Source organism: Nerophis ophidion, linkage group LG27 (genome assembly GCF_033978795.1).
Source record: "Nerophis ophidion isolate RoL-2023_Sa linkage group LG27, RoL_Noph_v1.0, whole genome shotgun sequence".
NCBI classification, from domain to species: Eukaryota; Metazoa; Chordata; class Actinopteri; order Syngnathiformes; family Syngnathidae; genus Nerophis; species Nerophis ophidion.
This window is the reverse complement of record NC_084637.1, coordinates 34,819,434-34,963,612: the sequence shown is the minus strand read 5'-3', so window position 1 is coordinate 34,963,612 and position 144,179 is coordinate 34,819,434. Positions and strand designations below refer to the sequence as shown.

The 144,179-nt window shown below is 40.6% G+C and overlaps 6 protein-coding genes and 2 long non-coding RNA genes across 23 annotated transcripts in view; 3 read left to right on the top strand and 5 right to left on the bottom strand.

The window, feature by feature from the left end:
- raph1b (Ras association (RalGDS/AF-6) and pleckstrin homology domains 1b) overlaps positions 1-23,657 on the bottom strand; it is a 68,020-nt gene extending 44,363 nt beyond the window's left edge. For 3 of the 9 annotated variants that reach the window (XM_061889452.1, XM_061889453.1, XM_061889454.1), the window contains exons 1-2: positions 23,337-23,655; positions 733-815 (exon numbers count right to left, since the gene is read on the bottom strand). The gene's annotated coding sequence lies outside the window, so the exon portion shown is untranslated. Of the gene's footprint in view, positions 1-732; positions 816-23,336 lie in introns of all 9 variants that reach the window. The other 6 variants (XM_061889451.1, XM_061889447.1, XM_061889449.1 and 3 more) reach the window with 5 other exon arrangements.
- Positions 23,658-30,837: 7,180 nt separating this feature from the next.
- Positions 30,838-35,760, top strand: LOC133544441 (uncharacterized). Its single transcript, XR_009804655.1, has 2 exons — positions 30,838-31,097; positions 31,991-35,760. It is a non-coding gene; the product is annotated as an uncharacterized LOC133544441 (long non-coding RNA).
- A 715-nt stretch (positions 35,761-36,475) lies between these two features.
- fastkd2 (FAST kinase domains 2) lies at positions 36,476-52,913 on the bottom strand. Its single transcript, XM_061889741.1, has 12 exons — positions 52,704-52,913; positions 50,760-51,353; positions 50,584-50,687; positions 48,216-48,324; positions 47,707-47,830; positions 47,463-47,602; positions 42,255-42,427; positions 41,934-42,097; positions 41,627-41,860; positions 37,179-37,239; positions 36,994-37,108; positions 36,476-36,867 (listed from the first exon to the last, which is right to left on the bottom strand). The coding sequence occupies exons 2-12, from the start codon at positions 51,345-51,347 to the stop codon at positions 36,772-36,774; spliced, it is 1,908 nt and encodes a 635-aa protein (XP_061745725.1). The 5' UTR covers positions 51,348-51,353; positions 52,704-52,913; the 3' UTR covers positions 36,476-36,771.
- A 237-nt stretch (positions 52,914-53,150) lies between these two features.
- Positions 53,151-70,463, top strand: mdh1b (malate dehydrogenase 1B, NAD (soluble)). Its single transcript, XM_061889750.1, has 9 exons — positions 53,151-53,311; positions 54,622-54,734; positions 57,428-57,562; positions 57,633-57,775; positions 57,840-58,008; positions 63,226-63,565; positions 63,624-63,765; positions 65,366-65,541; positions 69,804-70,463. The coding sequence occupies exons 1-9, from the start codon at positions 53,290-53,292 to the stop codon at positions 70,070-70,072; spliced, it is 1,509 nt and encodes a 502-aa protein (XP_061745734.1). The 5' UTR covers positions 53,151-53,289; the 3' UTR covers positions 70,073-70,463.
- Positions 70,464-70,482: 19 nt separating this feature from the next.
- LOC133544437 (5'-AMP-activated protein kinase subunit gamma-1-like) lies at positions 70,483-99,887 on the bottom strand. Of its 8 annotated transcripts, none has more exons than XR_009804654.1 (12): positions 99,383-99,878; positions 99,213-99,313; positions 96,614-96,695; positions 96,489-96,547; positions 96,359-96,404; positions 93,404-93,458; positions 92,159-92,285; positions 91,906-92,071; positions 91,804-91,841; positions 91,594-91,740; positions 91,347-91,528; positions 88,025-88,160 (listed from the first exon to the last, which is right to left on the bottom strand). XR_009804654.1 is itself a non-coding variant. In XM_061889745.1 (12 exons), the coding sequence occupies exons 1-12, from the start codon at positions 99,484-99,486 to the stop codon at positions 91,412-91,414; spliced, it is 981 nt and encodes a 326-aa protein (XP_061745729.1). In that variant the 5' UTR covers positions 99,487-99,873; the 3' UTR covers positions 89,829-91,411. The 8 variants fall into 8 exon arrangements, 6 of the variants coding, with proteins under 6 accessions (XP_061745727.1, XP_061745728.1, XP_061745729.1 ...); XR_009804653.1 differs by lacking the exon at positions 88,025-88,160 and adding an exon at positions 89,829-90,033 and having other exon boundaries at positions 99,383-99,875; XM_061889745.1 differs by lacking the exon at positions 88,025-88,160 and having other exon boundaries at positions 89,829-91,528; positions 99,383-99,419; positions 99,481-99,873.
- Positions 99,888-100,751: 864 nt separating this feature from the next.
- cnppd1 (cyclin Pas1/PHO80 domain containing 1) lies at positions 100,752-111,469 on the bottom strand. Its single transcript, XM_061889749.1, has 8 exons — positions 111,274-111,469; positions 109,554-109,656; positions 109,387-109,468; positions 106,406-106,526; positions 106,149-106,277; positions 106,019-106,080; positions 105,819-105,936; positions 100,752-103,255 (listed from the first exon to the last, which is right to left on the bottom strand). Exons 1-8 carry the CDS (start codon positions 111,334-111,336, stop codon positions 102,689-102,691), a joined length of 1,245 nt encoding a protein of 414 aa, XP_061745733.1. The 5' UTR covers positions 111,337-111,469; the 3' UTR covers positions 100,752-102,688.
- A 3,219-nt stretch (positions 111,470-114,688) lies between these two features.
- On the bottom strand, positions 114,689-131,033 carry abcb6a (ATP-binding cassette, sub-family B (MDR/TAP), member 6a). Its single transcript, XM_061889913.1, has 19 exons — positions 130,796-131,033; positions 127,503-128,026; positions 126,112-126,252; positions 125,855-126,044; positions 124,967-125,059; positions 124,673-124,865; positions 122,575-122,696; positions 122,310-122,485; positions 122,094-122,219; positions 121,936-122,012; positions 119,993-120,056; positions 119,829-119,914; positions 119,694-119,751; positions 119,513-119,617; positions 117,357-117,531; positions 117,167-117,279; positions 116,983-117,077; positions 115,865-115,933; positions 114,689-115,791 (listed from the first exon to the last, which is right to left on the bottom strand). The coding sequence occupies exons 2-19, from the start codon at positions 128,016-128,018 to the stop codon at positions 115,635-115,637; spliced, it is 2,556 nt and encodes an 851-aa protein (XP_061745897.1). The 5' UTR covers positions 128,019-128,026; positions 130,796-131,033; the 3' UTR covers positions 114,689-115,634.
- LOC133544512 (uncharacterized) lies at positions 125,755-127,859 on the top strand. The gene is made up of 2 exons (XR_009804662.1): positions 125,755-126,506; positions 126,590-127,859. It is a non-coding gene; the product is annotated as an uncharacterized LOC133544512 (long non-coding RNA).
- Positions 131,034-144,179: the final 13,146 nt, after the last annotated feature.

Genomic DNA, 144,179 nt, shown 5'->3' with positions numbered 1-144,179 from the left:
AGCTCTGTTATCCGGGAGGAACTCAAAGTAAAGCCGCTGCTCCTCCACATCGAGAGGAGCCAGATAAGGTGGTTCGGGCATCGGGTCAGGATGCCACCCGAACGCCTCCCTAGGGAGGTTTTTGGGGCACGTCCAACCGGTAGGAGGCCACGGGGAAGACCCAGGACACTTTGGGAAGACTATGTCTCCCGGCTGGCCTGTGAACGCCTCGGGATCCCCCGGGAAGAGCTGGACCAAGTGGCTGGGGAGAGGAAGGTCTGGGCTTCCCTGCTTAGGCTACTGCCCCCGCGACCCAACCTCGGATAAGCAGAAGAAAATGGATGAATGGACGTTTATTTATACAAATTCTTGATTTGTATGTCATATTTCTATATTTATAAATTTTATTTGTATATATTTTCAAATCTCAAAGATATATTCAAAAATATGCGTTTATTTATATAAATGATTTATTGACTTATATATCACATTTGTATTTGTATATTTATTAATATCACATTGATATATATAAGTTGATGTGAGACAATTCTACTTCCATATTAATTTGAGATAATGTTTACGTTAAGAGCTCTGTCACATAACCAGTGAGTTGAGGTACTACTGTACGATATAAAGTGCCCATCTTGGGTGTAGCTTTCATGGCAGTTTTTGACCACAGCATTTGTTTTACGACTCTGCTGTCTAGAAGTGAATGCCTCAGGAAAGCAACCATTAGTGTGCAGTAACTCTTACCTCTGAAGTGGACTGGCTCTCTTCCTACTGAGGTTGAAGTTCAGTCAACACCACCACTCCACTCTGACAGAGCCTTTTATCTGCTGGAAAAGAAAAGAAAGGGCAAACACATCAGGAAATCACTCAGGGTAATTCCCCAAATTTGTGGATTGATTGCAGCAAAGGGATAGACCAAACTAGCAGCTGGAGGAGAGCACAGTCAAGTCACAAAAATGCAGTCAAGACACCGTTTGAAATACGTTTTCAACCGAATCACGAGGAGCTTTCAGTTTGTTGGCTTCTTCAGTTCCCTACAAAGCCTTCCACAAGACATTCATTTCTGCACTTTATGGCTGTGACTAAGTTGTATATCAGAAAACTGTAAGGGGGGTCCGGGGGGGAGCAGCTGACATCTATCAGGAAGCTGTTCCCGCTGGTCTCAGCTGTTCCTTCGTTTTTCTACACACCAACTGTTATTCAGGCCACAGCATGCGTCCAGTCACCTTGTACAAGAAGAAAAACAGTGGTTGTATTTCCACAGCAAACACACGCAGCAGGCAGAGGGTTCATGCGCGTCCGTGTGCGTGCACTAAGTCCATACACTGACAAAAGCACCTTCTTCCAACTCCCTGGTGCAAACTGTGCCCGGAGTGTAATATCACTCAGTCGGCCTGGGCCCGGCCAGCAGGTGTGGCACTGACACATGGACCGTGCAGCTGCAGGGGAACACAGTTGCTGCAGTCATAACAACAGCAGGCTCGGCGGGCAGCTGCTCACACACGGAAAACAAAGACGGGGAAATTAACGGAGTCCAAATAATGCACAAAGTATTTATAAGTATCCATTGCAATACAACACGTGCATACACAAGTATCTGTGTTATGGATTCCATCAGCTTTGGAAACACCCAAACAGAAACATGCCTTGCATTTAACCCTCAGCGCCCCACTTAGCGCCCCACTTTAACAACACAACAAAGGGAAACACTGTGTTGTGTGCACAGGTGTGTCCTTGTCCACCCACGCTTCCCACCCCTCAGGGGCAGCTCATTTCCCGTCAGTGCAGGAAGTCCGGAGTGGGGCAGGACGGAGGGACCAGCAAGCGAGCTGATGATGTCACAGGAAAAGAGAAAGACAGAATTGTTGTCGGAAAGCGCAGTAAATGACGACGCCGATCTGAATGAGTAACTTGGCAGTAAGAAAAACTTCCTGCGGGAAGAATTGTGCATCAGCATTAGACGATGCTGCGGCTTCTGACCATAAACATTCTTTTCACCCAGTCAGCTGATGGATGGTTCCAATCTGGGTCGGTGCATTACTATTGATCAATGCAATGCTTTTAGTACGCCCGCAACCCAAATAAGTCTGTACCCTTGCTTGCCAAACTGCCTGACATGAAAAGAAATCCAACACATAAAATATGTTGAGTGCAGTCTGTGGCCCTAAATTACACAACTATATTTCTCGGATCAAGCACAAAGTCCTTGACAGTAAGGGGGGCTAGAACACTCACCCTGTCATACTCCCAGCTAGCATGAATGCTAAAAGAGGTCATGTCTGGTTGTGATTACAAGGAGTTGATCTCCAGTCCTCGGCGGGATTCTCCATGCTCCGCGCTAGGGTCGGGAGAGAACACACATGGGGGGAATTACGGAATAATGCTGTGTCAGGAATGTTCCCACGGTGGCCCGTGAGGTCTGATGGGGAGTCCCCATTGGCTGGCTGGTTGCCAGTGAGGTTTATGGGTAATGTAACGCACACATACAAGGTTAAACGATATAATAATGCCTCGTGATGACCTCTGTTTTCATATGCTGTTAAATCTCATGCTGCTCTGAAAAGATAAAGAGTGATGGGGGAGAACGATGGACAAACATAAACATGCCAGTTGAAGTCGGTCATGGTGCCAACGGCTCAGAGTTCATTTTCCTGTGTAAACCAGTAACCACTCCAGAGAGTAGATCAGCATACCGGAGTATAAAGATTAGCAGGCTACTTTTAAGATACTCAGTCCTCAGAGGCAGAGGAAGAGTATTAGTCAACGATAAATACAGACAAGGATATTTGGTCGGATTACGCCTACGAATTGGAGTGACTGTCAAGGGATTTTTTTTTTTTTCACAAAATGTGTCAATGCAGCTGCTTCTTCTTTGGATTGTAGGTCAGTGCTATTACTGCCATGTCCTACATGAACCCTGACGCACAAATACAGCAGTCCTGCATGCCATCATAGAGTCAATAGTGTGTGTGTGACTTCTGTAAAACCGGCAAGCAAAAACCCTGGTGACCTCAGCGTCCTCATTCCATTTGCATTTTTCACCTCTGAGCCTCCAGATGTTATGAGGGCAGGCTGCCATACACATGGTCAGGTTTCCCTGCTAACCTGACACCCGTCTGCATGGCGCAGCTCTCTCTAACATGCTGCTCACAGTCGAGCGATCTGACAGGGGAAAAGTAGGCTGCAGTGCACGTTTATTAGTAAAACAAGCCACAGTTTTATTGATTTGAATTAATGAACCTTAATTCATCCCAAAAACACTTAAAACTGGAATCCATTTTCTATGCCTGGGCCATTAACTCCAGTAGACTTTGAACCACTGAAAGCACACATTCAAATATGGATTCTTGGAGGTTCTGAGCGGAATTGAGCATCTCATTATGCTGTTAGTCTATTCTCCGTTTTACATTAAATTACAAATCTACAGAGTATCCAATTGGAAAGCCAACCCTAAGGTCAATGATGACATTGAGACTGTGGTTTAGCGATGGTAGGAATTTTGTAGACTGACACACACTGAATAAGGATGGAACAATTTATTGGGATACAATTCCCAACAGTTAATATCATTAATTCAAATTTTAATCATTGTTAAATGCGATTGACTTCTGCCCTTTGAAAAACTCACTAAGGATGTAACAATAAACATTGTTAATGATAACCAATGTAAAACTCCCGACAGTTAGTTGTTCTGCTTAAAATGATTGAAAAACTGTACTTGATAACTGCACTTTTATCAACTCACAGACTGACTGGTGCAATGTATTTCCCCAATAAGAAACGACATACCCCAATCTAAACTTATTGCTGTCTGAGCAACTGAGATATTCATTTGTTCACATACAACCTACAAGCTGTGCTCTCTTAAAACACACTGATTGATATACGGTGCGTTCAAAGACCGCTGAACAAAGTAGGACACCACAATGCCTACCAGAAGTAAATAATAATAAATTGTATTTGTTGCACACTTGTTATTTCAAAATTATCAAAGTGCTACAGTCCAAGCCAATATTTAAAACAATAACATCTTAGCCACTAAAGCAAATCCAATACTAAGACTAAAACACTATCATTGAAGCAAAGGAAACACAGAACATGCAAAATAGTGGGTTTTTGACCATTGTATACGTACTTTTTGAGCACATTTAACAGTACCACGATACTAATAATAACCTTGATAATATTGGTCAATAACTGTGATATGCAATGTTCACATCGTTACATCCCCACTCACGGCTACACTGCTCATTTCCTAAAGAAGCAGATAGTAGGCTAATCCTAAAATAGCTTAAATATTGACGTGAATGCAACTTTGGAATAGGGCTGGGCAATATTGCCTTTTTTTTTAGTAATGTGATATTTTTAGGCCATATCGCGATATACGATATATATTACAATATTTTGCCTTAGCCTTGAATGAACACTTGATGCATATAATGACAGCAGTATGATGATTCTATGTGTCTACATTCAAACATTCTTCTTCATACTGCATTAATATATGCTACTTTTAAACTTTCATGCAGAGAGGGAAATCCCAACTAAGTCAATTGACCAAAAGTGTATTTATTAAAGTTATTAAGCGATGGCACAAACATTCAAGTCATTTCCAAAATAATAAAGTGCAATATTGTCAGAGACATTTTAAGTGTCAAATAAAAATGAGCTGCATAACAGGAAATCAAATAGTGTTCGTCCTTCACTATGTGGTATGTTACTAAGGTTATGAAATGTTTTTCATTCTCTAGCGAGTGACTTGCAAATGATGCTACATATTAGCAGTAATGCTGCTTTTTATAGCAACGCTTTTTCCCCCCACACTTGACAAATTAGGGTTGTCTGTTCGACATATTCCCACTTGAAGCTGAACCACCGCCAGACAATGCTGTTTTTATTGGAAATTAAGTCTTCCTTCATTTGTTACCAGATCTGCACCTTCTCGTATGGCTACGTTAGCAGCTAACGTAGCCCAGTATGCTATCTGTCTGCTCTGCGAGGGCGGACACGTATGTGAGGTATGAGGTGACAATGTGTGACGTATGTAAGAATGTGCACCTGCTTGTCTGTGAGGAGGGACAGGAAAGAGTGAGAAGAGCCTGAATGCTCGCAGCTAAAAGCAACTGCGTGACAACGTATACTGGAATATTACGATATAGTCATATATATCGTATATATCGATATATCGCCCAGCCCTACTTTGGAATGAAAAAAAGTTACATCCATGCAGGTCTTTCACTTTTTCCACTCTTCTAAAGCTGCTTTTTGAAACATGTATAATTAAATAAACTGAAAACGTCGAATGTTTCCACTAAACTGACGATTTAACTGTGGTCACTGCTGCGCCACTGATTGTAAGTGACATGTTTAAATTGAATTCCCCACCAACTCAAGCTTTCAATAACTATCTTGACATTAATGTAATTGAACTCATTTATTTTGTGTTTAAATCTGGCTGGTGATCCCACAAATGCTAGATCAAATCAGATGTGTTCAACCCTTAGGCCGCAACTTTTTTCGGCAGGTTTCGAAGATCAGTGATCCGTTGTATTGTATGATTCGCTGGTCATTCTTTATGGATCCAAAGATTTCCCTTCAGTTTTTTCCTGGTGGAAACAAAGCCTTGTTGCACGGTCCTTCTGCATTACTAAGCTAACGCAGCGTGTCTCTTTATAAGTGTGTCATTTTAGGAAGGCGCACAGCTAGTTTAACTTTGTGTTCTTTCCTGACAGGTTTTTCTGAAAATGTAGAAGCATTATGTCCATTTTTAGCGTGAGAGAACAGAAACACCCGTGTATCCAAAACTTTGCAATTTAAGTACAACATCAGTCAGTGCCATGAATTGATTAACGTGGACCCCGACTTAAACAAGTTGAAAAACTTATTGTGGTGTTACCATTTAGTGGTCAATTGTACGGAATATGTACTGTACTGTAAAATCTACTAATAAAAGTTTCAATCAATGCCTTTTTTCCCCTCTGTGGACTTGAGTTGTTGAGGTAAGGAATTGTTATTGTGGAGACAACAAGGCGTTTATTTGATGGGATTTTTCGTTTTTTGTTTTTTAAAATGACCAACTGTTTGGTGAGGCAGCGCCCACTCTCTCTCTGCCAGCTTGGAAAATTGCTCCAGAGTAGAGGATGACAGAAGCGGTAAATCAATTTTTCTTTTTTCCAAAAAATTATTAAAGAACCTTTGAAGTCTTTGAAGTTTTGAACAACCGTGACATCTTAAATTGAAAATAATAGCAAGGTCACTTAAAGAGATACTGCACTTTTTTAACACTGTTTATCATTCACAATTCCTTTGAGGGGCAAGAATATTAATGTCTTAAAATTTTTTTGCATTCTAACTCGTAATCAAACGTTAATAATGTGTGGCTAACAATGCAGCTAATGGTATTCAATCCATTCTGTCTACAAAGCACTTTGAAAACTATCCAAAAAACTCCACGAACATTTTACATAATGCGTCAAGTCCATCCATACATCCATCTTTTCCCCCTTATTTGAGGTCGGGTCATGGGGGCAGCAGCCTAAGCAGAAAGGCCCAGACTTCCGTCATGGGGAACGTGAGCTGGGTTTAGAACGTTGTGAGACAGGTTAGTTTTACCCTACTGATGATGAGTTGTTGCAATAGTTATGCCATAAGTATATGTGTAATACAGTAAGTAACAGCCACATTCATAATAACACGTAACATTTAGGCATCAATTTCATACAGAACATGGCAACGTTCACCATTTCCTTCAACTAAATACAACTATTACTAATGTTGCAAATTCCGTGAGAGACAACGACAGCTACTGTGGGACAAATGATGATCCAGAACTTCAACTACAAAAAGCTAACCCAGACGCGCTGAAAGTGCTAAAGAAATACAAACTACAAAAATAATTTTAAAAATGTACAATGTCTGCTCTCACTGGGATGTTTGTATCTTTTAACACAAGACTTGTGTTCTTTGTTTAGATGATAAATTAATCACAGCACTTATAAGGTAAAGAAAAAAAATCAAAAAGAGGCCCAAATGAGCATCTTTTCGTGTCTTCCTCGCAATGTATTTGGGTCTACATTAAATGTCAAAGTTGACCAATCTAACCTAGCATCAACTTTTACCAACGCAGAGGCAATGCAGCAGCTCTGTGATCAAGGCGCCACCGAAAATAGTTCCTCAGCGTTAGCTCTTATAATTACAATGTCGCTAAAATTGGTTAATATGCAGGTCACGACAAGTAAAAGGAGTAATGTTGAAAGAGTTTTTAGAGGGTTTTATGGGTTGGACTATGACTCGTACTAGAGCTGTCAAATTACAACGCATGAAAAAGAGAAAAACGTGTTTCAAATTTGGAGTATCGCTTAATACTAATGTAGAGTAGCAAACAACAGAACAATATGTGCTTGAAATTTTTTACAGAAGTATAAAAGATGAAAATTATCTGGTTGATAATACCACCCGAAATGACACAATAAGTTATCGTATACGTTGGCAGCCTAATATGAGCCTTTGTAACCCATTTTTAAAAGGTCCTATTATCATTTATATGACGTGAAGTGAAGTGAATTATATTTATATAGCGCTTTTTCTCTAGTGACTCAAAGCGCTTTACATAGTGAAACCCAATATCTAAGTTACATTCAAACCAGTGTGGGTGGCACTGGGAGCAGGTGGGTAAAGTGTCTTGCCCAAGGACACAACGGCAGTAACTAGGATGGCGGATGCGGGAATCGAACCTGCAACCCTCATTTTTGTACCACTCTCCGTCGTTTGACTCCTTAGTTCCTGTTTAGTCTGTCACCATGGTTACATATTAGTTCCACCTGCTACTCTCGGTTCCTGCACACCTGTTTTTCTTAATCACCATCCTTATATAAGCCAGCCCTTTCTGTTCATTCATTCTGGGACTCTAATTTGCTTATACACAACAAGTGACGACTGCTATTGATTATTATTACTCGCTAGCTTTAATGCTACGCTTATTCCTTTTTTCTAGCTCTCGTGCTAATTGTGTTGTTTTACCTTTTTGTGCCTTCGTGCCAAGTGTTTGTGTTCCGTTTGTTATTCCTGGCTTCCATGCTAGCGCCATTTGTTTGCCTTTCTGTTAGCACCAGTGTTTTTTGTTCCTAGCCTTTTTATTATTTTAATAAATCCTTTACATCTTACCTTACGCTGTGTTTTTGCCCGACGCATCCTTGGAAGAACGAACCCGGCATCGTTATGCCACACAACCTTCACAATATCGTCTTATCTGTGAACCGTGATATCATCGTTACATGTCTAAGACTGAAAGGCAAGCAGCTAATGAGCACACACAACCACAAAGATGGTAGCTGCTTGGACTGTAAAACAAAATGTGCAGCAAAGTCCATTTAATTAAGGCAATTGAATGAGGGGGAAAATAAAGCCTCCTCCAATATTTACTCCTTATGTAATAGATCACCCACAGTCTGTTTGCTCTTTGCCTCTCCCATTTCAGAAGAACCCCAACAAGCTTTTGACACTTTATATTCTCTGCACGTCATACAGCCATTACCCAGTAACTCTTTAGGCTGTCCGCAAACCCACTGGGCGACTCATCCATCAACTAGGCGGTTGTGTAAGGACAAGCTTTGGATTTCAGAAAGAAAAAAAAACACCATAATCAATCAACTCCTTCATTCTGGCCTCGCCAACAGCTGATGCAAAGGACGGAATTAGCTCCTTTACGGCCCAACTTGGATCCTAAGGTATCATTCAGGCTGATGTTTCAACTTTGAAAATGACTTTATGGCAGTCATGGAAACCGTCTCAACTGTGTGAAACAGCCAAAGCAGCATTCCCGGTCACACACATGATTAAGTTGAATGACTGACCGGCCTTAGATATCACGGTGACGTGGAGGACAGAAGGAAGTTGTTAGAAGGGGAGAGCATAGGCCACCTGCCATTGTCAAAGCCGTATAGATTAATAACTGCCTGAGCTGCTTAAACAGTGGAGTGGTGAAAGACGACGCACACAAAAGGGCAGGCACAGGTATCGTAGCAGTTCAAACACTAAAAAATAACAGAAGTAGGTTATTATTATTTTCAATGTGGCCCACGGTCTGTTTCGATTGTTAGCTTGTATTATCTTGTTTGGTTTTTGGGGACATTTCCAGTGTTTTGGCTTTGTTTCCCATTGAGCACTCCCATTTTGATTTCATTTCCTGTGTGCGTTGACGTTCCAGCTATAAATTCCCCACTGCTTCTAAGCACTGTCCTCCCCTGTGGGTGATCAGTGATTATGTTTCTCACCTGCTGCTAATGATTGCCGGAAAGTTTTAAATGCCGGTTTCATGGCTTAGTAGGAGTGAGATCATTTTTTTTGTTAGTAAAAAAAAGTATGCATGCTAAGAGCGTTTTCTATTTGGGCTCCAGAACTCTGGAATGCCCTATCGGTAACAGTTAGAGATGCTACCGAAGTAGAAGCATTTAAATCCCATTTTAAAACTCATTTGTAACTAAATTAACCCCTTTTTGGACCAGTTGATCTGCCATCTCTCTTTTAAGTTCTGCCCCTTTCCTGCGTAGAGTGGTTATCGGGTGGCCAGAGATCAGTTTCCATGGAGGAGGCGCTAGACGTTCCAAGTCGGGACCCGGGATGGACCACTCCTCTGTGCATCAATTGGTGAGGTCTCTGCGCTGCTGACCTATCTACATACTAGAGGAGACTCTGCTGGCCTCACTATTCCACTGGACTCTAACCCTATTAACTGCATCCGCACCCCATCCTTTGCACTGGTCACCCGGGAGGTGGGGGTTCAATATCTGCGGTCCCTTTCAAGGTTTCTCATTGTGCCCATTCAGTTGTTGTTTTTTTTGACCTGATGTGGGATCACAACAGAGGATGTCGTTTGGGTTTAGGATTAAGTTCTACATAAATACAAATTTGAATGATACATAACTGTTTTGTACAAATGTTTTTGCTCTGCTACCTTTTTGTCAACTCAGCTCTTTGCGCACAATTTTCTGTTGCAATCTATTTATATTTGTGAAAACTTGAAATACTTTTTTTCCTGCACGCTGCCTCCTGCTGCTGCAGTTTGACGCCTTCTACCGCACGACGACTGAACGAGACATTTGGATTGATTTTAAAAGATTTTCTGGAAGTTTTCGGTTTGTGCATGAAGTCAAGCAAAACTTTGTGAGAGCCTATTGTAGGTCATGGCTGGCAGTATTTCTTCGCCTGAGTGTGTCTGCACCAAGACCATGACTGAGTGGAGATGAGGATGCCCTCCTTGTGTCTGCTCTCATCACCGGTGCAGCTGTGGACGGGGGATGCTAAGCCAAGACAGGAAAAAAAGAAACTTTTGATGTTTCCACACTGTCTACTAGGACTGCACACAAAAATTTAAAATTGTGATCTTGGTGGCGTCTTGTCCAGGGTGAACCCTGCCTTCCGCCTGAGTGCAGCTGGGATATGCCACAGCTCCCCACGATCCCGGAAGGGAAAAGTGGTAGAAAATGGATACATGCATGGATGTGTTACTTAAAGGGGAAGTGCACTTTTTTGGAATGTTGCCTATCATTCACAATCATTATGAAAGACATGATGGAGGGATTTTCTTACAATGCATTCTAATTAAATAAACATGAAATAAAGTCTGCTTACAGCAGAGCCAATGAGAGCCCCACTACTCCGCCCATAAAATACGATAAGTAACCATTCAAAAAGTGCCAACAATACTCCCATTTACATTTGTGACTTGAATATTAACCATGTATTATTTATAGTGTCGATGTGATCACTTCTGTGTGTGCCTCTGGTTACATCAGAGTGGTCTGCTCCCTGTAGGGCAGGCCTGGGCAATTATTTTGACTCGGGGGCCAAATTTAGAGAAAAAATGTGTCTGGGGGCTGGTATATCTGGGAGCTGGTATATCTATTTTTAGGAACACGAAGACAAAACCTCACAATAATGTCTGATTGAAAGCTTAAAATATTATGACTGACCACCTTAAAAAACAGAATGGAATTTTAAATTTATTGAATGACACCCAGAATGTACATGAAAATAAAGAATGGGGGATTTACAACTTTAACTATGAAGGATAAAACACTGAATATTGACAGCATAAGAACAGCACACACCCTCTCCATCCACATATTTTACAATCAAGCGAAACACAAGAAAAATGCAACAAACACAGCGAAATATAAACGCGAAAGGTAAAAATAAACCCAACTATGATCTAATATATCACTAAGCTTTAGAACTTTGTTGTAAAAAATCTCCTTTCACATCTGTCCCTGACACCCACGTTTCAGGCGGGCCCCTCTGGAAACACTCTGTCTGAGATGCTGTGACGTACATTACCCTAGTAATTAATTAGATGACCATAGTAACTAATTAGATTACCATAGTAACTAGTATATCATGCAAAAGCGCAGATTCCAACCATTGAAATACTTAGTATAGTTCAAGACTTCCGGTCATTAGAAAACATGAGTGCACATCATAATGGCAGCTACACTTTCCATCTTGAAGATCTAAAACAATAATTTGAGAATGTCCAGCAGGCCAGATTAAAAATCTTAAAGGGCCTCATGTGGCCCCCGGCCCTTAATTAACCCAAGTCTGCTGTAGGTTTATTGTAGATCATAAATCATGCCTATCTACTTAAATATAGCTGGCGATATAATCCGAAAAGTTGGGGTACCTTGACAGCAATTTAGAACCTAGAACTGGTGAGAACGACACAAAAAGTGCTTGTTGCCCCGCCCTTAAAGCCATTAAAACAAATAAAACACTAAGACAGAAACATTATCAGTGAAGCATTAAAAACACAAAACAGGCAAAATAGTGGTTAATGTAAGTTATTTTGATTTTAGTTATTTAAAAATATAACTTGGTCAAGATATTTCAGTGTGTGTATTAATACTTTGAGAACATTCAACAATACCGCGACAATAATGATAACCAAGATCATTTTGGTCACGTTAACCATGGTTGTTCCATTCCTAGCTATGGGAACATCCGCTCGGACGGTGCTAAGAAAATATGTTTAAAAGAAGAAAGCCTTACATCAGCAATCTGTACTTAAATCAGTTATTGGTACAGTTATGAAATAATACTCAAAGTTGTCCAGTGATATTTGAACAAAATATTTAAGGATTTTGTTCATTTATTACTCTTTTGGGAAATGTGCATATTCACAAAGCCTATGTAAGACTAGAACACTTAGGTTTCTTGTTTTAATGCATTCCAAGTTGTAAAATACAGCAAGTTTGAAGTTGCTAACAATGTGGCTAATGGGAGTACACTATTGCACCTATAAAGCCTTCTGAAAAAAACTCCCAAAAATCACCAACAATACTCAATTTATAGCTTGTGACCTGAATATTAACCAAGTTTTAACGGTATTGTAATTATAAGAGTCAAAGCAGACAAATCACTTTAAGGTGCGCCGTGATCAAGGTGAGCAAACTAGCCTTTGCAGCTATTGACAACTGCTGCCTGCTGCATTGCCTCTGAGTTGGTGAAAGTTAATTCTAGATTATAAATCATGCCCCTCACCTGGATAGTAGAACGTTGTGGCCATAACATCCAATTTAGACCCGCAGATGACACAAAAAGATGCTCATTTGCAGCACTTTTTTAAATTAAATCTCCCTAAGGATTATGAGTAATTCTTCATTTACACGGGAAGATACAAACATCCCATCAGTCGGCATCCCATTGTGCAGTAAATGATTGTTTTATTATGTTAATAGTTTTTGTTTGGTCTTTAGCAATTTGCTGCATGATGCTTAGTAATCCACACAAAAGATGGATTTGTTTAGCACACAGCTTCTAAAACTTGTAGCTCCCTCCATCCATCCATTTTCCTGTGCTTATCCAAGGTCGGCTCGTGGGGGCAGCAGCCTAAGCAGAGAAGCCAAGACTTCCCTCTCCCCAGCCACTTGTAGCTCATCCTCTTACTATATAGGCTACAAATATAAGGTTGCGGATCAACAGTTGTCCCAAAAGAGATTGTTATTGGCGCTCATGATTAGTAGTAGTAGTTGCTGTTAAGGGAAAAGCAAACGTGATGCATCTGTGAAATTATAATGCTTAAAATGACAAAAAAATATGTAAATATTACATGTTATTATGAATGTGCCTGTTGAGACATTACATACATACTTACAGTGTGTGTATAAAACGATGGAGGCCTTTGGATGTTTTTAGAGCACTTTATAGGCAGAATAAAGGAACTCCCAGTACCTCTATTGTTAGCTGACTTTTGCTAGCATTTATTTACAAGTTAGAGTACATAAAAAGAAGAAAAACATATGTCTTTGTCTCACACAAGGTTTGTAAATTTTAGGCAAAATTACAAAACAAGTGCAATTCCCCATTAAGGTGTTTCCCAATTTCTTGGCCTATTGTGTAAGTTTATTTTTTATCATCACCATTCTTGAAGCAAACAAAGGTCACCACAAGCCTCTAAGCAGCTGATTTAGCGTCACAGCAGGTGCTGATAAACGGTCTTGATAAAGTACGTAAAGGCCAAGAGAAAAAGCAACACGATTTCTGAAGCAGGAGCGGTTTTTAAGGCTACATATGGGCCGACTCGCCATTCGTCTTTGTTTCCACATCCCAAAGGCGGCTGCTGCCAAAGGTCAGCAAAATGTTAGCAGAACAAGGCCCAATACAAGCTGGTGACCATGCCCGTGAGTCAGGAGGGCACACACCCAGGCAACACGTACAAGTGGTGGTTCTCCTTAGCAGACACACACACACCACTAGGAGGTGAGCCTATGAAGCTCTCCATCGCCGAGTTAACTCAAGTTACACTTTCGCCTGCAGGTGAAGTCGGCGTTTGAAGCAACATCCGCCCCTCGCTGTCCTTTGCTCACCTACACCCCCTAGCTGAAATACAACCTAGGGTAATATACACTGCTTGAGACCTTTTGTGTGGGGAAGTTTGTGCCCAGGGACAAACGGGTGGGTGTTTGCTTGGACACGCACAGGCCTCACGCGACAGAGCTGGAGTGCGTACAGACAAGCACGCACGGGATGCAAGCAAACAAAGCAGGAATATGCTTCAACATTCGTTTCAGTCTCACCAGGTCATTTACTCAAGCTTGAAATCTATTTGACAGCTGTTATTCCCATTTGCTCAACTTTGACCCACAATAATCAGGCAACATAAGAATGCAGCAAACAGATCAAATGCAGAAAAAGCTGCCTTCTTTCTTTCAGCAAAAGGATGCTGAATGAGAAAAACATGTTTTGTCTGTTTGGAGATGCTGACGGCGATAGCAAGCTTTTCCTTTGACGTTGAAGCATTCCTCACATGTGCTTTTAAACAGGAGCAGTAAAATGACTAACTCCCTTCCAACATGTTTCACCTCCGTGGCTGGAAATGTAATCCATGACTGTGCTTTTTATGGCTGAGCTAGCTTACAGCCGAAACCTGAGGACCCTCAGGGTGCCTAGTCTGCAGACAAAATGTTTGGCGTGATCCCGTTAGGTCCAGCATGTGTGTACTCCTACTTTTTATGTGGGTTTATTTTCACTGCAATAGGGCTATGAATCCAGAGAAGCATTACCATTAGGCTACATTCACACTGCAGGGTAGGATATCCAGTTCATTTTTTTTGGTCGAATCCCATCTTTTTATCTCATCGTTCACATTACAAAAAACGCGACGTCTAATGTGAAGGCAGTGTGACCCGCATGCAGACATGACATCATGACGTCACACGTGCTGCCGTGTTTGCGGAAGTTTAGTTTAAGTCTTTATTTGAAGGGACAAAGCACAGAGACATTAAGCTCAAAGACAGATATGTTCTGCACCAGATTATAGCTAAATAGCTCATTTCCATCTGCAGTCCCAAATTTAAGTAACACAAAAATCATGCAATAAAATTATACTATGACATGTAATCAAATAAAGAAAAGTCATAAAATGTCCTTTCAATGACACATTATACAATACAACCACACCTCCTTTACATCATTACACAGACAATACATGCTTTGGTTCACATCTGTCATTTGTAAAAACAACCATGATTTTAACACACACCTCACAGCATGTTCTCATGCATAAATATAATAAATATAAAGTTGACATGTCAAACAAAATGGCCACCTCAGTGACCGTGTGAGCAGCTTTGATTGCTCCCAAGCCAATTTCTAACTTTAACTTTGAATGAAGAGTCATCTGTTAGACTTTTCAAGTTTGTTCAAGTAAACATGTCTTTGATTCTAGTCCATCTCAGTCGTGACGCATTTCTGGAAATTTTAAGGATTTTGTGCAATTGAATGAATATTTTTTGAACGGAATTGTTGAGCGTAGAAAATTAAGAAGGAAGAGGACAATCCTTTTTGGCTTTCGCAGTTTGAAGCACATTTCCTTGGATGTCTGCCTCGAAGAGCGTGTGGGTGAACAGTCAGAGACGGGAGACGTGGAACATTGGCGGGAGTTTCGAAAACATTATTTTTGTCCGTTTTATGCACATTTCTCATCAATTTATTTTGCAACTGTCTATTTTGGCGACAAATTATGGAACTTGTCGTTACACATAGGAAAGAGGCCTGGGTTGATTTAAAAAATGTAGAATCGCTCTGTTCACATGGACAAAAAAATTCAAAACAGGAGACCTATGGGAAGAAAATTGGAATTGACCTACAGTGTGAACAAGGCTTAGAGATGTCATTAGAGATTGCATAACCAGGATATGGGCTCAATGAGCCTAACCAATCTTTACCACAGTTGTGTCCAAGTGTTTCCATGGCTAAAGATTGTACTCTTGTGAAAGATTTCTACAAAATGAGTACACGCTTAGGGAGACAGAATTTCCATACAGTGCTTGAAAGTGTGACGTGGCAACACATTGCATTGTGGGTCTTGCTGGACTCTAAATCCCATACTTACATGGCTGCTTACTAGACTGTTTCATTTTTTTTTCTCTTTAACAAGTTCAAAACATGGTGCAAACGTGCAGCATCGTTAATTGCCATAATCGTGGTCATGATCACGGAATGGAAAAAAAGGATTTGATGAGACTTTTCTCATTTCCAGCGTGAAAGCAAAGCCTATTAAAGTCGGGTTATGAAGTTCATAAAGCGAGGGCAAATAGCCTGGATAGCAGCTGTGATACGATCAAACATGACTTTTAATGTCATCATCTGGTACATGTTGATGTGTTCACGGCACTTCCAGGCTGGTAAATTTGAATCAAAGCATGTTTATTGAGTTTCACACGTAGCATTTAGTAGGCTGTTAGCGTTAGCCAAGCAGATAGACAAACAACGTACAGTATTTTGGAAAAAAATCATGCTGTCTGTTTACTGTCTCGGGTAAGCACAAAAATGAATGAGCACTGTTTCCGGAGAAGTAGCACAGTGATCAAAAGTATTTAAGAGTAAAAAGGGGATTATTGTTTAGGAAATGAGACTGGGTACCATCACTCCATCTCAAACACATTACAGATGAAAGTGGTATATTATGTGCCTTTGGAATAGGGTACAGTTTGTCCGGGTGCGGCCCCTTTATCGCTCTCCATCACCGCAGGTACAATACAGCAATGTAAACAAAACATACTGCATACTTGCCAAACCTCCCAGATTTTCCGGGAGACTCCCGAAATTCAGCGCCTCTCTCGAAAAGCTCCCGGGACAAATTTTCTCCCGAAATTCAGGCGGAGCTAGAGGCCACGCACCCTCCAGCTCCATGCGGACCTGAGTGAGGACAGCCTGTTTTCACGTCCGCTTTCCCACAATATAAACAGCGTGTCTGCTCAATAACGTTATAACTGTAGAACGATCGAGGGCGAGTTCTTGGTTTCTTATGTGGGTTTATTGTTAGGCAGTCTCATTAACGTCCTCCCAGCGCGGTAACAACACACAACAACAGCGGTCACATTTTCGTCTACAGTAAACCAGTTCATCTGCCCTAAACAGCAATGTTGTGACACTCTTAAACAGGACAATACTGCCATCTACTGTACATGCACCACAACACCTCCAGGCAACGTCAATCCTTTACTAATACCCTCCTTCATTCACATCCCATCTCCCCGGATTGTAAATAACCTAATGTAAATAATCAAATGTACTTCTAATGTATATACTAGTTCTCATGCTATCTGAACTCACTATGTTCTCTGCTGGCTGTACATATCCTACTAAGTCACACTTACACTGTTTCAATGTCCATGTCTCTGTTGATACAATTGTTGATGACTGAAGTACTGATATCAACCAAAGCTCCTCATCCTAGCACCCGGATTGTAAATAATGTAAATAATTCAATGTATAAACTATGATGATTGAATTGTGTGATGACTGTATTATGCTGATAGTATATATTTGTACCATGAATTGATTAACGTGGACTCCGACTTAAACAAGTTGAAAAACTTATTGGGGTGGTACCATTTAGTGGTTCACCGTTGTGGTGAAGAAGGAGCTGGTCGATCTATGTTCCCATCCTCACCTATGGTCATGAGCTTTGGGTCATGACCGAAAGGACAAGATCACGGGTACAAGCGGCCCAAATGAGTTTGGGTCTCTCCCTTAGAGATAGGGTAAGAATCTCTGTCATCCGGGAGGGACTCAAAGTAAGGCGGCTGCTCCTCCACATGGAGAGGAGCCAGATGAGGCGGTTCGGGCATCTGGTCAGGATGCCACCCGAACGCCTCCATAGGGAGGTGTTTAGAGGGCACATCAAACCGGTAGGAGGCCACGGGAAAGACCCAGGACACGTTGGGAAGACTATGTCTCCCGGCTAGCCTGGGAACGCCTTGGGATCCCCCGGTAAGAGCTGGACGAAGTGGCCGGGGAGAGGGAAGTCTGAGCTTCCCTGCTTAGGCTGCTGCCCCCGCGACCCGACCTCGGATAAGCGGAAGAAGATGGATGGATGGACCATTTAGTGGTCAATTGTACGGAATATGTAGTGTAGTGTGCAATCTACTAATAAAAGTATCAATCATGCATATGTGACAATAACATCTACGGCTTTTAGAGAGTGCAGTGCACTCTTACAACAGCTGTAAATATACTCCTCCCCTCTTAGCCACGCCCCCCGCCCCACTCCTAACCACGCCCCCCACCCTCCGAAATCGGAGGTCTCAAGGTTGGCAAGTATGACATACTGTGCGTCCTGCAAGACTGGCTACCCGGCACCCACAATGCATTGCAACAGTACACGCCCTTTCGAGTCCTTTCCTTGTTACACACCAGTTGGAGTCGCATAAACTCCAGGAGGCTGTGTGTCATGCAAACCATCGGCTCAAGTTTGAGTGCAAGCGGCAACGTCTTTTCACACTGTGAAGCCGCATCTAAGATACTAATCCTTAAAATCAACTAAGTATCTATCAAGTATTAATATCACTGGTGGACTAGAGGAAAAGGAGTAACTAAGCATGCTACACACGCACAACAAGCATAAGGAAGCTAACCGCTAAAGCTTCAATGTAAAGTAGGGATGATGGAGCCAGATGTGGAAACCATCGAGTCCTTGTACAGGATCAGTATATAAAACATACTATTGTGGTCTGATTGATATTTTTTTGTTCTGTTTCTAATTATTACAAAATAATTTTGTGGACGTTTTTGTTATTACAATCTGTATTACATACATTTCCAAGCTCTCAATCTAAAATTTCAACTGGAACGTCCCCCAAAATCGGATTTCCTACCCGTAAAATCTCCTCACCCACCGAGGTGGCTTTAAAGATGGCTGCTCTGAACCATAGTATCCATTATTAGCACTTCTCTCTAGTTCTTGTCGTACCATATCAGCAAAATAGAATGTGTTGCCAGATGTTTGTATATGATAATGTTACCATAGTGTAAATAAAAATAACTGTATTATGTTCAACATTGCAAGCAATAGCGCCACCCGCCGTCTTTGTGTTTCCTCCCCATCAATCGTGTTTGAAGGTTGCAGAGGGAGTGCACACTTTGACATACAGTTTATGTTGCTCATGTTTGTTTATATTCAGATAAGGCAAGCGCAAGAATAGCTTATGTAGATGTGGCCATTTTGATTTCCGACCCTGTAAGTGAAACACTTAACTCGGCAGTGACATCATTCCCAGCACCGACTTCCAACTTCTGAGGTTAATGGAACGCCCAATGAGTCTTTCAACACATGACGGTTTTTAAGGGCAATACCCAAATGATTTAAATAGGAGCCAATAGTAGTTACTGTGCACTAGTCACTTTAAAAAAAACAACTAAGTAGCATTTAATACCAAACATTTATTAATACATGATCAGATTTACAAAAATATTAGCAAATTCTAAATTGAATACGATAAAAACTCTATAAAATGTGCTATTGTGTTTGCATTAGTTACTTGCTATGAAAAATGTTTCTTTCTATAATCTAGTGTCAAAGTAGGGATGGGCGATATAGCCTAAGATCTATATCACGATGTACATTGCAGCCTGTTGCTATAACGATATGTATCCCAATAAATTATTTGGTGTATATAACAATGATAACAGTTTCAAATGGGTTAGAAAAAGGCTTCATATTACATCAATTCTGGTAGTTTTTTTGTTTTGTTTTTTCAAAACAAGTACTTGTTAATTTATTGTTCATATTTGTGTGCTTTCTGTTGTAACATTTTTCTTCCTACACTTCTGTTAAAATGTAATGACAACAAATTCTTCCGTTTGATACTTTACAATTACATTCATTTTAGGCGATATTACACATTTGGGTATTGATCCAATACCAAGTAGTTAAGGCGGCAAAATGGATCATACCAATGCTGACACTTGAAATGTTCAAGATTACAAAATGATGAACCTTTTCATAACAATTGTAATCAGACCAAAATACAGAATGGCGCTGTAAAAATATCAATTACGTTTTTTAATTATGACCTACTATTGGCTCTGATTTCAATCATTTGATTTTTGGTTTTAAAGGCCTTTTTTATCCAGTTGCTCATTTACTAAATTAATAGACAATAACAAAAATAACACAGTATTGAACTGATTCTATACAACTTGGTATTGTTACTGTAGATATTTGTGTACATTTGCCCAGCTTTGTTTACATTCAAAAGCTCTAGCTTGTGGTTAGCATGTGTGTAGTGTAGCATGTTTTGCTCTCTTGGGGTGGTGTTTGTAGAAACATTGTTTATTTGCTGCCATGAAGGCGAAGAGTCCTTGCAGTTACACTGTGGAGGGACGTTAACCACCAGCAAGGACTACAGATGGGTAACCGGTATCTGGGAATCCTTACCGATACTCAACGGTACCAATTTTCCCTACTTTTATGTATGTTAATAAATATTAATTGTTTTTGATGATAAATATCATTTATTTGCAACATTTTAAAATTAGATGACTATTATAACTGCTGTCTAGTTGTTATATCTTGTTTTACTATTTCTGAGTCATATTTGCAAGATAGGGCTTCACGGTGGTAGAGGGGTTAGTGCGTCTGCCTCACAATACGAAGGTCCTGAGTAGTCCTGGGTTCAATACCAGGCTCGGGATCTTTCTGTGTGGAGTTTGCATGTTCTCCCCGTGAATACGTGGGTTCCCTCCGGGTACTCCGGCTTCCTCCCACCTCCAAGGACATGCACCTGGGGATAGGCCCCTCCCACCTCCAAAGACATGCACCTGGGGATAGGCCCCTCCCACCTCCAAAAACATACACCTGGGGATAGGCCCCTCCCACCTCCAAAAACATACACCTGGGGATAGGTTGATTGGCAACACTAAAAATGGGCCCTAGTGTGTGAATGTGAGTGTGAATATTGTCTGTCTATCTGTGTTGGCCCTGCGATGAGGTGGCGACTTGTCCAGGGTCTACCCCGCCTTCTGCCCGATTGTAGCAGAGATAGGCGCCAGCGCCCCCCGCGACCCTGAAAGGGAATAAGCGGTAGAAAATGGATGGATGGATGGACATTAAGTTGCAATTGCAAGTCCAAAACATTAGATGGCAGTAGTGTATAATTTATGCAATGGTGTGTTTGTCATTTCAGTCTTTGCTGTCTGTTGCGCCCTACAGAGTATTTATACTGTAAGTATTGTACTTATTACACACTAGCCCAGGGGTAGGGAACCTATGGCTCTAGAGCCAGATGTGGCTCTTTTGATGACTGCATCTGGCTCTCAGATAAATCTTAGCTGACATTGCTTAACACGATAAGTAATGAATAATACTGCTGGTAATCACAGTGTTAAAAATAACGTTGAAATTCTAAAACATTCTCATGCATTTTAATCCAACCATCCATTTTCTATCGCACCTGTTCAAGAAGTCGCATCAATGGTAAGAAGTATTATAGTTATTATTGGTTAACTTTAAAATAACAATTTTATTAAAAAGAATAAGAGACTTATTATACTAAAAAATGTTGGTCTTACTTAAAAATGCACGCATTTAGTTGTATTCATCCATCCATCCATCCATTCATTCATTTTCTACCGCTTATTCCCTTTGGGGTCGTGGGAGGCGCTGGTGCCTATCTCAGCTACAATAGGGCGGAAGGTGGTGTACACCCTGGACAAGTCGCCACCTATATGGCTCTCACGGAAATACATTTTGAAATATCTGGCTTTCATGGCTCTTTCAGCCAAAAAGGTTCCCGACCCCTGCACTACCCGTTTGATTGTAACATGCATATTAGTTGTAGTTTTCATTAATATATTTGAAGGTGTGGAATATAAATCAGTAGCATGTCAATAGCAAAGACAATGTATATTAGCAGCAAGCTAAGACACTCTTGGAAAAGTGGCGCTTTACTTAATATGTTGGGAGGGTTACTTGAGTCGATGTATTTGTTGGCACTGAAAACAACAATACCCAGAGGTAGTTTGGCAGAGTTCGCACTCAATGCAACTGGATTTATTGGACCGTTGGATTTTACCTGAATCGGTGCTTGGTAAGACAGGTGGAATTCGGTCAGTGCCAAGAACAAAGTATTGGATTTGGATGCTACAATGTGTTGAGGCCGTGGTCTTTTGCTTGTCGCTGTCAAATTTGCCTACCACAGCTACAATGTGTCATCAACATGCATCTTCATGATGTAACCATGATATTGGAGGCGACCACAGCTACAATGTGTCATCAACATGCATCTTCATGATGTAACCATGATATTGGAGGCGACCACAGCTACAATGTGTCATCAACATGCATCTTCATGATGTAACCATGATATTGGAGGCGACCACAGCTACAATGTGTCATCAACATGCATCTTCATGATGTAACCATGATATTGGAGGCGACCACCGCTACAATGTGTCATCAACATGCATCTTCATGATGTAACCATGATATTGGAGGCGACCACCGCTACAATGTGTCATCAACATGTATTTTAATTATATTAATGATGATATTGGGAGGCTAAAAAAAGTGTCTTTCTTCATTTTTGTTCCAGGCCAGTGTACTGCACTACAAGCAAGTGTGAAAACAGACTAATAAAAAGTCCAAGTGGGCTGTTAGTGGAACATTTTGTGTTTGTTTTGCTGAAACCTCAGTATGAGCTGTACACAGACAAACCACCGACCTTTGCCAGTAAAAATGACACAAGTTTGCAGGCTGAAGAGGCTGCGAGCCGGCCAGACGTTGGCATGGCATGCAAATGACCTTTAACCCCCCCAAGCAGTCATGAAGAGGGTCATTTAAAAGGCAGGCTGAAACCTTCCTTACTCCTGTGAGACTTGCAAACAATGCTTTGAATGAATGCTAACTATTGTGGACAACCAATCCCTGTCGTCGACGTCATCAAAGGAAGAAAATGACACCGACGCTCAAGAGTTAAACGCAACTTAAAGATAAATCCCGTATGAACGATAAATGTGTTGTTTTGCTCATTTTGAAGTCATAAAATGACATTTTTTATTGGACCACTAGCGGCCATTAGCAGGAGCTGATAGCTGATGGCCTCCTCTCGCTTAGCCGGGGTGGAGACGACTATGCCCGTAAGGCGACCACCTGGCTACTAAACGTCAATTTTATACAATTAAATGCTCTCGACTCAACAAAAACACACATTTGTTTTAAGTGACCAAAACACTGCCTTTTTCCAGTTGGCCCAAACACCGCGACCCCCCCCCCCAAGAAAGGGGTCGTTCGATGGCCGCATTGAGGGCTCACACAGTCCATTCAAACATCATTTTAATGGAAACAATTGGACATTTTTACTTATTTATTTATTTGTATTGCTTCCTTTTAGAAACAGAACCGTTATTTGAGGAAAAAAACCGTCAAAATACATCCTCCTCTCCTTTTTGACACTGTCAGCGGCGTAAGGACGGATGAATTGTGTCTTACGTTCAAAAAATGACATTGTAGGATTTTAGGAGTGGAAAATAGGGATTAACCACACATTAGTAGGGAAGAAAAAAGTACTTACGGTGAAAGGGTGATGACAAAGAGGGTCCTCTTGTCCTCCGGCGGGGATTTATCACACAGTGGCGGCAGAGGGCTCACACCTCAACGCTTTTGTGCGCCCAACTGTGGTTGTTGTGCGATAGCTCCTTAAAAGTGTCCGCTATCTTCATCATGGTTTCACGCCCACCCCCAGCCTCTTCTACACGGACATGTATTCCACGCCGACACCCATTCTTGCCGCGGAGAAGACACGCTGTGCGTCTCCGTCGTTTCCTGTCCAACCCAGAACCCACGCTGCCTTCACGGCCTTCAGGATAATCGGACATCAGAGGACGAATGGGCGATACTGCGAGTCAATTCTGTGCAAGAGCACTTCTACCTACGCTATATTGCCATAAGTATTTGGCCACCTGCCTTGACTCACATATGAACTTTTAGTTCTTTTAGGGTTCAATATGATGTGGGTCCACCTTTTGCAGCTATTACAGCTTCGACTCTTCTGGGAAGGCTGTCCACAAGGTTGCAGAGTGTGTTTACAGGAATTTTCCACCAATCCTCCAAAAGCGCATTGGTGAGGTCACACACTGATGTTGGTGGAGAAGGCCTGGCTCTCAGTCTCCGTTCTAATTCCTCCCAAAGGTGTTCTATCAGGTTCAGGTCAGGACTCTGTGCAGGCCAGTCAAGTTCATCCACACCAGACTCTGTCATCCATGTCTTTATGGACTTTGCTTTGTGCACTGGTGCACAGTCATGTTGGAAGAGGTGTGTTCCCACAAATTTGGGAGCATGGCATTTTATGACATCATTTGTGCAGATTAGTCCTGAGCTGCCCATTCAAAACTCACATTTGTGTCACCTACCAGGTTGTTAATTGGCTTAGTCCTACTTCCAGACACCAATTTCATTGGGTTTTGTTTCTTTTCTAAATGTATTGACTTACATGTTCCACCATATTTAAAACAACTTTTAGTTGAGTAAACAGGTCCCTATACTCATAGACATGAATTATCAATTTTTACAGAAGCAAATATTCATCAGGAAATGGGCAGTATGCCCATCCATCCATTTCTACCGTTTGTCCCTTTTGGGGTCGCTGGAGCCTATCTCAGCTGCATTCGGCGGAAGGCGGAGTACACCCGTGACAAGTCGCCACCTCATTGCAGGGGGCTGTATGTCATTGAAGTTCAAAGGCCCATCCGATTGGAATAATCTCACTGCTTCTTTCAGGTCAATAACTTCTTTTTTATCCATCCATCCATCTTTAAATCAAATGTATTTTCCAACCTCCAAACAAGTTGTTTTTGTTTCTGATTTTAAAGTTGCAGTATGTTGCTTTTGATGTTGTGTTGTTGTATTATATTGTCCATCCATCCATCCATTTTCTACCGCTTGTCCCTGTCGGAGTCGTGGGGGGTCGCTGGAGCCTATCCCAGCTGCATGTTGGATTGAGTGAGTGGGTGTGAGGCAGGGTGCTGTGGAAGTGGTAGAGCAGTGGGTATTTTCTCTTTATTTTGCTCATCACAACATGATGTATAATCTTTGTGTGAGGACTTCTTTGACAATGAGATGCTGCATCTCAAGGGGCGAGCCTGAATAAATGCAATTGAATAGACTTTATTAGGTCAATATTTCAGTAAAGTGCCCACTGAGCGAGAATGAGAGCAAGTAGGCAGGACTTGGTTGAGTTCACACAAGTGAAGTGAATTATATTTATATAGCGCTTTTCTCAAATGACTCAAAGCGCTTTACATAGTGACACCCAATATCTAAGTTTGATTTAAGCCAGTGTGGGTGGCACTGGGAGCAGGTGGGTAAAGTGTCTTGCCCAACGACACAACGGCAGTAACTAGGATGGCACAAGCGGGAATCGAACCTGCAACCCTCAAGTTGCTGGCACGGCCACTCTACCAACCGAGCTATGCCGCCCCTATATAATACACAAGTGTGTGTGTGTGTGTATATATAGATATATATGTGTATACAGTATATATACACACTGCACAATATATAAGTTTTATTGCATTTCAGCGGTTTAATGCCAATGTAACACATGTACTCATCAAAGCTCTGAGAATTATATGTGTGGTTTTTGGCGCTATCTGCTGGTTAAAGAGCGCAGTTACTTTTTTTATTTTTTTCATTTTTATTTTTTAGGCACAATTACAAAAACACAGTATTTTCTCGTTTTTCAATCGGCAACAATGAGATTCATTTGGTTTTCATGAAAAAAGCATCATGATCGTGATTAAGGTCTGTTAAAAAATAGCAGTTATTGAGAGTCAGAGGTCTTACGATAAAGTTTGTATACATTGTATACAATCAATGTATTATATCCTATTTTAACAACATTGCAATCAAAAACACAATACAATTTAAAAAAGCATACACACTTACACACATATATATATACACACACACAGTATATATACATACTTATATACAGTATACACAGACATACAGTATATATATATATATATATATATATATATATAGACACACACACATATACATATTTATATATACACACATACATACATGTATGTGTATATATATGTATGTGTATGTATATATACATGTGTACACACATGTATATATGTATAAGTGTATGTATATGTGTGTACACATGCACACACACATATATATATATACATATATATATTTACACACATATGTATGCATATATATATACACGTGTGTGTGTGTATATACATATTATATATATATATATATATATTTATATATATATATATATATATATATACATACATATATTTATATATATGTATGTGTGTACACACACACATATAGATATATTAGGGGTTTAACAGTACACAAAAATTTCGGTTCGGTACGTACCTCGGTTTAGAGGTCATGGTTCGGTTCATTTTCGGTACAGTAAGAAAACAACAAAATATACATTTTTTGGTTATTTATTTACCAAATTTGTAAACAATGGCTTAATCCTTTTAACTTTGGGAACACTATAATCATTCTGCCCATGTTAATCCACATTAAACTGCCTTAAGTTCAATCAATCAATGTTTATTTATATAGCCCTAAATTACAAATGTCTCAAAGGACTGTACAAACAATTACGACTATGACATCCTCGGAAGAACCCACATAAGGGCAAGAAAAACTCACACCCAGTGGGCAGGGAGAATTCACACCCAGTGGGACGCCAATGACAATGCTGACTATGAGAAACCTTGGAGAGGACCTCAAATGTGGGCAACCCCCCCCCCCCTCTAGGGGACCGAAAGCAATGGATGTCGAGAGGGTCTAACATGATACTGTGAAAGTTTAGTCCATAGTGGCTCCAACACAGCCGCGAGAGTTTAATCAAAATTGTTGCTTTGATTAAATAAAATGACAAAACCTTTCTTCTACATATAAAAAGTGCAACATTAAACAGTTTCAAGTCAACATGCTTAATTTATTACAGCATTTGGGAAGCCTGTAGTTGACTTTTATTATGTAAATGTTATATTTTTATCAACCTGTGATAGCAGGGACCCTGCTATTCAAAACTAGGCTGCTACATTACTAATGATTAATGTAACTATTACTGAAAAAATAGTAGAATAGCAATAGGAGAGACTATTCATCCTTGAAGACCATGGAGTTCAATGAAATAACAGACAGACAGGGCTTTGCTGCCCCTAACACACACACACACACACACACACACAGCAAAATGAGCTAACGTTACATTAAAAGCTAATTATCCTTCACCTCAAGCCAGAACTGCGAGCGAGCTGAGCTGCAGTTTAAGTTTCTAGAAGGTCAACCGGCTCATAGTAATGTTAATAATAGTTGTTGTGACTGGGAAGTGTATTTTATAATTTGGGGAGAGTACGCTGTGCTGTGCTCCCAGGGTAAACGCATATCTGCTCGACGCTGAAGTATTGACTACATGCGCTCTGAATACCCACTGCTGATTGGCTGTTACAATGCTCTGAATACGCACTGCTGATTGGCTTTTTATGTAACCAATTAGATGGTTGTGTGGGTGGGTCAATACTGGGTGCTAAGACAGAGGCAGAAAGCAGAGCAGCTTGTGAAGACTTTTGCTCACAAACTCGTTCGGTACGCCCGCGTGCCGAACCGAAACCCCCGTACCGAATTGGTTCAATTCAAATACACGTACCATTACACCCCTAATATATACATATACATGCATACATATATATATATATATATATATATACATGTACTGTATATATACACATATATATATGTGTGCGTGCGTGTTACGGACAGCAAAGCTCTGTCTGTTATTTCACACATTTCTGTGTTGATTGAGCTATGTTGAAGCAGCAAAAAACGACACGTTGTTAAATGAAGAGTTTCGTGAAGCTGTCTCTGATAGTGTATATAATAATGTAAGTGCATCATAAAGCCTACATGAACTCCATGGTGTTCAGGGATGAATAGTCTCCCCTATTGCTATTGTACTATTTTTTCAGCAATAGTTACATTAATCATTAGTAATGTAGCAGCCTAGTTTTGAGTGGCAGGGTCCCTGCTTTCACATGTTGATAAAAATATAATATTTACATAATAAAAATCAACTACAGGCTTCCCAAATGCTGTAATAAATTAAGCATGATGAGTTGAACATATGGCAGCATGTGGCATAACGACATTGTCATGACGTGAGGTTTTACGCAGCTTGCTGCAGGGTTTTTTCTCCCGGGATGCAAACGGAATATTCCGGAGCAGGCGTGAGGGTAGGAACATATTTAATTGTTCACCATCAATAGGAACAAACAAAAGGGTGCAGAAGGCGAAGGCACAACTTAGAGTATGATACAAAAACTAACACATAGGCAGAAACTGTGGACATGAAAAAAAACTGGCTAACTGTGGCATGAATAAAGGAAACTTACTTGGCAGAGCATGAATCTATGGCAGGAACACAGCAAATACAGAGTAATGTCGCCAGGACGACTAACTGGCAAAACAGGCTTAAATAATAGTCTCTGATTAGAACAGGTGCGTAATCCGAACACATGAGGCAGGTGAAACTAGTAAGTCGTCGTGGTAACCAAACAAGGGAACGTAAACAGGAACTAAAAGAGTCCAAAACTAACAGAACATAACTAAACAAAACATGATCTAGACCATGGATCATGACAGAAATACTTAGTATCTCAGGTAACTAGGACTGTTTTGTTTTTACTTAATGGAAAAAATAGAGATACACTGTATATCGTATATGGCCATTCAGCATATGGAGCGGAAAACACAACCAAAAAATTGTAGGCTTCTTCACGCAATGAAGCCGGCCTACTTCACCACAGTCTGTAGTCTATTGCCCCTCCAGGCTGTGGTGGCAGCGACGAGGTGGAGACGTGATGGCGAGAGGCCCAGTTACACCGATCCTTACACCCAAACACCCCCTTCCTCAGTCTGTCTGCCGGAGAGACACCTCCTTAACTAACACCTTTTCTGGAGGAAACACTGATACATATATATATATATATATAGGTGTGGGAAAAATCACAAGATTACTTCGTCTCTACAGAACTGTTTCATGAGGGGTTCCCTCAATCATCAGGAGATTTGATTGAGGGAACCCCTCATGAAACAGTTCTGTAGAGACGAAGTAATCTTGTGATTTTTCCCACACCTACATATTGCGCTCTTCCACAGTATCGAGCACTATTCTCTGGATAATCCAGTCAAGACACACACATATACACACACACACACAGTTGCGATCAAAAGTTTACAGAAAAAAACAATACTGAGCTAATCCCGCCAGTATAGACTGACACTACTCTTGGTGTAGATGTGGTCAACATTTGGATGGTTCCAGCTAACAAGCCTTAAGGTATTATTGAATAGTACTTTAAGAAAGTTTCCTGCTGATCTGTCAACATTTCAATCAATTCAGTGTCTTTCCTCTCCCAGAAGCAAAAGCAGAAAAAAGTACCTCGTCATTTGACTCAAACAAGGCTTTATCACCTGAGCGGAAATGTTGGATTTTATAGTGAAACCCTGAAGGCGGCAGCATCCCGATTGATTCAATTAAAGCGAGAAGGTCCACGTCTGCTGATGTTCATGTGAAGCCCTTACACTGCAAGACAAAGAAGCTCAGCCTTGGGGGGGAGATTAGAAGATTACTGCTTGCTATCCACAAGAACACATATGGCACCGCTCACCTCTTGTCACCCTTCATCCATTTCACACTTAAAACTAGGATAAACATTTTACAAATACCATAATCCTCCTTTTACAATCCCATTAATCTGCCACCCCGTGTGATCATGCTAAATTCATATTTACTAGCCTTTTGTAGCCTTCATTGGGTTTCAGGGGTTTTATATGTACATGAACATAAACATTCTTTTTTAAATTATTATTTTTTAACAATGTCTAGCTTCCAAAGATGCAGCATTAAATTTTGGGCCCACATTTACAAGGCTACAAAAGAGCCCTCCCCCATCTGACCCTGAACCCCAATGTCGCCGCCCAAAATTCACACACTCGGTATGTTTACATGCAATACAAGAAACAATTATTGCATAATTTTGGTTGAAACCAGCTTCTTAATGAGGTTTTTGTCATTAAAAGGGGAGATTAACCAAGCAGGCACAAGACATTCAAACATACTTGCCAACCCTCCCGGATTTTCCGGGAGACTCCCAAAATTCAGCACCTCTCTCGAAAACCTCCCGGGACAAATTTTCTCCCGAAAATTTCCCGAAATTCAGGCAGAGCTTGAGGCCACGCCCCCTACAGCTCCATGCGGACCTGAGTGACGTAAGGACAATATATTTTCACGTCCGCTTTCCCACAATATAAACAGCGTGTCTGCCCAATGATGTTATAACTGTAGAATGATCTAGTTCTTGGTTTCTTATGTGGGTTTATTGTTAGACAGTTTCATTTACGTGCTCCCAGCGCGGGAACAACACACAACAACAGCAGTCACGTTTTCGTCTACTGTAAAGCAGTTCGTCTGCCGTAAACAGCATGTGACACTCTTAAACAGGACAATACTGCCATCTACTGTACATGCATATGTGACAATAACATCTACGGCTTTTAGAGAGGACGAGTAAGATGAAGAAATACGCTTGTAAGTTCCAAGCCGCAGCTGCGATTGGACCTGGATAGCCTCCGGGAAGAAGTAGTGGACTACCAAGTGCTTGGCAGTGAAGATCTTCCTCAGGAAGCAATGATTGACCAGTTTTGGGCCATGCTAGGGAGAGATGGAAGATTCCAGACTCTAGTGCATTTGATGAAAGCACTTTTGTGCATGCCACACAGCAATGCATCTTCAGAGATGGTGTTCAGCATGGTGAGAAAAATAGTGATGGACAATTCAATTCTTAACGCAACTATGAGTAGATGAGTGTTGTGTGTTTATATGTGTAAATAAATGAACACTGAAATTCAAGTATTTTTCTTATATATATATATATATGAAATACTTGACTTGGTGAATTCTAGCTGTAAATATACTCCTCCCCTCTTAACCACACCCCCGCCACCCCCCTAAACTACCGAAATCAAAGGTCTCAAGGTTGGCAAGTATGCTTAAAGTGAGAGAGTGAAAGTTGAGCATGGCAGGGGCCCGCAGTCAGCGGATGTCTGCCAACACATCTGCTTGATAGAAGAAGAATACACAGCATTTAGCAGCAGGAGGAAACTAGTGTGCTGCACACAATGTCACCTTATCAGTTGAAGATGAGTGTCTGGGTGCTTGTCATCTTCCTGGTCTCTGAGATGCCTCCAACTGCCCCAACACAGAGTAACTGTTGCTGCAAATGTAAGTACTGGATTTTATTGTAGCTAATAAGAATGCTGGAAATAAATCATTTCCACTTTTTACGCATCATCAAAACATCTTTCAATATTCAACTGAAGCTTCTAGCGTCGGCTTGAACTTTAATTTTCCACCTCTTTGCTGTGAGAAGTAATCCCATCATATGGATGTGGTTATGGTATTCATCATTTCAAACATGCATACAGTTATATGGTACATCACATATTAACATGTCTGAAAAGGAGTAAGAAGAAGCAGAGCACATTAAAAACTACCCCATTTCTGTTTCATAGCAGTTTCTTTGTTAATCTCTATCTGTAACACAATTAGGGTTCCCATGAATATAAGTTGTGATTCACATATGATTTATTTTTCAATAAGGTTCCAAATGTGTTCCTTCTTGTTCTTTGTAAACACTCTTGAGTTTGAACAGTTTCTTAAACAGGATCAGATAAGTACTTGCTTTGACCTTTTTTTTTTTTTTTTTTTTGCTTAATCCGCTTCATTTATTTTTGTGTGGCACCATTTCGGGGACGTCACTTCCTGTGCAGTACAGTACTAACAGGGCACGGACAGTTGGGAGAGGCAGAGCCACCTACGTCACATCCTGTTTACTCCATCCATGACTCGGTCGCCACTTCCTAGTGCCTATTGTTGGATTTGGTTGTCTTTTTACTTCCTAGTCACATTTTAGAACAGCTAAAGCAGGGGTCGGGAACCTTTTTGGTTGTGAGAGCCAAGAAGCCAAATATTTTAAAATGTATTTCTGTAAGAGCCATATAATATATTTTTTTTTAGCACTGAACACAACTAAACGCGTGCATTTTTAAGAAAAACCAACATTTCTAGAGTATAATTGGTCTCTTATTCTTTGTAATAACATTGTCACTCTGAAGCTAACTGTGGAGGGGGCGTGGCCTGCAGCGAAGCGGGGTGTTGCCAGGACCGGCCTCGAAATCGGCGACAGGTGCGTAGACGGCCCACCTGGGCCTTGTTGTCTAATCACCTGTCGCTCTGTTTATACTGTAAGCAGCAGCCAGGAGGAGAGACGGGGTTGGGGCTGGAGCCAGAGCGCGAGTGAGGACGAAAGAGAAACAGACAATTGCTGGAAAGCAACTGAGAGAGTTATTGAAACATTTTACAATATTGTAGCCCTGAAGCAGGCTCTCATGTCGATGCTTGGTGGTCTGGAGAACCCCCAGGAGGGCAAGCCCCACACTAACCAATAATAAATACTTATTGTGTTAAGCAATGTCAGCTCAGATTTATCTGAGAGCCAGATGCAGTCATCAAAAGAGCCACATCTGGCTCGCGAGCCATAGGTTCCCTACCCCTGAGCTAAAGTGTGAGCTTTTTACATAGACCTTGAATTTGGAATGTAAGAATGAAGCCACAACAATCTGTTATCTCAACTGTCAGAGGTAGGGAGGAGAAGAACATTTTTTCATTGGGTAAAAAGTTGTAACTAAATTTAATTTGAAAATAACGATGTTGCACATTGATACTGGTTTAGTAGATTAATCTGGAATATGGAGGAGGTGAGGTAACATCTGTGTAAAGTTTGTAATTTCATTGATATGATCAATCAGGTGCAAGGGAAAAGGTACTTGCTGACTTGCGTTGACAATTGCAGTGGTTGGCCGGAAGCAACCACAACCTAAAAAGAGGATGCAAAATCATTAATAAAAAGGCTTGTTAATGACCTAAGAGCCCGACATTGTTACCCCAAAAAAGATTAAGTCAGGTAACGGCACCCATTTGAAAAATGCTCACTTAGCCTTGGTCGAAAAGGATCTTGGACTAAAACAGAGGTTTGGTTCGGTGTACCATTCTCTTTTTAGGTAAGGTCGAGAGAATGAACAAGAATTAAAACAAATTGGCTAAAATCTGTGCACGGACCAAATTGAAGTGGGTTGACGCGTTACCTTTGGCTTTAATGACCACTTGAATGTCCATGAACAAAACTGGTTTTTCACCCTATAAACTGCACACAGATCAGCCCTTCCCAGGTCCAGCCGCCCCCTGGAAGGAGGAATCAGCATAAAACCAAACTGGTAAGTTGAGCAAATTCAGAATTCTGTGCCAGTTTCTCTGTGCAGATTCCAGGATGACAGCCCGCCACTCCAAAATCCCTTCCACCTGTCGAGAGGGTCAAGGTCAAGGTCATTAAGCGCAATTGGACGGAGCCCAGGTGGACCGGTCCCTTCAAGGTCGTGGAACGGACGTCCCACGCCCTTCGACTGGCTGGTAAAGGGGACACCTGGTACCAGCTCTCCCTCTGCACTCCTGCTGAAGGACCTGACAGATCTCCAGCAGATGTCACTGCCACATCGCCACATCACCTACCGTCGTGTTCTAGATCTACCAGACCTGCTCAACTGCTCTTTCATATATCCAAAGCTATCATTACTTGAGATCAACCTATATACTCGATGTTATATAACTTTTCTTACTTGTTTTCAGCATAACTATTGGTGTCACTACAATAAGTGAAAAGTTTGATGTTTATCCCCGTTTAGTTACCTAAATTGCTCTGATTTTGATGGACAAAAGGCAGGATGTTACACCCAGCAGTATTCCCTGACAGATTGGAATTTAGGCTTGTTCTAATGTCCTTGTGCCTCATTCATTCCTTCCTGACGACAGTGACTGACACGTGTCTTAGAACATAGGGTGGACTTGAAATAGACTGGATCAAGGGGGACAGCAAGACTTACTTTTATGACCTGTGCAGTGTGATTGATTGCGAGCGACATAGTAGCTATTACCGTGGTAGTAACCTCTATTTTTGATACGACGCAACCCTGAGCTATTGGTGTCGGAAGCAGAATACATAGTCTAGTGGGTGGTGCCCCTGGTGGAAGCAGGTAACCCACTACACAGGGCATTGGAATCCAACTGGCCCCTAATATTACATCAAAACTACTCGGGAAGGGATGACCTTCCAGAAGAACTTTGATCGTTCCCAGAACCGCCTCGCCCTTACAAATGCCAACGTGGGTGTCATGCCCAATTGGCCCAGTCCGTTTTATGTTGTGTTAGGGGTTGACCAGACTGGTACAGAATCTAAAGGGATTATCAAAATTAATGTCCTGGAGAGGGCGCCAAAGTATGGGTGATTGTGTTGCTTGTTCCGCTGGAAGTCCTTTTCCCCACACTTACCCCACCCCTTTTAAGTTGACTGACACAAATGGCTCCTTGCTTTCTGAACCCACGCCGCCATATATGCTTAAGGGTGACCCCAGGGGTGCCTAAAATTGGGCCCGAAGGCCAATTTAAGCCCGCTAAGTTTTTTGTGTGGCCCACCAAATGGTGGTTTCCCAGATTGAATACATACTGGCAAAAAAATATGAGCAAAACGAGCAAAAGAAAACGGTGCTATGCTAATATGCTCACAATAGTATGCTTACAGTTCGCATTAGTGAAATACCAAAATATAAACATTGAAATACCATTTCAATTAGCTAAAAGAGATAGCATGTTAATGTTAGCAAGTAAAAATGGTACGATAATATATTAGTCTGATGACGGCGTGGTGCAGTGGGAGAGTGGCCGTGCGCAACCCGAGGGTCCCTGGTTCAAATCCCACCTAGTACCAACGTCGTCACGTCCGTTGTGTCCTGAGCAAGACACTTCACCCTTGCTCCTGATGGGTGCTGGTTGGCGCCTTGCATGGCAGCTCCCTCCATCAGTGTGTGAATGTGTGTGTGAATGGGTAAATGTGGAAGTAGTGTCAAAGCGCTTTGAGTATCTTGAAGGTAGAAAAGCGCTATACAAGTACAACCCATTTAACCCATTTATGAGTACCTGAAAAATGTGTTTAAAATGCTACAGTAGCATGGCAACGTTAGCATGCATCAAGTACCAAAATATGAATGGTGTGTGTAAACCTACAAAATTAGCTACATAAAAAAAGTCTTAATTATAGTTGCTAAATTGCCAGGTGCTTAGCGACCCATACAAATGTGCAATTCTCACTTTACTAAAATGCATGAACACAACACAAATACACTCAACAACCGAAATAACAATCATACGTGGTTTGTTTATCAATCCTATTTCTTCCAAGATATAAATAAAATTTAAATAAAATAACATTTACTATACTCACAGGTGGTGTATCAACCATCTTGGATCTTGTTACAAATCCTGTGTCCACTCCTGCGTTGTCATCACCACTGTGGGCATTCCCAAAATGGGCCTAACATAAAGTGTCTCCAGGGTGCAGCTATTCTTTCTATTCAGTTTACTTATGGTGAACAAAACTGTGGTCAAACATCTGATTACGCAAGGGGCCTAGATCTACCACTAAATGCAGATACGAGAAAAAAAAATTCTAACCAGGCAGAAGAATCGATCCCGATACGTTACCAAAAAAAAAGATTTGTTGAGTGACATCAAGTATTATCTCTCAGTCGCGTTCCCAGACATGTTGAACTATGGTGATAACTTGGTGTGTGTTGCAGCAATTAATTCTTGCTTTCGGATTTTTAGGAGAGAAAAAAAAACCTACAATATTTTGAGATGGCAAATAATTACGTACGTGAATTAAGTGATGTGTGGCACCTCGGGGAAGATGATGATTAATGTCATTTCTATGTTTCATACCAACATATTTCTGTGTATTGCATTAGGTTTTGTTTGTAATAAAAATAATATTTTGTAACCGGCTTTGTCAAGTATGATATAAATTGAAAATCATATGTGGAAATTGATTAAAAAAAAAAGAAAAAAAGATTTGTTCAAAAAGACCAATAAACGCTCAAGTTTTAAGTACTTGGAATTGTTTGTCAATTATTTAGTGGTTCAAACTTTACAGCATTAAATACCTGCTTGACTTATGATTAGTTTTACAGCATATTACTGTAAATTGAAAAAAAAAAAAAAAAAAAAGGTTTTTTTTACCGTAAAATGTGGTCGACAAAGGTGCCAGTTTTTTCTGTAAAATCTATGGTTATATTGAAGGTGTACCACTATGAACGGAACAACGGCAACACATTTTATTACGGTAAAAAAAATGGCAGCTTGGTTGGCAGAATAGAAATACAAACAGAAGTATTGTTTCTCTGGTTACAGTAGCATGTTTTAAAAACCACCATACATTTCACAGGAAAAATCTGTTGACTGACACCTTTTTTCCGTAAAAAAAAGTGGTACTCTTTTACCATTTTCAAGTTGTATAAAACCCCAATGTATATCTTACAGTACAATTGTGGTGACTGAGTTGCCACTTTTTTACTGAAAAATCTACAGATTTATTTTACAGTGTATGCAAAAAACATCAAATAATGCAATGCATCTCTTATTTGCTGTTACATGCGGGTGTCTGAGGGCAGCCATAACAGAGATGTGGCCTTCAATGAAAACAAGTTTGACACCAGTTTTAGATGAATGTTAATCTGATATATACTTTTTAATAATATAGGACAGATATTGGCTCGGGGCACTCCAACTTGTTCTAAAATACAACATTAAAAAAAGCTATGGTGCAAACAAAACAGAAATGAGTTGGCCACATGAAAGTTTAATTTACAGCTTTTTAACCATAGAATGCTTTTAATACATCATGCTATTGCTCTGATGGGATAAATCAACTATTACCACCTGATTGAGGATCACAGATGTGATACTTACAGGTCATAGGGACAGAACTTCTTTGTGAAGACGGTATATATGATCAGCTGCTGGTTGTGGAGTTCAGGGCTGGCATTTTCGGAAACATCTGTTCCTTCAAAAGTTCTCCTGCCTCCACTGAGCTCAACTCTTCTGTTATCTGGGGCACAAAGAGGACATGAAGACGAAGGTCTTTAGCATACTTGGGCAATTTCATTACACTAAGAAATGTAAGCAAAGATGTACAAGTCACATGGTGTCTTTTGTTTTAGAAAAATGATCTTACCATGATAGGAATATACCCTAAAACCTTCAGATGGCGAAGTTTAACAGCCAGCGGGCCGCGGGGTGTCGACGTTGTGAAACAGAACGCAGAGAAAGGTGGGCAAAGCACTGCAATTCTACAACAGCACCAGGAATGTTCAACACTGAAGGTTTGTGATGAAGAGAACATTACTTCCCCTGCCTTACCTTTCGGTTTGTGAGGACGTTTCCTCGCTTTGGTTTGCCACAGGTCTGGTTATCACAGCATCTGAAAGTCAACACATGCTATTGAAGAATACATCATGTATTTATTAGCAAGCATACAGTCGTCAGTCAGAAGTTTACATACACTCATAACGAGCAGTAAAGTTGCTTATTTTGCAGGCTTTTTTTGTGTGTTTTTGTCCATTTTGCAAAATGTTGCGGGAAAGTCTGCCATGGTTTAAACTGAAGATTTTACGGATTTGTTATCAATGTTTTGGAAAATATTGACGTTTCACTTGTTATATACAAAAGTCAAAAAGTAGACAGCAAAGGCCACTAGAAGCACATTACTAAATGACTGTACTGTGTTATTTACAAAACAAACAACACCACTGTAATCCACAGGTTGCACCAGGGCCACCCCTCCTTATAGCACTGCGGGGGGCCCCATTTACAATGTCAATTTATAAATGACAGCGCGCTTTATATCAAATTCTACTGGACACTTATTATCAGCCCCTTACTGCTCCATCACTGATAATAGCAAAATTGCTTTGACATTGTGTGTATCTACCGTGCATTAAAGCACTGGTCTTGGAAGGCAGACATACTGCTGGGAGTTGTGGCCGGAAGGTTTGCAAATTTGTTTTAAATTACGTTATATTTGTTATTTTACACTAAAAGAAAAAATAATTAGATGCACAAATTCCATTTAATTGGGTTTTTGCAAGTTCCACATTGATTAGATGCTTTTCGCAGTCGTGTTGAGTTTATTTCACTTAGTTTCCTGGCATAGACCAGAAATTCAAACGAGTTCCAGTGTAATTTTCTGGACCATGGCACACTCAAATAACTTGTACATACACAGATAAAATGAAAAGTCCATTGTCTGCATATGGACTGATATCCACAGAATGTGCAATTGTTTAATATTGGCTCCCAAATGTTTCCACTATTCTCCTCTTAGATTTCCACTGACTTCCCCGGATTGTCTCATTTTCAGCCCAGTGTGCTGTCAAGACTATTTTTCTTCTCTATTGCTGCTAAAGGCAAGCTTCCAGTTAATAAATGGGTCTTGGCTTTGTCATGTTAAGACACACTGGAACTTTTAGCACCACCTATAAAGTGGTTGAGGCAAAATGAACTGAATTTCCCCCCAAAATGGTCTCACACTTCAATACCATCTTTAGCTCTGATCCCAGCAAGCATTAGCTGTGGCATAGTTTTATTAAACCTTTGCAACGTCACAACATTCATTTCTGGCCTGAGTTTCATTCATTTTTCAAAAAGATGTTGTATTATTGACAAGACGAGGAGTGATTTGGACTACAAAGCAAACTTTCTCCCACTGCGTAATGTCTATTTACTCAGGGACAAAAATGGTTCAAATATGTCTGTAAGAGACCAAAATAGGGACGGGCAATATGGTCTAAAACTGGGGTTCCAAACATTTTTGACGTCAGGACCTAGTCAAATAATAACCCTGAACTAGTAATCTTACTGTTGATTCAAGAATAATTTCTAACCTACTTACAGTTTACACCCTTGTCAAATAATGTGAAACCCTGTGTTAATCACAAAGATGATTTAAGACATACACATCAAGTATAGGTCAGGCTGATTAGAAATTACTAATCAAATATATAAGAAGGCACTCATTAATATACATTCAATATTCCATCCATTTTCTACCGCTTGATCCTTTTAGAGTCCCGAGGGTTGCTGGAGCCTATCTCAGCTGCATTCGGGCGGAATTGCGGAGTACACCCTGGACAAGATGCCCCCTCATCGCAGGGCCAACAAAGATGTACAACATTCCCACTCAATATTGTTCTAAAATAAATAATAATTCATATGATTTTATACCTAAAATAACACTGAAATGTAAGTGTAAGTTTCTTTGATATTGTCATTACTGCCACACATGAGAAACCGGTATCTTTTGGCAGTCCTCTAGGGGGCGCTCGCAGCCCAACCATGGTCTTCGGCCCTATGGTTAAGAAACAGTGGCCTAAAATATAAATCAATAATATTGCAGCTTTTTGCAATAACGATATATGATTTGGCATATAAATGATAATGGAAGCATTTCAAAACTGCTACGCGTTAACATATTACATTATTTGCAGTTGTATTATTTTCTCAAAACTATTATTTATCTACTTCAGGGGTGTCAAACTCATTTTAAATTAGTGGCCACATGGAGAAAAATCCACTCCCGAGTGGGCCGTACCGGTAAAAATCACAGCAGGACAACTTAAAAATAAAGACAACTTCACATTGTTATCTTTGTTTAAAAATAGAACGAGCACATTCTGAAATTGTAAAAAATCACGTTTTTTTTACACTTACATGTTGCGGTTAATAGTATTCTACCTTTATTTGTCGTTATTTACATTTTTTTTAATAAATGATGTGATAATGTTAATCATTTGTGTTAATATTCAATCTATCTAGACAAAAAAAAATACATAAAAATCAAATTACAGTATGTTATATATTTAGTTTGATCATTTTCCTCGACTGATGTACAACATCTTGTGGTTTATTTTGGACGTACGTTTGATTGATTGAAACTTTTATTAGTAGATTGCACAGCACAGTACATATTCTGTACAATTGACCACTAAATGGTAAGTTTTTCAACTTGTTTAAGTCGGGGTCCACGTTAATCAATTCATGGTATTCATGTAGCATCATCTACAAAGATACTAATAATTGGTAGGGCGACATCCAGTGGACACATTTAGACCAGCTGTTTCTTTCTTTCAAAAATTTCAGGTTGGTTTTTTATACTTAGCAAACTCATCACCGGACCGGATAAAACCTGTTCGCGGGCCTGATCCGGCCCTCAGGCCGTACGTTTGACACCCCTGAACTACTCGCTAATTTACTGTTAATATCTGGTTACTTTCTGTTGTAACATGTTTCTATGCACACTTCTGTGAAAATGCAGTAAGCACTTGTTATTTTGTTGTTTTAATACTTGACATTAGTTTTGGGCTATACAGCAAATTTGGGTATTGATTAGGGCTGTAAGGGTATTTTAATAATTGTGGAATTTCAGTTTCAAAATGCTAGCAATGCCACGGCATCTGACGGTATCAAACCAGAACTCGGAGTACTCTTGTACGTTTAGTTTTTCTCTGTAGCTGACAAGTGGGCCGGGCTGAGAAGAAAACATCTCCCATGATGCCCTGCGCATTATGCTGATGTTCAATTATAGTGCCTTTAGTCTTAGCATGCCTGCTACTTCATTTTAGACACTGTACCATTTTTTCAAATTACCAAGGTTTCTTTATTTTCTTTGAATACCGCAGTAATACCGTACCGTGGCATTAATAGTGTGACGATGTTGTACACTGAGATTTTGATGTGGTTTTATCCCTAGTACCGATCCCACCCAAGTAGTAACAGGGCAGTATCGGTCAAACTCATGTTGACACGTAAAATCTTTCAGGACCATTAAATTATTACATTTTTGATCGCAACTGTGATCTGACAAAAACAGGATGGCGATTCAATACATTTTTTAAATTATCTTCTTCTTCTCATTTAATTCTTACAGTACATTTATATTTAGGTCAAAACATAACTAAATAGAAGCAAAAACTATTGCCTCTAAGTAAGAACAATAACAATTTTGTGAGATAAAAATATATCGAACTAATCATTGGCGTATCAACCATGTACTGATACTGCAGTATTGTCACTGTCGATATTTGTATCAACCGTGTACTGATACTGCAGTATTGTCACTGTTGATATTTGTATCAACCATGTACTGATACTGCAGTATTGTCACTGTCGATATTTGTATCAACCATGTACTGATACTGCAGTATTGTCACTGTTGATATTTGTATCAACCGTGTACTGATACTGCAGTATTGTCACTGTTGATATTTGTATCAACCGTGTACTGATACTGCAGTATTGTCACTGTCGATATTTGTATCAACCATGTACTGATACTGCAGTATTGTCACTGTCGATATTTGTATCAAACCGCCTGCCTTGTGTACATTCAAGAAGTCTAACTTAACAGTTAGCAGTGGCTTTTTGAAATTCATCTACGGTGTGTAGTTTAACACATTTACTGTAGCTATTCCTTATCCTCGACTCCTTGTAAGAAGCACATTTTTTTTGCCGCCATGGAGACAAGGCTTATTGAATTAGAAGCTGCACTGTGGAGGGACATTACAAGCTAGCTCGCTCGGAAGGACACTACATTGCACTAGGGACACTTGTCTCGATCATATTTGCAGGACACAGCTGAAATGTTTCCTCAACATGCATTATCATGATATAGCCCATAATTCATACAACATTCTGTTGTCAGGACCGTCTTTAACCTTCTGACTGCACTGCATTGACCCTTTTTAAGAGAATAAAATGCCTTCTCTGAAGTCATTTATATTAAGCAATAATGTTAATGCATCTTCTATTACCTACAAAGTAGAAGTTTTCCACCACCACCTTTTCTTGTACCGCTGCATCTGCTTGGTCACACAACACCTGCTGCAGGAGCTGCAAGAGTTGGTGCTTGGGTGGTGGATCGCTGAGTGTCACATCTCCCAACATAGATGGTGGCACACTTAGTGGCTGAGGGAGGACCGGCTGGTCCAAATGGAGACACATGTGCACCATCTGAAACATATTTTTCTGTCTCCTCAGCTCATTCCCTATTGTAGAAAAATACAGATAGAGAAAATTACACCAACAATGTATTAACTGTGAGTGAGTTTAGGCCTAAACCTTGGCTTTTGAGGCCCTCCAGTGTGCTGTCCTGCAGGAGCTTCTCCAGTAGTGCAGGTGGGAAGTGGCCAAGAAGGCAGAAATAATAACACGTCTTTAACAAGTCAAAGGCAGACATCTGGGGCAGGTAGAATTCCAGAGCCTGGCTAATACTTTGCAGAAACCTACAACAGCACCATGGGAGAGATTTTTTTAGAACGCCTTTTGAAACCAATCCACAAGTAAACATCTGGAGCTGAAAGCCACAGTGCATTGTAGAAAGTTAACACAAAAATGTGTTGCATCGTGCCAGAAGGCTTTCAAATGTAAGCCAGAACTTACAGCTCTCGGTTTTGTTGCAGGTCATAGTTAAGAGACGAGTACACCTTGAGGACACACAAAAGGTCTACAAGCTTTAGTGAGTCTGGGTTGATGATGACTTTCTCAGCAAATGCTGCCATCAAGGTTGTGGGACAAAAGCCCAGGGTCTCAAAGTTGGACAGGAAGAGGATGACCTGCAGGGGGCGAGAAGTGAGTAAATATGTGATCGTGCTATCAAGTGACCATAACATCCTATCAAAAAAAATGTATGCACGAACACATAATGCAACGTGAAAATACAGTTTTTCTCAGCAATATTAGAGCTCAGACAAAAGCCAAAATTGCACGAAAATCAAAGAAATTTTCTCCATACGAAATCATGTAAAATCAATGAATCCATTCCTGACTCCCAAACATATTAACACAAAACATTTTTAAAAGAACAATTGCAGTTTTAAATGTAAAAAACAATGTGAAGTACTTATAAAGGACAAATTAAATGGAATGATAAACAATAACATCCCTTTGATGAGCGACGAGGGCAGATGGTAGGACGCCCCACAAGCGCCGCCACTGCTCTTTGCTATGACTTCTTTCCTGAATTCAATGCCGTTTCTCACCTTCTTTATCAAAGTGCTAGTGCTTTCATTTTTTTCAAGAAAGCAACACCTCTGTGCTCACACGACTTTGTTTTTAACAGCTAGTGCAATCACGCGCTTGCTTTGCCGCACACCAGGTGACATCGTCGTGATTAGGGAGGCACATTAAAAATGTTCAGGTCGATACTGATACAGATAAATTATCGGTTTTGAGACGTATTGAGTGTTTTGTATCTATTATTTTTTAAATTGACATTTCCCCCACAGCAGAAGATGGCCTGAGCACCACAGAGGTTGAAATGGTGTTTTTGTTTTGTTGTTTGTCTATGCATAGTGTAACCGTATGTTTGCAACATGTTTTAGTTACTGCAAATGTTGTGTATTGTTGTTTTACTTCTGTAGCTGTATACATTTTCCCTCGAAGTGGCAGCTTGCTGCAACAGTTCTGTGCTCCTTTAATGACTTTTACGCGCTTGTGTTCTTTATATCTCCCTTGTTTCATACCAAGATGGCGCCGCAGATGGCCCCTACTGTACCGCGTAATCTCCCTGTCATTGAGTTTTTCCTTGTTTCTTGAATTGAACAAACAACATAGCACCAACTTAAATTCTTCCTGTTACATACTTTGCTGATCAGGATGATTGTGATTCTGCACATCTCCCCATGTGGTTGGCTTTAGGGGAGCTTCTTTAGCAGCACACACATCTTTGTAGGCTTTCAAAACACTGTTGTAGAACTACTGGCATAAGGTTTGATGTGTTAAAGCCCAATGTTTTTCCCCTCTTAGCGGAATGTTTGCTAAACATTCTGTGCTTTTTTTGAAACGGTGAAAAAGTCCCTCATTATCGACACCATCTGTTTGTTTACAATGAGCTAAGGGGACCTTTGCGACCTCTTACGAGATAAGAGAGAGAGAGTCAACCCGCCTACAGCACAGTGCGGGTAATCTCACTTCATTTAATTGTATTTATTGGAGCTGTTCTTTAACATCTTTTGACTCATCTGTATAACGATCTGCATAATATCGGCCCGGTATCTGTCTGTCTGATATTGAAAGTGCACACCTTGTCGTGACTACACAACCCCAGGGTTTCCCACAGCGCTTTGTTGTTAAGGTGGCCGCCTTAACAACAAAGAGCCACCGCCTAAACTAAAGTCTTAACAAAAAAACAAAAACAAAAAAAGGCTTAACAAGCTGCTCTGCTTAGTTCTGTGTCTGCCTCTGTCAGTATGTCTATGCAGCACCCAGCATTGTGAAGTGAAGTGAATTATATTTATATAGCGCTTTTCTCTAGTGACTCAAAGCGCTTTACATAGTGAAACCCAATATCTAAGTTACATTTAAACCAGTGTGGGTGGCACTGGGAGCAGGTGGGTAAAGTGTCTTGCCCAAGGACACAACAGCAGTGACTAGGATGGCGGAAGCGGGAATCGAACCTGCAACCCTCAAGTTGCTAGCACGGCCGCTCTACCAACCGAGCTATGCCGCCCCACCCACACAACCATCTGATTGGTTACACGCAGAGAAGTAACAGCCAATCAGCAGTGCGTATTCAGAGCGCATGTAACGTGGAGTGAGCAGAAAGGTGTTTTTAGCAGGTAAGGTGTGTCTGGACACCTAATTAGCATATTTCCAAGATGGCGGCTATGTAAAAATGAGGTGTACCTTAACTTCTGATACTTTTGGCAAACTATTTTAGGTTTTTTGAGCATCAGAAACATACTGGAATGATTAGATGTATGATCATTTATTTATTACAGCACTTTAATTTCCATATTGATAACAGCCATTATCCACCAAAATGTATTGCACATATATTTCAACGCAGATAGAATGTAAAGCTACAGATATATTTCATTGTAACTTTAGTCAAAGAGAGTCAGTGTTGCCCTCCTTCCCCCCTGTAATATAGGTTTCTGTTTCAACAGAAACTGAAACGAATCTTACAGGGAAGGCTCCGATACCGCTATCCACACAGTGTGATAGTAGTTTGGTCCCTGGACAGGCTACTGTTGTGTCTCCTAACTTCTCCTGATGTGAAAATCATACAGAAGAGCTTCTCTATGTACAGTCATTCTACTGCCTAGTCTAACACTGTGAAAGTGTCCCCTCCTTATTAAGTCCTAAAAAGCTTCGATCAGGTCATCCCCAAACCAGTGGTATTCATTGTGTGAAGTGGAGGATACCAAATATCTGCACAAGGCATTTACAAGTCATGTTGATTCCAAAATGAAAAGCTGGGCAGAATCTAGTAAAGAGTTTAAACTTCTTGGGAGATGAGTTACTCAAGCATCTGATGTGCACGCAGCAGAACTGGAGATATGCGGCACAAGTTGCACAACATAAAACATCTTCCAGCATATCAGAAGAAGAAGCGTCTACCAGTGAATCCAGGGAAACCTTTGACCCTCTGACTATAGCGCAAATTGTTGCCCTCATTGAGGATTCAGATTGCTCCTTCACAATTTCAAATTGAAGGCAACTCTATAGAACCCTTATGAATGAAGGTGGGCATGTCTGTTGTTATAATCAATCTCACACAACAAGATTCAAGACACATCTCCTCTCTTTTCTGCCTGACTGGAGTGAACACCAGAAAGGGAGGGAGACATACTTTGCAAGCGAGCAAAAAGTGGCAGACAGTGTAGTTGGAGGCCATGATTCCAAGATTGATCAAGATGAGGCACTTTTGTTGGCAAGGGCTGCCTTGCTTTTACACTTGTGGAACTCCATTCTGGGTAGGATTTGAACCTTTTTTGCACTTTTTCTGACTGTTCCTCAATTTCTCTCCCACTTTTGCTGGTTCGCTCCAGGGTGCCTTTTGGTCAAGTATTGTTTACAACCAGGACACAAATTTGATGGCACCTTACCTTCCAACTGCCTTACGGTATCTGTTCCTGAACCTTTAAGAGTATTCAATGACATTGTCCTTCAAGGACCAGGACTCTTCAAAGCCTATGAGGATAAGACAGAAGATCCAGCACACTAATCTGGATGCGCACACTTGGTGCAGCTTTTGTCAAGTAATTGGGGAACAAAAACAACAACAACCCCAGCCTCCCCCCCAAAAAATAAAAATAATAATAATAATAATAATAATAATAATAAAAAGGGAGATAAGAAGACAGCCTCCAAGTGGCCTCCCTCGCAAGTAACCAAAGAGCAGTTGCCCTTTAAGTGAAACCAATGTCTTCAAAATGTCCCAACCACAGCTAACACACCCCCCCCCCCCCCCCCCCCCCGACATTTCATATAAACATTAGAAAGGAATCATGCATGTTGCACCAGGTTTTACTCATAACAATGCCCAAGTAACATCCTATCTCTTCAGAATAGACAAACGCCACTTGGAAATATGCAAATCAGGGGCCTAGACACACCCCAAAAATTTTAATGAGCATTCCAACACATTTCTAATTGTCAAAACACACGAATTAGACACCAAGTTTACATTTGTAGCTCGTCTGTTTCTAATGTTTGAGACAAAAGCTATTACAAGTGGCTGCGATATTTGATTGGCCGGTGTGGCGACCCCAAAGGTCACAGGCAGGGGCGCCCTAGCTAAATCATTTAAGTATGCCCTGAGCTACACCTGTGCCAAATTTGGCACTTTTAGACAAAAGTGAACAAAAATATCCCTAAGAGCCTCTACTAATTGTATCAAATGAAGAGTTTCTGTTTCTGATGGTTGATATAATAATGTAAGTGCATCATAAAGCCTACATGAACTCCATGGTGTTCAGGGATGAATAGTCTCTCCTATTGCTATCGTACTATTTTTTCAGCAACAGTTAAATTAATCATTAGTAATGTAGCAGCTTAGTTTTGAATGGCATGGTCCCCCGCTGTTGATAAAAATATAACATTTACATAATAAAAAATAACTACAGGCCTCCCAAATGCTGTAATAAATTAAGCAGAGACCACAAAAGGGAAAAGCGGCAGGAAATGGATGGATGGATGGATGGATGGATGGATTGATGGATGGAGTTGAGTCAGCATGTGGCCCCACTTTGAACTCTTTTTTTCAAACGCTTATTGCAAAGGCTTACTTACGGTAAGTCGTTAATTTAACTTTGTATCTCAGGTAACTAGGACTGTTTTTTTTTTTTTTTAAGGAAAAAATATTGACATATATATCGTATATTGCCATTCAGCAAATGGAGCGGAAAACACAACCAAAAGTTGTAGGCCTCTTCACGCGACAAAGCCGAGCTACGTCACCACCAGTCTGTAGTCTATTGCCCCCCCAGGCTGTGGTGGCAGCGACAAGGTGGAGACGGGATGGAGACGGGCCGAGTTACACCAATCCTTACACCCACCCATCTCCTTCCCCGGTCCCCTCCCCCTGGAGAATCACCACCTTAACTAACACATTTTCTGGGGGAAAACACTGCAACCCCATAGCATTATGCTACATCTCACAACGATCTTTGGCCCCCAGAGTGAGGTATTTTGTAGTCGTACTCCATAAAAAAAGCACAGGGGTTGATTCATGCTGTTCCAAGGAATAATAATCGAGCAGATGTACTAGTTTGTTAAGCGCAATGTTTAGCCGTACGATAACCGGGACGGCACGCAGAAGTGAGAGCCAACTTTTGGCGAAAAATTTCAATTGTGATGCAGTACCTTTTTTTGGGAGCATATGTCTATCGTGGAGGCGATGTAGTCCGAGATGCCTGTAAGCAGGGCAACGTCTCTGTAGCGCAACTGTTTTAACGACCGCATCACTTCTATCAGTCTCTGAAATGGGACTCCAATGAGGTTTTCTATGAACACCACATGAGAAGAAAGAGTAAAAGATATCAATCAAAAGCAAGATATTACATTTGTTTTTTGTGATCTCAATTGGAATTACAACACTTTATAGTACCTGTGATTTTCTTACAGCAGATTTGCAGCAGTGGTTTGGAGTAGAAGTCGATCTCGGCCATAGTGGACATCATGCACTGCGTGTTGGGGATGCTGAACTGGTCCATCATTGACAAGGTTTTTTTCTGAAAGTTTTATTGATTAGTGTTAACATTTATCATATATACTGTTGAAAGTACAATTGCCCTTAGACTAGCAGCAAATTGTAGATATATTTAAAAAAATGTCTTTGTGCATACAGTAGCTACAAACTACCAAAGCAGGGGGATCAAATACTTATTTTTCCCCATTCTAAGTCCTATAGCTGTTTGTATCCATATTAATAAATGATTAGAGAAAAGGTAGATTTGTATCCATATTAATAAATGATTAGAGGAAAGGTAGGGGAAATAAATGCATCAAAATGCAACAATCTTTGTTGACTAATCAACAAAAATCAGTGGCAACTGAGGAAAAAAGTTGTTTGTCAGCTCAGACTAAGTACGGAATGGTAGTAACAGAGAAACAAACCTCAAGCTTTTGTTTGAGGTGAAGCGATGTGCCTTCACCAAAGAGCCCCATCATTTTCTGGAGTGCCAAAACACTTTTTATATGGGGAAGACGGGCCTCAATTATCAACCTGGAGCGACAAATTAGAGGGGGAATGACTGACATGACCTGAAAAAGTATCGCTAACACAAAATATCAAGTATTTTTAACTGAAACTTATGAGATAAAACCACATCATTACTTGATCCACTGCTGATTTTCTAAGCACATTCCCTTTGTTAAGACGAACAGTCCATTTTTATGGTAGGTTTATTTTAACAACTAGCGACAGAATATTAACCAAAACAGAAGGTAAGAAGTAGGTTACGGCATATAAGTTCCCATCTACAGGCTTACACCATGCATTGATCATGCATTAAGTTGTCTTTGATTAATTCTGGATGGACTACACAGCTACATTTGTCCCGTTGAGTGCTTTCAAAATTCAAGACATTTAAATGTGAGACGTAAGTTTATTCTTTTGTTTTGAATAAAAACACTATATTTTTAAGACCTTTAGTAGTCATGTTTAAGACATTTTAAGGCCTTAAATTCAAATGATGGGATTTGAGACATTTTAAGACCCCGCAGGTACCCTGGTAATAAGTACAATACCAACAGTAAAAATTAGGGATGTTCCAATCAGGGTTTTATGCTGCCGACTCTGCTCATCTATGAGTGAAACTAGCCGATACCTATACTGATACCAACCCTATGATTTACTTTATTTTTCGGACTAAAAGTCGCTACTTTTTTCCTGCGCTTTGATCCCTAAAGCTTATATAACAGTGCGGTTTTGTATTCAACAAATAGTTTTCAACACTGACAGAGACACTGAAAATGTGTTGTTTGTGCTGTGGGTTGAAAATGTACTTCATGTTTTGTGACTTGAAGAGAAATGATAGCCTGTTTCGTCCATAGTGTTTCTTGTTAAAAGGATTTTTCATTCATCACTCCAAGCAATGTTTGTACCTTTTATAATATACCTAAAACAATTCATATTTACTAAACCGTCCCATGTGTGGTGTCTATAGAAGTGTTTTCATGCAAATGTATACAAGCTATTGTAATGTAACCAAGATAGCATCGTTAACATTAACAAATATGCTAAGACTTTTTACCAGGGTCTGTGATGGTATAATTAACTTAAAATAGCATTTTTCTTGTATTGTTATAGTTTTGTGAATTCACCAAAATGTCATCGTAGAGTTATTGAGTCTGTTTGGAGAGCAAGCTAATGGATCCATGACGATGGCTTCTGTTTTGTCTGATTAGCTGTTTTGCCGGAAACAATTAAGGTATGTGAACATTTACAATATATTTCGTATTGGTATATAGCCGCGGTTTTCCAGTGCAACTAATATATGTAAAAATATCTATTTCGTTTTCAAATTTGGAAGGTGCAGGTTGAATACTGATACTCTATAGCCCATAAAGTACGGTAACTGCAAATTTGTCAATTTATGCTAAGTGCTATTGACCATCTTAATAAAATACTTCCTTATCCTGTTCAGCATTATCCTCCAGTTATAATAACGCTTCAGAATAATACTTAAGTTAGGAAGAAATTATTACCGGTATGTTTATTTTTCCTAATGAAGGGGATAAATATTAGTTTAGAGGAGCGGCTCCACACTCTGTATGGACACACAAAAATAGCTGCTATCCAGCCGTGGAGCAAAAAATAAATACTGTGTCAACCAGAGGGATTAGCATTTTTGATTGGCAATGGCGATCCATACTATTTCACAAAAATTGTCCAAAACTGATCGCTGGACTCTAGCATTAACACTTTGTAGGTCTCAACAACAGATAAAACTGACACATACAACTTTATGGCTACAGAATACTACTTGTAAACACACCTAAGACAAACTGAAATGAATGCATACTTGCAAGTGAGACTTAGAAATGTAAGAAAACGAGATATTGGACAACAACTTGTCCGCACGGTTATTATCAGCTAAGTGGTAAAGTAAAACAAATGAAAAAATAACATTTCTTACCACATTAACACACACAAAGTACAAAAATTGGCACTGTTGAGTACCCTTATCGATACCCAAGTATCAGGAATTGGCACTGTATTGGTTCAAATGTGAAACTTTACCTATCCCTACTAGCTGGTTGTGTATTATTTTTTTAATAGAATACATTGTATATAAGACATTTTATGATAGATAATAGAATTTCAAACATTAAAATTATTGGATTTTAACCCCATTAAAGGCTTCCCATGGATACCCTGACCTAAGTTATACAATTAAGGACTGTTCACATCCTGGGAAAGGTATATAATAAATTAGCAGGGGATGAAATAATTGTACATGCATGACTTGATATGTCTAACCTTAAGCCACATTTCAGTGCATTGACGTTGGGGCTGCTCTCCATATCTTTAAGAACATTGGCCAAAATTGATAAGCTTTTCTCATCGAATGTATTTAACTTTTCCTGTTAATGGAAAAACAAAAAAAAACTGAATTAAAACACAAAAAAATAGAGCTTTGTTTGTGTTTTATCTACCTGGCATGCACAGAGATACATCCGGACCACACGGCTACGCTGGGGCACACCCAGTTTTACCATCGCCAGCAGGGAGTAAGCAAGGTTTTCATTTGGTTCGGACCCCACATTGGTCATGGCGTTCTGCAGCATTGTCTCAAATGCGGGATGTTCAAATATCAGCTGGAGCTCACAGCGCCTCTGCTTATAAGACATCTTATTTATGATGGTCCACATACACATTAAGGAGCTGCTGACATCTGCAGGTGTGTTATAGTCGGGGAGGTCAAGCAAATCCGATGGGGATCTGCACTGTTTCAGGTACTCCATGAAAAGGGAATCCTTCAGTGTTTGGCTTGAGGGAGACTGCTGCTCAGAGGCCTTCACCAATGGATTGGATAGATGCTCCTTTCCCTCCAGTCCCAAACTGGAACCTTGGGAGTGGAACCTCACTGCACTTTTTAAACTTGCAACCATTTGTGGTTGAATATGTCCTGTGCCATGAACGTGTAACAACTGCTGACTCCGCAAAGACCAGGTCTTGGCTGAAGCTGACACCAACTTGTATTGTCTCCATTTCGAGATGAAGACGTCAAAGGTCCGCTTCATGACTTCCTGTGTGACATCAATCACAAGTACGCTTTCATTATTTTCTGTACTAATGACACATTATCACCTTGACTCCAGATGCTGTTAAAGGCCTACTGAAAGCCACTACTAGCGACCACGCAGTCTGATAGTTTATACATCAATGATGAAATCTTAACATTGCAACACATGCCAATACGGCCGCTTTAGTTTACTAAATTGCAATTTTAAATTTCCCGCGAAGTATCCTGTTAAAAACGTCGCGGAATGACAACGCGTATGATGACGTGTGCGCGTGACGTCACTGGTGGTAACGGATATGTTCTTCCAGCACAGACCACGGCTAAAAGTAGTCTGTTTTTATCGCATAAATACAAAGTATTCTGGACTCTGAGTTGCTGAATCTTTTGCAATTTGTTCAATTAACAATGGAGACTACAAAGAAGAAAGATGCAGGTGGAAAGCGGTGTATTGCAGCCGGCTGTAGCAACACAAACACAGCCGGTGTTTCTTTGTTTGTTGTGAAGCTTTAATATGGAACGAAGCGGTCAAACGAACATGTTTCTCTACCACATGTCAACCGGCAGGCTTCGGTGAGAAAATTGTGGTAATAAGTCGGTTTTTACCGTAAACATGAGCGGAACTTGTGTCGTTCCTCCTGCAGCTGTCAAAGAGGCAGCTGCGACTTTCTTGGCTCCTCCGTGGCTTCCCTCAGAGACACTGGTGGTCACCACACCCCTCCGACTTTCAGGTATGACTATATAATCTCACTAAACACTAGTAACACAATAAGCAGATAAGGGATTTTCCAGAATTATGCTAGTGAATGTGTCTAACAACATCTGTATCGCTTCCACTGCCCTCGTTTTTTTTCTCCTTCTAGTCCATCACTCTCACTATCCTCATGCACGAATCTTTCATCCTCACTCAAATTAATGGGGAAATTGTCGCTTTCTCGGTCCGAATTGCTCTAGCTGCTGGTGGCCATGATTGTAAACAATGTGAGGAGCTCCACAACCAGTGACATCACGCGCACCTCGTCTGCTACTTCCAGTACAGGCAAGGCTTTTTTATTAGCGACCGATGTTCTCTACTAAATCCTTTCAGCAAAAATATGGCAATATCGCAAAATGATCAAGTATGACACAAAGAATGGACCTGCTAACCCCGTTTAAATAAGAAAACCTCATTTCAGTAGGCCTTTAAATTACCTATATCAGAGACAGACACATATTTAAATATATGTATGTATATATCTAGTAAGGTAGTTTTATTGTTGTCTTGTTACTATCTCCAGTAATAAATGCAGTAAGTAGAGAAGGTCAACAAGCTGCTACTATGGACACATGCTAGCTAATGCTTGGAAACGCGACCTACCTTGACACTCTAACCCTTGTCTAAAAGTGTTCCCCAGTCGCTATTGGATGTCGCTTCAGTGATAAAAGAAGGCGCTTGTGAGCCAATGTTTGTTAAAAAAAGTAAAAAAAGATGATGGAACGTCAAAGCTAGCTAGCATAGCACATGCGAAGGAGAAGTAGCAGCGTGTGTCACGTGACAGCCTTCTTCCGTTTCCGGACTTTATTCAGCACATTACTGCCCCCTTTGGAAAAGGAGTGGGACTATCATGCTACTCTATTCGTTCTGCGATGTTACCGGGCGATGTCCATTTATATGCATTATATTTTTACTGTATGAATTAAAAAATATCTTACTCTGCTTTATTTTGCTTTTATATATCATATAACCAAGTATTGCATGTTCTCCAGCTCATTTCCTGCATCACGTGTTTGTTACTTCCGGACATGCGCACTGTTAAAATCCCTCGTTACTTAGCAACGTACTGTACACCTCAAGCTAAAACTTGAGCGTCAACATTTGGACAATTCACCTACCTAGTGTTTACATTATGTTAAAAGAACGACATTGAATTGTGAAGGCCTTGAAACTACACTTGTTCCATAAAATGGCAAAGTTTGTGCTGGCCGGTAGGTCTGTTACTCAACGTTTTATTTTTTATTTTTTTATTTTTGTGTGTGTGTCCTGTCCATCTTCTCAGGCAAATCATATAGTTGATGTAGATGTAGATGTAGATGTAGATGTAGATGTAGATGCCCATATCGGCTGTTCAGATTGACTTTACAAAAGAGAAGTGCAGGATACTTCTCTTGTTGCCTTTTTGTATTTGACTTTATTAAATGTATTTATATTATCATTTGGTGCAGCCGGGCCAGAACAAGAGGGGATAGAAAGAGAAAAAAAGGAAGACAGAGGGGGAAATTGTGGGGATAAGAGGGGGAAATTGTGGGGATAAGAGGGGGATTAGACAAAGAGACAAAAACAATAACAGCAAACACAACAACAACAATAGAACAACATCAGCACATACAATATGTACAAATATGATGGTAAAAGTGATAGCAAAGAAGCAGTTAGCAAAATAAATAATAACATAGAAATGACAATGAGCATTATTACACTACACATGTAGCATTGCAAATACCAATAGAAATAGTGCTATTGATCATGAACAATACCAATAATTTACCTCTATTATCAAACTTACAGTTGTTCAAATGCAACAGTACATATACGTAATAATAACTAGAGATATGAAATGAATACCGAAAAATGGAGGGGAAGAAAGAGAGGCAACCTATATTATTAACCTTGTAGATTGTTATAGTAACAATAGGTTAAGCTTTGTCAGTGTGCCATGTGGTACCCAGTTTACCCTAGGGCAACAACGTTAATGTATGTTTAATGAAACGTGATTATGTGCATGAGTGTATGTATGTATGTGTACTTGTATATGTACAGTATGTGTATATGTATGTTTGTACAGTGAATGTATATGTACAGTATGTGTATATTTATGTTTGTTCAGTGAATGTATATGTACAGTGTGTGTATATGTATGTTTGTACAGTGAATGTATATGTACATGTATGTGTCTATGTATGTTTGTACAGTGAATGTATATGTACAGTGTGTGTATATGTATGTTTGTACAGTGAATGTATATGTACATGTATGTGTATATGTATGTTTGTACAGTGAATGTGCATGTGGATGTACGAACTTGGAGTATGTAGGTATGTACTGTATTTGTGTATGTATGCGGGAGCGTAGGTACCTATGTATGTATGTATGTATGCATGTATGAATAATGGCGTGTATGTGAGTATACAGTATGTGTATTTGTATGTACAATATATTTGACTCCCAGTCTGTTACTCAACGTTAAACCACATTACTTTAAAGAAATATTGAAATGATATCTTTTTTTTCTTGGCAGGCAAAACAGACTGCCCTTATTATGCCAAAGCAGAACTTTTGGCGGACAGATTACAGAATTCTTTGCCGAACTTCAGAATTCACAAGATGTCAATCCTCCCAGATGAATGGAAGGTAGGGTGTGGGTTGATCGATCCAAATGTCCACTGTGTCGATCATGGGTGGTCTCAGTATCAGATCGATACAGGCACTAGCATGACGAGATTTTACTTTGTTGTCAGATATATCTGCGTGAGTGTTGCCGTGCTATTCATATCGTCACATTGTTGATATTTTTGTATTTATATACTGTAGTACAGGATTGGGCGATACAGCACTGCACATTTTGATATCAATCATATACAAAACCCTGGACCAGTATTGCCGATACTAATACGCTACTTTGCCCAGCGAGGAGGGGGCGACTTGTCCAGGGTGTACGCCGCCTTCCGCCCGATTTTAGCTGAGATAGGCACCGGCGCCCCCCGCGATCTCAAATGGAATAAGCGGTAGAAAATGGATGGATGGATGGATACGATACTTGCAATTTTTTTAAGATCTTTGAACGATTTTGTGATTTTACCTTTAATTTGTTGATCATGATTATATTCAGAATAAAACACAGAATAACAATAATAGCAAAATATCTACCAACGTATTTATAAATAATTTTGCAATACAACAATAAAATACAATGTGACAATTATTCGACAAAATTGTACACTGATTCGTTTTTATTAAGCATTTCTTTAAACAAAATAAAGGCCGTAGTGAAAAATAAGTTAACAAAAGCGAAAACTGCTATTGGTAACTATTACACTACTATTAGTACCAGTGTTCCCTGCAGTGGACATTTGTTCACCGTGTATTTATTGAGTCAGAGTTGCAAGTTTTGGAGAAAGAAAAAGCTCGATTGTGCAAAACACAAAAGTCCATTGAAGTGGACTCTGTTTCCCAGGAGGATGCACAACATCAACTCAATATGAACAACAACAACAAGAAAACACGCTGATACTTATGAAAATATCAAAGTTAATGAAATTATTATTGAACCTAATTCTGATTGGAGAGAGTGATATTTGGATCGATCCGTCTCAAAAGATTTAGATGAGAGCCAAATAAAACTGCATTAGTTTTGACTTTTGTTTAGTCATTTTAAACCACTGTTCAAACCATAGTAAGTTATAAATTGATTAATTGTATTATTTTGTTGATCTTATAGTACAGGGGTCGGGAACCTTTTTGGCTGAGAGAGCCATACAAGCCCAATATTTTAAAAATTATTCCTGTGAGAGCCATACAACCTTTTTTTTCTTCTTTTTTTTTAACACTGAATACAACTATATGCGTGCATTTTTAAGTAAGACCAACATTTTTAGAGTATAATAAGTCTCTTATTCTTTTTAATAACATTGTTATTCTGAGGCTAGCCAAAAATAAATAAAAAACTTCTTACCATTAATGCGACTTCTTGAACAGGTGCGGTAGGAACCGGATGGATGGATGAAAATGCATGAGAATGTTTTATATTTTGAACGTTATTTTTGATATAGCGATTACCAGCGGATTTATTCATTACTTATCGTGTTAAGCAATGTCAGCTAAAATTTATCTGAGAGCCAGATGCAGTCATCAAAAGAGCCACATCTGGCTCTAGAGTCATAGGTTCCCTACCCCTGCTTTAGTTCCTCAACTTACAAGCGTAATTGGTTCTGTGACGAAGCTCTGAACTCAAAACACTTGTATCTCAAACCAATGTTTCCCATTGAAATGAATTAAAATCAACTTTAATTGGTGCGTGCCCCGCATTCCCACCAGAACAACACAATTTTAACATGTAACATGCCTTTTAAAAATAAAAGTTAACTCCTTAGTAAGAAATACTGTAAAGAACAAAATTATAGAATGTATTACAAACAACTTCAGTAGTTTTATGAAGTAATGAAATATTTATGTACAGCATTTATTTTAAGAGTGGGCTTCTACGGTCTCTCCTTGCAGCTGCTTCTAGGTCAAATACACCATCAGCAGCTTTTCCATAGTCTCACAGATGGCATTAGTTGGACTCATTCTGCTTCACTAGCAGCAATACGCTCAAACTGCTTCAACAAGTTGGTGACACGCTTGGTCATGTTTTCCATCCATCCATTTTCTACTGCTTGTCCCTCACAGTTGAAGATGTATTATTTTAATTCAATGAATGCCATCTGCTTGTTCTTCTCAGCACCGTCCTTCACACTCGCTTTCTCCAGGAGAAAAAAAGTCTCACGTCCATTTATAGTTACAAGCTAATGCCAGTGAGTAAGACCAGATGTTTTAGGCAAGTTTTACAATGTTCACGCACTCACATTTGCTACGCCAACTATTGGCGGGGATGCTTGTAACTCAAATTTAACAACTAGCCATGAAACAGCTTTTATTCCAAAACACTCTTAAGTTGAGGTAACGTTTTTTAACAGTATTGGTGAATTCAATTATCATTATTCACTTGAGTGTATTGCGATGAGGTGGCGACTTGTCCAGGGTGTACGACGCCTTCCGCCCGATTGTAGCTGAGATAGGCACCAGCGCCCCCCGCGACCCCAAAGGGAATAAGCGGTAGAAACTGGATGGATTATTCACATGCTGTAGAACAGCAGGGAATGGGCGCTTGCATTGTTTACATTAATTATATATAATAGTAATTGAATAATGGTTGCATAATATTATACAATAATACATTATTTATTTTTAATATATTTAATTTTTATTGAAATGAGAAATGACTAAATAATAATGATATAATTACGAAAATATTATATGAAATGTATAAGTTGTGTTTTTATCAGGACTGGCTGGAAGAAACGTGCACGATGAACAGCTGGAGCCACGAAGAGTCTCCCCTGGTGTGGAGAGAGCTGGTGCACCAAGGTGGCAAAGGGGTCTACTTAGGGGGCTTTGGTGACTTTTTAGAGCACTGTCAGGTCGGCCTCAACCACATTTAATAGTGCCATAGAAGTCCATTGCTGTTATGTAATCCGTCATATCGTACAGAAGTACTACGATGTCACATCCAACATGGCCGAAGAGTTGATGCTGAGCATTGCAGCAGAAAACCTTGTCACCAAGCTGGACCTTATTGAGGAGGAGCAGCATCACGCCAGCCTTATCCACCCGCAGCACGTATGGATCAGCAGGTGAGCTGGACGGAAGCTACCTGGTGTGACTTGTGGCTGACTGGTGTGATTTGGACTCTCCCAGCGCCCTGAACCCCACATGCAACTTGCTGATCCCCAGTCTGCTCTCTGCGGAGGTCTTGCCTCAAGCGTCAAGCGTCAGTCTCCATCTCCTGGACGTGGACGGCGATGAGGAGGAACTGCAGTCGGTGAAGATGGAGACTGAAGACCTGGCTCTCCCTCTGCTCCATAAGGCACAGAATCAGGGCCCCAGCAACACAGCTATATGTTTCGCCACATTTTTTTCTAAGCCCTCAACATGCACGAAAACTCACTCATTTTCCAATTTCATTTCATTTTTCTTTATCTATTTACCCAGGCAAAAAACTCGTTGAGATCAAGATATAATTGACAAAAACGACCTGGCAAAAAGGGCACCAAAACCAAGTTTCATAAATACATATAAGAACAACTCTGGATTGGCAGACCGGGGTGGTGGTTCCTCTCTTTAAGAAGCGGGACCGTGTGGAGTTTGCATGTTCTCCCCGTGAATGCGTGGGTTCCCTCCGGGTACTCCGGCTTCCTCCCACCTCCAAAGACATGCACCTGGGGATAGGCTCCTCCCACCTCCAAAGACATGCACCTGGGGATAGGCTCCTCCCACCTCCAAAGACATGCACCTGGGGATAGGCCCCTCCCACCTCAAAGACATGCACCTGGGGATAGGCCCCTCCCACCTCAAAGACATGCACCTGTGGATAGGCCCCTCCCACCTCCAAAGACATGCACCTGGGGATAGGCCCCTCCCACCTCCAAAGACATGCACCTGGGGATAGGCCCCTCCCACCTCCAAAGACATGCACCTGGGGATAGGCCCCTCCCACCTCAAAGACATGCACCTGTGGATAGGCCCCTCCCACCTCCAAAGACATGCACCTGGGGATAGGCCCCTCCCACCTCAAAGACATGCACCTGGGGATAGGTTGATTGGCAACACTAAATGGTCCCTAGTGTGTGAATGTTGTCTGTCTGTGTTGGCCCTGTGATGAGGTGGCGACTTGTCCAGGGTGTACCCTGCCTTCCGCCCGATTGTAGCTGAGATAGGCGCCAGCGCCCCCCGCGACCCCGAAAGGGAATAAGCGGTAGAAATGGATGGATGGATGGATGACCGGAGGGTGTGTTCCAACTATGGTGGGATCACACTCCTCAGCCTTCCTGGCAAGGTCTATTCAGGTGTACTGGAGAGGAGGCTACGTCGGATAGTCCAACCTCGGATTCAGGAGGAACAGTGTGGTTTTGGTCCTGGTCGTGGAACTGTGGACCAGAGGGAAGAGTGGATGGTGAGATGGAGGTCCAGTAATGCGGACGTTGTATCCATCCGTTGTGGTGAAGAAGGACCTGAGTCGGAGGGCAAAGCTCTTTATGTTCCCATCCTCACCTATGGTCATGAGCTTTGGGTCATGACCGAAAGGAAAGATCACGGGTACAAGCGGTCAAAATGAGTTTCCTCCACCGGGTGACGGGTCTCTCCCTTAGAGATAGGGTGAGAAGCTCTGCCATCCTGGAGGAACTCAAAGTAAAGCTGCTGCTCCTCCACATCGAGAGGAGCCAGATGAGGTGGTTCGGGCATCTGGTCAGGATGCCACCCGAACGCCTCTCGAGGGAGGTGTTTTGGCCACGTCTGACCGGCAGGAGGCCACGGGGAAGACCCAGGACACGTTGGGAAGACTATGTCTCCTGGTTGACCTGGGAACACCTCGGGATCCCCCGGGAAGAGCTGGACCAAGTGGCTGGGGGGAGGGAAATCTGGGCTTCCCTGCTTAGGCTGCTGCCCCCGCGACCTGACCTCGGTTAAGCGGAAGAAGATGGATGGATGAATATAAGAACAACAAAAAACAGTAGCATAAAAAAAACTGAAAGACAAGTACAGTGCCCAATAGAAACAGCTTCTCCATCTTTTAAAATGGCCGGACATTCCCCCAAAGTGATGAGTTCAGGTAGCCTCAGATCCTTGAAGGCTTTTTTTTTTCAAACCCAGACTTGTGTTGGCTCTAGAAACCAACACAGCAATGATGTCCTGCCACCACAAACTGTAGCCACTGCAGTCCAGACACACAAAATAACTCAAATAAGCGTGAACCAGAGTAAGTTAAAGTTAAAGTACCAATGATAGTCACACACACACTAGGTGTGGTGAACTTATTCTCTGCATTTGACCCATCACCCTTGATCACCCCCTGGGAGGTGAGGGGAGCAGTGAGCAGCAGTGGTGGCCGCGCCCGGGAATCATTTTTGGTGATTTAACCCCCAATTCCAAGCCTTGATGCTGAGTGCCAAGCAGGGAGGTAATGGGTCTCATTTTTTATAGTCTTTGGTATGACTCGGCCGGGTTTTGAACTCACAACCTACCCATCTATACTCTAGCCTTTAAATAGACTCCCTTTTTAGACCAGTTGATCTGCTGTTTGTTTTCTTTTTCTCCTATGTCCCACTCTCCCTTGTGGAGGGGGTCCGGTCCGATCCAGTGGCCATGTACTGTTCGCCTGTGTATCGGTTGGGGACATCTCTGCACTGCTGATCCGCCTCCGCTTGGGATGGATGGTTTCCTGCTGGCTCCGCTGTGAACGGGACTCTCGCTGCTGTGTTGGATCCGCTTTGGACTGGACTCTTGCGACTGTGTTGGATCCATTATGGATTGAACTTTCACAGTATCATGTTAGACCCGCTCCACATCCATTGCTTTCGTCCTCTCCAAGGTTCTCATAGTCATCATTGTCACCGACGTCCCACTGGGTGTGAGTTTTCCTTGCCCTTCTGTGGGCCTACCGAGGATGTGGTAGTGGTTTGTGCAGCCCTTTGAGACACTAGTGATTTAGGGCTATATAAGTAAACATTGATTGATTGATTGATTGATCTCAGGGCGGACACTCTAACCACTAGGCCACTGAGTAGGTGATTTATAAACAAAAAAAACATCCATTGAGGAAGATCTGGCCAGGATGGACACCACATCCAGGCCCATTAGATCTGCCCAAATATTCAATGAATGAAATTGAATGAAAATGACAAAACATTTAGCCCCCGCCTCCAGATTGTCACAGAAATGGTTGGAGACGTCCATCATGACAGGACGCACGGAAAAGTTCCAGGAACCCATATTTAAAAACAAACACGAAGTCGGCCATCTTGGCATCCGTCGGCCGTTTTTAGGCCAAAAAGGGGCGTTGTATTTTAAGGAACGCCTCCTCGGGACTTAGACCAAATGAGCCGGGGTTAAAATGACAGACACTAAAAATGTAGGCGATGCTAAATTGCGACGCCGTAGGACGTGAACGCGGCATGGCGCCAAACTTTGATCTGATGCTTCACCACAAAACTTGCCACATTTATAACACGGCTCCACAAATTCCGGTTGATTGAAATTGGTAGAAATGAGGATGATAACATTCTGAGATGCCAGATGGGTCCTGCACACTGGTGCCTATTCGTAGTGGGAGGAGCCTGCCCGTAAAAACTGCTCCTCGCCATCACCAATTAAACTGTCGTCACTTCACTTGAAATGATCACATCTCCTTCCAGACTGATGTAAGGCTTCAAGGTTGGAGTCTGTTGGTACACTTTATTGCCAAAAGTATTCGGCCACATGCCTTGACTCACACGTGACCTTGAAGCATTCCTAACCCATAGGGTTCAATGAGATCTCGGTCCACCTTTTGCAGCTACTACAGCTTCAACTCTTCTGGGGAGGCTGTCCACAAGGTAGTGGAGTGTCTTTATAGGAATTTTTGACCATTCTTCCTAAAGTGCATTGGTGAGGTCACACATTGATGTTGGTGGAGAAGGCCTGGCTCTCAGTCTCCATTCTAATTCATCCCAAAGGTGTTCTATTAGGTTCAGGTCAGGACTCTGTGCAGGCCAGTCAAGTTCATCCACACCAGACTCTGTCATCCAAGTCTTTATGGACCTTGCTTTGTGCACTGGTGCACAGTCATGGGGGCGGCATGGCGTAGTGGGTAGAGCCGCCGTGCCAGAAACCTGAGGGTTGCAGGTTCGCTTCCCACCTATGGACATCAAAGTCGCTGCCGTTGTGTCCTTGGGCAGGACACTTCACCCGTTGCCTCCGGTGCCGCTCACACTGGTGAATGAATGATGAATGAATGATTGGTGGTGGTCGGAGGGGCCGTAGGTGCAAACTGGCAGCCACGCTTCCGTCAGTCTACCCCAGGGCAGCTGTGGCTACAGATGTAGCTTACCACCACCAGGTGTGAATGAATGATGGGTTCCCACTTCTCTGTGAGCGCTTTGAGTATATAACAATAGAAAACCGCGATATAAATCTAATCCATTATTATTATTATTAGTCATGTTGGAAGAGGAAGGGGCTCGCTCCAAACTGTTCGCACCAGGTTGGGACCATGGAATTGTCCAAAATGTTTTGGTATCCTGGAGCATTCAAAGTTCATTTCACCGGAACCAAGGGGCCAAGCCCAACTCCTGAAAAACAACACCACACCATAATTCCTCCTCCACCAAATTTCCTATGTGTAGCGTTCTCCTGGCAACTTTCAAACCCAGACTTAACCATCAGATTGCCGGATGGAAAAGCGTGATTGGTCACTCGGGAGAAGGTGTCGCCACTGCTCTCGAGTCCAGTGGCGACATGCTTCACACCACTGCATCCCACGCTTTGCATTGGACTCCGTGATGTATGGCTTAGATACTCTCTGCGTACTGTACGTGGGCTAATTGGAAGGTCGCATGAAGTTTGTATTTCTGTAGCAACTGACTGTGCAGAAAGTCTTTGCACTGTGCGCCTCAGCATCCTCTGACCCCTCTCTGTCAGTTTACGTGATCTACCACTTGGAGGCTGAGTTGCTGTTGTTCCCAAACTCTTCTATTTTCTTATAATAAAGCCCACAGTTGACTTTGGAATATTTAGGAGTGAAGAAATTTCACGACTGGATTTGTTGTTGCACAGGTGGCATCCAATGACAGTTCCACGCTGGAAATCACTGAGAGTGGCCGATTCTTTTCAATCTCCATGCCTAAGTGCTTGATTTGATACACCTGTGGCCGGGCCAAGTGATTAGGACACCTGTGGCCGGGCCAAGTGATTAGGACACCTGTGGCCGGGCCAAGTGATGAGGACACCTGTGGCCGGGCCAAGTAATGAGGACACCTGTGGCCGGGCCAAGTGATTAGGACACCTGGTTCTCATCATTTTGATGGGTGGCCAAAGACTTTTGGCAATATAGTGTATCAAGACCAGTATGCCCCCCCCTGTGGTGGAAAAGTGTAGCAGTGGTAACATCCTTCCACAAAGGCCAATGTTTGATGGCGGGTCTCGGCATGGGGAAGGACACTGGCATGAGGTGCTAGCTGGTGCGAGGGCCCCTTTAATGTTGTTTGCAGCTTCAATTCTTCATGCATTCCTAACCATCTCACCTCCATGTTACTTCATGCATATTCAGGTGACCATCCACACGGATCTCAAAGATGCCTTCCAGGACGCTGACATCATCCTCCTGCTGGATGAGGGCTGGTCTCGAGAGGATCCCTGGACGGACCAGGAGGAAGCATTGAACATAAAGGCAGTAGCAGACCTGTACTCCCAATATGGACAGCTGATCGGAGCCAAGGCAAAGGCGGAGGTGAAGGTGATCGTGTCCAGCGACTCGCTTGTCAACCTCAGGTGCTCCTTCCTCCTGGACGCATGCTCTATTGACAAGAGCCGTATTGTTGCCATGGCAACCCAGCTGGAGAATAAAGCCCGAGCTGCCATTGCGAACAAGCTGAAAGTGAGGACCTCAGGTAAGGCTTACAGGCTCCTCGGCTTCAGGGTGTTTGTTTCATGCCACGTCTCCTTTAGAAGTGAGCGACGTCATCGTGTGGGGAGACGTGGGAGGCAGCTTCCACCTCGACCTGCAGAGGGCAAAGGTTTTTAATTACGACGGCCCCGTCAAAGGACCGCCTTTCTTTTTCCAGCCCGTCCTTGAGATCATCTACGACAAGTCAGTAAGAAAATAAACCACATTCAATACAAGCGCTGGAGCATCAACTAAAAAAATGCAATTTTGGTAGCAAATTGTGTTGAAGTTGAACATGTTCATTTAAAACAGACGAATGCTGTGAAATAAGTTTGAAATCATTAATAAAGTGTCCCGGCAGGCACAAGCAAACTTGCCAACCTTGAGACCACTGATTTTGGGAAGTGGGGGCGTGGTCAGGGGTGGGGCGTGGGGCGTGGTTAAGAGGGGAGGAGTATATTTACAGCTAGAATTCACCTGCGATGAGGTGGCGACTTGTCCAGGGTGTACACCGCCTACTGCCCGATTGTAGCAGAGATAGGCACCCGCGACCCCAAAGGGAATAAGCGGTAGGAAATGGATGGATGGATGGATGGATTCACTGAAAGTCAAGTATTTCTTATATATATATATATATATATATATATATATATATATATATATATATATATATATATATATATATATATATATATATATATATAGGTGTGATTTTTCCCACACCTACATATTGCGCTCTACCACGGTATCGAGCACTATTCTCTGGATAATCCAATCAAGAAATATATATATATATATATATATAAGAAATACTTGAATTTCAGTGTTCATTTATTTACACATACACACACACACAACACTCATCTACTCATTGTTGAGTTAAGGGTTGAATTGTCCATCCTTGTTCTATTCTCTGTCACTATTTCTCTAACCATGCTGAACACCCTCTCTGATGATGCATTGCTGTGTGGCACGCACAAAAGTGCTTTCATCAAATGCACTAGAGTCTGGAATCTTCCATCTTCGTCTCCTTGTTGTGTGCACAGTTTTGCACTGCACTATCTAAAAGCCGTAGATGTTATTGTCATGTATTCATGTACAGTAGATGGCAGTATTGTCCTGTTTAAGAGTGTCACAACATTGCTGTTTACGGCAGATGAACTGCTTTACGGTAGATGAAAACGTGACTGCTGTTGTTGTGTGTTGTTACCGCGCTGGGAGGACGTTAATGAAACTGCCTAACAATAAACCCACATAAGAAACCAAGAACTGGCCCTCGATCATTTTACAGTTATAACGTCATTGGGCAGACACGCTGTTTATATTGTGGGAAAGCGGACGTGAAAACAGGCTGTCCTCACTCAGGTCCGCAATTTTTGGGAGAATTTCAGGAGAAGCGCTGAATTTCAGGAGTCTCACGTAAAATCCGGGAGTGTTGGCAAGTATGTGTACGTATAATTGATTTTTGTGCCTGCTGGGGTAATGTTTCAGATAAAAATGCTTAAACTGAACCGTTAGAAATGTTTTAGAGAAAGATGTATATTAAATGACAAAATACAAACATATAGTGCATTTATTGTGCTCATGTGAAAGATTATTTCATCAAGAATGCACACTGTGAGTTTACATGTGGGACTGTCACCCATGGGGGGCACATGGGTTCTAATTGGGGGGCCTGGGGGGGCACAGGATGAGAAGCAGGTTCAAGTCTATTTGCGCACTGATTATATTTCCCAATAAATGCTGACATTCGGAGCCTTGTATGTTTCCATCTGATTGCCAACCTCTTTCTTCTGTTGTTTAGTGAATGGCTGGAGACCACCTTCCTGGACTTGGTGCACAGTCGGCAGCAAGCTGTTGTTTCAAAGACTTGCCGTGGAGCTGACATGTCAACTGCCAACGGGGTCCTCACCCTCCTGAAGGCTTGGAACGGGGCCTCTATTCCGGATCAGGTGTATTCCGTGGGGGTACTGTGCACAGGTGCGGACTTTTTAAACCAGTTTTTCTGAACAATATTCATTGTTGGGCCAGCATTTTGCCAAAAGTATTTGGCCACCCACCCAAATGATCACTGTCTTAATGACTTGGCCCGGCCATCCATCCATTTTTTACCGTTTATACCCTTTTGGGGTCGCTGGCGCCAATCTCAGCTACAATCGGGCGGAAGGCGGGGTGCACCCTGGACAAGTCGCCACCTCATCGCAGGACTTGGCGTATCAAATCAAGCACTTAGGCATGGAGACTGTTTCTACAAACATTTGTGAAAGAATGGGCCGCTCTCAGTGATTTCCAGCGTGGAACTGTCATTGGATGCCACCTCTCCCGTCCAAAGGCAAAACCTAGTAACTCACTTCTAGCTGATTTTGAGAAAACAAAGGAAAAGCAATCTATCTTGATGCTGTCTTACAAAGATCAACAAAGTCATCAAACGTATAGTATAGATGTTTTCTGGAGCTTTCATTTTCTTGCCGATTGAGCCATGGATTGAATCTGCTCTCATGAACGTGTGCCCTTTCTCCAGATATTTGATCACAATCTCGGGTGGGCCCCATTCTGCGTTTGCACATTGGCCAAGAGCCGTGTACAGCGTCCAGTTTTTATTTTGACCTCCACAGTTATCTTCCCAAAAGAGTATGCAAGGGGAAGAATCAAGAAGAATACATTTAATGAAGGTGCTTGCAAGGTCCTGGGCCAATCTTCCAAATATCCCCTCCTGCCATAATATCACATAGTCGGCCCCCATTCCTGCAAATGTCTCATTAAAGACAATAAGGCGACTGACAAAGAAGCGCCGATTGCTCCCTTGAGATACTAGGTTTTTCTGTGGTAGTTGCTAGGTCCTGCCATGCGCGTAATAGCTTACTTACGGAACAAATGACAATATCGCATCCACTAATGTAAAGCATATCACCAAGGAACTCCAAAATTATTATCAGCTCAGTTTTGACCAAAATTGAGTTACTGGGTTTTGCTTTTGGACGGTAGACCTGTGCAACAAATCCAGTGGTGAAATTTGGAAGAGTTTGGGAACAACAGCAACTCAGGCACAAAGCGGTAGGCCACATAAACTGACAAGAGGGGGGTCAACGGATGCTGAAGCGCATATAGTGCAAGAAGGTCGGCGACTTTCTGCTTTCAGTTGCGACAGAGCTCCACACTTCATGTGACCTTCTAATTAGCCCACGTACAGTACGCAGAGAGCTTCATGAAATGGGTTTCAATGGCCGAGCAGCTGCATCTAAGCCGTACATCACCAAGTCCAATGCAAAGCGTGGGATGCAGTGGTGTAAAGGACATCGCCACTGGACTCTAGAGCAGTGGAGACACTTTCTCTGGCGTAATGAATCACTCTTTTCCATCTGGCAATCTGATGGATCAGTCTGGGCTTGGATGTTGCCAGGAGAATGCTACATTTCGGACTGCTTTGTGCCGAGTGTGAAATTGGGTGGAGAAGGAATTATGGTGTGGGGTTGTTTTTCAGGAGTTGGGCTTGGCCCCTTAGTTCCAGTGAAAAGGAACTTTGACTGCTACAGGATAACAAAACATTTTGAACAATTCCATGCTCCCAACCTTGTGGGAACAGTTTAGAGCGGGCCCCTTCCTCTTCCAACATGACTGTGCACCAGTGCACAAAGCAAAGTCCATAAAGTCATGGATGACAGAGTCTGGTGTGGATCAACTTGACTGGCCTGTGCAGAGTCCTGACCTGAACCCGATAGAACACTTTTGGGATGAATTAGAACAGAGACTACGAGCCAGGCCTTCTCCACCAACATCAGTGTGTGACCTCACCAATGTGCCATATTGAAGCCTATGAGTCAGGAATGGGATGGCACTTCAAGTTCATATGTGAGTCAAGGCAGGTGGCCAAATACTTTTGTCAATATAGTGTATATGCCACAGCGGGACTCACTTGTAATACACTTTTCCACCACATGTGGCAGTACTGACAAAAAACCCCAAAAAGAAGTCTGGTGCTAAAGAAGTTAAAGTAGCAATGATTGTCACACACACACACACACACACACACACACACACACACACACCAAGTGTGGTGTAATTTGTCCTCTGCATTTGACCCATCACCCTTGATCACCCCCTGGGAGGTGAGGGGAGCAGTGGGCAGCAGCGGTGACGCGCCCAGTAATAATTTTTGGTGATTTAACCCCCAATTCCAAGCCTTGATGCTGAGTGCTAAGCAGAGAGGTAATGGCTCCCATTTTTATAGTCTTTGGTATGACTCGGCCGGGGTTTGACCTCACAACCTAGTTAAAGTCAAACTTAAGCGCAAAAAATATGACTTAAGTGGCAAAACTGTATTTTTATTTGCACTTCAATTTTGACACTTAGTAAAAAATATTATTTTTAATTAACCTAGAATTTATTCATTTTAGCACTGTGCAGTAAACTACAAGGAGGCTAGATATAATTCTTGAATACGATTAGAATAAAAAATAAGATTACCATTTTCTACCGCTTGTATTTAGTGTTAATATTTGAGTGGGAAAAATTGGGCACTGAGGTAAATAATGTTAGGAACCCCCTGTTTTCAACCATAGTAATCATTAACTTCCTGAGAAAATGCAGAATCATCTGCACCAACGTCGACTGCAAAAATACTCCATTATTACTTCCTACTTCATGAAAATGAACTACAGCCAACTAATTAACAGCCATACACAAAGTTTTACTGTATTGGTCTCCTTAACCAGGAGCAGATTTTCCAATGAGAGCCCGAGTGTGTGCATTAAATACAACTCCAACAAAAATACAGTTAAAATGTATTTTAATTCGATATTAAGAATTAACATATTTTACACACTTGGTATTCTCTCAATGAGCTCAAGCACACCTGTGAAGGGAAAACCATTTCAGGTGACTACCTCTTGAAGCTCATGGAGAGAATGCCAAGAGTGTGCAAAAATAAGTAATCAGAGATAAGGGTGGCTATTTTGAAGAAACTGGAATATATAACATGTTTTCAGTTATTTCACCTTTCTCCACGTGTGTTCATTCATAGTTTTGATGTGACAATCTACAATGTAAACAGTCGTGAAAATTGAGAAAACGCATTGAAGGAGGTGAAGGTGTGTCCAACCTTTTGGCCTGTGTTCTATATAACATGTTTCCAAGGAGGGAAGGGAAAGTGTTTGATATTTCCTACCGCACAAAAATCAATTCCAAACTGCTTGGCTTCGGCATTGATTTAAAGGTAATAAAACACAATAAATGGGAAAAATATACAATTTAATTTTTTTTTCTCAAGACATATTTTGGGGGAAAAGTTTTAGCTACAATATAAACTTAAATACTACGGGCATTTTTTTAATATGGACATAAATGTTTGACATGTTGCTAACTTGGCAATTATAATTGCTGCCAGACCAAACAAACTTCCATCCATTTTTCCACCGCTTGTCTCTCTCGGGGTCGCTGGAGCCTAACCCAGCTGCACACGGGTGGAAGGCGGGCTACACCCTTGTCAACTCAATATTGATGGTGATCATGTGGACCCCCAAACGTTGTGGTGCCAAACAAAGGCATAGTGTGCTAAAGGCAGGGGTCGGCCCCGCTCAAGAAATGAAAGCAGAGTATTTTCACTGAGGGCTTCACGGTGGCAGAGGGGTTAGTGCGTCTGCCTCACAATACGAAGGTCCTGAGTAGTCCTGGGTTCAATCCCGGGCTCGGGATCTTTCTGTGTGGAGTTTGCATGTTCTCCCCGGGTACTCCGGCTTCCTCCCACCTCCAAAGACATGCACCTGGGGATAGGCCCCTCCCACCTCCAAAGACATGCACCTGGGGATAGGCCCCTCCCACCTCCAAAGACATGCACCTGGGGATAGGCCCCTCCCACCTCCAAAGACATGCACCTGGGGATAGGCCCCTCCCACCTCCAAAGAGATGCACCTGGGGATAGGCCCCTCCCACCTCCAAAGACATGCACCTGGGGATAGGCCCCTCCCACCTCCAAAGAGATGCACCTGGGGATAGGCCCCTCCCACCTCCAAAGACATGCACCTGGGGATAGGTTGATTGGCAACACTAAATGGTCCCTAGTGTGTGAATGTTGTCTATCTGTGTTGGCCCTGTGATGAGGTGGTGACTTGTCCAGGGTGTACCTCGCCTTCCGCCCGATTGTAGCTGAGATAGGCACCAGCGCCCCCCGTGACCCAAAAGGGAATAAGCGGTAGAAAATGGATGGATGGATGGATGTTTCCACTGAGCTAAAGTGACGCTTGCAGGCCATTACGACCTCGCTGGCGACGTGGTCCTTTCAGTTCCGGTGACCTTCGCAGATGGGCTCTGGTCCGTGGTGCCTGACGTCACAGTCGGGGATGATCTGAAGCAGAAACTTCTTCTTTCTGCAAGTGAACTCAGGCGAGTAAATACAGGACAAGATGGCAAGAAGCACTTTGTGGTAACAGATGTTCCTCGCAGGAAAAAGATGTCCTCGCAGGAGAGCCCAGGAGGTGAAGAAACCGAAGGTGTCAGCGTGGAACAAAAACCATGACGTGACTTTTTGTTTTGTTTCAGTTTGTTCTTTTATTCTCTGACTTTCACATGTGGAGCTGCAGTTTTTATTTACCCGTTTGCGTCCAATAAACCTGCTTATCCAGTGAAACGTGGTCTTTTGAATAGCTCTCAAGATGTAAAAGATCAAACTGAGTACTTTGGTGGAAAAAAGAGAAATTAGAAAATATAATCCTTTTTTTAAGTTTACAATTCAGCAAGTTTTATGAAGCATAATTGTAAGCACACTACCACAAAACACAAACTGCTAGCCTCCGATGTTATGAACATTTTTTACAGTTGCGTTGTATTGAAAATGAGGACATAGCAAAACATTTATTCCTTTAGTAGGAAAATATTGACTTTTAACCTGAAACATTCAAATGTGTGTCGTCCCCGTCGTACCCCCCCCCCCCCCCCCACACACACACACACATGTGCAGCACGTAGTCAGCTGAGATAAACAGTGTCATTTTACATGCAGAACATACACAATGATATACTTTTTAACATTTCTACAATATACAAAGGGAGGGAAGTTAGTACAAAGAGTGCACGAGGACAAGTCGGGAACAAAACACAACGCTACAGAGATCTGGACGCCGAGTGGTTATCAAACAAAACCTGCCCTTGGTTCTGATGCAGTTGAAGACGTGCGTAGTGCGGGCATGTCATGTGATCGGCGCCGTCAGTCCTTAGATATGAGGATGAATAACTCAAAGCCTTTGAAGTCACTTACGTGTGTAAGTTCTGGTCAACATCCAACAATGTCATAGTTTCCAGGCAGCAAGTGACCGACTTGGCCTGATTCAACATGAAAGTGAAGGTAAAAACCTTTACTTTGGGTCTGGAACCGACATCATTAAGGGAGCTGCAAACCTCTTTAAATCCACTGTTGAATTCAATCATATTCACTGCATTATAATCCAAATCTCTGTTCCAACATCTGCTCGGGACAACAGGTTTACTCAACGCCAGGAAATTTGCTGACCAGGCAAATTTGGACGCTAGATCTAAAACGCCGACAGCTGTGCTAAGGTCTACAGCTTACATAATTCCAATCATCCACCAACGGTATGAAACACTCTTAGATGAATATTTTGGATAGAGCGATGTTTTCTAGTGGATAAATAAAAACAGAAGAGTTAGGAAGGGGGCGGGGCTTGACGGGAGCTATGACTGAGGTTGATGCTGCGGAGGCGTATCTGGCGTGCCTCCAACCAGCAGTCCGTCAGGGCTGAGGTCCAGGCCTTCGTCAGCCTGGTCCAGTTCACTTTGGTCCAGAAGCTCAAAGTCCTCGTCCTCCGTGGCGACCAGCGTGTCATTTCCCGTGACGCTTTCTGTGGTTACGGTCTCCAGGTCTTCATCGAGCCCCAGCGCCGCTGCCGCTGAGGTGTCCATAACGCCTGGTGGGGTTTCATGAGGAAGGAACTCCGCCAGGACGGGCTCCTCGCTGGCTTCACTGGAGCGCAACAGTGCTGACAGAGTGTTCTGCACCACGGTGGAGATGGCCGTGCTCACAATCTCCTCGCTAAGGGCCTCCAGCGACAGCTGTGCACCCTCGGTCACAGCCCCCGTCTGCTCCTCTTCCTCTCCTCCCCGACCGGATGTTTCCGCCCCTGAGGCTGGCGGCCCAGCCATCTCTCCGCCGGGCGGTCGTCCGTGGCCGTTGAAGTGCGTGTTGACAAAGTGGAGCGGGGACGCCAGGTGCTGGATGAGGAGACTGGCGGGGCTCAAAGGTTCCGCCTCTGAAGAAGAACCAGGCCGGGGTCTGTCGCCTTGGCGCGGAACTTGCAACGGAAAGTGGAGGAGGTTGCGTTCCAGGGACGGAAACTCCTCCACGGATGGAAATTCAGGTAGATCGCGCAGGTAAGGCTCCTCTGGGTCACTGTGTACGCTCTGCTGGTCCAGGTCTGCAAGACACGGCGTGCATTGCTCAGGCCAAACTTGTTACCAGCGAACATGACAACATGCAGACCGCCATAACACCATGAAAGTGTGATGAAAGCGGACGTTAGCTACGGAAGGCTAAATAGGACAAATTAAATGAATGAATCTTTCAATAATTACAAGCCCCACTATTTGCAAACTTTTCAGTTTAAAAACTTTTATATTGCGGCAAATATGCATCAGTGTGTGAACACTTCATTCATTCATTCATTCATTTTGTGTGCTGCTGGAGGCCTTAGGCCAGTGTTTTTCAACCAGTGTGATGTGATATTGCTTGGTGTGCCGTGGAAAATTATAAAACTTCACCAAACTGGTCCAAAAAATATTTTTTGCAAATCAATAATTAAAGTCTGCAAATAATGTGCTGTTGTCAAGTGTCTGTGCTGTGTAGAGCTCAGCAGGGTAACCATGTGACACTCTTCCATATCAGTAGGCGGAAAGAGGTTCATCGCTTTTTAAAAGTCGGAATGCGTCGCGTGAGACGAGGATGGTTTGTTGTGATCCCAATATGCAGACCACAGCGGGAGACAGCGTGCAGGTAAAAAGCCGTGCAATGCTTAAACTAAAAAGGCAATGAAGCATAAAGATGGCTATGCAAAACAAAGGTAAATCTAAACTGGCTATAAAGTAAACAAAAACAGAATGCTGGACGACAGCAAAGACTTACAGCATGTGGAGCATGGATGGCGTCCACAAAGCACATCCGTACATGACATGACGATCAACAATGTCCTCACAAAGAAGGATAGAATCCGCACAACTTAAATAGTCTTGCTTGCTAACACAAAGCAGGTGCAGGCAATAACACTCAAAGGAAGTCGTGAAGCTGCTACAGGAAAACACCAGAATAACAGCGTAAAACAAGAACTAAAGCAAAACATCAACAAACTCCAAAAAGGGCACGACAACCTTGTAACTGATGCTACTAACAATTATTATAATTAGTATTATTTCTCTAAAAACAGAATAAGTTAAGTTCATAAAAGGGAATTTAAATCAAAATGCATAAAAGTTCATGAGAAGGCTTTATTTAGTTATTATGGTTAAAAATGTTATTTCATGCCTTTTTCTTAAGTTTGTGGGCATACTTTTATTTTGAAGTGTCTCGTTTGGTCTGTCGTTTGATGTAAGGAAACTACTTCCAGGTACGAGTAAACATTTTTTAATGCAAAGTGAAGGGAGAAAGAGAGAGACTGATTGTAAAAACCACTAAAAGGTGTCAGAAGGACTTTAAGCGTTTGGGCAACAAGAGCCTGAAGATCAGAATTTCCTCCTAAAAGAAGCATGCAGGCCACCAAGGTATTTGTCATTTCTGTTTGTATTTTACTTGGGTAAAATGTTTGATCCACATGCTGTGTATGTTATTATTTTTACGTTTGTAACCTGCTTTTTCACGGTGAATTTGAAGGGAAGGGAAGGCTTCAAATAAATCAGTCCAAGAAAGCCATTGTGTCCATGCTGTTTGGAGGGAGTTACAAGCCTGGTGGACTTTTATTTTTCAATGCTTTCTGCTGCTGGTGTGCCTCCGGATTTTTTAATGAAAAAAATGTGCCTTGTTTCCAAAAAGGTTGAAAAACACTGCCATTTATTTGACATCACTTCCTGTACAGTACAGTACACACGGGCCCTTTTGGAGAGGCGGCGCCACCTACATCACATTCTCTTTACTTCTCACTGCTGCTGCGGGTTTTCTCGCCATTCACCAAGTTTTGTCTCTTTTGCTTATTCAATATGGGTTCAAAAAAGCCAACAAACCAGCACGTTAAAGAGGGATTGTCTGTGGACTTAGACTTAGAAAGGAGAAGGCACCCGCAAACACTTTTTCTCTCAGTCTGCACCCCTTTTGCTGCCTCGTGACTGCACCTCATCTGCTGTTCACACACAGTAAGGTAAAACAAGATCTAACTTTGTTTAAATGATTATTGTCATAAAGAGGTGTATTTACCATAAATAATCTGATACAAACACACAAAAAGACTACATTGACTACCACAATTCAGTTAAATCCAATATGTTCAATAGTCATGAGTTTATAATACAGATAATGTCCCACTTTTATATCAAAAAGGTAAAAAATATGTTGCCATTTCGAAGACGTCATTTCAAAACTACTGTGCCGCTTTGGCTATGATTGAGAAAGCAAATAAAGGATAATAAATATGCAAACACTTTGAACAATGTAATGTTGTTCAGACATCATATATTTGGGTAAAAGGTCAGGTCACAATGTCATCTAAAGTAGCAAAGCTGTTTCATAAATTTGGATGTAAATCTGTGCCCATGACAGTGTTTGATGCATTGTTAAATTGCAATTATCTCCATGGGGTTTGGAATGGACACAAACGTTAGGCTGCTAAACCAAACTAAAACTTCTAGAAAGAAGATGTTGACTCCACGTTAATGATCAGCTCCATAAGTGAGTGCTGGTTGCTGCATGACAGATAATGGCAGAGGCCGCTCCTCTTTTCTCAGCCTCCTGACTGCACCTCGTCTGCTGTTTACTGTCAGCAATGGAAAGAGGATTTTACTTAAAAAAAAAATGTTTTTGCTATTATTGTAACAACATGGTTAACATTTTTGAGAGCACCATCAGGACTTTTGTGTGTGTGCGTGTTGATGGTTTTGCTTGCTGCTGTCGTGCTATTTTGATAATAAATTGTTGATCCATACCCCCTTATGTCTGTGATAAGATACAGTCGTACATAGTGTCTTCAAAGTGTGCATTGTTTTACCAAAATCAGGACTGTTGTCAAGGCTAGAACCTCTTCTTCCCGTTTACATTGTTTTATAACGAGGAATTCTGCTTCATTACAAAGTTTTTGATTTACAAACCATTTTCAAGAACCAATTAAGGTCCTAAATCAAGGCACCGCTGTACTTAAATGTGTCATCAGTTTACACATTTAATACATAAAAGTGTCATTTATTTACTTAATGTAAAATCACATTAAGTCTTTTAATTGTTTAATCAATCACAATTTATTGATATAGGCCTCAAAGGGCTTTAAAAACCACAAGGACATATTGACGTAATTATTTCATCTAATTGGTCTTTTAAATTTGTCATTTATTTCATGATTTATTTAGCTGAGATAGGCACCAGCGCCCCCCGAGACCCCAAAGGGGAATAAGCGGTAGAAAATGGATGGATGGATGGGCACATTTATCTATTTCAGGAATGTCCCGATCAACATTTTAGGCCTCTAATCCTGATGCGATTTTTTGGCATCAGATCCAATCGGGTTTTGATTCTTGATACTTTGACAATAGATTATAGAAGTGCAAATGTTTTATAGCATGCATGCATACATACAAACATGTGCAATTTATTAATGTGTGGAATTGAATGCTACATACAATGTTTTTTCGACAAAATAAAGTGGTTTGTTTACAATAACTGAACAAAAACAAAAAGTACTATTGGCTCCATTGTATCCAGAGACATACTCCCTGAATTTGGAAATAACAAAAACACCCCAAAATGATTTTGTTATAGGAACAACAGAACGATAAATATTGATCTAATTACTTTGGTATCGTTGACACACTGATACTAGCAGTATACAAGGTATCAATAGTATTGACATCTGAATCAAACACCCTTATTTTGTGTTGAAGGTTTAGCGGTTAGCTTCTTGTTTCTTCTTGCTCTGTGTGTGCACTGCAAAAACTGAAATCTAAGTAAGATGAAATATCTCAAATAAAGGTGATATTTTCTTATTTTCTGTCTGAAAAGATAATTATTCTCACTAAGCAGATTTTATGTTAGAGTGTTTTACTTGTTTTCAGTGTTTTGGTCTTAAATGATCTCAGTAAGATATTACAGCTTGTTGCTGAGATGTGATGACTTATATTGAGTAAAACTTGCTTGAAACTAGAATATCAAGTGTTGCAAAGCTGTGTCATCAACATTTACAAGTAAAAAACTACTTTTTCAAAAGTAATGATTTCTTACTTCAAGCATGAAAAAAAAAACATGATGCCACATATCATGATGTCAAGATAATGGAACTAGCATTTACTTCATTTAAGAATACATATTGAGCAAAAAATTTTCTTTTTTTTTTTTCTACCAAGAAAAGTAGACTTGTTATTAGTGAGAATATACTTATTTCAAGGTATTTTGGGTTCATTGAGGTTAGCTAATGTTACTTGTTTTGGAAAGTCTTGACAAGCCCAATTTTTTTGTTCTATGGGCAGATAATTGCTTGGTTCAAGTAAAATACCCCTCATTTTTGTATTTTTTTTTCTTGTTTTTGAAGACTGACTTTTTGCAGTGTGTGTGTGTGTGTGTGTGTGTAGCATGCTTAGCCAGTCCTTTTCCTCTAGTCCTCCAGTGGAAGAAACATTGTTTATTTTCCACCATAGTGGTGACAATTCATCTCTAAGAAGCGGCTTCTACATTATGCATTCCTTACAACTGGAGCCGGTGTTCTGGCAAGACATGCACCTTCCCGGAGTTCATGCAACTCCTGTGCGTGTGTAACGAGGAATATAGAAATGTAAATGTGTCTCCATGAGCCGGCATCCATTTTGTAGGAATCTTTCACGCGAGTTTGGCCCTCCATAGTTAGCCTGCTACTCGGAAGTAAGTCCTACCAGTGGTGGCAGGTCTGGCAGGTCTGGGATATACGAAGAGATGATAACCAGAAGCAAGTTGGCGCAGTGAAAAGGTATATTTTCTGTATTCAACTTTTTTAAAAGTAATGTTAAAGAGCTACCAATATAATGAGTCATGTTTGATTATTTCTGCGCCGGCAGAATTCGAGCAACTTTTACCTTCAGAGACATCCGTGAGTTGGGGTGTGGTGGCCCTGGAAACGGAGAAGCCGCCGCTCTCCAATATGGACGCCTCTTCGTCGGATAGCTCGGAGTCTGTGATGGCCATCGCCAGAGCTGTGGTCTTCACATCCACCTGAGCAGGACAACCACCATGTAGCATCAAAGGTGTGCATGAATGCATTTCAAAAAGCTGTTCAAAGCCTCTGTAGCGCTGACTTTGACGGGGAGGTACAGAACCTGGACTTGTGCTGATGGTTTCCAAACGTTGGAAAACAAAGTAATGTTGATTTCTGGCTTTAAACTAGCAAATTTAAACTAGTAAGTGGCCCATCTCCCATCCCCTTTGAGTACGTCAATAAGTGGATTAATGGCCAAAAACGACGGCTTCATTAGTTTAGTATGTAAGCACCCTCACAAACTAGAAATGTACATTTTTAGGCCCTCTAACGGTCACATCCCGCAATACTGAGCAGTATACATGGTGTAGTGCAGTGGTGTCAAACTGGTTGTCATTGAGGGCCACACCGCAGTCACGGCTGCCATTAGAGGGCCGCTTGTAACAGTAAATAATTCATGAATTTGCTTATGAATTTGATTATTTAACATGTACAGAGTAAAAAAAAAATCTTTGGATTTTACTAGAGATGTCTGATAACGGCTTTAATGGGGACGGCGTGGCACGGTAGGAAGAGTGGCTGTGCCAGCAACCTGAGGGTTCCTGGTTCAATTCCCACCTTCTACCAACTCCGTCACGTCCGTTGTGTCCCTTGAGCAAGACACTCCACCCTTGCTCCTGATGGGTCCTGGTTAGGGCCTTGCATGGCAGCTCCCGCCATCAGTGTGTGAATGTGTGAATGTGGAAATAGTGTCAAAGCGCTTTGAGTACCTTGAAGGTAGAAAAACGCTATACGAGTATAACCCATTTACCATTAAGTAATACCAGATGTTTTCGCTGTCATTTGCTACGCCGACTAATGGCAGGGAGGTTTGTAACTCAAATTTATGTACGTAACTTCGAGCCTAACAAAAAGTTGAGAGAGACATCTTGTATCTGAAAATACTCCTAAATTGTGGTAGGTAGCAGAGTATTTTTAACGGTAGTAAAGATCTTTTTGGTTGTCCAGCCCTCACATCGTCTCCAGGAAACATTTTTCACTTTTTAAACGCTGCAGTGACATGAACAAACCCCAGGGCCTTTCTTTGCGTCTGGCTGTGCGGCAGCAGGCGTCTTTGTAGGCTTTCAAAACAACTTTGTAGCAATGCTGGCGTTTCATGTGGCTGATAAGATTTGATGTCTTGAAGCTCAAAGTTCTTTTACTCCTCTCGGAATGTTTGCAGAACATTTGGTGCAAATAGAACACAACAAATCTTCCTGTGAAACAATGAAGACGTCCCGCACAAGCAAAGCCATGTTTGTTTACAATGAGCTCAGGGAGAGTTTACAGCACGGCATGTAGGAGAAAAGCAGCGCTTCATTTACTGGCCAACTCTCCACTGCAACTATAAATATTATCATTTGTCTGCAACCTTAAAGAAAACAGAAAAGAAAAAGGACAGACATATAGATCAACTTACAACAAAGGATAAATGTACTAACATTGTTTTTAGTCTGTAACAGAATATATGTCAAGTATATCAATTTGCCTGAAGTTTAAAAAAGTATCCTTATTTTTTAAACTGTAAACATTTTTTGAACGACTTGAACAATTTGATACTGAAAAATAAGATAAAATAAACTCAATGCAAAATAATATATTATAATTGATCAGCAACATTAACTCAGGAATTTATTAAAACATTTTAACTTATAAAACAAAACTGAATAAAAACATGATGCCGATTTTTTTTATTGGTTATCAGAGCTATTTTCTAATGTCATCAGATTTATATCTGTCTGATTCTTCTCGCGCACATTAAAAAAACTTCAGGACCGTCAGGCCAACCTGACATGGCTGCTGTGCATAGACCGACATGTCTACAGGGCGGCCCAGGGACCACTTGCTGTCCGCAACTTACCTTCTATTGGCCCCCAGCACATTCTAAAAACAAAATGACTATAAAAGTAATGTAAAGAAAAAAGTTGACATGGTCAAGCTACTAGCAGAAAGCTGACAGGCAGGCTATGTTTTTCATTAAATATATATACTGTAACTTCTTAGCATAAAGGGCCACTAGGTTAGAGTGTTCGCCCTGAGATCGGTAGGTTGGGAGTTCAAACCCCAGCCGAGTCATACAAAAGACTATTAAAAAAATGGGACCCATTGCCTCCCTCTCTCAGCATCAAGGGTTGGAATTGGGGGTTAAATCACCATAAATGGTTCCCGGTGCTGCCCACTGCTCCCCTCACTTCCCAGGGGGTGATCAAGGGGATGGGTCAAATGCAGAGGACACATTTCACCACCTAGTGTGTGTGTGACTATCATTGGTACTTTTAACTTTACTTTAAAGGGTCGGTTTGGACTTTTTTTTTTTTACAAAATAAAAATATCAAAATGGCATCTTGAATACTTTTTTTTTTTTTTGTATATAATCCTCAGTGGTAAAAGTTCAGACACTTCCGAACATGGACAGTTTGAATGTGAAATGAGGGTGATTCATACCGTTGGAGCAAAGAAGGAGAGCTCCTCCTCACTTTCGCTCTCCGTCTCCGCTCTTGGTTCATCCCCCTCCTCCACCTCCTTCTTCACCTCTGTGAGACACACACATGTCGTTTACAGCTCCCGCCCACAGCAGCTTGACACGATCTAGTGTAGCGGCACTCACTCCTCTTGTCGTGCTTGCGACGCTCTGTATCTCCCTTCATGCTGTAGTCTAGTTTCATCAGGATGGGCTCCAGGCCAGTGTACATCCTTTGGATGAGCTCATGGTACACCACCAGGGGCCACAGCAGCACACTGAGAACTAAGAGTGCAAAGAGAAGGAAGTAAGCATTGCATGTGCTGTGTGTCCAATTAAAGATACGCGTTCACATCAAAAAGGGACAAAAGGCGGACTCACCAATTATATAAGAGATCATGATTCCTGGAACATAATGTCCAACACCTGCCAGCGCAAAACAGCCGCTGCACATCATGGCACAAAACTGAAAAAATGACAAATAAGGTGACTGTCTTAACGGTGCAAAAGAGTTAAAAGGAAGTGAAAGAGCGGTGCAGGTGCAAAGCATACCTGTGGTTATTAAAAACCTCATAATTTTACATACAATAGTGACATTTAAAGTAGGAGGGGGACACACACACGATACAACTTTTTCACTTCTCATACAATACCGTTATTGGAAAAAGGCTGGGCGATGTGGCCCTTTATTTATATTTCCATATTTTTAGGTCATGTGACGATACAGCATATATATGTGGATATTTTGCCTTAGCTTTGAATGAAGACTTGATGCATATAATGACAGCAGTATGATGATTCTATGTGTCTACATTCAAACATTCTTCTTCATACTGCATTCATATATGCTACTTTTAAACTTTCATGAAGAGAGGGAAATCACAACTAAAAGTGTATTTATTAAACAGTTATTAAGCAGAGGGACAAACATTCATGTCATTTCAAAACAAAAAGTGCAAGATTGTCAGAGACATTTTAAAACATGCTATTAGTAAACTTTAGTGCATGATGTCACTAAGATGTCATATCAAAACAACACTATTGTATTTTTCGGATTATAAATCGCAGTTTTTTTTCATAGTTTGGCCGGGGGTGCGACATATACTCCGGAGCGACTTATGTGTGAAATTATTAACACATTACCGTAAAAAAATAAAATATTATTCATCTCATTAGCGGAAGACACAAAGAAAATGTCAGTAATGTCACACACACGTCAGCCAATAAGAATTCAGCGGGGGAGGGTCATGGCAGAAGTGCATTATGGGTCATGGGATGCTAACTGCTTATATGCTACTGCCGTAGTTATTAAAATGGATCATTTCATGGTTGGCAATAACTTATAAAAAGTGAGAAGGGCTGAATAAAAATGGCGTTGAAAAGGAAATCATGTAGTGCAGATTACAAGCTGGATGTAGTGAAATATGCAGCAGAAAAGGACAAGAGGAAGCGGCACATACCTTTGGAGTTGGCAGAGTTGTTTAGAAGAGACATCCAGGAAGAAGATTTCATGGGATTTATGGATTAGGAGTGAGAGATAGTTTGGTAAAGGTATAGCATGTTCTATATGTTATAGTTATTTGAATGACTCTTACCATAATATGTTAGGTTAACATAGCAGTTGCTTATTTATGCCTCATATAACCTACACTTATTCAGCCTGTTCTTCACTATTCTTTATTTTAAATTGCCTTTCAAATGTCTATTCTTGGTGTTGGATTTTATCAAATAAATTTCCCCCAAAAATGCGACTTATCCTCCAGTGCGACGTATGTATGTTTTTTTCCTTCTTTATTATGCATTTTCGGCTGGTGCTACATATACTCCGGAGGGATTTATAATCCGAAAAATACGGAAAATTAAAGTGCACTTTATGTACAGAACGCCATTACAATGTTTTAAAACAAAAAAAATTCACTTTTATACATCAATCAATCAATCAATCGTTTACTTATATAGCACTAAATCACTAGTGTCTCAAAGGGCTGCACAAACATGATGTCACATGTTATATATTTCAATAAGTGTCAAATAAAAATGAGCTGCATTAATAGGAAATCCAATAGTGTATGTCCTTCACTATGTGGTAGGTTCCTGCCTAAGTTATCTCCTTCTGTTGTTAACTATTTTTTTCATACGGTGTTGATGTGGAAATGGAAGAGGCCAGGCTCAATTGGGTCAGTGCTGGTTGTTTCGGCATTTTGTTGGGTGTGGCACCGAATGGAGATGTTGACATGCAGTTTCAAGCACTCATTCTCTAGCGGGTGACATTTCAAATGATGCTACAAATTAGTAGTGCCGCTACTTTTTGTAGCAACGCTTTTGCCGCATACTTGACATATTACAGTTGTCTGTTCAACATCTTCCAGCTTGAAACCAAATCACTGCCAGACGATGGACCCCTTGCTGTTTTTCTTGGGAATTAATTCTTCCTCTATTTGTTACCAGATTTGCAGGTTCTCGATCTTGTATTACCACTCGCACCGTTTCGCTAGCACCACCTGCCACAGCTAACGTTACCCATACCGCTACCTCTCTGCTCGGCGAGGGCGTACGACGATGCACACGTGACAGTATGTGACGCATGTTATAAGGTGCGCTTGTTTTATCTCACTGTGAGAAGGAGAGACAAGAACGAGTGACAAAAGCCTGTAATGTAATGCTTGCAGCTAAAAGTAACTTCGTGAGAACGTATACTCGAATACTCACAAAAGTCATTTTTTATATCACACAGAGACAAACCCGCAATACATCGAGTATATTTGATATATTGCCCAGCCCTAATTGGAACCTTGAGTATTTGCCAATAGCAATATTGATCTGATATCAGCAGGAATAATACGTACTGTTATTTTTTGCAGTGTGGAATGTTAGAAACGGCGTTATCAAGTCAAATTATCAGAGAACAACTAATCTATTTATTAATAACTGTCTGAAATGGATTTATGCTGTCCTTAAGTTTAAGTGGAGAGAAATTGTTTTTGGGTGAGATCTACTGGCCATAATAATTAGGTTCATTAAGTTAAAAGTGCGATGCCAGGGACTGTGTGACATGTCTAATGTTGCTGATCAATTTGAATTTGTTATTTATTGAGTTGAACTTTTTTTTCACCGGTATCAAATGGCTCAATTTGGTCAAAACATTTTTATAGTTTAAAATATTATTCTTTATATAAGTTCGGGTAAATTGATGCACTTTAAATATTTTCTGTTACAGACTAAAAAACAAGTTTTTCTTTGTTGTAAGGTAATATTTTTCCTGCATGTTAATAAGGATACAATATTATGCAGATGTTTGCATATAACAATTTAATATCTAATGATATTATTTATAGTCCCGGCGGAAAGTGGCGGGTGCGCAACATTTTTTCTTCTCCCTCAAGGAAAATAATTAAAAAGTAATAGGTTGTGTTCAGCACATACTAAATTGAAGTTACTGGAAACTGTCAAAGAGGCTTTTTCCTCGGAGACGTTAAATGTGTAATATGCACCTATAATTATTGGATACTTGTTTATATTGACAAATGTCGTGTTTTATACTGCCATATTGTTTAATCAAGTACATGTGTATGTCTAGCTGGTGTGTAACTGCTAGCTCCTAGTAGCTTATAGCCTACCTAGTTTACCTTTTGCAAATGACTTCCCTGAAATAGAAAATAACAACCTTGTGTGTTTATTTTGAGGACATTAACATGTTAACTGGCTGTCTAGCTTTGCACAACTGTTTGCATTGTAGTATTTATAGTATTTTCAAGTTTTTAGATGCAAACTGATATTTTGCTGTTATCGGACCGATATCTGACATCAACATCGGATTGGGATACCCCAAATTCAAATATTAAAAAAACTAACAAAAAAACTATCTCTGATTCTTTATGTGTTTTACCTTTCCGTGGTTTTGACGTTTGTACTGCAGAGTCTCATGCAGGAACAGACAGCAGGTCAGGTAGCTTTCTGCCAGGTGGTGGCTGAGCTCGGGAATGCTGAGCAGACGCTGCTCCCCGCTCATGGATTCACTGCGTGCACACACAACACAAATGCTAAAAGCGCATTCCATGTGGTACTTAAAATGCCGTCTGACATTCAATATTGATAGCGACGCGCTTAGACGCAAGCACAGAAACTGTGCGTACATACCTTTGGATGGGGGGCACCTCTTCATGCGAAACTATAATAGGGAAAAAAATATTACTTTTTGATTCCGAGGTGTTTCAGTTACTATCAAATGTACTCACCGATCACACACAAATAAGAAAGACTATGTCTGTGTGTATTTTTGTCTTTATGCAAGCACATTTTTGGCAGTCAACACAGTCTCAGCTACAATGCACGTGTTCACAGGTGTGTGCCTCCCACAAACAGTTTTCATACATCTAATTAGACCGTGAGCTTGTACCTAATGAATTGTCCAGTAAGAGGATATACTTTTTCTCCACGTTTGTGGATCTTATCTGGCCAGCAGTAGCTCTATAGGTTGCAGTAACCGTTAACTAGTCTGTATTCCTGCAGAATTGAGTGCAAAAATAAAGAATCTCTGAGCAATTACGTTTTTCAGTACAACTGCAAAATCAGCCAACATGGGATCAAACAAATTTGATTGTTGCAGCACTTTGATAAAAAAGGTAAGAGACAGTATTGAATACGAGACAGAACTTGTAAATACGTATGAAGTTTGTGTATGAGCCTAAAACAGGCATTTGAGCGCCGGCCAGAGAAAAACACAATCCTGCAACCACTGAGAAAGTTAGTGCAAAGGAGGAGAAGCGGACAACGGAATCAGAGAAAGAAATCATTAAAAACATGTCCACTCAACCTGGGGAGTCATTTTCATCCTCTAAGCCAGTGGTTCTCAAATGGGGGTACGCGTACCCTTGGGGGTACTTGAAGGTATGCCATGGGGTCCGTTATATTTCAAAAAAATATTCTAAAAATAGCAACAATTCAAAAATCCTTTATAAATATATTTATTGAATAATACTTCAACAAAACATGAAAGTTAGTTCATAAACTGTGAAAAGAAATACAACAATGCAATATTCAGTGTTGACAGCTAGATTTTGTGTGGACATGTTCCATAAATATTGATGTTCAAGATTTCTCTTTTTGTGAAGAAATGTTTAGAATTAAGTTCATGAATCCAGATGGATCTCTATTACAATCCCCAAAGAGAGCACTTTAAGTTGATGATTACTTCTATGTGGAGAAATCTTTATTCATAATTGAATCGCTCGTTTATTTTCAACAAGTTTTAGTTATTTTTATATGTTTTTTTTCCAAATAGTTCAAGAAAGACCACTACAAATGAGCAATATTTTGCACTGTTATACAATTTAATAAATCAGAAACTGATGACTTAGTGCTTTATTTTACTTCTTTACCTCTAAGGACCATTTAGTGTTGCCAATCAACCTATCCCCAGGTGCATGTCTTTGGAGGTGGGAGGGGCCTATCCCCAGGTGCATGTCTTTGGAGGTGGGAGGGGCCTATCCCCAGGTGCATGTCTTTGGAGGTGGGAGGAAGCCAGAGTACCCAGAGGGAACCCACGCAATCACGGGGAGAACATGCAAACTCCACACAGAAAAATCCTGAGCCCGGGATTGAACTCAGGACTACTCAGGACCTTTGTACTGTGAGGCACATGCACTAACCCCTGTACCACCGTGCTGCCCAACCCCGAGTTATATCAAAGACTATACAAATGGTACCCATTACCTCCCTGCTTGGCACTCAGCATCAAGGGTCGGAATTGGGTGGTAAATCACCAAAAATATTGCTTCCCGAGCGCGGCCACCGCTGCTGCTCACTGCTTCCCTCACCTCCCAGGGGGTGAATAAGGGGATGCAGAGGACATATTTCACCACACCTTGTGTGTATGAGACAATCATTGGTACTTTAAGTTAATGATTTATTCATGTATTCTGACATACCAGGGCCATTTAATGACTTGACATGAAATTATTACACATATGCCACCTTTAAACTTTGACAACACTAATTACTGTAATGGTTTGCAGCGCAGGCTGTTGTAATGTTTTATATCTATTTCTTTCTTAAGGTTAGTTTTTCCTTTTTAAAAGCCATGTTTCATGTTCAACATGTTTTTTAATGATTGAATGGATTCCAGCCACATGTGAATGCTTGGTCTTACTAGTAATGATGGGCAACTTGGGCTTCCATCTCTCCAGCAGCATCAGTCCCAGGAGGGACACGCTCAAGAGGAAGAGGGGGCGCAGGGAGGTGGATGACAGGAGCCTGGGAAAAAAAACAAACATAAGCAGCCTACTTTATTACACAAAAAAAAAACATACATTAAAAAGAACCCCAACAGAGTGGGATTACATAAGTACCTGGTTAAAGACTGACAGCCATGTTGCCTAAACACACACTGTCAGCAAACATGTCAGTGACAGCTGACAAGGCCCAAATATTGCATCAGTCTCAAAAAAGATAATCAAACCTGGTTTTATAGACAATTTTTTTTACAAACCCCGTTTCCATATGAGTTGGGAAATTCTGTTAGATGTAAATAAAAACAGAATACAATTATTTACAAATCCTTTTCAAGCCATATTCAGTTGAATATGCTACAAAGACAACATATTTGATGTTCAAACTGATAAACATTTTTTTTGTGCAAATAATCATTAACTTTAGAATTTGATGCCAGCAACACGTGACAAAGAAGTTGGGAAAGGTGGCAAAAAATACTGATAAAGTTGAGGAATGCTCATCAAACACCTATTTGGAACATTCCACAGGTGTGCAGGCTAATTGGGAACAGGTGGGTGCCATGATTGGGTATAAAAGCAGCTTCCATGAAATGCTAAGTAATTCACAAACAAGGATGGGGTGAGGGTCACCACTTTGTAAGCAAATTGTCAAATAGTTTTAGAACAACATTTCTCAACAAGCTATTGCAAGGAATTTAGGGATTTTACCATCTACGGTCTGTAAAATCATCAAAAAGTTCAGAGAATCTGGAGAAATCACTGCACGTAAGCGATGATATTACGGACCGTTGATCCCTCAGGCGGTACTGCACCAAAAACCGACAGTGTGTAAAGGATATCACCACATGGGCTCAGAAACACTTCATAAAACGATTGTCAGTAACTACAGTTGGGCGCTACATCTGTAAGTGCAAGTTAAAACTCTACTATGCAAAGCAAAAGTCATTTATCAACAACACCCAGGAACCACGCCGGCTTCTCTAGGCCCGAATTCATCTAAGATGGACTGATGCAAAGTGGAAAAGTGTTCTGTGGTCTGATGATTCCACACTTCAAATTATGTGGTGTCCTCCGGAACAAAGAGGAAAATAACTATCCGAATTGTTATAGGCGCGAAGTTCAAAAGCCTGCATCTGTGATGGTATGGGGGTGTATTAGTGCCCAAGGCATGGGTAACTTACACATCTGTGAAGGCACCATTAATGCTGAATGGTCCATACAGGTTTTGGAGCAACATATGTTGTCATCCAAGCAACGTTATCATGAACACCCCTTCTTATTTCAGCAAGACAATGCCAAGCCGCGTGGTTTCGTAGTAAAAGAGTGCGGGGACTTTCCTGGCCCGCCTGCAGTCCAGACCTGTCTCCTATCAAAAACGTGTGGCGCATTATGAAGCGTAAAATACGACAGCGTAGACTGTTGAACGACTAAAGCTCTAAATGGACGCACCTGCTTATTTCAGCAAGACAACGCCAAGCCACGCGTTACAACGGCGTGGTTTCGTGGTAAAAGAGTGTGAGTACTTTCTTGGTTCGCCTGCAGTCCAGACCTGTCTCCTATTGAAAATGTGTGGCGCATTATGAAGCGTAAAATACGACAGCGAAGACTGTTGAACGACTGAAGCTCTACATAAAACAAGAATGGGAAAGAATTCCACTTTCAAAGCTTCAACAATTAGTTTCCTCAGTTCCCAAACGTTTATTGTGTTGTTAAAAGAAAAGGTGATGTAACACAGTGGTGAACATGCCCTTTCCAAACTACTTTGGCACGTGTTGCAACTATGAAATTCTAAGTTAATTATTATTTGCAAAAAACAAATACAGTTTATGAGTTTGAACTTCAAATAGTTTGTCTTTGTAGCATATTCAATTGAATCTGGGTTGTAAAGGATTTGCAAATCATTGTATTCTGTTTATATTTACATCTAACACAATTTCCCAACTCATATGGAAACGGGGTTTGTAGGTTCATTTCATTTCTCCGCTGTTTGGTCATCTTTAAAGGCGTGCACTCGCCATGAGCTACGTTAGCATGCGGCTAAAGACATGGGATTAGCAGCCTTGTCGTGACTTCCACGTCCACGCTGGCGTTAGCTGGCCCGTCTTTACCGAGCCTACCAGCGGGGCGACATCTAGCCTCGGGCCACAACCGTACCAGAATAAGGTGTTGAGCGTGAGAGCCGCCGAGATGCTGTACAGCGGCCTCTCCCACACCAGCAGCTGCTGAAGCCCCAGCAGCGCGGCTTCGTGCGGCCACAACCAGCCCGCCAGACGCTCCCGCAGTCGCTCGAGCTCCGGGTTCTCGTCGCCGCAAGAGTGCGCCGACGTGCCGGTGGGGAAGAGCGCCTCCAGGCCGACCGAAGAGGAGGTGAGCGAGGGGCGTCTTCGTGACTCCTCTGGGGTCGCCATATTTATTCGCTCCACTTTGTTGTGTTGTTTTGGAGATCACGGGGTAGCTGGCGAGATCGGCGTGAAAAGCCCGGCATGCCGAACCAACAACTTCCGGGTGTACCTTCAAAATAAAATACACGTGTAAAAAAACTAAACAAAAAAAACCATCCGTGTCCGTTCAAATTATAATAAATTTCACTGCAAAACCACATTCAAGGTCCAAATTCAGGTGTGTATTGTTCACCAAACACATTAGGATGCAAATTTAAGAGGCAAGCAATGATGACTTCCGGTAAAACAACGGCAAATGGTCACGTGCTTCCCTCTTTACGTCGAGTACTGTATAGACAAATAAGCATTAAAGCCCCATTCCACCACCGTGTGGACAAAAATAGTATTGCACGAAAGGCAATACTATTACTATAGACCGGGGTCGGCAACCCGCGACTCTTTAGCGCCGCCCTAGTGGCTCTCTGGAGCTTTTTCAAAAGTGTATGAAAAATGGAAAAAGATGAGGGAAAAAAATATAACGAATATATTTGTTGTTTTAATATGGTTTCTGTAGGAGGACAAACATGACACAAACCTCCCTAATTGTTATAAAGCACACTGTTTTTATTAAACATGCTTCACTGATGCGAGAAACTGGCGAGCGCTGTTTTGTCCTACTGATTTTGGCAGTCCTTGAACTCACCGTATGGGGGGTATAGCTCGATTGGTAGAGTGGCCGTGCCAGCAATTTAAGGGTTATAGGTTCGATTCCCGCTTCCGCCATCCTAGTCGCAGCCGTTGTGTCCTTGAGCAAGACACTTTACCCACATGCTCCCAGTGCCCCCCACACTGGTTTAAATGTAACTTACATATTGGCTTTCACTATGTAAAGCCCTTTGAGTCACTAGAGAAAAGTGCTATATAAATATAATTCATTTCACTTCACTAGTTTGTTTACATGTATAACTTTCTCCTACTTTCTAAGATATGTTTTATGCCACTTCTTTTCCGGTCTCATTTTGTCCACCAAACTTTAAATGTTGTGCATGAATGCAGAAAGGTGAGTTTTGTTGATGTTATTGACTTGTGTGGAGCGATAATCAGACATATTTGGTCACTGCATGACTGCAAGCTAATCAATGCTAACATGCTATTTAGGCTAGCTGTATTGCATCATTATGCCTCATTTGTAGATATATTTGAGCTCATTTGGTCTCCTTTAAGTCCTCTTAATTCAATCTCATGACACTATCTGTATGTAATATGGCTTTTAATTATTTGTGGCTCCAGACATATTTGTTTTTGTATTTTTTATCCAATATGGCTCTTACAACATTTTAATAATAATAACTTATATTTATATCGCACTTTTCTAGACACTCAAAGCGCTCACAGAGAAGTGGGAACCCATCATTCATTCACACCTGGTGGTGGTAAGCTACATCAGTAGCCACAGCTGCCCTGGGGTAGACTGACAGACCCCTGCTCTAGGCATCACTATAAGCACCAGCGCACCCAAAGGGAATAAGCGGTAGAAAATGGATGGATGGATGAAAGAGCATGGTTGAGCAACTATTGCCATACATGTAACACTTTATTTGTAGTCTTTATTATAACATTCTGCAAGAAATTCAAGTGGAACTCTCAACCAAGTGTCATTGTAGTTTGTGTGCAATGACAATAAACGCATCCAATCATGTTGGTTATTTCAGAAATATTTTCAATCATTAACTAAAGAATATTGCATTTTCTTATATATTTGTTTTAAATAATTGCTGAAAATACTGTACAACACGCCTCACAACTCAATACAGTTTATTAATATACAACAACACAGAACAAGGACTGCAATATTGATCAATTCGTTTGAAAGTAGCAAAATTAAAATAGGGAACAGAAGTGTTTTGCAGGTTGGATCACTGTCCATTCTATCATCTCCATGTAAACAGCAGCACTAAGCTGGGCAATTGTTCTTCCTCTACATGTCACTCATAAGGATATTTCTGAAAATATATAGGAGAAATGTGCAAGTAAAAAATCAGAAGGAAATCCAATCTAATTGCATGCAAAATGTTCAGAGCAGAAGCAGGTGGGCCATTCCACCCAAACAATGACATTTGCTAAAAATAAAAGAAGTTAAAATGTGCTTTTTTTTTAACCCATAATCTGATAATCCAACCATTTTCTACCGCTTGTCCCGCTCGGGGTTGCGAGGGTTGCTGGAGCCAATCAAAATGTGATCGGGCCCATCTGATTTCATTTTTTATTAATGCACATTTATGAAATATGCAGTCAGACTTGTCCAGGGTGTAAGCTGCCTTCCGCCCGATTGTAGCTGAGATAGGCATCAGCGCCCCCCGCGACTCCAAAGGGAATAAGCGGTTGAAAATGGATGGATGGATGCAGTCAGATCAATGTGTGGGACACTTGGCTTAGCAAAAAATATAATTCACAGTTAATTTTTTCGTAATTTTATTTCCGTTGATGCAAACAACCCCAATACGGTGGAATGGCCCACTTATAATCATGCCTGTACGGTCGTATTTACAGTATGTGTATATACATATATATATGTATATATATATATATATATATGTGTATGTGTATGTATATATATATTTATATGTATATATACATACATACATACATACATATATATATATACACATACATACATATATACATACACATATATATATATATACATATATATATGTACAGTATATCAGTGACGTGCGGTGAGGTTCATGGCTGGTGAGGCACTGACTTCATCACAGTCAGATTTATAAACATATGCAATCTATAGAGTATCTTATTCACCATTTGATTGGCAGCAGTTAACGGGTTATGTTTAAAAGTTCATTACAGCATTCTTCCCTGTTTTGCACTCAGCATCAAGGGTTGGAATTGGGGGTTAAATTACCAAAAATGATTCCCGGCCGCTGCTGCTCACTGCTCCCCTCACCTGCCAGGGGGTGAACAAGGTGCTGGGTCCAATGCAGAGGACAAATTTCACCACACTTAGTGTGTGTGTGACAATCAGTGGTACTTTAACTTTACCTATTTTATTTAGGTAGAGAGCCTTTGTAATAAGTTACAATTTGTCTCTGTGATTTTGGAAAAGATGTTGTACGATCCATTTTTCATTCAGTTTGTTGTTCCCTCTCACATTACCGTGGGTACAGTACAGCCATGGAAACAAAACCTTTGTACGTCCAGCAAAAATGGCTAACCGGCTCCCAGAATGCATTGTAAGATCACCTGCCCTTTGGAGACTAGACTCCAAGTGTGAGAGGCTCCAGAGTCCAGAGCGTACCTGCCTGGGAGCACAGCCGGGACCGAAGCCGACACCGACCAAGACTCGGGCCCCCGTGGCCCCCGCTAGGACAAAAGGGCTTCAATACCTGCCGGGGTTAAGACCATAGCTTGCAGCAGGTCAGACAGTGAGATGATGCCTCTCACCACGTCACCTCTGTCCACCAGCACCAGCCGATGGACCTGGGTTGAGACGTGAAGAGAACGTTCTAGAGCAGAAGCTCACAGCGCGGAAAGGACACACCCACCTCAGCTGTGACTAAACGGTCTATGACGGTCTCCAGTGTTTCATCCGGATAGCACTTGATCACGCCCTCCACGAAACATGTGCGCCGACAAAGGGCCTCCAGCATGGTCACATGGAGGTTGTTGTAGGTCTTCTGGGCCGCCAGATTCTGGGGGCCATCCGGTGATGTGAGAACAGTTTTTGGAAGAACCATCTCCGCCGCAATACTTACGATCACATCGAATTTTGAGTAGAGTGCCACCACTTTGCCTGGTGAAAACAAACAGTATAAAAGTACGAAGCTGGGAACATTTTGGAGAATATTAGAACAAACCTCCTTCATCAACCACTGGAAGTGCGGACACCCGCCGATCCACAAATATGGAAAGTGCGTCGTAAAGTGTGGCTGTTTGGTGGACAGTGGCAATGTTCCTGAAAGTTCCTATTCCCAGCTCCTGGATCTGCCTCTGAACGAACACAGGCTTGGGAACCTTTTTCCCCTGGCAGCACAGCCCAGACAAACCACAGGAAAATATAAATACATCAGACAATATGTGCCCATGCACTCAAAGGGTGAGCTTGCTCACAAATATATGGAGGAACTTAAGGATCCTTTTGTGGGTCAGAATGTGCAGGACGTTCCCCGACTGCGGATCTATGACGGGCAGTCTGTGGATCTTGTGTTTGAGTAAGGAATAGATGGCGTCGAAGAGGCTTGGGGAAGAGACGAGATGGATCAAAACGACCTGTGTGAAGTCAAAACCTCCCTAAACCAGTCCCGTTGGTTTGTGCTGCAAACCTTTTTGCTCTCACTACTATAGTTTTTAAGTTGTTAATGTTTCTATATTCATAATCACCCCCCCACCCTCTGCTACTGTCACCAACTGCTGCCACATTTGTATTTTCAGTTCCCCTTTTTTGGTGCAATTCCTTCCCCCCTATCCTGCACAGTGGAACTCTAGTCCTACTTAAACAGTGCTTTGGCAGCTGGATGGCACTCGGTGATTCTACTCCTCGGCTCTCAAAGCCTGACAATTTCGATGCTAATAGTTATTTGCGACTCGGCCATCCAGCTTGGTGTTGTTTTTGTATTTAGCATGTCTTGCAACTCCGACCCAACTTTAGTTTATTTTTGTTCAAAGTAGTTTTTGTTTTTTTCCATGGTGCACATTGTTTTGTCCTTTTTGCACCGTCACCTTTTGTTCCCTCCTAGGAGGAGTGCTTTTGTGAGTACATGACCGAAGTAAAAGAATAGTTTTACTCACCGTCCGACACATCCTGTCCCACCGTGCTGCCTAAACTATAAAAGTTGGACCAAAAATGTTTGTAGTAACACACTCGATAGGGACAAATTTAGGGAGATTTTAACATAGGTAAGGTGGGAGTGGTGTAGTTATATAAAATGTTAATAAATTAGAAACTATAATGGTTAAACCAAAAAATTTAGCAGCACAAACAAATGGGACACGTTTGTGGATATTTTTGACATAGTTGCGACGTTTGTGTGTGTGTGTTTGTGTGTGGGGGGGGGGGGGTCTAGTTATGCTTAATAACAATAATTACACATTAATAACATAAAACCATAAAACATTAATAACTAAAAAAACTATAATAGAACAAAACGTTTTGCAGCACAAGCGATTGGGAAAAGTCTGGGGTGACCTGACAAGGCGGGGCTTGGGGGATGGATGACATCCCTGGTTGGAAAATGTACATTAGATTTACTTACAACGTTTGGGGAAAAGTTGGGGGGGATTAGAAGGGTGGGGGGTGGCAACTTCACACAGCTGTCAAAATGAATCCAATTTTCTAAAGGCAGCTTTCATACTCACCTGGCATCTGGAGAAATGCTAATCAGCAGCGGAGGGGAAGACTTCAAGTACACATCTAAACAAGATTAAGAAGATTTAGAAGATTAACTGGTTCTGGGACGGAGCTCTCAACTCAGAACACTTGTATCTCAAATCAACGTCATCCACTGAAATTCATTTAAATTAATCTAACTTATGTTTGGCCCCATTAAAGAAGCACCCTTTTTACATATAACATGCCTTTTGAAAAAGAAATGCTAATTTCTGGATTAGAAATATTGTACTAAAAACAATACAATAAAAATTACAATTACTAACTAGTTTGATGAAGTAATGTAATAATATTATATACAATATAATTTCTAGGTTATCTCTGTCTGGCTGCTTTCCGTCAAACACACCATCAGCAGCCTCTCCATATTTTCATGGATAAATGTCAGCCATTTAGATATTATTTTAACATCCTTGGGTGGTGTTGGACTACTTCTGCTTCAGTATGATGCAGACTATCGGTCATACGCTCAAATTGCTTCACAAAGGTCAGTTTTTGGGTGATTAATTTCTTCAATTCAATGAACATCCTGGACTTATTCTTCTCAGCACTGTCCTTCACACTCATTTTCTTCTTCCCCATGCTTGGAAAAACAAAGTTATGTCCGTGTCTAGCTTTAAGCTAATGCTAGCGAGTGAGACCAGATCTTACAGGGTATGCTGCGACATTTGCTGAAGCATAAGAATTTGCCGAGAGACATCTTTAATCTCCAAACACTTTAACGCTGGGACACACTGAGTTTGAGGTACCGCTGTACTTGAAAACATGGAACAAATATTGTGTTATGATAGATTTAAAGCTCACAAATACGGAATAATAATAATTAATAGAAGGATTCCTTATTGACAGTCTGGCCGTCGACGTGTTCAAACTTTTTCCACATATTGAAAAATCAAACACTAAATGATGCCTTTGATGATTAGGGACCCTCAAACTGTCAGAAAACAAACCTACACAAATGCACATTTCCTGAAGAAAAAGTCCAATCCGCACGAGTGGTGTTTAGAAAAAAAAGTCTGCCCACATAAAAGATATTCACTGGCTGCCATGCATATTTTGTCCCAGCCAGAAAAGATGAGTGACACACAACACCTCGCTATTAATCCTGTTTGGCCTGCGCTCTGAAGTCTGCTTTGGATTTTGGCGGCATGTGCGACAGAGTTCAACACCCCTGTCCTGGTGGAAATGCTATTATTATTTCACATGTGTTCCCTAGCATTTGAAGGTGAACCTTCAAAACTCACAATTAGAAAAATGAAAAAAATGCGACGTTTGTGCTTCAAACGTATTTGAATGCACTTTTCTGGTTCATTGTTTTGTTCAGTATCCTAAATTAGGTGTATTTTGGTGTAATTTTGCATTCACATTTATACATTGTCCTCATTTTATTTTAGTTATATTTATTTATTTTAATAGTCATATTATTTTAGATGTATTATTTATATGATAAATTTTTTCTTGTTTTGCTAAAATGTTCTTGTGTGAAAAAATATATTATACAGTAAAGTTGGGAGCATGGAGGTTATTTTTTTTATTTTTATTTTTTACTATTTATACTACCATATTGTATATGCACCTTAGGAGGAGCTGCTCCAATTTCGTTGTTCTTTGAACCTGTTCATTGCAATAATGACAATAAAACTCTATTCTATTCTATTCTATTTGATGCCTTTGTAGTTTCTACTGTGTTTCTTATTCAAAAGTAATAATCTCACTTTCAAAGCATGGAAAAATGTCCCACTTTCACCATATTCTGTACCACTTGTGAGGTACAGAATCTTTCTCAGAGAGTATAAATTGGTGAACATTTTAACTATTCAAATCCAAACGTACAATTCTTCAAGACATGGCATTCTTCAGAGATAAATAAAATTAAAATAATGCAATAGAAGATAGATACTGTACTGTCATTTGTGGTAATTCTCAACAAATTAAACAATTATTTGTTCTTTGAACGCACCATCGTCTGTAAAGGATTTAAGAGAAACTACAGATCACGGACAGTCAATGAACGCATCGCCAGCACGATTTACCCAATGATCACAAATTGTCCAAATTCGAAGCAATTACATATAAATACACATCCAAAGTGATAGATATGGTGATACTAATACTAATAGTATGTCAAAAGAGAAAATAAACACATTAAAGGATTTAACCGCGTGTTAAAAAGTATTAATTTCAAAAGAGAGCTTTACCTGTCAGGTGTGCAGCAAAGCCACGCCCATAGAGGAAGTAGCAAGATGCGTTCAAAGTGTCCAGGAAGAAGTAGAACTGAAACCTTCTGACTCACCCAGAATTCATTATTATCATTATTCTTAATCAAATTAATAATAATAATAGTCACTACTTCCTTATCTCCTTTCTGAGATTTCCAAAAAGTTTCATCAAAATCTGTCCATACATATTTGAGCAATGTTACTAGCTGGCTCGCTAACAAGCCAACTAGCCAGATAGCTAACTAGCTAACTAACAACTGGCGGCTATTTTGGGGGGAAAACAGGTTTGGTGTTTCCGTATTCCCAATGATAGAGATTTATTATATTTAATTGTCAGAATAGGTTGGAAATTCAGTGTTGATAATATAGTTGATTCATGGTCAGAATTGGTTAAAAATTCAATGTTGATCATAACTTTGTTGAATCAAAGTTAAGTCATTGTTAGAATTGGTTGAAAATTCAACATCATGTCAGTGTTGATCACAGCGAGCACATTCAATGCTCCTTTCAGCAATGTCCATATTTACCATCAATTGATGAAGGTGGACCCCGACTTAAACTAGTTGAAAACTTATTGGGGTGTTAGCATTTAGTGCTCAATTGTAGGGAATATGTACTGAACTGTGCAATCTACTAATAAAAGTATCAATCAATCCCAATGTTGATTGGATGACTATTTGACATTTCTGTATTACTTCTGCTCACCTCTCCATGTCTCAATCTTGTGGCTCTCCAGCTCGTACATCTGCACCTTTTATCAGGAAAATATCATATTATTAAGAGGACAATATGATGGTGTTGCTTCTTATGTGACGTTAGCGACAGTCACTCTCACCAAAGGAGACTTGTAATAACAATGAAGGATGTTGATGAAATCTGTAATAGTCAGCATCCCTGGAAGTGGAGAGGGCACATTTCTTTCAATTACTTTTCAATCTAGTTGTTATACTTTATACTCACCCACAAACTTCTGCAACTTGCTGTCCCATAAAGGTGCAGCCCTCAAGCTGTTGGCCACCAGCGCATAGAAGGCTTTTTGCACCTTTTCCATGTGGAGAAATATATTAAGAGCAAGCTAGGGATGTGCAATATAGCCTGAAATGTATATCCCCATATATATATATTGCAGCTTCCTGCGATAAAGATATTCACATATATTATTCTGTATGTAATAATGATATGAGAATATTTCAGAATGGGTTACAAAGGATGACGTCTGTAACCACACATTGTAATTTCCAGTTGTATTGTTTTGTCAAAACTATTATTTATCTACTTGTTAATATCTGGTGACTTGCTGTTGTAATCTGTACTTCTTCAAATGTAATCAGCACTTCTTCTTCTCTTGTTTGCATGGAACAAATGTAGGTATCAATCCAATACTAAGTGATTACAGGGGCTTCATCATCTGAGGATTATTAAATTGCTTACTTTTTTAAAAATCACAATTAAAATCAAAACAAAAACAAAGATGGCGGTGTAAAAATATCATTTAAATATTTAAATTAGTTCCTCATAATTTCCTTTTTTTTTACATTTAATACAGTATTTTGAGCAAAATAATGTCAAAAATGCGAAAAGACTAAACACAAGCAAAGACTACCTTTGGCTCTCATTGAAATAATTACTTTTTTGCACTTAATAGAATACAATAGAATAGAAAGTACTTTATTGATCCCTGAGGGAAATTCAGCACCACAGTTTGCTCACAATAGACAATAATAATAATAATAAATAATTTATAACATATATTATATATATATATAATATATGAATATTATAAATATATTCTACATTTAAGTGCAGTCAAGAAGGAACATATGCATTAAACAGTCTGATGGCTGTCGGTATGAAGGACCTCCCGTGTCGTTCCGTGAAGAAGTTGTGTCTAAAATTTTCCAGCGAGGGCCCATCCATCCATTTTCTACCGCTTATTCGCTTTTGGGGTCGCGGGGGGCGACAATCGGGCGGAAGGCGGGGTACACCCTGGACAAGTCACCACCTCATCACAGGGCCAACACAGATAGACAGACAACATTCACACACTGGGGAACATTTAGTGTTGCCAATCAACCTATCCCCAGGTGCATGTCTTTGGAGGTGGGAGGGGCCTATCCCCAGGTGCATGTCTTTGGAGGTGGGAGGGGCCTATCCCCAGGTGCATGTCTTTGGAGGTGGGAGGGGCCTATCCCCAGGTGCATGTCTTTGGAGGTTGGAGGGGCCTATCCCCAGGTGCATGTCTTTGAAGGTGGGAGGGGCCTATCCCCAGGTGCATGTCTTTGGAGGTGGGAGGGGCCTACCCCCAGGTGCATGTCTTTGGAGGTGGGAGGGGCCTACCTCCAGGTGCATGTCTTTGGAGGTGGGAGGGGCCTATCCCCAAGTGCATGTCTTTGAAGGTGGGAGGGGCCTATCCCCAGGCGCATGTCTTTGGAGGTGGGAGGGGCCTACCTCCAGGTGCATGTCTTTGGAGGTGGGAGGGGCCTATCCCCAAGTGCATGTCTTTGAAGGTGGGAGGGGCCTATCCCCAGGCGCATGTCTTTGGAGGTGGGAGGAAGCCGGAGGGAACCCACGCAGTCACGGGGAGAACATGCAAACTCCACACAGAAATATCCCGAGCCTGGGATTGAACTCAGGACTGCAGGACCTTCGTATTGTGAGGCAGACGCACTAACCTCTCTGCCACCTTGAAGCCCCAGAGAGGGCCACATTTAGTAAAATTGAAGGATGCGTGGGCCACTTTCATATATTTTGTGCACTAAAAATGCTGAAGGAAAACCACTTCATGTCAATATATGCTAAGCTAGCTGGACAAAACATGCATGTTTGCTTTGTTTTGTAGGTGACAAAGAAATTATTGTGTAATATAATGACTGGGGCTGTCAAAATTAACAAGTTAACTTGTGCAATTAATCACAAAAATTGTTGCATTAGTGACATATACACCCAGATTAATCACACAATTGATTTTGTTTCTTTACATTCTAATCCAGTGTTTCCATTGTTGCACCCCCTAGACCAGTGGTTCTCAAATGGGGGTACTTGAAGGTATGCCAAGGGGTATGTGAGATTTGTTTTGAATATTCTACAAATAGCAACAATTCAAAAATCCTTTATAAATATATTTATTGAATAATACTTCAACAAAATATGAATGTAAGTTTATAAACTGTGAAAAGATATTTGAGTTTTGTCTCTCTTAGAATTAAAAATGTGAGCAAAGCGAGACCAGCTTGCTAGTAAATAAATACAATTTTTAAAATAGAGGCAGCTCACTGGTAAGTGCTGCGATTTGAGCTATTTTTAGAACAGGCCAGCGGGCGACTCATCTGGTCCTTACGAGCTACCTGGTGCCCGCGGGCACCGTGTTGGTGACCCCTGGCATAGTTGTTATCCTCTTCCGCTTTGTAGTGTGGTGAAGCATTTTAACTGCTTTAGTTGAAATGCTGACTTTGTGAATTGCACTGTGGAGGGACGTTACCCGCCGACAATGACGCATGTTGCTGATGGTTTTGAAAGATCTTTCCTTGCAAGCAGTTTGCTGAAGATTGTCAGCACTTACCTGGAGCTTGGTGTCAAAAATGACCAGTTTACAACTGTTTGGAATGGCGTGGTAGCAGCAGTGAGTCTTCATGAAATCCATATAGACGCTGACGTCGGCCTCTAGGGGTCACAGGTCACATGTTAGGATGATGACTGCTAAGTGTGGGTGAGCGACCAGTGCAGCCTTACCTTCTTTCTGCATCCCCCCTTTGGTTGGGAGTGAAACCTGCAGCACAACAGGTGAGACATGGAGTCCAAACAATCCCAATCCCATTTGATGGTTTTACCTCCATAATTCTGCTGCGTCCATGAAAAAGATGTTTTCAGAGCAAAGCAGACACTCGGTGCTCTGCTCAGCTGCCCGCTCTTTGGGCAAGAGGGAGGAACTATTTTGGGACGGGTGTTGTGGTGATGTGTCAGTTCCAGGACACAGTGGGTGGGAGTGTCCCGCTGCAGGCATCTGCAACACCACTTTGTTTTGCATGATGTAATCATCATTTCAGTCAGCACATGTTGATTTTTGCCATTAGGAAAATATCTCCAAAACATAAGGTGAATGTTCTATAACTGTAATGGAACGCAGAAGGTGTGAGTTATTACACGGCATAAATGTCAGCTCCCAGTAACTTGAAACAGTGAAGCACGCCGGGGGTTATTTTTGGTCTCTACTCTGTCCTACAGGGGTCCCCAAACTACGACCGGCGGGTCGACTACTTCGTCCAAAATCCGGCCTACAGGACGACCAAAGTAAAAAAAAAAAAAAAAAAAGATAAATATATATACGTGTGTGTGTGTGTATGTATGTATATATATATATACATATATAGATACACACACATATATATATGTATGTATTTATATATATATATACACACACATATATATATGTATGTATTTATATATATATATACACACACATATATATATGTATGTATTTATATATATATATACACAGTGCGATAGGATGGAGACTTGTCCAGGGTGTACTCCGCCTTCTGCCAGATTGTAGCTGAGATAGGCGACAGCACCCCCCGCCACCCCAGAATGGGAATAAGCGGTAAAAAATGGATGGATGGATATATACAGTATATATCCATCCATTTCCTACCGCTTATTCCCTTTTGGGGTCGCTGGCGCCTATCTCAGCTACAATCTGGCAGAAGGCAGAGTACACCCTGGACAAGTCGCCACCTCATCACAGGGCCAACACAGATAGACAACATTCACACACTAGGGACCATTTAGTGTTGCCAATCAACCTATCCCCAGGTGCATGTCTTTGGAGGTGGGAGGGGCCTATCCCCAGGTGCATGTCTTTGGAGGTGGGAGGAAGCCAGAGTACCCGGAGGGAACCCACGCATTCACGGTGAGAACATGCAACCTCCACACAGAAAGATCCCGAGCCTGGATTTGAACCCAGGACTGCAGGACCTTCGTATTGTGAGGCAGACGCACTAACCCCTCTGCCACCGTGAAGCCCCATCGTGTTAATGTTCAATCAAGATAAGAAAAATATATCAAAATCAATCTACAGTATGTAATTGATGTAGTTTGATAATTTTCCTCGACTGATGTTCTCACATCATGTGGTTTATTTTTATTTTTTTACATATGATGCATCATTTACAAAGATACAAATAATTGCTATCGAGACAACCAGTGGATACATTTGGAACAGCTGTTTCATTAAAACATTTCAGGAAATTTTTTATAAATAGCAAACTCATCCCACAGGCCAGATTAAATCAGTGTGTGGGCGTGATCCGGCCCTCGGGTCGTACGTTTGACACCCCTGGTTTAAAGTGACTGTTTGCAAACCTTACGCAGATGTCTTGACGGCGCTAACTTTCCAAAGGGTTCTACTCCACCCTTTGTTGTCAACTAATGATAGCGATTTGGCAAAGGTTAGCTAGCATTAAAATGTACATCCCACTGTAACAACATGACTGCAAACTGTTAGTTGCTTCTCTGGGACTGCTTTTGTGTATGAAGACGTGACCAAAATTATCACATTATTATTATCGTGGTATCTAATTTGCACAAAAAGTACTTACACACACTGAAATATTTTGACTGAGTTATCTTTTTCCTAAAAAAGAAAACCCACTATTTTACGTGTTTTGTGTTTCTTGTGCTTCACGGATGTTTTAGTCTTCGTGTTTTAAGTTTTAATGGCTAAGGTTTTATTTTTGTAATATTAGTTTGTACTGTAAGATTTATTCAAATGAATGTACGTACCAAATAAAATGTATGTATTGTTTTCTGGTGGGGAGAAGTGGCCTCCTATTCTATTCAGCGGTCCTTGAACGCACCGTAAAAAACACCTCTACAGTATAGAACCATCATTGTGTTTTAGGAGAGCAGTTTGTAGGCTGGATGTGCACAATTAAATAGCTTATTTTGGCAGACTGCAATGTCGTTGCATTGAGGTATGTGGTTTCTTAATGGGTGAAGACGTTGATGTCCCTAGATTATATGTTAGCATTAAAGCTAGTGAGCAGCCGCCAGTCTGAGTTTATCAAAGAGCAATTATCAATCGTGTTTTTTTTTAATCATTTTAATTTAAAATGGGAATAATAAACATCGGGAGTTTTACCGGGGTTGTCATTAATATTGTTTATGGTTACCTCCCTGGACGTGCATGTAACGGCAGTCTTAATCCTGGGACAACAAACTATTTTTATTCAACATAATTGGTAATTGCTGTGATGAGGTGGCGACTTGTCCAGGGTGTACGACGCCTTCCGCCCGATTGTAGCTGAGATAGGCACCAGCGCCCCCCGTGACCCCAAAGGGAATAAGCGGTAGTAAATGGATGGATGGATAATTGGTAATTGTGACAAAAACATTTTTTAACTACGAATGGTAACATAATTCAGCTGGTGGTGTTCCTAGGAATAAAAATGTAACTTACAGCAAATTGCAAACAGTCACTTTAAAATTTCTGTATGCAGCCATGGAGGTGAAAACTTTAAGGTAAAATTTTACCACTATGATGAAAAAATCATTAGCTTTAGTCGGTTTTGCATGCCTCTGTTCCATGTAGAAGAACAGTTGTGGCAGCCTTGTGCTGGTGTGACCTGTTTGTGACAAGAAACAAAATGTACTGCAGTGAAAACAAAGCATGAGACTGAACCAGGCGGTTATATTTGTTCTTCTCGCCAAGCACCGTCATTTAACCCAACTTACTTAAACCCTTTTAAGCGGCCATCGTTCACAGCACTCATCACAAAATCCTTACATATTCAAGCAAATATCAGACAAACTAGCTTAGTTGCAGCCCAACAAAATAAAAGCAGTGCAAATCCTCTTAAAATAATAATCTCTGCAATCAAAGAAAGTGACGGAAGGGTTTTTACACACTAGTGAAATATGAGATGTGCGCTTCCTGTGTGTTCTCGATAGGATTCATGTAAATAAAAATGTTTGGTCGTTATAAAAACTGTGCTGGTTTCCTTTCTATTTCTTTGATTTAGCAGCTGCTTCTGTTGCCTGCTAACCGGGCATGAGGAGCGCTTGGGTCTTGTCTACAGGTAACAACAATTGTGGAGGACAAAGTTCCAGCTGCACAGGTGGAAACATTGCTAGGTTGGAGTTAGCGCCTTCAAGGAAGATAGAGGTCAGCCATGATGCATGATGAGTGAACACGTTGGAGCCGTTCCTCAGCAAACACTCGGGTTGAGGAAGGGTGCTATGACAGCCACCACAAAAAGTGGAAGCTGTGGAATCCGACTCTCTTTCTGGACAAGTGGAGCCCACAGAGGTGAGCAGTGAGCTCCAGAGATACAAGATGGATGTCTTTGAGGTGGTCTGGACAGAATCTGGACTCACTCCAAGCACTTTGGTGTGACCGTTCAGACTCTCGTTGGTTGGAGTGCAACAGGGGAGGTGGTGGAGTGCGGCAGGAGCTTCTGTGCTGCCAAAGTGTGCCGGGGAGACGTTTGTGGGGCGTGGCAATAGAGTGTGGCCGCTTGGAAAGTGAGAGAGGTGGTGCAGCACGGTGCTGCTGCCAATGAGGCCAGCCACACTCGTCAGGTACAAAAATCCAAGCATACAGGAGACCTAAACAATTCAAAATAACAGTGTTATTACAGTGCTGCCGTGTGATTCCTAAGTTGCTCATAACGAACACCAATCATTCTGTGGAATGGAGCACTCTAACAAAGAATCGATCTCTGTAAAGAATGGAACGCATTGGAACACTATAAACACATTTCTGCCCGGGAATCCTTTAATCGCCTTTAAATGTGATGAGGCGTTTAATCAAGTGTACAGCGTAATGCCACCAGTATTTGGTGCAGAGGTATTCATTTTTTTCTAATCAAGTACAACTGTAAAATAAGCCAACTTGGGGCCAAAGTTGCAGGTGCCAACACTTTGACAAAGAAGGTACGGTCAGAAACAACACTGAAATTAAGAAAGAACTCGCAGCAAAGTACAAAGGGGATGTCCATGTGTCTCGCCTTCCTCTTCGTAAATCGCCTGTCTGTGCCAACACGTTGTTTTCTGCATGTAAAACCATAATTATTCTTTATTAAATGTGTTTTGTTTTAATATCTTTGGGTGTTTGGAATAGTGATGGGTATTTACATTTTTACCGAACCAAATTTTTGTAAATACTAAGCATTTTCATTAGTGCTGTCAAACAATGATATCTTCTAATCAGAATATTCACTGATGAATTGCAGTAAATTAGCTGCATACATAAGTTAAATTAACTTTAAAGTACCAGTATAATGGTAAAACAAGTTGACCTTATCTGGGTTTCCACAGCTAATTGAATGCAATTTTAATGAGACTTAAACATTTTTTAATGGCCATGTCCTTACGCATATGGTTGTCAGATATAGTCAAAAGCTTACAATTGTTAGCATTTGACAATAAAAATGTTGAATATTTGAAAAGTTAACATTAACTGTTATTTTGTGAATTAGAATGTGATCGCAAGACTGTTTCATCTGAGCATTTGTTTTTTTTAATTCATTTTTCTGTAGTAGCATCCAGTGTTCTGACTTTGTGAACACTGGACAATAGCCAATTAAAAAGTTCCGTCTGTCAATCATCCCATGTACCTTCAATCTAAATTATCAAAGAGAACTGCACTTAAGCCCTCTAAATAAACATTCAATTCTGAATTAATCGATCAATTTAATACACCTTAATTATTTTTTACTATTTAAAACCTGCTGTAAAAATGCATGTCCTTTGAACAAATGCATAATAATAGCAACAAACTGGAGTATACATTGTTTTTATTTATCAGGACACAATTTTGAAAAATAGTTAAAAGAGAAGTTAATATTTTTTTGATAAAAAAAACATAAGCGTCCTCTAGGGATGATATTTGTAGGAAACAGTTAATTCGCTGCCATGGAGGCGAGGATTAGTGACTTAGAAGTGGCTTTGCACTGTGACGGGGACGTTAGCCGCTAGTGAGAATTCTACATTGCGTTGAGGACGCATTCTTTTTTTGTCTCTGTCAAATTTTCAGACACAGCTAGAATGTGTCATCAATAGGAGTGTAACGGTACGTGTATTTGTATTGAACCGTTTCAGTACAAGGGTGTACCGAACGAGTTTGTAAGCTTAAGTCTTAACAAGCTGCTTTGCTTCTTCTGCCATCTGATTGGTTACATACAAAGCCAATCAGCAGTGCGTATTCAGAGTGCATGTTGTCAATGCTTCAGTCGAGCAGACATATGTGTTTAGCAGGTGAGCAGCGGACAGCGTACTCTCCCCAAATTATAAAAAATACCTCCTAGTCAACTACTACTAACATCAATATGAGCCTGTTGACCTTCTAGAAACTTAAACTGCAGCTCAGCTCGCTCGCTGTTCTGGCTTGAGGTGAAGGCTAATTAGCTTTTAGCTTAACTTTAGCTCAGTTTGCTGTGTGTGTGTGTTAGGGCCAGCAAAGCCCTGTCTGTCTCTTATTTCACTTGAACTCCATGGTGTTCAGGAATGAATAGTCTCTCCTATTCCTATTGTACTATTTTTTCAGCAATAGTTACATTAATCAATAGTAATGTAGCAGCCTAGTTATGAATGGTAGGGTCCCTGCTATCACATGTTGATAAAAATATAACATTTACATAATAAAAGTCAACTACAGGCTTCCCAAATGCTGTAATAAATTAAACATGATGAGTTGACCTGAAACAGTTTAATGTTGCACTTTTTATATGTAGGAGAAAGGTTTTGTCATTTTATTTAATCAAAGCAACAACTTGAGGCAGTTTAATGTGGATTAATGTGGGCAGAATTATTATAGTGTTCCCAATGTTAAAAAGATAAAGCCATTGTTTACAAATTTGGTAAATAAATAACCTAAAAATTTATATTTTGTTGTTTTCTTACTGTACCGAAAATTAACCGAACCGTGACCTCTGAACCGAGGTACGTACCGAACCAAACTTTTGTGTACCGATACACCCCTAGTCATCAACATGCATTATCACGATACTAGATTAGATTAGATAGTACTTTATTTATTCCGTGAGGAATGACGATAGTATAAAAAGCATTGATAAACGATACCCCTTGTACCCGCCAATCCCAATTACCACATGAGCTCCAGGCAGAAGTAGGCGTCACATGACTCCCTGGTCCTCAATCTGTCACTCACCTTGGTAAAGTGCTGGTAGATTGCTGTAAGTGTTTGGTTCCATGTTGATTGCTCAAGTAACACACATAGGTCAGTGTAGGTAAACCAGCCTCGCTTCATGCCCTGACGCTCTGCAATGCTGAGAAGAAAAACAAAACACTTTTTACACACTACACTTCTTTGCAAAGTGTGCATTTAGAAAACGTTAGGGAACCACACACCTGGTCTCTAGTTGGCTCAGGGCATCGAAGAAGTCTTTTGACTCTGTGAAGAGACTCCACTCCTGCAAGAGTTGACGCAATGATTGGAGCACAGAACAAGAAGGAGCACGTAACACGTACACAAACTTACAATGGCGTTCAGGAAATTCATCTCCAGCTTGTTGACCGTATTAACGTCCAGTTTCCCAGCTGTTCCCCACTCGTCATTGAAAACCTCTTCTTCCTCCCCTTCGTCATACAAATACTTGCTGGCAACCATCTAATCCAAAACAAGAGAAATGTGCATTTGTCAAAGCAACATCAAGAAACGTGGGCCAGCTCACACGGCCTGTGCTGGACACATGTAAGTGACATGTATAGGATGACATCTGAGTCCCAGACACATACCATGGAGATTAGGAAGAGGTCAGAAGAGGAAATCTTTTGCAGGTATTCAGGGTTTCTGTGACGGAGCCTTTCGATGTAAACCAGAGCCAGCATCATGGCACATGGTGAAATGCAAGCCTCCCTGCAGCAGATGAAAGACAACGTTGCTTTGCCTGTAAATCTGGTTGCTGCATCCACAGTACAGTTGTGCAGTATACATCTTTTTTGCACCAGAAACCGGTGTAATGCTGGCATTAATTTCACAGACCAGATTTCCACGTGTGGCTGATAAATACAGCAAAATTAAGTAAATGAAAAATATAATTTAAACAGTTGTATTTTGGCCATTTAATCCAATATCCAATATGAAAAATGTCCAGTATATTTGGCAAAAAAAGCTCTCCAAAGACTTTTGGTTCATTTAAAAATTTTTTCGCTACCTTGTTGTCTTTTTTTGGGCTAACTTATCAGATGCATTATACATCATCATCAAGGACAAGAGCGTAGATGTATGATCCAACTACAAACAACTGGCATTAGTTCCAATGGATTTGTATTCTAAAAGTTATGGTGTTTAATCTTTCTGTGTGGCCCGGTAGCAAATGCGTCACGGATTGGTACCCTGAACGATGGTTGACTGATATATACAATGTATTATCATTTACATACTGTTATTACAGGAGGCTGAAATATACATCACAACATAGTAGGGATATAACCATTAATCGATATATTGATTTATATTTCTAAGATTGAACAAAATCGTTTAGTTGGCTTTCCAAAAGATCAATTAGAGCTGATAACGTTAACCCATGTGATTAATTAAAACAAATAAATACAGCGTCATCATAAATGGATGAAGATTAATCACAGTGTTTGTTTTGACTGTCGAAAAGTGGCGTGCGATACACAGGCAGTGATCACGTCACAAACTGGCATGTGACAATAGAACGTGGCAATCTGCGCCCTTCAAAACAAACTCCAATGGAACTTAAAATAAAACAGATGTTAACCGTATTGCAGCGACAAACTTCCCTATTATTGGCGCACATAAAGTTTAAAACAGCATCTTAAAGCCAAAAATGAACTTGAGGATGGTGCTGCTAGCATGAATGCTACTTGGACAGTAAACAGAGGACAACAAATCCAGTTTAATAAATGGACAGCCACAGCATGTCGGACAATTAACATCTGTGAAGATCTAGTGCCGCAAGATGTCATTCACGTGGCCAACTACGATCGTACATCAAAGGCATCAGCGCTGTCATCTGAAAAACTAAATAATCTTGTTTGTTTAAACACCTGGTTAAACTAAGGAAGACTAAATGCAGATGTAAATGGTGAACTATGTGAAGTTGTTTATGGGTGTCTTTATTCATTTATCCATTAATATACTGTGGAGTACCTAGTCTTCTTTGCCAGCATAGTCACGGAAGAACATGCTAATTTACACTCTTGGTTCAGCTCCTATTTTTAATTTGATGTTTAATTTCTAATTGTATTTATTTTTTAATGACTTTCTTTTTTTGCTCTTTTAAATAAATTAAAGATTACTTTCTTGTTCAGAGCTCGAAGGACATACTTAAAGAACTTTTTTTTTTTTTTTTTAAATGATTGGGCGACCTTAATACATCTGAGGGAGCGCAGCAATTTTGGACTTTCTGCAAGAGTCCTTCTCTGGGCGAGCATGCTTTGCTAAATAGAGCTTGGACTGCTGCAGACGGGGCAACAGACAGTAACAAACCAAAACGAAAGGGCAGCAAACAGAGAGGAGCATGGTTAGCAAAATAAGGCTAATTTCCAGTAATACTACGGGCAAATGTTAAGTATCTGGAAAATAAGATGGATGAGCTTCAACTGCAGCAGCAAGTTGTGGGGGGAGGAAGGACTGTCCTTAAACAAGCATGATACATGGCCAGTAAGATGATTTCAAACTCCTCCAATAAAAATGTGCAATATGTGACTGTGAAGTGAAGGCAATTTTCTATATGTCCAGAGAACTGCAATGTAATATTATGAGTGTCGTGTACATCCTCCCCTCCGCTAAGGAGGAGGCTGCACTGAAAATAAAATACATGACATGATCAATGGGCATATATACTCTTACTTATTTTAACTAAGTATCATAGTTTGGATTTAGATAATTATCAGATATTCATGGATGCTTGCCTCATCTTTAGAGTTCTAATTATCTTGCTTACTCTCCCTTGATATATTTTATTGACAAAAAAAAACAGCAGTCAAGGACAGACCAGAGCAGTGACCAGAGGGGACTGCAAGGTAAAAAGGCGCAGGACTAAATTTGGCCAAATGGTGGTCTCTATCCGAGGCATACAGTCATGGAACAGGCTGCCAGCCCACATTGGAAACTGTGACAACTATTTAACATTTAAAACTGCACTGAAACACTTGATGTAAACTAATCAGACATGCACGCACAATTAATTATTCCTTTGTTTTATTTTGTTCTTTGTTTTATTTTTTTTGTCCATGGTCTGTGCTCATGGTATGCTTGTAATGTGTAATGTCTTCTAATTTATGAATTATTTTGTATCTTTACCTGTTGAATGTTTACTGTATTAACCTGCCTGAGAAGAAGAAATTAGTCATTGTGCCAACTCCGGCATATTTACATTGTTGCTCTACGTCGATGAAAATGCATTGTCTGAATACAAATAAATAAATAAATAATGGGCATGAAAATACACATCCAGATACTGCTGTAATTATCTTTAACCACTGTAATCTACAGTAATTCCCTTACAAGAAATAACAGGAAAATAGTAAACTTTACCTGCAGTATTTCTTTGACAGTCACACTGCTTGAATTTATGGCTATTATGTTACTCAGTCGATTTCAACTCAGTGAATCGTGTAGGATCGTACCATTTTAAAAAATGTGTATCGTCCCTGAATCGTATCGGCAACCGAGTTGTCACACCCCTACAATATGGATTTAAGGCGATGTAGCCCATCCCTGAACATAAGCTTGCAATGCCTACCTGGCCACATGCGCAGCATACTTCTTGTGTAGTTTCCGTATTGGGCTCGGGGCATTTTTCTGGAAGATTTCAACAGCTATATCTGAAGAAGACAGGGCACATCGCTCACATTGCTCAACACAGGCACGACCAAAAGGTTCATATTATGTAACAACACTTGCACTCACCCGTCACCGGGGAGGAGAGAACTTCAAGGGACACATCTTGATCCAGGCCATAATACAGTCGCTTTCTCAATCGCTCAGACAACTTCTGGTGTCCAGGAAGAAACTGTAAACACAACCCACCGATTACAAAGAGTACACTTTGAATGTTTGTTGCTCATAAGCACTACATTGTGGATTTTATAAAGTGAACTGGCCTAAAAACTTGTCCTGAGATTAAAGTGATCGCAGAAGATACTTACAAATTAAACAGATCAGATTATGCTAGCTCAGTGTTTTTCAACCTTTTCTGAGTCAACGCACATTTTTTTCCACAGAAAAAATTCTGAGGCACAACACCAGCAGAAAACATTAAAAAATGAAACTCAGTAGCCGATTTTGACAATAAAAAGTGGTTCTCGCAATTGTAGGATATGACTTTAAACCATCGCTATAATTCTTGTCTCAAAGTAGGTGTACTGTCACCACCTGTCACATCACAGCCTGACTTTTTTTCACTTTTTTGCTGTTTTCCTCTGTGTAGCGTTTTACTTCTTGTCTTGCGCTCCTATTTTGTTGGTATTTTCCTGTAGCAGTTTCATGTCTTCCTTGAATGCTATTCCCCGCACCTGCTTTTTTTTGCAACCAAGACTATTTAGGTTTTTTTTATCCTTCTTTGTGGTGACATTGTTGATTGTCATGTCATGTACGGATGCACTTTGTAGACGTCGTCTGCTCCACACGCTGAGAGTCTTTGCTGTCGTCCAACCTTCTGTTTTTGTTTACTTTGCAGCCAGTTGAGTTTTAGTTTTGTTTCAATGCCTTTTCTTAAGGGCACTCGCCTTTTGTTTATTTTTTGGTTTAAGTGTTACATACCTTTTTACCTACACAGTGCCTCCAGCATATTGTGATCATGACAAACCACGTTCGGACATCTACAAAGCAATTTACCTGCTGCCACCTACTGATATGGAAGAGTATTACACGGTTACTTTGCCGAGCTCTAGACAAAACAGACACTCATCAACGGCACATTTGCAGATTATAATTACTGGTTTGCAAAAAATATTTTAACCCAATTGGATGAAATTACATAATCTCCCTAGCTAACCTGCAGTGTGGTTAGAGATACCGCCCTGAGATCAGTAAGTCACGAGTTCAAACCCCGGCCGAGTCATACCAAAGACTATAAAAAAAGGGAGCCGTTACCTCCCTGCTTAGCACTCAGCGTCAAGGGTTGGAATTGGGGGTTAAATCACCAAAATGATTACAGAGCGTGACCACCGCTGCTGCTCACTGCTCCCCTCACCTCCCAGGGGGTGGAACAAGGGCATTGGTAAAATGCAGAGGGTAATTTCACCACACCTAATGTGTATGTGTGTGTGTGTGTGTGTGTGACTATCAGTGGTACTTTTAATGAATTAATTACCACAGTCAGTGACTGAGTAGACTAACTTTGTAAACATTTGTTTAAAGAACGTTTCATTTAATTTAAGTAGAAGCCTTGAACTCCAATTCTAGGTTTAATGTGTCAGACATTTAAATCACCTTGTACTGTGCAGTAAGCTTGTTGGTTAGTTAAGAAAGTGAGAAGGGAGGCGAAGGGAAGACACTGGCAGAGCTTTAGCATGCTAACAGACTAGCATGCTAACTTTAGCATGCTAACAGACTAGCATGCTAACTTTAGCATGGCGCCCTCAGTTAGCTTAGCTTCCGTAGTTGGCGGGCTAGCCCAACAACGTACCGTGAACTCGTGGAAGTCCGAAAACTGGATAGCTGTGTCGTTGAATAAAGAGTTGAAATCCATGTCCAAGTTAGTAAAGGTTCCACATGAGCCCGGCTGATGTTGTAAAGACGACAGTTTGGCCCCGACACCCTTCTTGCTCCACTTGCAACACACCCTCCGCCGCGTGTGACGTCACACACGTCCTGCTGTTCGCAGCAAGTGGCCGACAGGGGGCGCTCTACGTCACCTTATTTTATTCATGATTTGTTTTCTCCTTTAGAAATTGCGTCAAAGCATTGCTAAAAATAAACGTATGCGCTCGACATTATTTTGTTTTTTTCTTTAGCAACATTGGGAGAACTGCAGTAACTTAATTTTACTCTAATAAAAACATTGTTTCCGTTAAAATATCAAAGAAATATGTAAAAAGCCATGTTGTTTGTTCTTGCTTTAATTCATCCGTAGTACGTCGCCGTTAGTCTATTTAAATATTTTATTTTATATTTATTAATAAAATACAAATGTTTACTTTTAGAATTTGTGCCAAATAGTTAAATAAAAATAAATATATGAGCAGGACATTACTTGGAATTTTTCAGCAACATTGGGAGAACTGCAGTAATTTAATTTTACTCCAATAAAAAACATCTGGCTAGTAACATTTCCTATATGAGAGGAAAAAATATAGAAAGAGTCATTAATATTTTTAAAAAAGCAATGTGTGTTTTTTTTTCTTGCTTTAATTTATCCATTGTATGTCACCCTTATTTCGTTTATATTTTTGAAATTAATTTATATTTTTTTCCACTTTTAGAATTTGCATCAAGTCCTTATTAAAAATATTTGGAATTTGAGCAACATTGGGATAACTGCTTAATTGAAATTTACTCCAATTAAAACGTTTTTGCTAGCAAAATATCCTATATTCATTGAATTCCACGTAAGTCAACCTAATTTTATTCATTATTTGTTTTGTTTTATAAATATATGATGTTTTCACTGTTAGAATTTGCATCAAGGCATTGTTCAAAACAGATAAGCCGAACCTTATTTCGATTTTTTGGGCAACATTGAGAGCTTTGCAGTAACTTAATTTTATTTTAATACAATAAAAAGTTTGGCAGTAAAATTTCCCAAATCCGGGGAAAAATGATCAAAAATAGCCATCAAAGGCAAATGTGATTAGCGCATGTATTTTTCAAGATTTAATTTATCCGTAAATTTTCACCCTTGTTTTATTTTTATAAAACTTTTTTTTTTTAATTCCACTTTTTGAATTTGCGCAGTCATTGCTAAAAATAAACATATTAGCTGGCCATTATTTGGAATTTGAGCAACATTGGGAGGAATTTGGGTAACGTAATTTTGCTCCCCCCCCCAAAATGTTTTCCTAGTAAAATTTCCTATATAAGGGGGAAAATGATAAGAAATAGTCATCAAAGATAAGTGTAAAAAGCAATCTGTGTTTTTTTCTTGCTTTAATGTCACCTTAATTTTATTTAAACATTTTTTTTTAATTTGCATCAGGCATTATTGTTAATAAACATATGAGCTGGACAATATTTTAGAATTTGAGCAACATTGGGAGAACTGCTGTAATTTAAATTTGTCCATCCATCCATCTTCTTCCGCTTATCCGAGGTCGGGTCGCGGGGGCAGCAGCCTAAGCAGGGAAACCCAGACTTCCCTCTCCCCAGCCACTCGGTCCAGCTCTTCCCGGGGGATCCCGAGGCGTTCCCAGGCCAGCCGGGAGACAAAGTCTTCCCAACGTGTCCTGGGTCTTCCCCGTGGCCTCCTACCAGTTGGACGTGCCCTAAACACCTCCCTAGGGAGGCGTTCGGGTGGCATCCTGACCAGATGCCCGAACCACCTCATCTGGCTCCTCTCCATGTGGAGGAGCAGCGGCTTTACTTTGAATTCCTCCCGGATGGCAGAGCTTCTCACCCTATCTCTAAGGGAGAGACCCACCACACGGCGGAGGAAACTCATTTGGGCCGCTTGTACCCGTGATCTTGTCCTTTCACTCATAACCCAAAGCTCATGACCATAGGTGAGGATGGGAATGTAGATCGACCGGTAAATTGAGAGCTTTGCCTTCCGGCTCAGCTCCTTCTTCACCACAATGGAAGTAAATTTAAATTTACTTCAATAGAAACCTTTTTGCCAGTAAAATGTCCTATATGTGGAAAAAAAAAGATAAAAACAGCCATCAAGGAAAAATGTACATAGCAACGTGTTGATTTTTCTTTCTTAGAATAGAGTTTTATTGTCATTATTGCAATGAACAGGTTCAAAGAACAACGAAATTGGAGCAGCTCCTCCTAAGGTGCATATACAATTTCTTGCTTTACTTTGTCCCTCGTATGTCACCCTTATTTATTTATGGGGCGGTTTAGCTCGGTTGGTAGAGTGGCCGTGCCAGCAACTTGAGGGTTGCAGGTTCGATTCCCGCTTCCGCCATCCTAGTCGCTGCCGTTGTGTCCTTGAGCAAGACACTTTACCCACCTGCTCCCAGTGCCACCCACACTGGTTTAAATGTAACTTAGATATTGGGTTTCACTCTGTAAAGCGCTATATAAATATAATTCACTTCACACACATTTTTTTATTCTATTAATACATAACACTTTCACCTTTAGACTTTGCGTCAAGGCATTGCTAAAACAAACATATGAGCTGGACATTTGGACTTTTTTTTTTTTTACCAAAATTGGGATAACTGTGGTAACTTCATTTTACTCCAATAAAACCCACTTTTGCCAGTAACATTTCCTACATGAGGGGAAAATTGATAAAAAAATATCCATTAAAAAATGCAAAAAGGGACGTTTTTTTTTTCTTGCATTAAATTTACGTCTCACACATATTTTATTTTATAATGATTCATCTTTACTTCTAACAAGAGGTAATGTTGCTGCTACATGGTGGCTTTTTAATTAAAATGTAAAGATTTAGCCAGCAGTCAAAGACATTAAAACATCGATTGCTTTCCTCCTCTCCAAGGTTCTCATAGTCATCATTGTCACCAACGTCCCACTGGGTGTGAGTTTTCCTTGCCCTTATGTGGGCCTACCGAGGATGTCCTTGTGGTTTGTGCAGCCCTTTGAGACACTAGTGATTTAGGGCTATATAAGTAAACATTGATTGATTGATTGATTGATGAATTGAGTCCTGACTTTGAGCAACTCAAACGTGACGTTGAAACAACATGCTTTTTGACGTCGATTTGCCCTTTGAATTGTGGTCATTTCCCAACCAACAACAATTTACAAATACAACTATTTTTCAACGTTGTTCCAAAGTCAGTTTTAAAGGACATGTATGTATAATCAACATTGTATCAATGTCTTGTGCCTTCTCGGTGAGACAAAACGCTTTTGTCATTAGTGAGAAGCTTTCACTCCATCCTATATAAAAATCTCCCACACCTACGTGTCACAAAATATGGCTTTATTAAGTAGGTACATGTGTGGAAAAAGATACATTGAAGGACTGACAACCAAGTGATTGTAGAACATAAATAAAAAATATTTTCCACTTTACCATGAATATTTTTTCTGTCCAGAAAAAAAAGATTGAATCCCAACAAAGGCAACACTAAATACATATAGTAAATAGTAAACACAATTTTAAATATATAAAAAAAATAACCCCGACATCAAGCTGACATATGTCCAATAAATATCAGTATAAAACGGGCTCTTGTCACAATAACCAAAAGAACATTCAATGGTCATGGTAAGGGCTGGGTGATATAGCAGAAATGATCATTGTTTTTCATTAGATCATCAGATCTTCATTAATATTAAATCCTTTTATTTAGTTGTTAACCAGACAGTTTGAAAGTATCTGTACAAAAACTAAGGAGATTAGCTCAGAATAGTTATAAAGTAGAAAGCAAATAAATAATAAAAAGCACAATAACATATCAAACGCTTTAAGTTGACATGCATTCAAGTAAAAGAAAGCAGCAGTTTTTATTTCAACACTGGTGGCCAAACTATAGTGTCCGAAAATGTAGCAACTAAGGTGTTAAAGATGGTCACGTCCAGAACAGCCAACTTGCTGGCATTGGCAATAGCAGGAGTTGCACAGTGGTTTTTTTTTGGGATGACAAGTAGTCATCAAAATTTGCTCAAAAAGAAGAACATATCACCTTTTCCACGCTTTGAGGTGGGAGTGACAGGTGTCCTGAAGACAGGCAGAGAGCAGAGAGCAGAGAGCAGCGTGCTTGCTTCCCGGCTGGAGTAAACATTCACCCCCCCCTGGACAAACGTTCCTTGTTCTAAACATTGACAGCATTTCAATCATATTACGTCAATTTCCGCGTTTAAGAATAGATTCTGCCGTTCATTCCGCTGTCCTATAAGCCCCCAGCTCTATTCACGGTGGCCTGATGGAGAAGATGGCGGCTGCAGTTTCTCAGATTGGGAGTCTTTGGCCTCTGTGTCTGATGAGGAATCCAAGTCCTGGGCCTGCTGTTGATTCGTCCACATGTCCGCATAAAGGCCTCCCTTGTGCAGCAGCTCCTCGTGTCTTCAACAGAAAGAAGGTGCTTTTGCTGCTAAGTCCCAGAGAATGCTTCTATCAATGCAAATACAGCACTCACCGTCCTCGCTCGGCAATCCGACCCTCGCGGATGACCAAAATCTGGTCTGCTCCAATGATTGTGGACAACCTATGAACAGCGTTTGTTAGCTACAATATGAAGGAAGGTTCACCTGTGTCTTTATAACTGAAGCTTTTAATTCCACACCAACATTTTTTGCGTATAAATTTGGCAAACAGAATTTTTTTTAACACCTAATCATGCAGACAATTTCATTCAATAGAAATTTGTGAGCGAACTTTTTGTGTTGAAAAATTCAGTTTGTCAAAATACAGTGTTTTAAAATTAATTGTAACATTTTTAGTGCAGAAGTATTTGTTGTTTCAAAACCCCCCCAAAAATAAAAAAAGATAAAAAAATGTATCGCAGAAAAGTTTAGTTCAGAAATATTAAAACTCAAGACCCACTTCCAATAAATTAGGACTGAAGCAATCAATCCTGTCTTAGAACCAGCCAATGGGGTGTCAAGTTTGCAGTCACATGACACAGGTCTTACAATAGATACTTCCATCAATGTTTATTTATATAGCCCTAAATCACCAGTGTCTCAAAGGGCTGCACAAACCACAACGACATCCTCGGTAGAGTCCACATAAGGTCAAGGAAAAACTCACACCCAGAGGGACATCGGTGACAGTGACAATGATAACTTTGAGAAACCTTGGAGAACCCAGGGGACTGAAAGCAATGGATGTCGAGCGGGTCTAACATGATACTGTGAAAGTCCATTCCTTAGTGGATCTAACATAACGGTGAGAGTCCAGTCCAAAGTGGATCCAGCAGGAAACCATCCCAAGCGGAGGCGGATCAGCAGCGCAGAGATACTTCAAACTTGACACCTCATGGACCGTGTCTGAGACAGGATCCATTGCTTCAGTTTTAATTTACCTGAAGCCGGTCTTGAGTTTTGAAGGAACATTTTTTTCTAAATTTAACTTTTCTGCGATGCATTTTTTTTTTTTACAATGAATTTTTAAGCCCACAAATTTTTATTCAATTGTCAGCATGATTGAAAGTGTAAAAAATTCACATGTCACAATTCAAATCCCCAAAAATCTTTCATAATAAAGACCCAAACAAAGGTAAGGAAAGGACAAGTATTTGTTGTTGTGTGATACCTGTGAGCTACAACAACTGTTGTACGATTAGCACAGACTTTGGCTAGTGAGGCCTGGATGTTGCGTTCTGTTTGGGTATCGAGCGCCGATGTGGCCTGAGGAAAATGGGGGATAAAAGTTTACAGACTTATGAGATTCTGAAATCCATTCTAAAATGTCAAACATTGTAAAATGTCTCAGTCACCTCGTCCAGCAGGATAATCTGTGGTGCTTTGAGGATGGTTCTAGCAATGGCCACCCTCTGCTTCTCGCCTCCACTCAGCTTGAGGCCTCTTTCCCCTACCTGTGTGTCATAGCCTATGGCGGAGAAACATTACAGCCCATTATCCTTTTGAGAACTCAAATGTCCGCTGTAAACCTGGAATGCAAATCACCTTCAGGGAATGCCACGATTCTGTCATGGATATCACCAGCGATGGCGGCATCCTCCACCTCCTGGTTGCTGGCGGAGATGCGACCGTAGCGGATGTTCTCCAGTATGGTGTCGTTGAACAGCACGGTGTCCTGGGGGACGACGCCGATGTGCGCTCGCAGAGATCTCTGCTTCACCTGAACAACAAAGAATAGAACAGACGGTGTCATCCTGGTCTCCTCACCACCTTAATTTGCTGAAATCAGGGTCTTATCCGTCAGTTCTAAAATACTACGTCATGAAAGCGCAGAGATAAAATAAATGTTTCTGTCAAAGTTCAATAATACGTTTAGGGATTGTGTTACACTACCTAGACATAAGGATGGAAACCGATTCTTGTACTTTTTTTGTCATTGACCGAATCCCGTTGGTCCTACTTGGCATGGATTCATGTTAAATCCAAAGGTGCAATATTATGGTGCCTGAGTTGCACCTGACGTGAACGCGCCATCACTCCAGCAGCACCGAGAGCGGACTCAGCCAAACTACCTCTGGGTCATTTTGCAGTTTTTGATGCCAACAAAGAAATTGGCTCAAAAAACGCCCCAGTGTAAGTACAGTAAGGCTTTACTGTTCCAAAAATGTGCTAGCGTGATGCTAATATATATTGGCTTTGCTATTGACATGCTGCTGATTAGCATAAGTCATTTTACATGACGATTTCAGCACCTCCAAATTTGTTAAGACTACAATTAAGATGCATGTTGCAATCAATACACACACACAATTATATATATATTTATTTATAAATGTATATATATATATATATATATACATACATATATACACACACATGTATATCTATATATATATATACACATACACACACAATTATATATATATATATATATATATATATATATATATATATATATATACACATAGATACATATACACACATACATACATATATATATATATATACACACATACATACATATATATATATATATATATATATCTGCGATGAGATGGCGACTTGTCCAGGGTGTACCATGCCTTCCACCCGATTGTAGCTGATATAGGCGCCAGCGCCCCCCGCGACCCCAAAAGGGAATAAGCGGTAGAAAATGGATGGATGGATATGGATATAGATATATATATATATATATGTGTGTGTGTGTGTGTGTTTGTGAAAAATCACAAGACTACTTCATCTCTACAGAACTGTTTCATGAGGGGTTCCCTCAATTGTCAGGAGATTTTTCTCCTGAAGATTAAGGGAACCCCTCATGAAACAGTTCTGTAGAGATATATACACATATACATACATACACATATATACACATACATGTACACATTTTTATTTTCAAGCAACTTGTTTTCAACAAGGAAACAACCACTCATGACAGTAGCAAGAAAAAAGTTTGGTCAATAAATCAAAATGTATATATTAAAATAATATATTATCTAATTTGACTTTTGTTTCCTTTGTAAACATTCCACAAGATGGTGCCATTTACACATTCTTTGACAGTGACGTCACTTTGTCTGCTTTATCTTTGACAGTGACGTCACTTTGTCTGCTTTATCTTGCATGTCATCAACCCTGCGGATTGTGCGGTAGTGCATCCAAATGATAAGTTTCCTTTAACATTTGTACATTTTTCTTTTCTTCTCCATCTGCGGACATCTCTTCTCAATTTCAATTACAGCAGCTAAAAGGTTTGAGTAGGTTCAGTTACTTATTAAACTCCTCCCCTAAGTTAAGTGCCTGCGTGAGTGCGTGCACGTGGTAACATTCACATGAATAGAGCCTTCTGGGACGATCTCGGTGATGTCATTACTCCAATAAATGAAGCCAACAAATCAGATTTTGATTCTGAGAGGGCAGCGAGGGCAATTTGCATGAAAAAATGCTCTCAAATCAACGAATTACAATTGCGAATTGGTTCTCCTTGTTCACTTGGAAGGGCCGTTCAAAGGACTCGACTCGTTCGCAAACGTCACATCTCTAGTTTAGGATGGGGTGGGAGCTCTTCACGAATCTAATAATAATAATAACGATAATAATAATGATCACAAAAAAGGAGTATTAAAGACCAAAATGTGGCCACAAAAAATGTGTTTAGGGTCACATAAGCCATAGTGTTGAAATCATTTCTCACAAACACTTACTTTGGATATGTCCTGACCGTCGATGCGGATACAACCTCCTTGAACGTCATAAAAGCGGAAGAGTAGTCGGACGATGGTACTCTTCCCGGACCCTGACGGTCCCACCTACAGCAGGTTGAGCAAAGATAAGCATGATGCTTTGTTGTGCGGACTACTTCCACACAGGCGGCGTCACACATACCAGGGCTACAGTCTGACCGGGCAGTACTGAAAAGGAGACGTCCTTGAGTACCTCCTTTCTGTAAAACAGTAACAAACACTGAGTGGACCCAGCAGACATTTCACCAAGGGTTTACGAAAACAATTATGAACTGACCCATCTGTGTAGCGGAAGTAAACGTTCTCAAACTCGATTTTTCCCGTCTTGTAGAGAAAATTCACAGCGTTGAGGTCATCTCTCACCTGCGGTACGGGAAAAGACAGGCTGTGTCAGAGAAGACGCCGAACACTTGATGGAGCACCTGCCAGAGTCACGTGTACCTCCTCTTCCTCCTCAAAAAGCTGGATCATGCTTTCCATGTCAATGAATGAATTTTGGATCATTCTGCGAGAAAAAAGGAAGAATGTGATGAATTAACTGAGGCCATGTCCACACCAACACAGGTACTTTTAAAATGGCCTCTTCATTGTAAAAACGATCACCACATGAAAACAGTCATCGGCTGTCATACGCATTTTGTTCAATTAGAAACCAGACTTTTTAAAAATCATGTCCAGTCCTTGAGATCTCTGTCCAATTGCAACAACAAAGCCACATCTCAACCTCCCCCTATTCATTAATTTTTTTAATATACAGTAGAACTTCGATTTACTGAATAGGTCCTTGAAAAGTGTTCATGAATCCAAAAGTTCATATACTAAGCAAATTTCTCCAGAAGAAACAATATAAATAGGAATAATGAGTTCCAGCCTCGACAGCAGTCCATATTTGAGTTAAAGTTTGTGCAATTTGAAGCCAATCTAAGGTGGCAAACAAACATAATAAGGTTTTGATGAATTAACTATCTCTTTATTAACACGCCAAAACAACACAGACGACAAACTGCTGTCCCCTGTATGCACTGCTCTGCCGACACATGCAGACGCCTCTTCGGTGCCCTCACAAACGATCGGAAATCACAAAAATTCTTAACTTTAACAACTACGTTGCTATAATAATAGCTATTTGTAAAATAAAATCCACTTAGTGCATAAAACTACTTATGATTAACGTCACCAAAGTCCTCTCGTGAGATGCTCTTATGTAGCAAACAGAGAGCGAGAAGGGATCAAAGGGGGCGGGGCCGTGTTCATACTTGAAAGAGGTGTCGCTGAACGAGAGGTATACTTAGACTTCGTTGTTGAATAAGGCTCGATTCGAATGCTCCCTACTTCTCCTCCCCTCTTAAATTTGACCCTCCCCTCTTATGTATACATATGTATTCACCGTTTGCTAACAGTGACATATGGCATACAAATGTTCCTTTACTTTCAAAATGCCGTCACAAGCCATGCTCTTTTTATGTTATTTTGCTTGTCTCTATTAAAAGAAGACAACATTTGGAAGACAAGGTTTTTGGCAAAATATGCAAGTGCTGGCGCATCTGCTTGCAGTATATACAATGTGATTCATTGTGTATCCATGTTTAAAGCCAATATTAACGTGCAGTAGTTTGAAGTCTTAGTAAAACTACGAATGTCATTATGAAAATCATAAATTACGCTTATTATATTTGTACGGTTCTCTGGGTTTCTGGTCTGCCATCTTAATCCTTGCACATGGTAGTGTAGGAAGGTAACAAGGAGAGAAGGGGAAAAACAAGGGCAGAGGAGGGATATTCCAATTGAGCCTAAGTCCGCTTTTGCATCTTTTTCCAGAAAAGTCAGTTCTCATCATATTGAAAATTTGCTGTGGTATGAAACTGGCTTCTTCAATCTTTTCAATACGAGCAAGCATAAAATGAATGACTGAAGCGTCCGTACACACACACAAAGGTTGCACAATCTAAAAATTCATAAACCCAAATGTTCACAAATCCAGGGGTTTGTAAATCGAGTTTACACGGTAAATATTTTTTAACAACCCAATCCATATTACATTTAATATCAGCGCATACTTTTATGAAGCCTAGAAAACATTGGCCATTATTTTTTCTCCGCCCGTGCAAGTTATGAAGCGTACGCACATGCATCTGCCGCTATGCAGAATAAAAAAAACAACCTTGTAGTTAAATGACTTCCTGTTTTGTTGTTAACTAAGGTTTAAAAACATGAAATAATGTTGCATATTTCTTATGACACAAACCACAAGGCTTAGTATTACCCATCCACACAAACAGGCCAAAAGACAGTTTTTGAAACTCACTGTGGTTTTTAAAAGTCTTGGTTTTTAAAGAGCAAAAGTACACGTTTGTATGTGTCAAAGTGGAGTTGTGTGTTCTTACCTGTAATAGGTGCCGAACCAGTTGAGGGGTGTATACAGTTGGATGATATATGTTCCAAACAGAACAAAATCACCAACCTGGGAACGTACACAGAACAAAATGAAGCTCGCATTGTAGTGACATTCAGAAAAACACAAATGCAGAGTAAATATCAGCACCTGGAACTTTCCTTCGGTCACAAAATAGGCACACAGCAGGGAGCCGGCCAGCAGGCCTGATCCGATGATGAGGTTCTGGGTTTGATTGAGGAGGGCCAAGGAAGCCTGGGTCTTCCACTCGGACAACTGCAGTGTGGAGACACAGAAGTGTTATACACACACACTGCCATCCGACTTTGCAAAGTGGGTGTCACCTCCCAGCGGCCTTTGACAAACCTGGTATTTCAAGATGGCATCCTCAAAGCGGCTGACCTCATAGTTCTCCGCATTGTAGTACTTCACCGTCTCGAAGTTCAGCAAGGAATCCACAGCCTTGCTCTTGGCGTTATTGTCCTGCTGGTTCATGTCTCGTCTATACTTGGTCCTCCATTCTGTGATGATGATGGTCAGAGCTGGTGGACAGGTAAGCAGAGTTTAGGACTGAGAATTATACAGCGGGGCCAAAAAGACGATCTCTGAGGCGCTGGTTGGTGTTACTCACTGAGGTAGAGGGTCATGCACACAAACACAATGAGGCCAAACCAGGCGTTGAAATAGGTGACAAAGTAAATGATGGATATGACGATGTCGGCAATCGTTGGGAAGATGCTGAACACGATATAGCTGTGGAGAAAGATAAAGAAAGAAGAGTTGTGTTTAAAAAACATTTAAATACATATACAGTATAGGCTGTAAATAGTGCTACTCTATAAAAAGCATTTTTTGTGTCCTGTAGGACAGTGTTTTTCAACCACTGTGTCGACCTACTCAGTGGCCTAGCGGTTAGAGTGTCCGCCCTGAGATCGGTAGGTGGTGAGTTCAAATCCCGGCCGAGTCATACTAAAGACTATAAAAATGGGACCAATTACCTCCCTGCTTGGCACTCAGCATTAAGGGTTGGAATTGGGGGTTAAATCACCATAAATGATTCCCAGGCGCCGCACCGCTGCTGCCCACTGCTCCCCTCACCATCCCAGGGGGTGAACAAGGATGATGGGTCAAATGCAGAGAATAATTTCGCCACATTTAGTATGTGTGTGACAATCATTGGTACTTTAACTTGAATACTAGTGTGCCGTTGGAGATGATATGTACATACATTTATATATATATATATATACACACACACACACATATAGTATGTATATATATATACATACATATATATATATATATACACACACACATATAGACATACACACACACACACATACATATAGACATACACACACACACACATACATATATATATATATATATATATATATATATATATATTAGGGCTGCGCGATTCAATTCAATATCGATTCTTGGGTCGCGATTCGATTCAATATCGATTCTTGGTGTCGAGCGATTCTCGATTCAAAAATGATTTTTTCCTGATTTAAAAGGATTGTGTATTCATTCAATACATAGATTTCAGCAGGATCTACCCCAGTCTGCTGACATGCTAGCAGAGTAGTAGATTTTTGTAAAAAGCTTTTATAATTGTAAAGGACAATGTTTTATCAAATGATTGCAATAATGTAAATTTGTTTTAACTATTAAACGAACCAAAAATATGACTTATTTTATCTTTGTGAAAACATTGGACACAGTGTGTTGTCCAGCTTATGAGATGCCATGCAAGTGTAAGCCACTGTGACACTATTGTTCTTTTTAATTTTTTTTAGAAATGTCTATTGATAATGTCAATGAGGGATTTTTATTCACTGCTATGCTGAAATTATAATTATCGTTGATACTGTTGGTGATAATATTCATTTTTGTTTCACTACTTTTTGTTTGTTATGTGTGGTGTTTGTGTCTCCTCTCAATTGCTCTGTTTATTGCAGTTCTGAGTGTTGCTGCAAAAAAAAAAACATTAATTTAAATTAAAAAAAAAGAGAATCGATTCTGAATCGCACAACATATTCGAATAGATTTTTTCCCACACCCCTAATATATATGTAAATACACACACACAAATAAATATATATATATACACACATACAGTATATATACACACATAGATACACACATATATATATATATATATCCATCCATCCATTTTCTACCGCTTATTCCCTTTCGGGGTCGCGGGGGGCGCTGGCGCCTATCTCAGCTACAATCGGGCGGAAGGCGGTACACCCTGAACAAGTCGCCACCTCATCGCAGGGCCAACACAGATAGACGGACAACATTCACACAGTAGGGACCATTTAGTGTTGCCAATCAACCTATCCCCAGGTGCATGTCTTTGGAGGTGGGAGGGGCCTATCCCCAGGTGCATGTCTTTGGAAGTGGGAGGAAGCCGGAGTACCCGTAGGGAACCCACGCAGTCACGGGGAGAACATGCAAACTCCACACAGAAAGATCCCGAGACTGCAGGACCTTTGTATTGTGAGGCAGACGTACTAACCCCTCTCCCACCGTGAAGTCATATATATATATATATATATATATATATATATATATATATATATATATATATATATATATATATATATATATATATATATATATATATATATATGTTACACACACACACACACACACACACACACACACACACACATACAAGATGGTCTATACATATAATAATCAATTAACACAGCCACCTGAGCAAGCTGTTGATGGACGAGGTGCCGCGGTCGATGCTCCTGAGCACGTCGCCGGTTTTGCGGCCCAGGTGCCAGCGCAGGGAGAGAGAGTGCAAATGAGCAAACAGGCGCACTTGCACCACACGGTTGGTGAACTGCTGCACCCGAATCCACAGGAAGGAGCGCAAGTTACTGACAAACCCTGAGGCGCCTGTAAGAGAAGGAACGGCGTCACTTGCAAAGCACGCTTTTGGCTTCCTATCACTCGGCAGAGCTGACTCAGCATTGGAAGATTGAAAGGGTGGATCGTACCTGCCCCCCCGCCCTGCAGGAACTTCAGCAGGACGTAAATGCACACAGTGGTGGCCAGAGTGTGCCAGCTGCTTCCATCCGTCAATTCATTCACTGAGGGAGGACCACAGAATGGTTATTCAGTCCCTCTAGGACTTTTTTGGGGGTTTGTTACAGTCTAATTTGTCTGACAGGTGCCATTTTTGGAGGCTTATTATTTTCTTTAATCAACATGTGATGTTATGAATTTGTATACTTTTTTAAGTGTTCCTTTAAAAAGCACAGGATCTCAACAAAAATCTCAAAATAAATAATTGATGTATTACTCACTTTATACCAGAAAGACTTAAAAGAAACTGAATGACAGTAAAAACCAGTAATTTCCGTTGGTAAAAGAGATGAGAGGGGTTAACGTCACACTTCAACATCTCTAACATGTAAATGCTGCCTCGTTGCTGGATCTGCATCGTAAACGAGAATTTTTTTAATTGATTTACCCTGGATAAATAAAGATTAAATAAATATATAAATGCATGTCAACTAGTAAATTAGAACGCTGAATTCTACATTACCCATAAGGCTTAGCGCTGCAAACAGGAACTAAAGTAGTTCTGAGCTACGTGGGAACACGACATCTGCGCCATTCGAGCAATAAAGAATATATTTTTTTCCGGTTGTTACTTATGCTTCGTCTACACAGGAAACAAACATAAGTTTTGGGTAAACAGTTGAGGCTCACAAACAAATCTGAATGGCGAAAATGATGCTTATTGGCCAAAATGTCTTTGGAGAACGTTGCGAGGTGTTGCATAGTTTGCCAACATTGGTTGTTATTTTCATTCATTTCCTAGAGGGACTGTTTATTACAAAAAACAAGGAGCACCATGTAAAGCTGAACTGTGTACTTACCAATATTTTTGTAGTAAATAGGTACAAAGACATTGATTGCCCTCTCAATTCCCAGGAGCACCAAACAGAAAAGGACAAGCAGCTGCAGCCAGATGCTACCCCGAGGCCACATGTACGGTAAAAGCAGCCGCAACTTCTTCCTGAAGTCCTGCCAGGTGGACTGGTTCTGGCCCGGTCTGCCCAGGAGGCTCTGACGTGGAGACAACGAGCCTTTTAGAATAAGCAGGAGGACAGAGGGACATTTTGCACGTCAGCACCTGTGCGCTCTGCTCTACGTCTCGCTCGTCTTCATTTATCAGCAGTATGTAAGGTCTCCGTGGCAACCCTGGGGCTCTGATGCCAACAAAGAATAGCAGTCCCGTGCCCACATAGCGAATCAACCACAAGGCAAACTGGACCTGGGGGGTTCATTGACACTTAAAACAACAACAACAACATCATCATCATCATCATCATGGCGGTAAAAGTGCAGCGTGTGACACAGCAAGCGGGCAAAAGGAGTGATCACTAAAGATAACGCCGTCAGAGTGATGCATGCAACTTCAAGTGCTTGGAGTGGGAGGGGCAAGATGTGGCCTCCTGGAAAGTCAGACTCACTCAATGACTCGGCAAAAAAGGAGTGCAGCCTGCACCTCTCATCTTCTCATGTTGAGTAGGTTACTATTTTCATTAAATAAACATTTCTCCTCAGGGATTATTGAAGTATTTCTTATTCTGATAATTGTTGTTATTCAGGAAACCGGACTGACAACATGCACTTGAGTGGAACGACAACTACGCAGGCACGCCTTTAATGACAAACCTTTGACACTGTTAAGAAAGTCGCCACTATCAAACATGATAACAAACATTGTGCAAATACTTAATGACAGCGAGCAATATTTGGAAGAGTTAACAACACAATTGTGGGGAAAGCTGAAATATGGACATGCATTGTAAAAAGCAACCCTGGAACTATAGAAATAAAAAAAGTACACTTGATGCAGTCCAGTTCTACCAGTATTCTCTAGTACTGCAGACTACAACCACAAGAATGTGTGTGCCTTTTGTGTAGTTTTTGTAATTCAACCTCTCAAGGTTATCTTAAATGTAATTATTTCCTCAACTCTAGATCTGATAGTAGACATACTGCACAACTCAAAATGTGAATTGTCCCACTTCAGGCAATATTTTTTGTGTACAAGGATCCTATGGCAAAGTTGACTCATTTGAGTATCAAGACCAAAGTAACAGTTTTAGCATAAAATTAGCTAAAACGTGAAATTTAGCCAGATAGTATTCATGCTAATAGCATATTTGCACTAAGCACATTACCGCGATTGAACAAAAATAACACAAAAAAAAACTCCATCAAAATATTAATTAGCTACCAGGACTGTGTTGGGATTTTAGTCGTAGTTAAAACCAGCAAATCTAAGAAACTTATTATTGCAACGTTTTTAACATGACTTGAGTGAAAGCCTAGAGACACATGTTAATGGAATTTCATTTCTCCTGGACGTAATTTGCACTGGTTTTGTAAAATGGCCAAAAATATTGTTGAATTAACACGGCAACAGTGGCGTTCTAAAAGCTACATTTTTGATACAGCTTTAGATCTCGACTACTGGTAATATTGTGGTAAGTGCATCAATATATATTCTCTTACCTGTTGCTGATTGTCCTGCAAGTCCCACCACCAATGTGGACTATACCAGGAGATAAATGCCAGGTTCTCTGCTGCAAACGCCACTGCCCAGAACAACAGCAGCGCTGTGCTGTGTCCCCGCGTCCGGTCCATCAAAAGAACTCGTCGCCTCTCTATTCTGAGCAAGGCAACGGCCCAAGCCCAAGCCAGGGCACAGAAGCAGCCGTACAGAACCACATAGCCAGGCAACTGTCCTCCTTCGGTGGCTCGCCACACCATCCCACCCACAAACTGAACCAGGAGAAGGATGGAGACCACCTGCTGGAGTCCGTAGAGGCGAGAGCGAGGAATGAACTTGGGCTCCATCGCTGTGCCATATTTCTGGAAGAAAATGCAGTGGACGGTGCCCAGGAAGAAGGCGATGGTGAGCAGGACAGCAGGGACCAGGGTGAAGTAGAAGCAGGGGGAGATCCCTGCATCCACCCAAGTCTGGGAAATGGAGGTGTCTGCTTCACAGTAGCTGCGTATCAACGCCATGACTCCTGCTGGGAAGGACAACTTTAAAGTAGAAATGTGACGTTCGCCAACAAATCCAGTCATTTGAAGGGCTCTATAAAGCGAACAATGACAACCAATTCCCAGTTGGTAGCTGTTTGTTTATGCACATATAGATATTGTGTCTGCAATTCCTTAGGCCAAATGGATCAACTTTTTTCTGTTAATTAAAAAAAAAAAAATTTTTTACATTTTTTTTAATTAAAAAAATGTATATGTATACACTAGTGTGTACTAGTTTTGTCCCGATACCAAAATATTGTTTACTTTAATTTATAATTATTGGCTTTATTTCAACAAAAAATCTTACAGTACATTAAACATATGTTTCTTATCACACGTTTGTCCTTAAATAAAATAGTGAACATACAAGACAACTTGTCTTTTAGTAGTAAGTAAGCAAACAAAGGCTCCTAATTTAGCTGCTGACATATGCAGTAACATATTGTGTCATTTTCCATTCTATTATTTTGTCAACTTTATTAAGGACAAGTGGTAGAAAATGAATTATTCTTAATTTATTGTTAATATCTGCTTACTTTCTCTTTTAACATGTTCTATCTACACTTCTGTTAAAATATAATAATCACATATTATTCTTTAGTTTGATATTTTACATTAGTTTTGGATAATACCACAAACTTGGGTATCAATCCGATACCAAGTCGTTACTTTTCAGAGGTGGTATAGTACCGAATATAATTCATTAGAATCGCGGTACTATACTTAGACCGGTATACTGTACAACCTTAGTACACACATACATACACTTATTTTAAATGAACTTTTTTTAAATTGTAGTTATTTTCTACATATTGTTTTTATTTGGATCGTTCATCGTTGTGATATGTAGTAGTTGTAGTGTAGTTTTTTTGTCACATTTTTATTATTTATTTATGGGCAGCAAAGCTCGGTTGGTAGAGTGGCTGTGCCAGCAACTCGAGGGTTGCATGTTTGATTCCCGCTTCCGCCATCCTAGTCAGTGCCGTTGTGTCCTTGGGCAAGACACTTTACCCACCTGCTCCCAGTGCCACCCACACTGCTTTAAATGTAACTTAGATATTGGGTTTCACTATGTAAAGCGCTTTGAGTCACTCGAGAAAAGCGCTATATAAATATAATTCACTTCACTTCACTTATGTCGTACTTTTTATGGTAGTTTTCTTTTTGTGTCCAAAATTTGCATTATATTCTTATTGTTTGTGTACTTTTATGTATTGTTAGGTGAGTGGAAATTCAAAATAGTGATGCATGGATATTATGTCACCACCTAACAAAAATAAAATTTATGGTTTAAAATGTTACCCCCAATAGAGTCATACTTGTGTACATGTAAATTATTCGGATCCATTGGTGATTGTTTTCTTAATGAAAAAAATGTTTAAAAAAATATATAATAACAGGCTAGTTTTTTTGATCGGCTCTTTGAAAGGAAAAATCCGACTCCCTTTAGAGAGCCATAAGTATATATTTTACAGCGGGCGTCTCAAACTCAATTTACCTGGGGGCCACTGGACGCAGAGGCTGGGGCGCAAGAAAAGATTTCTTTAAAAAAATCTTTGCATACTCCTCAGCATGTCTAGTTGTATAATGACGTTTCAAGTTGTATCCCTTGTGCACCGCAACTTTCTCTGGTCAAATAAGACACGTGGGGGTGCATCTGTGCTCAACAAAGAAATATTGCTCTGTGTTAAAGCTTTACAACAAACAAAGAAACACCGGCTGTGTTTCGGTGCTAAAGGCAGCTGCAATACACTGATTTCCACCAACAGCATTCTTCTTTATAGTCTCCATTATTAATTGAACAAATTGCAAAAGATTCAGCAACACTGATGTCCAGAATACTGTGTAATTATGCGATGAAAAGAGACGACTTTTAACCGTAAGTGGTGCTGGACTAATATGTCCGCTACAACCCGAGACGTCACAAGCACGCGTCGTCATTCCGCGACGTTAATATTTCATCATTGATATATAAACTATCAGACTGCGTGGTCGGTGGTAGTGGCTTTCAGTAGGCCTTTAAAACTGAAGAAAGATAAGGAAGACTTCTATAAACAAGTTATCGATGCTTTTGATCGGAAGGAGCTGGCATGGATTTCATTTATGAGTAAAGGTAAAACCATGATAATGTTTTTTTTTTATTAAATGTGCTTTTCATGATGGTATCATTACATCACACTCAAATTTTTACTGCATGCTTTTGGTAAGTGCCGGCTTGAGAAGAGGTTTTAAAATAATTAGCGCATGCTTACTTTTACCGCATGCCTTTGGTAAGCGCAGGAGGGAGAACAGGTTTTAGATTAATTAGCGCCCCGGCGGCAATTCAAGGAAATACGGTAAACAATAAAAAAACAAATAATGATATGAATTGGTCCATGTTATCGGGGACTGTTATTACTGATGAACAAGTGTCGCGGTGTGACTGCAGCCAGGCACGTAAGAAAACCCTTGTTTCCATGGCAACGTCTCTGTCGCTTTCACTCATTTGCCGCTTTTCCACTAACGCAGGGGTAGGCAACCCAGAACGTTGAAAGAGCCATTTTGGACCCAAATAACACAACGCTGTCAAGCTCCATTCATACAAAATAACGTCTCGTGTCTGAGACCCCTGCTTTACAGTCACTGCACTTTGTTTTGTCTCTCACTTTACGACCACAACGTCCCCGAAAGAGAAGCAGAATGAAGGTGACTATCAATGAAGATATTCCTAGAACATAAGAGACCATGTTTGTGTTTCTGTGAAGTGTCGCTGTTACCTTCTTCTTGTTGTTGGAGGTCAGTCAGAGGTTAGCTTGAGGGAGCCAACAAGTCTCTCGCATGGGATCATTCACGATTCAGCTCCGAACAAGTTGAGCGGGACAAAGTGCGGACAAAGTGCGGGAGAAGATGCCGGGCGGGCGGACAAAGTGCGGGAGAAGAAGGCGGCCACACCGCACTCATGTTGGCGAGGACTGTTACGTCTGTTATGTATTCTTGCCTCCTTCGTCTGTCCTCTGCAGCCTCTTCTAAGGTGCATACCGCCCCCTGCTGCACTGGAGTATGCCACACTTTTATCATTTTGTGTGAAATTGGTTGTTTCTTTTTGTAATTATGCTTATATTTCACTGTTTTTATTTTTTTTATTCTATTCAATGCAGGGGTGTCCAAAGTGCAGCCCGCAGCTAATCCTTTACCGGCCCGCCACACATTCTGCAAAAATTGCAAAATTGATAGTATTGCAAAAATGAAAAATAAAACATTTAGAAAAAGTGGAATGAGGTGAAATCTAATGAGAAAAAGTGGCAATGTTGACACAAAGCTGCCATGCAGGCAGATTTTTTTGTTCCTTTTGTCTTTATTTTCTTTTTTTTCCATTGCTCGAAAAAAAAAAAAGCAGTTAGAATAAATTATTACTTAAAAATTATCACTTTAAAATGTTTTATGTGGAAAAAATATTGCATATGTTGAGCGGTTGCCATATAAAAACATCAACGTTTTGACAAAAGAGCAGAAAACAAACAAAATAATAGTTCAAACTTAAAACCGACAGATATATCGGAAGTTGATCTTGAAATTTAAGTGTTAAAAGTAAAAAAAAAACAACTAATAAAAATGTATCACTTTATGAGTGGGGAACCTTTCGGATCTCAAATATATTTAGTGGGATTTTATTTAACTTTTCACTGTGATTACTCAAAAATCTTAAATAATCAAAATTAATGGTGTCCTGCATTATTGATCTTTGAGGGCTTTAATTGCTAAATAAAGGAACTCTCCTGAAGGAATCATTAAAGTACTATCTATCTATCTATCTATCTATCTATCTATCTATCTATCTATCTATCTATCTATCTATCTATCCATCTATCTATCTATCTATCTATCTATCTATCTATCTATCTATCTATCTATCTGTCTATTGATCAATCTATCTATCTATCTATCTAAATACTGTATATTTCAGTTTTACTATAAAAACTAAGTTGTCTTTGACAGAAAATGCATAAAACCTTATTTGTTTTACTTTATATCAACCTCAAGTTGATATAGAGATTTACTGTAAGCATTAAATAAAAAATAAATAAATAATAATTTGACTTTTTAACATTTTAGTGACTGAGACCCTCTATGCTCCCCAGGAGCCCTAAGGATAAAAAAGGAACTCCATATATTTTGTTATGGTTTGAAAATGAAAAATATCCAAATAGCCCCCGCATGCTTAAGTTTTTACGTGTGCTGCCCTCTGTTGAAAAACGTTCGGACACCCCTGTTCTATTGTATATCTTTTACAATGTCTTCTTATATTTATTTTACATAAGTTCTTAATTTCGCATGTCAGTTGTTTTTGCACCAATACACCAAGACAAATTCCTAATATCTTGGATATAAAAAACGATTCTGATCTGACGCTGAACATTTATTTGAATGCAAGACGTCAATAAACGCATTTAAAGCTCGTCCTTGAGGCGTCCCGCGTGTTAAATAACAACATATGAAACAACATATGAAACAACATGACTCAGCAAAGCACGTCGCCCTTACATAAACTGTGCCTGGCCTGCAGCGCCTCCCAGAGGACAAAAAGGGAACATACACGAGGAAGGACAGTTTTCTTTTCCATTACTTGTTTTTAACCAATCAGAAATAAAATAACGGTATAAAATGATTAGTAAAAAATAAAAGACCAAAGGGAACAAAAACCATGCTTGTTTGCAAGCACAAGTGTTTTGTTGTTTGTTGCTTTTTTGATCAAATGGCGTTTGGTTGGGCAAAACTGGGAATTTTGGTATCACTTTTGAAAACCAAGTAAACGCAGGTCGAGACTGTCGATGCTGCTACTTTAGACTTGAAATGACATGATCATTGAGTGACTTTGTGAATTTTTGCCTCTTGGAAAACAGTTTCATTATATAAAACATGTTTCAAAACTAAATAAACAAATATAAAACAATGTACATTATTATAGTATCATTAAAACAAGGAGTGTCTTATTAGCTGAGGTTCTACCACACACAACTGTTTGAGAAAAAAGTTGATATTAAAAAAAAACCCAACAATATCAAAATGTAAACAAAAATAAATGGTCAAAAATAAAAATAATCCATCCATCCATCCATCATCTTCCGCTTATCCGAGGTCGGGTCGCGGGGGCAACAGCCTAAGCAGGGAAACCCAGACTTCCCTCTCCCCAGCCACTTGGTCTAGCTCTTCCCGGGGGATCCCGAGGCGTTCCCAGGCCAGCCGGGAGACATAGTCTTCCCAACGTGTCCTGGGTCTTCCCCGTGGCCTCCTACCGGTTGGACGTGCCCTAAACACCTCCCTAGGGAGGCGTTCGGGTGGCATCCTGACCAGATGCCCGAGCCACCTCATCTGGCTCCTCTCGATGTGAAGGAGCAGCGGCTTTACTTTGAGTTCCTCCCGGATGGCAGAGCTTCTCACCCTATCTCTAAGGGAGAGCCCCGCCACACGGCGGAGGAAACTCATTTGGGCCACTTGTACCCGTGATCTTATCCTTTCGGTCATGACCCAAAGCTCATGACCATAGGTGAGGATGGGAACGTAGATCGACCGGTAAATTGAGAGCTTTGCCTTCCGGCTCAGCTCCTTCTTCACCACAACGGACCGGTACAACGTCCGCATTACTGAAAAATAAAAATAATAACACCAGTAATGAGCCCCACCTGGAGTTCCTATAGAAGATCCTCCGTGGGGCCTTAACTCATACAAAAAGAACAGATGCAACAGACTTTCTTTGAAAAGTGAATTTATTTCAGAAGAAATGTTACCTTTTTTTATGTTTTTCAAAAGATTCACTAACCACTAACCACCAACTGCATTATTTAAAGATAATATATACTGTATTAGAGAAATACATTTTTTAAATTCTTCAAAACAATACAATATTGTAAATGATTGGTTTGCTGTACAATCAGAAAAAAACCCTAAAAAAAACTAATTGGTCTCTTAGTCTGGGTAAGAATTCCTGAAATCAAACACATATTCCTCCATATTCTAATTTATTGAAAGGAACCCGTCTTTACGGTGGGGAAATATTTTTTAAAGCAATATACACAAATGTTTAAATTTGTATTCTTTTTTTTACAAAGATGAATGATACATAACTTTTCTGGAAGGTTTATTGTGACTGTTAACAGAAAACCCCCTAAAAACCTAATAAAATAATATTTATGAATGAATTTACATTGAGAAACACATCTACAATAGTAATTATACAAATGATTAATGATTTCTCTATTACCAACTGATGTAATTGTATTTTATTTTTTATTTTTGTCTGGGTGGGAATTCCTGAAAATTAAACAAATATTCCTCCATATTCTATTTTATTGAGAGGAACCCGTCTTTACGGTGGGGAAATATTTTTTTTAAAGCCATGTAAACAAATGTTCAAAATATGTATTCTTTTTTACAAAGATGAACGCTACATAACTTTTCTGGAAGGTTTATTGTAACAGAGAAAATCCCCAAAACAACGTCATAACATAACATTTACGAATGAATTTGCATTGTGAAACACATCTAAAATAATACTAATACAAATGATTAATGATTGCTCTGTTTTTTTTTTTTAATTTTCAGCACTGTTCAGGACAGTAATAAATCAGTTATTTTTTTTTCAATTAAAAATTATTTTCTATAGTTAAGGGCGTTTACCTCCTCTGTGTAATTAATGTAATAGACGGATGGATAACCATATAAACTTTATTGATCCTCTAAAAAAAAAAAACTTGCCACGGTTGCAATGTTAACAACTGGCCACTAGATGACAGCAAATACAAAGGTAAGATTCGACTGATGCCTTAAGAAGCCATAGAACCAGAACCAAGGACTCACGCGCACATAAATAAACAGATGCTGATTATAACAATAAAACAAATGTAACGTATATGTTATGAGAGAATTGGCACTAAGAATATAAATGTGCCTTCCTCCACGTAAACTGATTTTTTTGTCAAAGTTTCCCAACGAAATGAGGATTTACAGGTTTCCTGTATTCAAAATTCAAAATTATATATATATATATATATATATATATATATATATATATATATATATATATATATATATATATATATATATATATATATACAAGTACAACCCATTTATTTATTTATTTATTTATATATCCCCAGGTGCATGTCTTTGGAGGTGGGAGGAAGCCAGAGTACCCGGAGAGTCAGCTTTCTCATCCCTTATTTGTTTTGGGATTAATGAAAAGCTCATAAGAAAGTATGTGCATATAAAGGAAGACCAAAATGAGATCATATTTTGCTGCACAGGGATTTGAGCTGCAGGTGTATTGTGACTGCTCCCACGCACACACATGCAAACACCAAAGACTGTGACCATGATGTGGAGCGAGGTAAAGTCTCCTCATTTAGAGTCCTCACAATAGACATAAAGAGCTGCTTATCCTGCTTCATCGCCACGCTTCTTTTGTGGGAGTGGAAATGGTCCTTCTGTCCAGCGGCTGGTTGTCATCCCACTCTTTTGTCCCCCTGAGGATGTGACGGCCTGCCCATCACATCCTTCATCTCTCGCTTCCTTTGTGGCTCCTCCTGACTTCACTGGCTTGGATCGCCTAAGTCTCTCAGGTGGGCTCATTCACACTTTTCCTCTCTCGCTCCCCCTTTGTTAGCGGCGCATATGGATCGCAACAGGCCGGGATTAAGTGGGTCTAATCCCGTGGTTTAGCCAGAAAGAATATTAGCGGTGCGGTCCAATCTCATTAGCTGGAAGGCAGATGGATAAAGCTCGTGGTTTTGTTGAATCGGTGAATTCATGGAAGCTTTGTCCAGTCGCTTCTGGTCCTGGGCTCAGTGGCACGTGACCTTTGAAACCTCAACTACTGTCCCAGCAGGCACAAGACATTAAAACAAGGTTGACAACTTGTGGCATTAGCTCCTGACGTTAGGCAACTCAAACATAACGTTGGAACAACATGCTTGTTGACGACGTTTAATCAATGTTGGGTTCTGACCTTGATTTGACCATTGAATTTTGGTCATTTTCCAACTGATATTATAGATTAGATTAGATTAGATAGTACTTTATTTATTCCGTCAGGAGAGTTCCTTCAGGAATATTACAATTTTCAGCACAATATACAACACAAATACAACGTTAAAACAACATTCTGTTTGACAACATTTATTCAATGTCAGATTTGACCATTGAAATTCGGTCATTTCCCAACCAACAACGTTGTCTCAGTTGTCTGAGTGTCTGAGTTTTTTCTTCACCAAAATTGTACCATCCAATTCCAAACAGTAATAATCAAAGTTGCACACAGTGATGGACAGGACTGCTTTGGCTGCCGCCCCCGCGACCCAAGCCCAGATAAGCGATAGAAGATGCATGGATGGATTATTACACAGAGGAAAAAGTTGTATACACATCTGTTATACATCAGTCTCATAGTAATAACAGTTGTAAAGTGGCTTGGGCATTTTATAAGGACGCCTTGGTGCCACCATTTTGAGACTCTAATGCATGGTGAATGTAATGTAGTTGTTGTATTGAAGTGGGAATAGCAAACTTTCTGTTGATTTTAGTTGGGGGTGGTCAGTGTATGAAATATAGGTCTCAGTGAGACCTACATTGAGGTTTTTGTTTTATATGTGTATGACAGTCCTACAGTTTTGTCCGTGCAGAATGCCGCCATTTTGTGACGACAGCAGCAGCGCAATGGTTCTTTGCGGGCTCAAAAAATCCAAACCGGGGTAGTAATTAAAATTCTTTCTTTAACTTTTAATCAGGAGGGTTCAATCTCTCTTCTGTGCTTATTTGAAGCCGAAACGACACACGGCCTCAGAGGATATAATGTTTGAAAAAAAAGCGAAATTTTTTAGCCAACTTTTATATTGAAGTGGGAATAGAAACTTCCTGTAGATTTTAGCCGGGGGGTACAAATACAGGTCCAACTGAGACCTACATAGTGTTTTTTGTTTCATGTTTGTACGACATTCCTACTGGAAGTTACAGTTTTGTCTGTGTTTTCTTCCTAGGGGGTGCTAGAGAGCAAATTTTGAGTTTTGGGGTTTGGTTTTTTGATTAGATCGCAATTTTCGCCAGTCCTGATGTGTGTGTCAAATTTGGCGAGTTTTGAAGCATATTAAGGGGGTCAAATTACAGCTCAAAGAGGCCCGGTGTAATAATAAAGAATAATAATAATAATAAAACCTTAGAAATTCAATAGGGTCCATAAAAAATTACAAATTGGAACTATTTTTTATCCAAAATGACATCCTGAAATAGAAAAAAAGCATGATTATAATGTGCAATGGCTGCACACTTGATAGATGTTGTCAGCGGGGTCTTTATTGTCCCATGTTACCAAACTGCTATTAGGTTTGAACTCCAACGCATTTAAAAAATAAAATAATGTGTCAAAATTTGATTTATTACCAATATTGTGTGTAGTACCAATATAATGTACATTAGGACCTGATCTTAACCTCAGTATCTCAGTCCTCTAACATTGAGGGTCTTTAAATGGACTTGCTGCTGTACTCTGTCTCAAAGTGTTAACATGTGCTCAATGTTCACTTTACCATTATTGCTAATCCAATCCAATCCACTTTATTTATATAGCACATTTGAACAACAACAACGTTTCCAAGTTGCTAAGTTGTCTATTACCATTATTGTTAGGTTGTCTATTACCATTGTTGGTAAATTCATTATTCCTACATTATTGATACAAATTATTGTTACAGTGTGTGGAGAGGCGGAGGGGCAGGGCATGCTGGAGCCCGGCCAAAGATGGCGGCAAGGAGGCGGAGAATGCGGCCGAGCGGAGAGGCGGGGCGTGCCGGGAGCGACGCTACAAGCGAAATCAGGTGCATGGCTCGCACACCAAGACACAATCAATGAATCTTTTCTGGCTGTATAAAAGGGCAGCAGCGGAGGAGGGTGAGGCGGAAGGAGGAGGAGAGCCCGCAGCAGAACCTGAGTACCGAAAGCAACAGAGAGCAAGACGACGACGACGCGGCCAGCTGAAAGCGAGCGAGGAGCGAGCAGGAGTGAAGGAGCTGAAAAGCGACCCGACCTGAAGATAAGCTTTGATTGAAAAATAATGCGAGTCAACCCTGCTCGAAAGCAATGTCCTTCCTTGGTGGTCCTGGGAACCCGAACGACAGCAAGGGACTGTCACACAGTGTAATAAACATTGTTACCTGTTGTAATGCCACAATGATACAACATTTGTATTATAATCCTTGAAAAAAGTAAGAGTGAAACTCATGTGAATAATCACTGAATGGAGAATTGGGGGTGGGATTTAATAAATTATCTTCTTCCCACTCCTTTTCAGGCAAAAAAAGACACTCATGTATTACATACTATACATCACCTTTTGCACTATTTTAATTTATATTATGTGTTGTCAACTTTGTACTTAAAAAAACAAAAATATTATTTTTATGTCATTGCCTGAAATACATAAATAGATAATAAAGAAAAAAATATTTGGATGATAACTAATTTTATGCAGTTTTAAAAAATTAAAACAAAATGCCAAAATTAATTCAAATCGGCATTCAAAGTGTTAAAACAATTAAAAAAAAAAAAAAACATCACATGTTAGATATTTTCATTTACTGCATGATTTTGGTTGATAAAGAGATATGAGCAAAAAAAAGAATAAAAAAAATATAAATCCAAATATATTTTATACACTCTGAACTCTGAACTTTTGGTCATGGCGGCACCTAAGTGGCCTTGTGGTTAAAGTGCCCGCCCTGAGATGGGGAGGTCGTGAGTTCAAACCGAGTCATACCAAAGACTATAAAAGTGGGAGCCATAACCTCCCTGCTTGACACTCAGCATCAAGGCTTGGAAGTGGGGGTTAAATCACCAAAAATGATGCCCGAGCACGGCCACTGCTGCTGCTCACTGCTCCCCTCACTTCACCTCCCAGGAACCAGGGGATGGGTCAAATGCAGAGGTTAATTTGACCACACCTAGTGTGTGTGTGTGTGTGTGTGTATCTGTGGTACTTTCGAACTACTACTAAATTGTGTATGCCTCAAATGAGAAAATACAAGCTTGTGCAACCTAATATTAAAGAAGCATGCATGTTTCCTTCATTCAAAGAGTGGACCCTGTTTGCAGTGACTTTTAATGAATGGGATGATTTTATTTCCAGAGACTTGAGGCCTTTAACTCAGCACATGGGGTCAGCCACTTCCACCCAAGCAGATGTTTGCTTTCCACTTGGACAAATGTCACTCTTTGCTTCCTGACAACGTATTTCTGCACTTGATGTGATGAAGTCCTTGCTGTGAAGGCACCAACCGTTAGGATAAGATCTGCTCTTGACACAACACAAACGTCTCCGTCTGCTTTGAAGGACCTGCAACTTCACCACCGGCCTCCGTGCAGACTGACTGGTCCACAAAGCAGGACTTGTTGGAGGTGTGTGAGAGCTGCAGGGGTCAAAGATGTGCAATTTGTATTGCACCTAAAATACACTAGTTTGATCAATTCATGTATTGTTTAAAACATAATTTATCAGGATTTCAGGACATCCTGTCTTGTTTCTTCTATGTATCTTTTTTTTAATACATGAAAAAATAACATTGAATACCACATTTAATGATAATGCTAGTAGGGTTGTAAAATATACTGGTGCTAATAAACTACTTCAATCAATCAATCAATGTTTACTTATATAGCCCTAAATCACTAGTGTCTCAAAGGGCTGCACAAACCACCACGACATCCTCGGTAGGCCCACATTAGGGCAAGGAAAACTCACACCCAGTGGGACATTGGTGACAATAATGATCCAGTGGGACGTCGGTGACAATGATGACTATGAGAACCTTGGAGAGGAGGAAAGCAATGGATGTCGAGCGGGTCTAACATGATACTGTGAAAGTTCAATCCACAATGGATCCAACACAGTCGCGAGAGTCCAGTCCAAAGAGGATCCAACACACAGCAGCGAGAGTCCCGTTCACAGCGGAGCCAGCAGGAAACCATCCCAAGCGGAGGCGGAGCAGCAGCGCAGAGATGTCCCCAGCCGATACACAGGCGAGCAGTACATGGCCACCGGATCGGACCGGACCCCCTCCACAAGGGACAGTGGGACATAGAAGAAAAAGAAAAGAAACGGCAGATCAACTGGTCTAAAAAGGGAGTCTATTTAAAGGCTAGAGTATACAAAGGAGTTTTAAGGTGAGACTTAAATGCTTCTACTGAGGTGGCATCGCGAACTGTTACCGGGAGGGCATTCCAGAGTACTGGAGCCCCAACGGAAAACGCTCTATAGCCCGCAGACTTTTTTTGGGCTCTAGGAATCACTAATAAGCCGGAGTCCTTTGAACGCAGATTTCTTGCCGGGACATATGGTACAATACAATCGGCAAGATAGGATGGAGCTAGACCGTGTAGTATTTTATACGTAAGTAGTAAAACCTTAAAGTCACATCTTAAGTGCACAGGAAGCCAGTGCAGGTGAGCCAGTATATGTATATATGTATGTATATATGTATATAAAGGTATATACAGTATAGGTATATATGTATGTATATATGTATATAAAGGTATATACAGTATAGGTATATATGTATGTATATATGTATATAAAGGTATATACAGTATAGGTATATATGTATGTATATATGTATATAAAGGTATATACAGTACAGGTATATATGTATGTATATATGTATATAAAGGTATATACAGTACAGCCGTAATATGATCAAACTTTCTTGTTCTTGTCAAAAGTCTAGCAGCCGCATTTTGTACCAACTGTAATCTTTTAATGCTAGACATGGGGAGACCCGAAAATAATACGTTACAGTAATCGAGGCGAGACGTAACAAACGCATGGATAATGATCTCAGCGTCTTTAGTGGACAAAATGGAGCGAATTTTAGCGATATTACGGAGATGAAAGAAGGCCGTTTTAGTAACTTCTGTAGTATTGGATTAAAAAACGGCACTATAATGTCTTTGAAGAATACTGGTTGTTGTGGTTTACTAAGAGGAGTGACGGCAAACGGACACAAGAGAGCAGTATGTTCAATAATTTATTATATATATGGTAAATATATATATAATAAGAATACTAAACAATGCTAACGAATAAACCAAGGAAATGAAGTGTGACAAAAAGTCAAGAGTGTATGGTGTAAGACTCCGTGTGTAAATGAACTGAAGTGTGTTACCAAGTGTTGTAGAGAGCGAAGGAACAAAGCAGTCCGAGGGGCAGGCAGATGAACATCCAGGGCAGGAGAGCAGAGGCTAGATCCGCGTTCAGGCCAGGGTCGGGAATTGAGGAAGGCGGTCCAAAAACACAGGGGGAAAACAAAAGACGATCTCGAAGGGGAAGACTGTGGGAGAGCAACACGGACGTCAGAATCACGGATGGAAACACAACAAAGGTGAGCGAACATCAGGCTTACGGTACACAGGGAGGTAACTAAGTTCCCGCCCTGATCCTTGGGTCCACTGGATCTTTATCCAGCCCGCCCTCATCAATTCCAGGTGAGGAGATTGGCGATTGGGTGCAGGCTTGTCGCTGCGTGGGTGTGCTGCGCTCAGCGTGAGCGGGGGCGTGTCCCAGCGAGCAGCCAGAGGAGGAACTAGGACAATCAGACGCAGGAGGAAAGCGGGTTCGATTCCGCGCCGTGACACTGGTGCTTCTTTGTCATGGACATGATGATGCGCTGTGGCAACAGATTCTGAATAGTTTTTATAGCCATTGTTTGAGAACGGGTTCACAAACTAGGAATTTTTCCTGCTGCAATCATGCAACATAGAAGACATTTAGGACAGAACAGGTAATAAGATGAGCTGTAAGTGAGTTATCAGATCTTGTTCTTGTTCATGTGTCTGATGGCCGTGGGGAAAAAACTGTTCAGGTGGCGGGAGGTGTGGGTCTGGATGGACCGTAGTCTCCTGCCTGAAGGGAGAATAGTTTTTGTGGAGAGGGGAGAAGAGTTTGTGCTGCTATAATATGAGCTGACTCGCATGTAAGCCAGCACACACACAAAGCATTTTTACAAGCGGAAACAGTGTTGAGACATAAGAGAGAGAACAGATGTATTTTGGCTTAAAAACTAACGTTAAAGGTAAAGCTATAAACACTGAAGTGACAATTTGAAAGCGGTGCTTTAAAACACAGCTTGCTAGCAGCTAACGTCCTTTCACAGTGTTTTAGCTACTTCTAAATCACTAATCCTCGCCTCCATGGCGACAAATAAAGAAACTTTCTTACAGGTATCATCTGCAGGACGAGGGATAGCTAAAGATGCTACACTACGCACCGTAGGAGGATACAATAGCTAACAGCTAGCAGTGAAGTAGCGCCCATTGGATGTAAACAAATTGTTGCGATCCGTTACTCGGATCTTCACATATTATTGTTTATTGTTCCATTTTTGTCTCATTCTCCGTCTGACCCTCTTACTTCCTGTTTAGTCCATCACCATGGTTACACATTGATTTCACCTGCTACTCATGGTCCCGCACACCTGCTACAGTTAATCGCCTTCACTACATAAGCCTTCCTCTTTTGTTTGTCCGGTCTGGGTTCGTAATTTGCTCACACACAACTGTACGTCTGTTTTGATCATTTACTTTCACGCAATTCTTATTATTCTCGCGAGCTCTCACGCTACGCACCTCGTTCTTAGCTCTCATGCTAAATGTTTTATTTTTCCCTTTTGTGTGCCTACTTGCCAACTTAATTTCCTATTTTGTACATCCAAGCTCTCATGCTAGCGTCTTTTGTTTGCCTTCTTCTTAGCTCCAGTGTTTTTGTTCTCTAGCTCTTTTTTTTGTGTTAAATAAATCCTTAAATCTTACCTTTGTTGTGTTCATCGTTTCGACGGATCCACGAGGGGATCAAACCCGGCAGCATCATGCCACACAAGCGTAATGCAAATGGTGGATTGATACAAATAACGGCTGTAACGATACCTAGTACAAGAGCCGTATCTGTGGAATACTCGATATTTCTTTTATCACAAAAACTTTTGATGTTTTTTTTCTTGTGAATAAACTCAGAAAATTCATCCCTGCACACAGGAGAACTTTAATTGTGACCAATTTTTTGACCCTGTAACTACTTGGTATTAGATCAATGACCAAATTTGTGGTATCACCCGAAACTTAAGTATTCAAACAACAGAAGGATAATTGTTTATTACATCTTAACAGAAGTGTAGATAGTACACTTTAAAACATAAAGTAACCAGATACCAAACAATAAATGCATAAGTAGATAAATAATCCATCCAATTTCTACTGCTTGTCCCTCATAATTTTGACAAAATAATAGAGTGGGAAATGACACAATATGTTACTGCATAGGTCAGCAGCCAGATTATGAGACTTTGTAACCCGTTTGCATACTAACTACCAATATATAAGTTTTATAGTATGTTCACTATGTTATTTAATGCAAAAACATTTCTTTGATTGCAATAACAATTATTGCGTAATATTTTCTGTTGAAAATATAGCAATAATAAAAAAATGTTTGTGGTTTCCTTTTTTCCGAAAAGTATCAAAATACATTTTGCTACCAGTACCACATCAGGGTCACAACTGGATGTGTTTTAAAAGCTCCAAATTTTACATTTCAGGTCAGACAGAACAACTTCTCGGGATTAACATGCAGTACTGGAGTCCAACAGAGAGGCAGCAGCTGCATTAAGAAATCTGCCTGAAATATATATATATATATATATATATATATATATATATATAAGACATGCACCTGGGGATAGGTTGATTGGCAACACTAAATGGTCCCTAGTGTGTGAATGTGAGTGTGAATGTTGTCTGTCTATCTGTGTTGGCCCTGCGGTGAGGTGGCGACTTGTCAAGGGTGTACTCCGCCTTCCGCCCGACTGTAGCTGAGATAGGCGCCAGCGCCCCCCGCGACTCCAAAAGGGAATACGCGGTAGTAAATGAGATAAGGATATATATATATATATATATATATATATATATATATATATATATATATATATATATATACATATATACATACATATATATATATATATATATATACACATACATACATATATATACATACATACATACATATACATATATACATACATACACACACAAGTATTTATATATATATATATATATATATATATATATGTA

Coding starts and splice junctions, on each gene's coding strand:
- fastkd2 (XM_061889741.1), bottom strand. CDS start 51,347: ATGAAGCGGACCTTTGACGTCTTCATCTCGAAATGGAGACAATACAAG. Junction 47,603..47,706: donor CTGCTGTAAGAAAATCACAG/GTACTATAAAGT, acceptor TGGTGTTCATAG/AAAACCTCATTGGAGTCCCA. Junction 42,098..42,254: donor CTGCAACAAAACCGAGAGCT/GTAAGTTCTGGC, acceptor GTGCTGTTGTAG/GTTTCTGCAAAGTATTAGCC.
- mdh1b (XM_061889750.1), top strand. CDS start 53,290: ATGGCAAAGTTTGTGCTGGCCG. Junction 57,563..57,632: donor ACTTTTTAGAGCACTGTCAG/GTCGGCCTCAAC, acceptor CATATCGTACAG/AAGTACTACGATGTCACATC. Junction 65,542..69,803: donor CGTGGGGGTACTGTGCACAG/GTGCGGACTTTT, acceptor TGACGCTTGCAG/GCCATTACGACCTCGCTGGC.
- LOC133544437 (XM_061889743.1), bottom strand. CDS start 88,057: ATGGCGACCCCAGAGGAGTCACGAAGACGCCCCTCGCTCACCTCCTCT. Junction 79,886..83,305: donor AACGTCAAAACCACGGAAAG/GTAAAACACATA, acceptor TCATTTTTTCAG/TTTTGTGCCATGATGTGCAG. Junction 79,705..79,800: donor CATGATCTCTTATATAATTG/GTGAGTCCGCCT, acceptor TTGCACTCTTAG/TTCTCAGTGTGCTGCTGTGG.
- cnppd1 (XM_061889749.1), bottom strand. CDS start 111,336: ATGGATTTCAACTCTTTATTCAACGACACAGCTATCCAGTTTTCGGAC. Junction 109,469..109,553: donor TCTCTCCTCCCCGGTGACGG/GTGAGTGCAAGT, acceptor TGTCTTCTTCAG/ATATAGCTGTTGAAATCTTC. Junction 105,937..106,018: donor CTGAGCCAACTAGAGACCAG/GTGTGTGGTTCC, acceptor TTTTCTTCTCAG/CATTGCAGAGCGTCAGGGCA.
- abcb6a (XM_061889913.1), bottom strand. CDS start 128,018: ATGGCGTTGATACGCAGCTACTGTGAAGCAGACACCTCCATTTCCCAG. Junction 115,934..116,982: donor ACAGTTGTTGTAGCTCACAG/GTATCACACAAC, acceptor CGCTGTTCATAG/GTTGTCCACAATCATTGGAG. Junction 115,792..115,864: donor CGGATTGCCGAGCGAGGACG/GTGAGTGCTGTA, acceptor TTTCTGTTGAAG/ACACGAGGAGCTGCTGCACA.